The sequence below is a fragment of the Meles meles genome, chromosome 19 (genome assembly GCF_922984935.1).
Source record: "Meles meles chromosome 19, mMelMel3.1 paternal haplotype, whole genome shotgun sequence".
Classification (NCBI taxonomy): domain Eukaryota; kingdom Metazoa; phylum Chordata; class Mammalia; order Carnivora; family Mustelidae; genus Meles; species Meles meles.
In genome coordinates this window covers 6,606,991-6,741,181 of record NC_060084.1, presented here as the reverse complement: position 1 = coordinate 6,741,181, position 134,191 = coordinate 6,606,991, and the positions used below count along the sequence as shown (strand labels likewise).

General features: G+C 46.6%; 2 protein-coding genes, 2 long non-coding RNA genes and 1 pseudogene across 7 annotated transcripts; 3 read left to right on the top strand and 2 right to left on the bottom strand.

Moving 5' to 3' along the window:
• Window positions 1–3,105: 3,105 nt before the first annotated feature.
• LOC123930479 lies at window positions 3,106–9,870 on the top strand. The gene is made up of 3 exons (XR_006816116.1): window positions 3,106–3,227; window positions 7,090–7,220; window positions 9,422–9,870. It is a non-coding gene; the product is annotated as an uncharacterized LOC123930479 (long non-coding RNA).
• A 4,216-nt stretch (window positions 9,871–14,086) lies between these two features.
• Window positions 14,087–50,006, top strand: BCO1 (beta-carotene oxygenase 1). Of its 2 annotated transcripts, XM_045989437.1 has the most exons (11): window positions 14,087–14,355; window positions 17,971–18,099; window positions 26,763–26,892; window positions 28,494–28,641; window positions 30,212–30,359; window positions 32,816–33,036; window positions 35,468–35,725; window positions 42,433–42,538; window positions 45,494–45,588; window positions 46,772–46,883; window positions 49,034–50,006. In XM_045989437.1, the coding sequence occupies exons 1-11, from the start codon at window positions 14,292–14,294 to the stop codon at window positions 49,261–49,263; spliced, it is 1,641 nt and encodes a 546-aa protein (XP_045845393.1). In that variant the 5' UTR covers window positions 14,087–14,291; the 3' UTR covers window positions 49,264–50,006. The 2 variants fall into 2 exon arrangements, with proteins under 2 accessions (XP_045845393.1, XP_045845392.1); XM_045989436.1 differs by lacking the exon at window positions 14,087–14,355 and having other exon boundaries at window positions 17,826–18,099.
• On the bottom strand, window positions 49,275–70,660 carry LOC123931832. 2 transcript variants are annotated; one of them, XR_006816307.1, is made up of 4 exons: window positions 70,432–70,660; window positions 64,015–64,077; window positions 51,211–57,463; window positions 49,275–49,390 (listed from the first exon to the last, which is right to left on the bottom strand). It is a non-coding gene; the product is annotated as an uncharacterized LOC123931832 (long non-coding RNA). The 2 variants fall into 2 exon arrangements; XR_006816308.1 differs by having other exon boundaries at window positions 70,516–70,660.
• Window positions 70,661–70,838: 178 nt separating this feature from the next.
• On the top strand, window positions 70,839–131,205 carry GAN (gigaxonin). Of its 2 annotated transcripts, XM_045989434.1 has the most exons (11): window positions 70,839–71,164; window positions 96,665–96,779; window positions 99,058–99,408; window positions 101,407–101,624; window positions 101,843–101,964; window positions 105,687–105,799; window positions 106,765–106,914; window positions 107,780–107,916; window positions 108,155–108,286; window positions 118,061–118,170; window positions 118,258–131,205. In XM_045989434.1, exons 1-11 carry the CDS (start codon window positions 70,998–71,000, stop codon window positions 118,437–118,439), a joined length of 1,797 nt encoding a protein of 598 aa, XP_045845390.1. In that variant the 5' UTR covers window positions 70,839–70,997; the 3' UTR covers window positions 118,440–131,205. The 2 variants fall into 2 exon arrangements, with proteins under 2 accessions (XP_045845390.1, XP_045845391.1); XM_045989435.1 differs by lacking the exon at window positions 96,665–96,779 and having other exon boundaries at window positions 71,037–71,164.
• On the bottom strand, window positions 75,165–75,770 carry LOC123931830 (annotated as a pseudogene).
• Window positions 131,206–134,191: the final 2,986 nt, after the last annotated feature.

Genomic DNA, 134,191 nt, shown 5'->3' with positions numbered 1-134,191 from the left:
TGACCTCTGTAATGTCGGAGTTCAACTTTGAGAAGTTTTACCTACAGATAAATTCATACTGTGCAATATGTCATATGTTAAAGGTTATTACTACAGATTTTGAAAGAAAGAAGGATTGGACATAACCTAAATGTCTATTGATTAGAAAGTGGTCAACAAAATATGGTACATTCTCCAAATGCACAAAAAAAATGAGCAGCTTCTTTCTATATAAATTTGGAGGGATAGCTAAGATGTTTGCTAATTTTAAAAGCAAAGTATGAGACATTGTTGATGGTTCGATCCCATTTTTACAAAAATATCTATGAACATTTATTTGTATTTGTGCAATATATCTCCCAAAGGACTTAAAAGAGACTGGCAATAGTGATTGCCTGGGTCAGGGGTGGAGGGAGCTAGGTGAGTGGGAGACAAAGGAAAGAACAAGACTTTTTTTTGTTTCATTGGCCACATTTTTGAAAATTTCTGTCTTGTACCATGTGAATGTTTTACCTGTTCAAAATAGTAAATTCTTTTTTAAAAACATCTCCATGAGTCCATCATCCCCCTAACAGCTCAAAGTCCCAGCTCTTTCTATCATAGTTCACTGCTGGTGACCCTCCTTGATGCCTCTCTGTACTCATACTGTTCCCTCTGCCAAGAACCATTTTTTCTCTAGTCCTGCCCTGTTCACCTAAACGACTTATCTCAAACATCAGTTCCTTCGTGGATTTTGTAGAAATTGCCTCATATAATATGCCTCTCTCCCCTGAGTTTCCTTTTTCTTTTTTCAATAAAAAATTAAGGTAGAGTTCACATACCATACAATCCATTGATTTAAAATATACAAGTCAGTGGTTTTTAGTATACTCACAGAATTGTGCAGCCTTCACCATGATCAATTTTAGAACATTTTCATGACCCAGAAAGGAAAACCTTCACCCATTGGCTTTCACTCCCAAACCTCTCTCCTGTAGCTCCTGACAGCCACGAATCTCCTTTATGGGTCTGTGGTTTGCCTGCTATGCACACATCATATAAACAGAATCACATAACATGCGGTCTTTGTGACCAGCTCCTCTCACGGTAGCGTCGGGTCTTCAACGTTTCTCCATCTTATAGCTTGTACCATCACTTCACTACTTTACTCTTTTTTTTGCACGCAATAAAAGTTTATAGGATAAAACTAAATGAAGAGTTTTCCAGAACCAATATATTCTCCACCTCACCTCCTTATTTGCTGAGTAATGTTTGTTGTTCGTGATAACTTTCCAAATTAACTGAGTTTGACACAATAAGTTGCTTTGGTGGTGGGAAAATTGTTTTAACTGCTAACACCAGAGTTCCTCTTGGTGACATTTTCTTTTCTTTTTTTTTTTTTTAAAGATTTATTTATTTGACAGAGAGAAATCACAAGAGAGGCAGGCAGAGAGAGAGGAAGGGAAGCAGGCTCTCTGCTGAGCAGAGAGCCCGATGTGGGACTCGATCCCAGGACCCCGAGATCATGACCTGAGCTGAAGGCAGCAGCTTAACCCACTGAGCCACCCAGGTGCCCCTTGGTGACATTTTCTTTAGGAAAATATCTTGATAGGACATTTGGGTTAGGATGGGGAGACACCAAGGGTGTGGTTTGCACTATTACAACAAAGCGCAGTGCTGGATGACTGGTCTGCATAAGACACTAATAATTCAAGTTTGGAGAACCAACTACACAATATGGTAGGACTCTAGAACCTTCAAAAAAGGTATTAAGTGGGGCAGCAGGGTAGCTCAGTTGGTTGGGTGTCTGCCTTTGGCTCACATCATTCTCAGGTTATGATCCCAGGGTCCCTACTCAGCAGAAAGCTGGCTTCTCACTCTTCCTCTGCCTTTCTTCCCTGCTTGTGTGCTCTCGCTCTCTCTCTTGATTTCTCTCTCAAATAAATAAATAACATCTTAAAAAGAAAAGGCATTAGGCAAATAGTTTCTTACAGCAGTGTGGCCAAAGGCTTTAGAGAACATGGTTGTTTAATACCTGGCTTTGAATTATTCCCTTGCTCTGACATAATTCAACCTTTTTTTCCTCCCCAGTCCCTGGCAACCACTACTTTCTGTCTCTATGAATTTACGGATTCTGGACATTTCATGTAAATGGAATTGTACAAAAGTGTGACCTTTTGTGTCTAGCTTCTTTCACTCAGCATAATTATTTTTCAGGGTCATCTACATTGGAGGGTATATTAGTAATTCATTCCCTTCTATAGCTGAATAATGTCTTGTGTATGGATATACTACATTTCCCTTTCCCGTTCAACCGCTGATGGACATTTGGGTTATTTTATTCTTGCAGGAAAGGGATAGTCTTAATCTCTACTCATCCCATGACTGGCACACAGTAGGACTCAATGAACCTTTGTCAGTCTGGCCCCTTCTCCCAGGAATTTGGGTATTGGGAGAGGTCAAGAAGATGTGACTGCTAGTTGACCTATGAATGGGACCCAGGCAATTAGAAGCTCCTCACGCCCTCCCTGTCCTTGGAACGTGCATTCTGCTTGCGGTCCCCACTTCTAGAAGCTGTCCCAAGGACACAGCCTTAAGATAGTGATATGGTGTTGAAACCATCTGGACAGTATACATGATTGAACCCAGTTAAAGCCTCCATATAAACTTTTAAGATTTGGCCAGCAAGTACAGAGATTAACTCGTCTTGCAGCACCCAGGACAAGCATTTTATGTTAAGTCCCCCTGCTTATTATTTGCCGCCTACCAGTCTGGAGTGATTTGCTTCTTTCTTTGGTCTCTCCCTGCCCTACATGTAAAGATGCCAGTTTTCAAACCAACACCGGGACTGACCCTTGGCCCCCATTGCTTTCCCAGAAGCCCTTCCATGCCCTCTGGAGTAGCGCTGCCAGTAGCCCAGGGCAGGACTCGATGCCATTGCTGAGTCATAGCCTGCAACCCAGAGAAAACTGCTGTCTTATCTCTGGGGGCCAAGGTTCTAATGAATTCTATTAGAAAACTATGTGGAAGGCCTCATACAGCGATAATGTATCTCCTGGGTAAAGGTTTAATTTATGACCCTCATGCAACATGCTTGGAGACATTTGATAACAAACACAAATCTGCAGGCTAAATTCCACTTTTTCATTCTTTATATTCTGATAAATTCCAGACTCCTGGGCACGGAATTCATCTTGGTGATGTCAGCTCTCAGTGTGCCTTAACATCTGTGTACATGAAGAAAGGAAACAGGACGTGGCTGGACCCATGTGAGTCTGTTTCCAGTGTCTGTTCTGGCTGCCTGGGCCTCTAAACCCTGATTTTTGAGACCAGCAAATGAAAACAGAGAGAGTGGATTTGGTTTAAATGGGGACTTAAGGCCATGAAAAGAACCTTAAAGTTGTTCATGCCCTATGGCCCAGCCATCCAAGTCCTGGGAACAGACCCATCTTAGTTTGGGTTCTCCTAGAAGTTAACTGAGACAAGAAATTTAGAGAAAGTAATTTATTTGGGAGGGATTGCAGGAGACAGTGGCAGGAGAGGTGGGTAGTACATTGCTTTATATGAATTGGCGTTTTTATTGGTCATAAACTGAATTGAATCTTCACCCTCCATTCAGCTAAAAGACATCATAATAAAAGAATCCCCATGGTCCCCTCACCCCAATACAGTTTCATTTCTTTGTGGTTCCTTCAAGTGCTTCTTGCCTAGGAGATGGGTGTTTGGCCGGGCACAACTGTAGTGTGCACATAATTAGTTCATAGGACACTTCCCACTTAGCTTTAGATGGTAGGCCTTTCCTATGCTGTTGAAGGCTTTGGACTTGGCATGGTGGGAGCTGTGCTTCCTTTCCCTGAATAGATATTTACTACACCATTCCCACAGTGCTGGATACTTTGTGTGGTTTTCCTCATCTGTTTATTATGTGTTCGGTATTACAATACTAGTCAACGCTGCTATGAACATCTTCTTGTTCTTGGCATTTAGCCTGAGCTGAGTTATCTCCTGAGGGTTGTGGCAGGCATTATCAAGGACTCACCTTGACCCCTCACACTTACCATGTTAGGCTTCTAAATGCAAGCTCCTGTAGTTCTTCCCCTCTTCTGCTCACAATGGACAGGATGAAGGTGCCTGGAAATTTGCACCTCTTGGGAGAGTTTCTCCCAAGAAACTCCAAGAGTTTTTCTTGGGAGAAACTCTCACCCTTGATTGGCCAGTGTTGGTGGATGCATCCCCCAGATACCTCAAGAGAACTCTAAAGCATGCTCACACCCCATCTCACAGCCCAACAGCCAGACCTTCAGTTGCCCATGATGGGAACAGCCTCGATGACGCACCGCTGACATCTTCCCTCCCTGCTTCACTTCCCCATGCCCTTGCTGGCATTTCCTGGCTTCAGCTCCCAAATAAGCCTTGCCTAGCTTGAATCCTTGCCTAGCCCACATCACATGAACATCTTCATGATTCTTGCTATGGACTTGGTGCTTATTTAAACCAGATCAGTTATCTTTGGATTTTTCATGTTGTTGATCCCACTTGAAGACTCAGACTTCCAGATCAGATCCCATGAACATGTTTCACACAGATGAATTGTGTCTTGCACAGTTTCCCGATGGTTTCAATTTTATACTTGGGGACCATCTCATAATGACCTCAGGCAATGGGATGGTAGGTGGTATTTTCTTGGTTTTTTAGATGTGTATGTAGGTGAGTCCATGTTTTCACCTATGCTAAGTTGTTTGCTTCTATAAGGTGGCTAGTAACCTGGGTCTTGAGGGACTAGCCAGGAAGAAAGGTGTGGGGTTGGAGATAGAGGTGGAGGCAGAACTGCCTTATTTCTTGGCAGTATCCCAGAACCAACATAAACTAAAGCCCCCTTCACTATCCCCCAAGGGGTATTCTGCTGTTTTGGACATGCACTTTCTTTCCAAGGATGCCTCTTCTTGGGGCACCTGGCTGGATCAGTCCAACTTGAATGTCCAACTCTTGGTTTTGGTGCATGTTGTGATCTTGGGGTCCTGGGATCAAGCCCTGCAATGGGCTCCGTGCCCAGTGGGGAATCTGCTTGACGATTTCTCTCCCTGTCCCACTGTTCATGCCTACATGCACATGTGCTCTCTCTCTAAATAAACTCCTAAAAAAAATGTCTCTTCTTATACGCTTGTCTGTATACCTGCATCCTTTTCTCAAGAATAGCTCAACTATAAACCTCTTCTCTGAAGCCTTCTACAGAGATCTACAGGCGTTAACTGCCATGGCTTCCATGTCCTCAGAGCGGTTTAATCTACTTCTGTGTTAGCACAGTTTAAAAGTATTTGCCCTAAAAAAAGAGAGCAAGAGACAATGAGAGAGAAACTGTGAGAACTTGGCTGTAAAAATAAGTCCATGTATAACCTTTTAAATTTCTACTTTGAAGTTGTTTTATTCAATGACTATTGTGGGTTCAATTGTGTCTTCCAAAAAGACACGTTGGGAGTCCTAACCATTGGTACCTGTGCATGTGCCTTCTTTGGAATTAGGGCCTTTGCAGATGTAATCAAGATGAGGTTGTGCTGGGGTAAGGTGGGCCCAAACCCAGTGACAGGAGGTCCTTATAAGGAAGAGGGGAATCTGAGCACAGAGATGAACAGACACAGAGGGAGAAGGCCACGTAGCGAGAGAGGCAGAGACTGGCTGGGGGACCATCCAGGATTGCTGGCTACCACACCAGAAGTTAGAAGGAGCAGGGAGGGATTTTTCCCTAGAGACTTCAGAAGGATCATGGCTCCGCTGATGCTTTAATTTTGGACTTCTGACCTCCAGAACTGTGACAGAATAAATTTCTCTTTAAGCCACCATGTTTGTGGTATTTTTGCCGTGACAGCCCTAGCAAACCAGTGTGATGGTGACCGCACAGTGCAGTCACGGGACATTCGTTCATTCTGTAAATATTTACTGAGCACCTACTACATGCCAGACACTGTGGATTTTAAATAGAACAGTGACATGATCAGGCTGGCATTTTAGCCAGGTCACGTGGTGGCAGCAAGGAGGGTGGATTGGAGTGGGTGGGACTGGAGGCAGGAAGGCCAGGAGGAGTCTGCTCCCAAGAGGTGAGCAATAGGGAGGATGATGGCTAGGGGCCTGGAGGAAAAAGGAACTATGGGAAAGATTAGTTAGGAGGCTGAAACATGAGGACTACAGCAGTTATTTAAGTTGAATTTTTGTGAAGCTTCACTGACTGGGCCTGAGCACAATACGGTAGAAATTAAAGAGTTTCAGCTCAGGTGTTAGAAGGCATTTCCTTCTCTACCAGTAATGCCCTCTGCATTTCAGTCTTGTCCCTCCTACCTCTTAGGCGTCACATGTTGTTATAATAATTATTACTTGCCTTTTTTTTCTCCCATGTGAGGCTGTGAGTTCTTTGGGCCCAGTAGTTACGATTTCCCATCTTTCTATCTCTTATACCCAACAGACACTAGTCTCTGCATCTAGTAGTCCTTTGTGGAATTGATGAACCCTCCTAAGTTGTTTTTTTTTTAATTTATTTGACAGAGAGAGAGAGATCACAGGTAGGCAGAGAGAGAGAGAGGAGGAAGCAGGCTCCCCGCCGAGCAGAGAGCCTGATGTGGGGCTCGATCCCAGGACCCTGGGATCACGACCTGAGCCGAAGGCAGAGGCTTAACCCACTGAGCCACCCAGGTGCCCCTGAACCCTCCTAAGTTTTAACAGGGTACATTATGGTCTTTCATTTTAGTGGTGAAGCGTGCAGTCCAGGAGTCCTAGGGCAGCCTTCCCACCACTCCCTACATCCTGCTTCTGCCCTGCCAGGTAGGCCTGTGGAGAGTATGGCATCCTAGAGCTCACCACTGTCACTCTCCCTTGGGGAGGCAGCTGCCCCCTCTCCTGGGACTTTGCCTGTCACCTTGAACCCTGCTAACCAAGATTTCCACATTATCTGCTCGGTTTATCACCCTGGCTAGTTAAAGGCACCATTTAGAAGCTAGCTTAATTGGAAAACTGCAAAGTAATTTAGATATGATAACCTTATCTCCACAAAGGGAAATATTAACGCTTTTTTGGCAATGACTTTGTAATAGGAAATACGGAATTGCAAAATAGCGCTGTTTTGTTTTGTTCTGTTTTTTATAGCACAAAAACTTTTCAAATTCAGTTTTTACTTCTATACTTCATGACTGCTTTATGGATGCAACACATCCCATGGAAAAAGTGGCCTCTGGAAAGGCAGCCTCCTCTTCCTTGCTCCTTCCCCAAATGATAAGGTAAGAGGATCCCACATTCAAAGGTCCCACCTCTGCCTTGTGTTATGTGATCCACAGCCCATGGGCACAAGCTCAGGGAGCTTCAGTTGCTTCCTTAATAAAAAAGGGGGTAATAATAGTACCTGCCAGGTCTGTGCCAGAATTAGAAGATACAGTGTGTCCAAAATACAGAGGAGGGAGCACACATCCACGAACTCCTCTCTTCCCCACTGAAGGGAGGAGATAAAGGCTTCCAGCTTGCCCAGTGAGCTTCTCGGACCCTCCGAAGGGCAGACCGTGTGTGATCCTGTACCTAGTCCTCCGCCCTCTGGGAGTGAATCCCCTTCTACAGTCTCTGTATCGCTCCTGGAGGCAACATGGACTGCTCGTGGCAAATGTGTGTATGACTTGGGAGGAAGCCTGGGAGATACCCAACCTGACTCGGGGAGGAGCCCTGCCAGGCAGTACCTCCATGGTACTCCCGTCCTCCACTGGCTCTCTGCTTCTTCCTGTCTCCCTCTGGGCAACCCCGGCTTCTAGGCCCCAAGTCTGTGATCATTCCCCTCTTCCCTCTCTCTGATGTACAACTGTTCCCATAAGATGGGTGGCACTCCATATTTGAAGGACAAATGAATGAGTGAGTGAAAGAACAAACACATGGGCTAATGCGCTTTTTTCCCATTGCCATCCACGGAATTCTCTGACACTTGTACCATCTAAACTGTCCTGTCATGCAGCCATAGCTACCTCTGTTCACCTTGGTCATATATAAAAGCCATCTTAGCAACTCTCCTGCTAGCTCAGCACTGTCAAAAGAACTTTCCCTGACGATGGAGATGTTTTGTCTGCATATACCGGTATGGCAGCCATTAGCCACACGTGTCTGTGGAGCCTTTGAAATGTGGTTAGTATGAATGAGGAATTTAATTTCATTGTAATTAATTTGTCTTTAAATTTATATAGACAGCCATGTGCTGTTAGTGGCTTCGGTACTGGACAACACAGTTAAGCTCCCACATTAATGCCTTCATTGGACATGATCTCTTGACTCAGGACACCGTTATCCACAGTATGAAACCCAAATTCTTACATCTGTGCACAATCCAATCCCTAAACCATTTTCCATCCCCATCTCAGTGGTAGTGGAGACGAGCTGTGATGACAACTATGGCTCTGGAGTCAAGCTGCTTATGTTCGAAGCCCAGCTCCATGGTTGGGCAAGTTACTTAACTCTCTGTGTGTCACTCTCATTATCTGCAAAATGGGGTTGAGTACCTACTTAGGGTTTTTGTGAGGAGGACATGCATTCCTGTGTGCCGAAGGCTTAGAAGAATGCCTGACACATAGGAGCTCTCAATAAATGGCACCTATAATTGTCATTATTTCTCTCTGTCCCTGGCAGAACCAGCCTGTCCTCACTCTCTGCCCCAGAACTGTCCAGCTCCATACTATCATTCACACTGGTCCTCCTCTCTGCCTATCCAAACACTTCCCACTCTCAAGGGCTCAGTTGTGCAACCCTCCTCCATGAAGCCTTCTGTCCCAACCTTCCTTAGCCTGAGCACACTTTCCTTCCTTGGAACTCCATAATACTTGCTATCTGGGCCTCTTCTAGAGCAGCTGTGATAGGCAACTAGTTATTACTTACCGTGTACATGTCTTCACAGCCAGCCTAGAGCAAACTTCAAATCCTAGACTAGGTTACGGATGTCTGTTTTCCCTTCAGAGACAGGCCAGAGATGTATGCATTGTAAGGGGTCAAAAAATTCGTTTCTGAATATCATATTGGCTGATCTTTCTGATTTTTCTCTCTTGCCCAAGAAAAGAAAGGAAAAGAACATGCTATAAGCTCCTACTTTATTCCAAGCCCCATGGGGGCTTGGACATGATCAGAGTTTTCACAGTTTAATTTAAACTTTGCAGCCACCTATTGGGATAGGTATTATAATTCCTCTTTTCAAGATGAGGCAGCTTAGGGTCTGAGATTTAGGCAAGTAGCACAGACGCTCAGCTAGTAAGGAGAAGAGCTGGGCCTCCAGTGCACATGGGTCTGTTGGGGTTGTAGGGCCAAAGATGGCCCAACAAGGGACCACACTGCTCGGGCACCATGTTCACACCCTTGCTTAGTCCTTTCCCATGCCACGTTGGCTGGTTCTGGGATTTGTGCTAACTAGCAGCAAGCAGTGAAGTAAAACGATTCCAATCCTGGGTTCACCTTACAGGAGGCTGGCAGCTTCTGCTGCCTCTCTCTTGAAACACTTTTGGGAGGCTTTTGCTGTCATGGAAGGAGTCCCGCTATCCTGCTGGAGAGATCCCATGGAGACGGTTAAGACCAGGCCCTGAGACTACATGGAGAGGGAGACAGACCCAGACCCATTCTTCCTAGCCTGCCAGTCAACGGCCAGCTAACATGCAACCGCAAAAGGAACCCCAAGTGATAAAAGCAGAAACCAGTCAGAGCCCGGCAGAGCCCAATCAGCCCACAGAACTGAATGCAGAGAGGTAAGAACAATGACACGTGCTTTAACCGCTATGTTTTGGGGTGGTTTGTTTCTTGGTAGGGAATGACCAAACCTCTTGTTTAAGGTGAGCTACTTCCTTCCATGTTCCCGTTGCCCTGCTCTCTGACGCACTGGCCAGTTTTCAGTCCACCTGAAGGCAGCAAATGCCTTAGAAAACCTGTCTGTGGAATACCCACTTTTGCTCTCCTCTCTACCTCTGATCTTCAACCAGAGACTTCAACAAGCAGTAAGCACTGCTGTATGGTGGGGAGGGATATGCACTGACGAGTTGGCAGCCGGAACTGGGTTCCTTCCCATCTCTGAGGTTGTAAAAATAAGGTTGCTAATGACCTCCTTTCAGGGCTGTGTAGGACTTAAATGACATGCTGCTCATCAGACACCTAACATGCTACTTGGCACGAGTCAGGCATCCAGGGAATGGCGTTGGTTAGAGGCTGGAGAACAGCTCCTACTCCTACAAGGCTCTTGTCCCACTCTCCCCTTATTAGCAAAGACCTAAAAAGCAGAGGTCAGGCTTCGACGGGGCCAGAGCAATGCCAGAGCTTCTTGACAGAGAGCAGCTGCTGCTTGTTATCTCTGTTTATGAAAGGGGAGGATGGACGGTCAACATGAAGGCTGTCCCAGGAACCACTGCAGGACCCCTAACCCTTTGGGAAATGTATGTCCTTTGGGATATGAAGACGCTGCCTCCCAACAAAAGGAACAACATGGGAGTGAAGAAGGCCGAACTGAGTTTCAGTAACCACCTCTGTATCTCCAGAGCTGGGCAACTAGTCCGTGTATGTTCGAAGAAGACACAGAATTATTTTCCTGCTTCATTCACTGCTGTAGTTCCAGCACATAGTAGGTGCTTAGTAAATACATGTTGAATGAATAAATGAACGTGGGGGTGAATGAAGATTGTACTGCCTGCAGCCAACACTGCAGGTTGCCTGTCCCAAGCCATCCCCTCCTTGTTCCTTGCTAATGGAGTCCCAGTGTGAGTCTGGGGGCAACATGCTGCCTGGAAGTCACCTGATGGGTTTAAGAAAATCAGGGCACACCTGTTCCTCCTTACTGGGAATTGGTCTGGGGTGGTCGTGTTATGCCATTTAGCCAGTGAGACTGAGAGAAAAATCTGCTCAGATGGTTCTGGGAAAGGTTTTCCTTGGTATAAAGAGAGGGAGCTGTAAAAAGGAAATGCCTCCTTCCCCCTGCACCTTGTGTCTCTGCTTTAGCACGTTATTATGGAAGGACATGACTCCTGGGTTGAAGGCAATCACTCATAAGCAAAACTGAGCAAGCCCAAGGATGAGAAACCAACCCCCTGAGCATGGGCTGGTAGTGCCTGTTGAGATGGCCCTGATGAGTTTCCAGGCAACCCAGGACCCCCAGTTGACTTGAGGTCTGAGACGGAGACATATCCTCAGAGTTTCTGCAGATATTGTGTTACTTCCAGCCAAAAAGCACCTTCCCTTAACTCGAACTTTCATGATATCATCACAGGATGAATTGTGTCTTCCCCTCCCCCCCCCAAGATTCACATGTTGCAGCCCCAGCACCTCAGAATGTAACTGCATTTGGAGAGAGAGCCTTTAGAGAGGTGATTAAATTAAAATGAGGCCATTATGGTGGGCCCTAATGCACTCTGATGGGTATCCTTATAAGAAGAGGTCATTGGGACACACAACCAAGGAGGCATGTGCTCAAACGACCATGCAACGACACGGTGAGAAAAGATGGCCATCTACATACGGGGTGGGGGTTGGGGAAGAGCTCAGAAGCCAGCCCTGCTGATACTTTGATCTTGGCTTCCAGCCTCCAGAGGTATAAGAAAGCAGACTTGTGCTACTGAAGCCATCCACTGGTACTTTGTTATGGTGGCCCTAGAAAACTAATACAGATACCCGTTGTTATGATCAGTTTATTATCCCTGTTAGCAAAAAATCCTGACATCACCATTTAATTGTCCCCGGGGTGCAGTGTGGGCCCGAATAAAGAAAGCTAGCCTTAGTTTCTCTGTATTATATAACAGGGCAATGATATCAACCCAAGACTGGCCTTTTTGCGTCCTCCACCCATCAACACATCCACCCATTACTTCATTCCGCAAAAATCTAGCAAACATCCATCATGTGTCGGCACCAAGTAGAATTGTCACAGAGTGTATCCTTTGGAGTCAGGCTGCCCAGCTTGGCTTCCTGATTATCCCCTAGTCACTGTGTGACCTAAGGCAAGGTGGTTATCTTTCCTGACTTTCTGCATGTCTAGAATGATGCTAAGAATGCCCATCTCCTAGGATTGTATAAAGTCGGAGCGAGCTAGCACATGTAAGAGTGCTTGCCTTGCAAAGCACTTGACTCAGAGAAGGCACTCGAGGTGGCTGGGGGCCATTACTTTGCTGGATATACAAAACAGACAAGAAGGGAGACACGGTCGTGTTTTCCCTTCTGTAATTTCAATATCGTCCTCTCCACAAACCCTGTGGCCTAGGTATTGCCACCCTGTTTCACAGAGTAAAGTGACGTTCAGAGGGGTTGTGACAACGGCCCTGAGATCCATATAGGTCTTCTGAGCTCTAAGCCTTGAGCTCTTTTTTCCCCCCTGCACCAGAGCTCCTGCCTCTGGTGGTGCATTTTTTTCCCCCTGAGCTCATCGTTTATGCCAGACATTCTCATTTAATCCCCGCAAGGACACAGCTTTCACAACCTAGGAATAATAACGCTGACATGGATACACATGTTTAGACCAGACAGAAGAATAAACTGGCAACTTACAGGACTGAATGGAAAATGTGGGTCAAAGGGAACTGCCTTCTTGGCGAATGGAGAGGAAAGAGTATTAATCGGTAGCTGTTTGGGGCCAGGTACCTTTACTAGACCCTTGATTTACAATACTTTGGGACTTTGATATCATTACACCCTCATTTTACAGTTAAGGAAATGGAGCCTCAGAGAGGATAAGGCAGACACACAGGAAAGGGAAGAATGTGAATCTAGTATCAACCCAAACGCACAGCATCCTCCTTGGACCAGGGACCAGCTGCCGCGAAGCAGAATCACCCAACACATGGTTAAGACCACCCAGAGCTGGGCACCCCCTTGAAAGTTCTCACGTCAGGCTGTGTGGAGTGAGGCTCAGCGCGGGACCCAGGAGCACGTGCAGCCAGGTGATCGGAGTGTGCAGCCAGGGGTGGGCGTGCAGCCAGACCAGGTGGCTGTCTGGACTGGGCTCCCAGATCCCGGAGCGCGGTCTCGGCCCAGACCTGACAGGAGCTGTACTCAGCAGCCACGTAAAGACCAGCACCACACCCTGTCTTCCTCTACCCGGAGAGGAAACAGCTGCTGCTTTCTTTAAGCAAGAGGAGTAGAGAGGAGTCCATTAACTCATTATCCAACATTCAAAGCCACTTGAATATGGATTTTAGGCAATGGCATCACACGGAGAGGCATAAATACAGGGGACTCTGAAATCACAGATCGGGGTCCTTTCTCTCTCCTGTTAGACCAGGAAGTCCAACTGACATTTGTTTTTGTTTTGTTTTTGCTTTTGTTTTTTACAATTCTTCATTGTTGTCGAGTAGCATTTTTGGTTCCCTAAATTTATGGTTTAAATGGGTAAACATTTTATGTTTACTTCTCCTAAAAAACCTATAATAAATTAAGTTGCTCTTTGAATATGACTTTTTTTTAACTGGTAAAAGGATTTATTATGAGTTCACTTATATGAAGTTCAAGAACAGAAAAAAAACCTCATCTTGAGTGAAAGAAATCAGATCAGGGTTTACTCTGGAGGGTGGGGTTTGGAAACTGACCAGAAAGAATCACAAAAGAACTCTCTGGTAATGGAAACACTCTAATAGGAATTGGGATGGCTGTTGCACGTACATATACATCTCTCTAGTACATCAAGAAGTACAGTTAAGATCTGTGCATTTTACTCTAGGTAAAGTATACTTCAATAAAATCTTGAATATGATATTTTAAGGAGGGGGAGGCTCAGGGACCTTTATTCAAAACAAAACAAAAAGCTCTCTCTGCTGAAGAAGTTCCCATCATGTGCAGAAGGAATTCTAGCGATTGACACACTCTGGGCTCCCCTAATCCCAGGTCCTGATAGTTTCTCCTGTTGTTCTGATCATAAATCATCTCCACCTCCTGGGTTGGATTATTTCAGGATGCATACCTACACAGAAGGCACCCACTGAATTATCCTGCCAGTTTAAACCCAGCAGAAGAGTAGCTTTTCTTGCTTAAGCCAGATGTGGAACTGGAAAGGGAGTTGGGGTTACAGTAAGGGGGTTAAAGATTAGACAGGACTCATGGCTGGGGAATTGACCTTTGACCACAGATAAATAACACCAGCCGCAGCGCAGCTCCCCCTCCCCCACTCCCCCCACTAACCCCCCCACTCCGTTGTGTGAGAAGAGATACCAGGCTCTCAGGGCGACAGGAGGGAAGGAGGTGTAGAAGGAAGCTGCAGGAGAGCAGAAAGGAAAGAAAAGAAGGAACCGAAGATCGAAGACTGGCCGCCTGGAACACAGCAGAGTGTCTGCGCACTGTCAGTATCACCCCTGGCAGCGCCCCCTGCCATGGATATAATATTTGGCAGAAATAAGAAGGAGCAGCTGGAACCTGTGAGGGCCAAAGTGACAGGTAAGCATTTCGTATAGACACGGGTTCTCATATATTTAGACAGACACTTTTTTTTTTTCTGTTTATAAAGGTACAATTTATTGTAAGTTATTTCTGGAAAATTTGGAATGCAGTCTATAGCAGGGAATGAGCCACAATCCAGACGTATTCTCTGTGAAAATCTAGGTGTGCTTCTAATACACAGAAACCGTTTCCAGGGAGAGGGAGAGTCATCCTCACTACTTGAGAAGAGCCTGGGGGTGCCCCGACTGGCATGAAGACAATGGAATGATGCTGCGGAGCATGGCCCATTCCAAACCGGTGGTGCCTTTGCGCAAATCTGCGTGCCCTAAGTTACCTTATCAATGGCATGAGAGGCGCTCATGGGCTCCCACTTCTGTATGTGCATGCGGGGGTGGGGCACATGCAGAGCGTGTCTTGATGTCCTCGCAGGTGCGATCGGGGCGTTGGAGTACCTGCAGAGCTGGAAGTCAAACAGACCCAGAGTGGGGCCCTCCACGAGAACAGTCCTTTAGTGGGCTTTGTGTCTTGTTTTCTTCATCTGTTACTTCTCCGGCTCTCTCCCCTTCTGTGCTGCCCCTGAGAGTGGCGAGTGGCTGGCTCAGGCACGCAGGTGCTTTCATCTTCAGATACTCGGATCTGGAGGCTTTTCCCAAGTGAGCATTTCTCTGTGAGGAAGTCAGATGGGAGCTTTTCAACCAAGGAATTGCCTTGGAAGTCTTTTGAAAGAATAGCTTTTTTGTGTGTTTTTCTCTGATTACAAAGATAACGTATGATCTCTATGTGTGTGTGTGTGTTTTGTATATGCACATATATAAAAACTTGGGTATACTAATGGGAGCACAGGGCAATAAAATCAGCTGTATTTCCATCTCAAGCATTCCTAATACTGGAGCATTTAAAGTTTTTACAAGATAGAGATTGTATAGATGACAAATATTTTTTTCAAAAACACATGTATATTTACAATTAATATTTTATTTTTAAAAAGAGAGCCTCCAATACCCATCCTTTTATGCTCTGGGACACCATGAACATGCTGCCCGTAAGCCTTATGTTTAATGACTGCCCGAAAATCCTTGGCAATTTTAGAAAGCCGGAATCCTGGAACCTACAGATCTGAGTGGACCCCTGGATCCACATGAGCTGTTCTCCCACCTCCACCCCACCACCTGTAGCCTCCCCATCACCTGGGCGCTTGTTAGAATCACAAATTCCTGGGCCCACTCCAGACCTATGGAATCAGATTCGCTGGAGGTGGAGCCCAGCAATGTGTGTTTCTACAAGCCCTCTGGTTGCTTCCAAGTGTGAGAATCACTGCTATAAATCATGCCTTCCTCCTTGAGGGAAGCTGAGGATTGGAGAGGGGCTGTGACTTGTCCAAGGCCAAGCGGCCCATGAAGGATGTGCTCCCAACTCTCAGTCCAGGCCTCCAGTCCTGGGTCAAGCCTAACCATTGGCCGCCCATTAAGGGAAGATTGTCCCGCGTTTGCCCATGAGGCCATGTCCAGGCTTCATGTTGGACAGTGCTTTCTTGGCTCTGAGACCTCCTTGGCCAGTTAATTAAGCATTTCTTGCCTCACTTCCATCTTGTGTAAAATAGTCTGCCTGTACCTACCACATAGGGTCACTGCAATGACGATATGATTAAATGCACCTGCTCCCCACCCCCCACGGGTGCCTGGCACATGGTGCTCAATACGTGTCCTTCTGTCTGGGTTTTGTGTTCAGATTCCCCTCTCTCTGCTCTGCCTCACCTGCACCTTCTCCTGCATCTGGGTCTCTGTGAAGAGCCCCGCTAATCACTTAGTTGCCCAGGGCAAGAGACGTGGGGCCCCCTGCCTCATATTCACTCAAGCGCCCAATCCTATCCATTCCACATCCTCCAACTCTCTTCTCTGTTATTTCTCTCCATCCTTGCTCAGTCTTCCTGCCTCCTCTTGGCTCCTCCTCCAGCCACACTCTACACCACAGAGACAACTTTTGAAACCCCAAATCTGAGCATATTCCATTAATATGAGCTGTCTAGAAGAGGCAGATGTTTAGAAAGTAGATTAGTGGTTGTCAGGAGGACAAGACTTTGTTTTGGGGTGATGGAATGTTCTGGAACTAGATGGTGAAGATTGCATAACATTGTGAATATATTTAAAAAAAAAACAAACCTGAATTGTATACTTTAAAATGGTGGATTTTTTTTTTGTTATGTGAATTTTATCTCAAGAAAAAAATTGCACATGCACAAAAATCTGATTCTCTCATTCCCTATTTTAACTGGCCAAGCTCTGCCATTCTGCTAACCTTCTAATCCACACCCTTGGTGTGGTCTCATGACTTTTGTCCTGCTTCATGCTTAGCTCTCAAGCCTCAATACATACGCTTCCTCACTCGAAAATTACAGTCCAGTCTTGCTAACCAACTGGCACATCTGCTGGTCTTTGAGCTGGTCTTTGATTTCTCGGTTCGTGTTCCCCCAGCGATAAGAATTCAGATGTAAGTAGTTTAATTTGGGACATGATCCCAAGAAACACTGGGAGGGAAACCAATAAAGGGGGCATTGTCAAGCTACAGACCAGTGAGCCATCAGACCTGAGCCCTCTGGGCCTCATATTGTCCCAACTGGGGCCAAGGAAATGGTCACATGCGATGTCCAACTCCCCATCCATCACTGGGTGACAGCCACTTCCAGGGGTTTAACGCCAAGGTGTTCCAGCTTGCCTAGCCTGTGGGCAGAGCAGCTCCTGCAGTGAAAACCAAGCCCTCAGGCAGAGAGCTGCAGGTAGTGGCAGAAAGTAACCTTCAGGGAGAGGTCAGTACCACGAGGACAAGGTGGGGGGCACCAACAGTGTCTACTGCAGCAGCTACCTCTAGAGCAGTGCTATACAACAGAGGCAAAATGCAGGCCACATGCATAATTTTAAATTCTAATAGCCACACTCAAAAAAAAGTGAAAACAAAACAAACACAAAAACAAATTTTAACAGTATATTTCATTTAAGGCAACATATCCAAAATATTTTAAGTTCCACATGTAATCAATATTTTTAAAATTGCTAATGAGATATTTTATATTTTTTTCATACTTAGCCTTTGAAATTCAGTGTGTATTTTACAGTCTCCAGCACATCTCTGTTCGGACTGGCCAGGTTTCAAGTCCTCGGTGGCCACATGAGGCCCGTGGCTACCATATTGGACAGCACGGTTCTAGAATGTTCTTTCCTCATGCCTTTGCGAGGCCAATAACTACTCCCCCTCAAGACTCAGCCTCCCTACCCTCCTGCTCTCACCCTACCTGGGGGTGAGGTTCTGTTCCACGCAGCCCCGTTGCTGAGCCTGTCACATCGCCTTCCTTTATTGTGGTGTGGTGAGGGTGTCTGTTCATCCATCTGCTCTGTGGGTGGTAAGCAACTTGAGGACAGAGATGACGTCAGTTCTTCTCGGTATCCTCAGTGCTGGCACAATCCAGGCATATCCTACCCTTTCTGGAAATGACTGCTGAAGGAATGAGTGGGTGCTGCGAGTCATGTGGGGACCGTGACCTCAATTCCTTTCCATGGCCACATCTCATAGCTTTTTGGTTGAGATGTGAAAACTGGAAACCACTCTTTCTCTTAACAGGCAGGATTCCCGCATGGCTGCACGGCACCCTGCTCCGCAATGGGCCTGGAATGCACACAGTTGGGGAGACCAGATACAACCATTGGTTTGACGGCCTGGCCTTGCTCCACAGCTTCACAATTAGAGACGGTAAGAGTACTGGTTTGGTTTGCTGTTGCTGCTGTAAAGACAACCACAAATTTAGTAGCTCAAAATAGCACTAATTTATTCTTACAATTATGGAAGTCAGAAGTCAAAACTGGACTAAAATCAAGGTGTTGGAGGCTTCAGGGAGATGGCCCATTGCCTTGCCTTTTCCAGCTTCTAGATGCTGCCTGTCTTCCTTGGCTTGTGGCCCCAGCGGCATCTGCCAAGAGCAGCAGAGCCACTTGCACACCTGCTCTCTCTCCCTCACTCTCCCCACTTCCCTCGCTTCCATAATCACAGTTCCTTCTCGGACCCTCCTGTCTGCCTCTTGTAAGAACCTTTGTGATGGCATTGGGCCCACCCAGATAATCCAGGATCATCTCCCTTCTCAAAATCGTTAATATAATCATGCCTGCGTTGCCCTATAAGTCAGCAGCTTCACAGGTTCCAGGGATTAGGACATGGACATCTTGCAGAGGCCATCCTTGAGCCAGCCACAAGCACAAACCTCCCTGGAAAGGGGGCCAAACTTCCCTTTCAGAGAGCCCAGGCTGCCAAATGATATGCCTTCTCATGAAGGTGGTTGAGAACAGGAGGAGATTCCTGGTTTTGGAGTCAGACATGCCTCAGATGAAAACAGGAAGAGCACAGAGCTGAGGAGACTGCTCACCAGGCAAGGGAGAGCCAGTCACTCAAGCAACCAGTTCAGTGGCTCTCCCAGAGGGGAGACTGAAATGACTGAATAAGACAGAATTCCGGGTTCAGGTGACTGGCTCACGAGGTGGACAGTGAACTCATTGCTGTTGGCCACAGTGCTGGTGTAGGTCACAACAGCACACTCTGAGTTCTTAAAGAGGCCTGGGATGGGTCACATGGGGCTTTAGCAGGCTCAGGGTCACATGCTGGGGAAGTTCGTGTCCAGGGCTTCAGCCTGATGACATTTTTCTTTAACCCCCCCCCCCCCCCCCCCGCCTTCCAGCCCAACAAGCCGGTGACTTCACCTCCCTTGGCCTCTGTTTCCTCTTGCAGTAAAAAGAGCTTGATGATCCCCTCTGCAGAACTGTTACGATCCTTTGAAGGGCCGGGTATCTAGCAAGGGCCTGGCACCTGGTAGGCACAAAACACATTGAAAATCCCCATCATTGTCACTGGGTTTGAATCCCATCTTCATCCTAGCTAACATACACCTCAGATGTGTGACCTTGGGCAAGTTACTGACCCCTTCTGTGTCTGTCTCCCATCTGTAAAATGGAGATATCAGAGTTGCCGTGGAATTTCAAGGCATTAATATGTGCAAGGCATTATATTTGCTTAATATTTCTTCTAAGCTAGTCAGCAGTTATTTTTTTGAATGCAGACTCTAGGCCAGTGTCTTGCTCTAAGATTTCGTGAATAAAGACCCCATGTGTGAAAACCATGAGCTCTGAGTTTGCAAAACCTTAACAGATACTACTGAAACTCAGCTACAGAGCAGTGGTTCCATATTTCCGGACAGCCCAAAGCCTTAACAGTCCCCTCCTTTCCTAGACAGAAGTTACCAGTGATTCCTAGGGAAATTAACACTGTTCTAGACAGTGTGCATGGAAGGTAAAAGTACACTGGCTTCCTTTCCATAAGACCCTCCTTCGCTGGGCTGCCACGTCCCTTGTGGTCCATTTCAGGGGCTCAGATTAGCGCTGCATGGGAGGCATGCTTGTCCTCTCTTTGCAGATGCAGAAATGGGAACCTTAGAGAGGCTGAGTGACTTAGCCAAGCGAGGTTGGTCACTGAGGTAGGGCTGGGCTCTGACTTGTGTTGTCTAGGGTTCAAGTTTGCAACCATCCCTGCTCTTCTCACCCTAACTCATCTCCCTAAGAAATGGCAGGTAGCTTAAGTGAGCCCTCACAGCTTACTGATTGGCAGTTTCCACATCCTTCCATAGAGACTCTGGAGACAAGAGAACCAGCGGGGATGACCAAGCCATGGCTGTCTTTCCAGAAGCATGGCTGCCATCCACCAAAATCCTTGAGTGAGCTAAACAGGCACGTGACCAAAGTTATCCCACACTGCTTAGACTTTCTAAAAGTTTCTAGTAGATTTTCAAACTAAAAACTCATTGTCCAAGGTAAGTAGCTGTTTTGTCTTCTTTTATGGGATGGTCAGGTGTGACCACAAAAGGAGGCAGAGGGAGGCTTGGGAACAAAGCCTCTTATACTCACAGGTTTTAGGAGGCACAGCATGTCACACCAGCACACAGTGGATAGCACCAGGGTGGTCCAGAGGCAGAAGACAGGAGCAGGGGAAGCATATAGGCCATGGCCTGTCCTGGGGTTTCTGGGGAAAGACAAGATGGAGCAGAGTAAATAGCTCAGGATTGGCTTGTGTTGGCAGGCTTTGGGCTAGGGGGGTGGGTGGTCTCTGGTTGCCTAGCACCTGGCCCTGGGGTAATGAAAGCAGAGGAATATTGCCTCTGGGAGTGCATGGGCCAGAGAGAGGAGATCTGGCTCTGAATTGGTTAGTTTTCATCTCAAAGACATGCTGGGCCCTTTGATACCTCTAAGAATTGACTAGTCCAGGGAAGGACAGTCTCCTCCAACCAGAAAGGTTTTTTTAAGATATCAAAACATAATGTACAGAAAATTTAAAAAATATATATACGCAGTAGCATGAAAGACTCAATTCTATGCATAATCTGGAACTGGCTGGAAAATGGGAAGTATGGAGAGTCCTCTCAACTGCTTGCCTTTCCCCATTCTGCTCTTGAATCTGGCCTGTGTCGAAGGTACATGCCCCACTCTACTTTGCAACGATCAGCTTGCCATTCTCCAGCCTAGGAGAGTTTCTGTTCTGTTCATATTGCTGTGTCTTCATCACCCAGCACCAGGCCTGGCCTAGGGGACACTAGGAAACTATTTATGGAGCCTAAATGACACGAACAAGGTAAAGGGTGTTTTGGGAGAAGGAAGCTATACGTTCCCAGTTGCTCTCTTCAACGCTCACTACAGGGAGTGCTTGCTGGCCACTGGCCCAAGTGCTTCATGCCCACCCACAACTCAATCCTCACTACAGCTCCTGAGGAAGGTACCTCTCGATTTCACAGCCCAGGGAGGCCAAGTAACTTGCCCAAAGGCACACAGCTAAGAAGTGGTGGAGGTCAGATATAAACCCAAAGCTCTCTACATCCAGAATCTTATGACGGAAGCATTATGTAGTTCTGCTCCACTTCCCCCTCCTGCTGGCTAGCTCTCTCCTCATCTCTCCAACCCAATCCTTTCGAGATTGTCAGATTACCAACATTAGTGTGGCACAGCCTGGCCTCATCTCTCCTCTCCTTTACAACTCTCAATGGCGGGGTGCCTGGGTGGCTCAGTGGGTTAAGCATCTGCTTTTAGCCCAGGCCATGATCTCAGGGTCTTGGGATTGAGCCCCGCATCGGGCCCTCTGCTCAGCGGGGAGCCTGCTTCCCCCCCCCACCCCGCCTGCCTCTCTACTTGTGATCTCTCTCTCAAATAAATAAATAAATCTTAAAAAAAAAAAACAAAACCTCTCGATGGCTCTCCATTCTACTCCACAAGAGTAGAAACATAAAACAAAAATGTTAAGTGCTATCATACATAATTCAAGAGGACAAGCAAGGCTGAACAGGATTCTCTGATTTACATATAACACAAAGCCAGTATTTCTCAAAAGGTGGTTTGTGTACCTCTTAATCCGAATCCTCTAGGATTAAAGCTGCAAATCCTGACACCCCACCCAGGGCTGAGTGAATCATAATCCTAAAGGACACTGTCAGAGCATCGGTATTTCTAACACATTTCCTGGATTGCCCCTGAGCACATCCAGGTTTCAGAAAACCTCCACAGGACCTCCAGCCTTGCTGCTCTGTCCCACTCAAGACCAAGTTCATCAGTGTGCCATGGAGGTGGGGCTCAGGTTTCTCTGCCAGTGTTTCAAAGCACCAGGTGCAGCACGGAGAACCCAAATCAGTGCCAAACCAGCAAGAAAAGACTGGAATAAGAAAGCAGAAAGATCAAAAAGTGGTTTGTGGCCTTTAGCAGAAACCAGGGAAAGTGAATGCTTTAAAAACCCAATAAAGACTTAACTAAAGGAACAGAATGGAGGAGAAGCCGGACTGACAAAGGGTATACAGGAGTGCTCTTTCTCTTAAGTCTAAAGTCATTTCAGTTTGGGTGGTTTTGTTTTTGTTTTTGTTTTAAGTAGGCTTCACGCCCAGCATGGAACCCAGTGCAGGGCTTGAACTCCCCACCCTGAGATCAAGACCTGAGCTGGGATCAAGAAAGAGTCTGGGGGCACCTGGATGGCTCAGTGGGTTAAAGCCTCTGCCTTCGGCTCAGGTCATGATCCCAGCGTCCTGGGATCGGGCCCCGCATCGGGCTCTCTGCTCAGTGGAGAGCCTGCTTCCCTTCCTCTATCTCTCTGTCTGCCTCTCTGCCTACTTGTGATCTCTGTCTGTCAAATAAATAAATAAAATCTTTAAAAAAAAAAAAAAGAAAAAAAAAGAGTCTGACATGTAACCAAATGAGCCACGCAGATGCCCCTAAAATTACTTCAAAACCAAAAATTTTTATAAAGCAGGCAAAGAGATGAATGAACCCAAGTCTCCTTCAGCAGTACAGTCAATAATTTTTTATTTAGAGGCAAGGTTGTTGTCCCACAAGTTTTCGAACATGTAAACTCCATCACCAAAGTTTAGAGACAAAAAGAGCTCTCCAGAACTTAGCCTTTTCTGAAGCTGGCTTTTTGAATTATTACAGCTCCAAACTAGCCTTTTAGAAGTTTGCTTAAAATGGAGATAGATATAGATACATGTATAAAATCTCCCACTCCCCCAGGAATATCAAACTTGACCCAGTTCCAGAAGATTCCAGGCAGGAGCACATCTGTTTACTCGTGTCCCTTTAGAAGGAATGTGGCTAATTGGGGGTCAGCAGGGAGCAGGGTTCTGGGGAATGTGTGGTGGTCTTCTTTAATCTCAGCCTCAGAGCTGAGTGTCAGCCTTGAGCAATTCCAGAGACACATTTTCCTGCGGCCCCTGAGCCCTCCGTGCGTGCTCTGGGACTGAATGTTTATAGGAAATGGGCCTCCTGCTGACAGCCAGCCTGGGATGGGTGTTTACACTTCAAGTGAACATAGTTCAGCATTTTAAGCAAGCCATGTTTGCCAGTGCCTTGTAGGTGGTGACCTGCAGAGAGAGTGACCAGAGAAGGACAGGCTGGCTCAGGGGGGAGACCAGGGTGGCCGTGAAGTAAGGTGTGTAGCCTGTGACCAAAGACCAGTGTGTGTGGCCTCATCAACCCTCAGCTGCATCTTTCTGCCTCCAGGATTTTGTTGGACAATCCAGACATGCTGTGTGCCCATGGGCCAAACTCCTAATACCATCCTACCTCATTTAAAACTGCCAATCCCATACTGGAGAGGGCTAGGTGATCCATAATATCCAGTTGAGAAAACTGAGGTTCAGTGAGGTAAAGAGATTCACATAGAGTCACATGGCTTGGATTAGGACTAACCCCAGAACCAAAGCCTGCCCACTCTACCCAGTGCATCTCAATAGTGTATATAGCTTTTAATGAGCTTTTATGTGCTGATTTCTTTACAGGCCTTAAGCATCACAGCAACTCCATAAGGAACATATCATGATCCTCACCTCAGAGCAGAGAGGACTGAGTCTTGACTCTGACACAAAGTCTAGTGCATGGTTGGTAGATGACAGAGCAGAATTCATAACCACCTGGAGACTTGAATCCTCTCAGGGGTAGAGATGTGCCTGCCCTGCTTGCCCCCTCTTCCTGGCCCACTGAAGTGGTCTGTAGATACTGGCTGAATACACGAACCCAGGGCCGGGATAACCAAAGCCATTCCTCTCGGTTTCTTCTTGCAGCCCCAGAACAGAGCCCCCGCTCCTGAAATAGCTCAGTGATGGTTATTTTCACAGCAGTCACCCGTGTAAAGACTTTTGAGAAGAGGATAGGTGGCTATCTGCCGCTGGGCACACCGTTTACCTCCCAAAGGCTAGAGAAAGAACTAGGAGGTCTTTTTTTTTTTTTTTTAAGATTTTATTTATTTATTTGACAGAGATCACAAGTATGCAGAGAGGCGGGCAGAGACAGAGAGGAGGAAGCAGGCTCCCTGCCGAGCAGAGAGCCCGATGTGGGGCTCGATCCCAAGACCCTGAGATCATGACCTGAGCTGAAGGCAGAGGCTTAACCCACTGAGCCACCCAGGCGCCCCTCTAGGAGGTCTTTCATGGTCTCTTCCAATTTTATGAAGACTAGCATCACCATTATTGCTATTATTTCCATCTAGGTGCACAGGCTAGAGTCCTTACCAATGAAATGGATGTTCGTGTCCTTTGGGGCTGGAAATGAAAACACAATTCCAAGGGCAAAACTAGTTAAGGCTATTAGAGGTCAAGATAGCTGAGACTGGACAAGCTATGAGGGGCCTCCAGGGGGCTCTCATGTTCTGTTTGTAAATGAGGATGTAGTTCATATGGGTCGGTTCTGTTTGTGAAGCTTCAGCAAGCCACGCAGTAATGGGAGCCCATTTCCATAGGTGCGTTTTTAATAACCAGGATCAGATAGAATGGTCAAGCTGACGGCGGTGGCTGTGTCAGCTTTGAATCCAGCTTTCCCCTCCCTAGCTGTGTGGCTTAAAGCAAGGTACTTAACCTGTCTTTGCCTCAATTTTACTCACGGGAGATGGGTTGCAGGGCTGTAAGTTGTGTTAGCCCCTTATACTTCATTTGGTAAGAAATTTGAAGCCTTCAACTGTTGTTTAAATTTTGTCTTATTTTGCTGTTCATTAGCAAATGACATTAGCTTGATTATTTTCCCCCCTAAAGAACATATTTCTGGTTGTTGTATTTGATAACATTTCCAATATTTTAGAATTAAACCAGAAAAAATACACATAAAGTGTCCACACAGTACTTAGCACACATGTGCACAATAAAATATTAGCTCTTAGCACTGTTTCCTTTCTTAAATATAAAAAGTCACCAGACAAGAATTTCTTGGGAAGGTGTTCTCTCCTAAGCCCATCGTCATGGCAGCGGATACATGATGGATATTTCTCTTATCAACTTATCTTATGGGAATGAAATGTCAATATGACCTGGGCACTACTTTTTCGCATATTATAGTTGTCCCAGCATTGGAAGCATATATCATACTACAGCAACCAATGTATTCTAGAGTGGGGAAAAATCAACATGTCACTTGCTAATTAACAGCAAAATTAAATAAGAATTTAAAAACCTAGTGGTTTCAAATTATCCACCAAATGGTTTGAAGTCCTCAGATATGCCAAGAGGGCCCCTGCCCCTTAACCTCATCCCATTCCCACTGCTCCCAAGCCCTAGCCTCATGCTGAAGGCCATCTTACTCAACTCTTGCAGGAGGTGGGGTGCCTTTCCCACCTCCAGACCTTTGCTTCCACACTTTCAAGGAAGAGTGAATGGAAATGCACTACCCCCTCCTACTTGCCAACTCCCCAACCTATGGTAGGCAAATAGTTTTACTCATCTTCCAAGGGCTATTTCAAGTGCCACCTTCTCCAGGAAGCCTTTCCTGATCCATCCACTTCCAGATGGGTGTCCTCAGCTCTCTCCTCCCCCAGCTCTAATCCCCTCTCTCTTCCAGAAGGAATCTGTGAATATATTATGTTACTCTGTGAAGTAGAAGAGTCTTTGCAGATGTGGTTAAGTTGAGGACCTTGAGGTGGGGAGATTATCCAGGGGAGCTCAGTGGAATCACAGGGGTCATCACAAAGGAAGGGGGGGGGTCAGAAAAGACATGACAATAGAATCAGAGGTCAGAGTGACGTGACCACCAACCAAGCAATGCAAGCAACTTCTAGAAGTTAGAAAAGTCAGAAACGGATTCTCTGCTGACACCTTGCTCTTTAGCCCTGTGAGATCCATTCAGGCTATACCTTCCAGAATGGTAAGATAACAAATTTGTGTCTTTTTAAGCCACTGAGGTCGTGGCAATTTGTCACAATAGCCATAGGAACCCAATACTGGACTAGAACCATCCATACATTTTCAGGTTGGTCTTGATGAACTGGTCAAGAGGTCCTACTTTTACGCAGTGAGTTAGATTCTCTCCATTGTGTGCGTGAATTAGACATCCACATAGGTACTGACCCTCTACCGTACAGGGAATTGGGTGCTAGGTCATCCTCTGGTTGTAGTCGGTATCAAATGTCACTCCAGGGATTGAAATGGCCAGTGGAAATTTTCCAAAGCTGAACTAGGTCCTGGCGAAACCCAGCGCAAGTATGAGGCCTTCTGGACCCATCCTCCAAATCCAGACCTTCCCTGGAGGGAAGAGGTGATCCATGGTGGAAGAGATCCATGATGGAAGAGATGATCAATGGGCCAGGTCAGCACCTCTTGGCAAGGCAACGGAACATGTCTGAGCCTCAGTCCCCTGCTGTGTAAAATGGAGCTCATCGGGATACTTACCTTGCCACATTGTTGTCTCAAGTGAGGAAATTTGTGTGAGAGCTCACTGCAAATGCTCTTTGTATCCAGTATACACTAAAGGGGACTGTCCTAGTGAATTCACCTTTCCTTCTGTAATACCCCTACAATGCCCGAAATCAACCTTAAAACTCCGTAAAGCTGTCAGCCTGGGCTGATTCTGTGTCTTCTCTTTCAGGTGAAGTCTATTACAGGAGCAAATACCTAAGAAGTGACACCTACAAAGCCAACATCGAGGCCAACAGGATTGTTGTGTCAGAGTTTGGAACGATGGCCTATCCGGACCCCTGCAAAAATATATTTTCCAAGTAACTGTCCGTTTTGAATCTGGTCATGTTTCTCGATATCCTCAGTGGTAAAAACAACCAGCATCCACTCATCTGACAATCCTCTCTGTAGGGTGCATGAAAACGTTTACCTGGCCCAGGCTTTGCCTCTCTATGCCATGCAGTTCTTGATCACTGACAGCAAAAGAAACAAATGGCATCTGACACATTATTAGGTATTTTTCCATATGGCTGATGGGAGTGCAATTCAGGATTATCTCCCAAAATTATAAACGCACTTTCTCTTCAGTCTAGAGATAGGCTTGCTTGTGTCTGGAATGGCAGATGTACCATGTTATCCACAGCTGCATCATTTGTTATAATGAGGAACTGAAAACAACCCAAATGTTCATCAACAGAAGGATAGTTAAATAAATAAGAGTGAAACTGTACAAGAAAATACCCGGCAGGAGCAAAAAAAAGGCAGGGTGCGTAATGAGGTTGCTCCCTATGTGCTGAATGGAAAGATTTCCCTGGTACCTTGTTGAGTGGCGGGGGGGGGGGCGCGCACAGGGCGGAATAAGGTGTAGAAAGGGCATATGATAAGCTATGTTTTGTGTAAAAAAGCAGGAAGAAATCTGGATTTATTTTTGCTTGTATGTGCATAGAGAAAGTGGGAGGATCTGTGAGGTGGGAAACTGGCAAATGAGAGAAAAAGTTAAGGAAAGTTTTTTAGTTGAATACGTTTCAAATCATCTGGGCTATGATGACTATGAATGTATTACAAGTTTGACAATTAAACAGTTGGCCAGGGAATCAGACCCTCTGTCAGAATCTCCTTCCTGATACTCTTCGGATATGAACGAGTTAGGAAATGTGCCAGCAGTAGACTGGTCCGGAGATGGAAGATTGCTCCTGCTTTTCTGGACTGACGTCATCTTTCCAGTTCAGGATCCAGTGCTAGGGCATCCAGTGCCAGGATCCTGAACTGACATTTGCAGGTGGGGGAGGAGCCAGGCAGGGAGTGGGGGGGCGGAGACCGCAAAACCACCACCTGTAGGGCGGCTTTGCTGCTTCACCATTCGCCAGCAGGGGAAGCACTAACCAACACACGGATCTAGGATCTTCTGATCAAAGTAATGATGAGTTTTTCCTCTCACCATTTGTTTTCTTTTCTTTAAACAAACAAACAAACAAACAAAACCTAAACTAATTTCCTGGACAAATTCAGAGTGTCACGGTGGACTCTCATTCCTTCCAAAAGCAAGGATTAGCTGTTTTGCTAGGCTTAGGGGAGCATTATGGAAGGGTACATACGATTTTTGTGGAACTCCTTAAAATACTTCAGAACAGCCCATTAGCTCTTGGTGTCTCTGGTGTGGGAGACCTTTGGATTTTTGAGAGCTCAGGAGGGTTCAGTTGGCAGCCATCTTGTCCCAGATGACTCACTTCTTAGCTAATTCAGCATGGTGGTATCTTTAGGCAACCTGATTTCCAAGTCTTCCAGATTCCACAAGTGATCCTTTAGGACTTGGAACTTCCCCCCCCTAATTGAAGTAGATCATTTTAAGTGATAGGAAAACTAAAACTAAAGCCATCTTGAGCAGAACATTGATTTCCTTTTGATCTGCTTTCCTCCACAGAGCTTTCTCCTACTTGTCCCATACCATCCCCGATTTCACAGACAACTGCCTGATTAACATCATGAAGTGTGGAGAAGACTTCTATGCGACCACAGAGACCAATTACATCAGGAAAATCAACCCACAGACTCTGGAGACCCTGGAGAAGGTAGCAGTGAATCTACTATAACCCCATCAGTTCCTGGCTCATGGGAGGGAACCCCTGGGTTGGGCCATGTGGCCTGCAGGAACTCATGGGGCAGCCCCTCCTCTACTGCCATTGGATCCTGAGCTTCCCCAGCACAGCACTTAGCACTAGATTCTAAGCTCCCTTGGGGTGGGGGCCATATCGTTTCATCTCTGTGTCTGTGTTTGTTCCAGGGCTACTAAACCAAAGTGCCACACACTAGGCGGGTTAGAACAACAGAGATTTATTCTTTCATGATTCTGGAGGCTGCAAATCTGAAATTGGGGTGTTCTCAGAGCCATGCTGTCTCTGAAGGCTCCAGGGGAAGATGCTGGCTGGCTTCTTCCAGTCGCAGGTGGCTGCCAGGAATCCTCGGTGTTCCTTGGCTTAAGATGCATCACTCCAGTCTCTTCTAGAGATATAAATCATTGGATTAGGGCCACCTCTATCCAGAATGACCTCATTTTGACTTGATTACATCTACAAAGGCCCTGTTTTCAAATATACATACCAGGAGTTAGGGCTTCAACATATCTTTTTGGAAGACACAATTCAACCCATAACAGTGTCCACCATTTTGGCACTGAGTGGGATCTTAATGGGAGTTTGAATGAATGTACTGGATTGCCCGGACTGGAGCAGCCCTACCTTGTATTGAACTGAAGAGGGAGGCCTTAGGCAGAGAGCAAGGGGACAAAAATAAATGTCCAAGCAGATACCTTTCCTGGGCAGAATCAAGTCAACATTTTCATGAAAATCAATAGACCCACGCATTTTTTCACTAGCTGGCTAATCAAAGCCTCAGTGTCTTCTCAGTACATTTTAACGATCTGTTAAAGGGAATGCTTTTCTTAGCTGTGAAATTATGTCCAGGACCTTTTAAGCTAGGCGGCATAGGTCCAACTGATGTATGCTTTCCACAAAGCCTCAGAGAGGAAATAGTAACAGAGAATGGAGCCTTGCCTGACTTTTGGCTGGAGGTCATGCTATTCCGGGGGAGGTGAGGAGAACAGTTGGTCCCCCAGCCCCGCATTATTCTGTGGCCGTGCCCTGTTGTGGGCTTTGACGGAGTGTTTTTGTAACTCTCTGTTCTCAGAATAATCCTACAAGAGAGGCCTGGAGATTTATGCCTCTGTGGCATGCAAAAGGGGGAGAATTTAAATGATATAACCAGAAAGACACAAAGCAGCAGTTAACATTAGCTTGAAAGCTGCCCCACTGTGCAGGTCAATGCTCTGTGGTGAGGCATTCTGCCACCATGCTGAGGACACCCAGCAGGGCCAGGGGGCAGGGTTGCAACAAACGCCCCAGAAAACACCCGCAGCTCCCAGACTCCCCTGCCCTCTCTATGCTCTCTGCGCTGTAGGAGGCCGCCCATGAGGTTATATCAGGTCACACAGGTAAACATCCTCTTTCAAGGTGAAGTCTGCCTTATTTTCCCATCAGGAGATATGCAAAAGTCGCCATCATCTCTCTGAACCTAGAAGCAGGGGCTTTTCATCACGTTTCACCCTTCCCCCATTTTTAAAACCAGGTGGCTGTCATTTTGCAGGTTGACTATCGCAAATACGTGGCTGTAAATGTGGCAACAGCACATCCCCATTACGATGCAGCCGGAAACGTGCTGAACGTGGGCACATCCATCATGGACAAAGGGAAGACAAGATACGTGGTCTTTAGGATCCCCGCCGCTGTACCAGGTAGATCATTCTGGGCATATCCTGAAGGAACAGATGCCACGGGTGGCTACCTCCAAAGAGTTCTGATTTTCACTGATGACGCCAGACTCCGTCTGACACTTTCCCTCATGGGTGATTCAGATGACCATGAACACACCTTTCTTCTTCAGGGGAAAAGAGATGCTGCCAGGCTTCCTTTTGAAAGAACGAATTCCTTCACTATTCTAACCTGCTTTTCTTTCAGCTCCAGTTCATTGGTTCACTAATTTGTGCATTATTCATGCACCATTTACTTATGCATCCATCTGTCTGTCTGTCCACGCATCATCCATCCAACTCTCCATCATCCATCCATCCACCCATCCATCCGTCCATCCATCCTCCCGCCCGCCCATCAGGCATCCTTCCTTCCATCCATCCATCTTTTCTTCCATCCATTTTTTTTTAAACTTTTCTAACATGACTTTGTAAGCCAAAGCTGTACTGCCCACTTTCCCTCCAGCCCTTAAAGCCAGGTTCCTAGTTTGTTATGGGAGCTCAGTCCTTCAGACCTTAGACCTTGCAGACCCCTCACCCCATTCTCTGGGCCTTCTGAACCTTCCCCATTTAAGGCCAGGAACCTGGCGCAAAGCCCAGGTCAATTGTGATTTCATGTTCCCGAGAGGAGGAGGCTTCTGACACTTGTTTGTCCAGGACCCTCTTGGGAACCACACCCAGGAGACCAGGCCTCTGAGGGTGGTTGCACAGGGCTCAGGAGATGGGGCAGATGACGAGGGTACTTGGCTTGACCTGCCAGTTCAGGAAAACTGGCTTCCATGTGGAATCCCTGCTGGTCCCCTTCCCTCATAGTCCTGTAGAACCTCCTGAACTACTTACCAGTCTCTATTGGCAGATGTGAGCCCCTAAAGGTCAGAAGGCACAATGAGTAGTCTTGTTAAATGAAACTCCCATGAATTAAGCGGATAAAGGAATAGAGGATCCAGCCAGACTCCTAGAATGTCAGATCTGGGGATGACCTAGGCATTTAAGTTTGCCGCATCATATGACAAAAGAGGGTAGATAAGGCCCAGGGGGATCAGGTGACAGGCCCACAGTCACACAGTCACACAGTCACACAGCTCACAGGAGCCTCCGCACCACGCCAGCAGCTCCCCACTGAGCCCCTGCTGCCTCCTGGTGGCTTCCCTGGGATTCACTCCTGTGTCCTGCCCCCTAGGCCAGGGTGCTTTCCATTTCAGTTGGCTGTGTGCTCCATTTGTTTTGTGAAGAAAAGAACCACCCCACAACCCCACAGCATCCCTCCCACCAGCCAGCTGTTTACCGCGCGCACAGGTGGCCACAAGAAAAGGTGCGGACGCTTGCAGATAACTCATTATGAACCAGCCCCAGGCCTGGGCGGGGAGGCCTTTTGGCCAGTGGTGACTCATCCTGACCCAGGAACAGGAGCAGGAACAAGTACTTCGCTCCTTTGCCGTCTGGAAGCAGAGCGAGCTGCTTGGACTACTTCACGATTTCGTTCTGTTCTCTCTCTCTCCACTCTGTGAGTGCTATTATCCCTAGTAACAGAAGCGGTGGCCGGGCAGAGAGGGCTGTGTCTTCTCGGCTTAACCTTGTGCCTTTGGCCATAATGACTGACCATATTCCGTTGCACCTCAGTTTCCGACCTGTAAAATGCAGATCATACAGTCTACTTCCACGGTCACAAGAGGTATAAGAGCCCCTTATCCCAGTGGGTGCTTAGTCTCACCCCTAGGTGTTTCTGAACGGTCAGCACAAAGAGAAATTCATGGAAACCCTGTGAGGTACATCTCAAATGCAGGTCCTCAGCAAAATACCAAAGTCGAAACCTGGGGAGCCGGCCTATCCCCAGGTGCTTGATAGAAATGCAGAATCTGACGCCCCAGCCCCACATACTGAATCAGACTCCACACTTCAGTCATGATCCCTGGTGATCCGTGTGCATGAAGAGATGTTGTTCAGAGCAGGGGCGGACAAGCTTTTTCTGGAAAGGGCCCAAGAGTGAGAATCTGAGGCTTTGCAGACGCGTGGTCCCTGTTGCCACTCCTCAGCAGGGCCCTTGCGGCTCAAGAGCAGGGGCAGCCATGGACCCCGCATAAAGAAGCCCCAGGCTTCTCCAGCCCCTACCTGTGTTCTGAACAAACCTTGATGCAAAAGCAGGTGGAGGCTGGATTGGGCGCCCAGGCTGTCGTGCAGACTCCTGGCCCCGAGGCCTGGCTCTGGGGCTCCGTGTTTTCCGATTGTAGCACCAGGTCTTGCAGGGCAGGGGGGCCTAAGTGGGAACACTCGGAGCCCCTGTGTCAGGTGGGCAGCAGCTCCCTCACCGGTTTACTTGTCCGCTCTCACCCAGAGATACTTCTTAGCGACCCGGTCAGTTTGAAAGGCTCAGCTGCAGGTGATGGGGCGTTGTCTAGGGCCGGCCAGGTCCCGCGCTGCTGCTGAGGCTTGCCTTTCTCTAGAGGACAAGAAGGGGAAGAACCCCTTGAAGCACACGGAGGTGTTCTGCTCCATCACCTCCCGCTCCCTCCTCTCCCCGAGCTATTACCACAGCTTCGGAGTCACCGAGAACCACATGGTTTTCCTTGAGCAGCCTTTCAAGCTGGATATCCTCAAAATGTCAACCGCGTATATCCGGGGAGTGAACTGGGCCTCCTGCCTGGCCTTCCACAAGGAGGATAAGGTAAGGCCTGACTGGGACCCCCAGCCACATGAGGACGGCCCGAATGAGCTATCCCAGGAAGCAGACTGACATGGAGGTTGGCAGGCAGGGATTTTCCTAGGGAGCAAGGGTGGGAGCTACCATGCAGTCTCCCCAGATGCATCAGCCAAGCTTCCAGAGAGTTCTGAAACAGCATGGTCCTGTAGAGTGGTCCCAGGTGGGGGCGAGGGGGCTGGGACCCCAAGTCCCTGAGTCAGTAGAGCAGACTGTCCCTGTCTGAAAAGCATGTGACCTCGGGCAAGCTGGCTCTCATCAGCCAGGCTGTTGGCACCAGCCCGGCAGCCAAGGGCCACTCCTCAGTCCTGACCCACGTCTGGGCTCCTTGCAGCTTGCACCGTCCATGGACAAGGCCCTTCCGGCATCCTGGCAGTCAACGGGTAATTTCAGGGAAGGGTGCCGGAGATGATTTAGACATCCTAAATGCGTTCCACCACATGGCACAACCAAACATCTTCGGGCACACCTGAGTGTTCCAAGTGTGGATGTGTGCACACATGCGTGTGCCTGTTGTATATGTGCATGCCTCTGTATACGAGTGTGTGTGTGCATGCACACATACGTATGATATGACTGAGCCTGTGCTTGGATATGTGTGTATGTATATATTTACTTCCTGTTGAAATGAGTAAATTTTTACTTGTGATAAATATCAAGCAATTCTTAGTGTTCTCTATTCAAACGGTATACAAGGAGAGAAAGTCACCTGCCAGTCCCCTGTCCTCCCCATTGCTGTCAGCAGTCCCCTCTCCAGAGAGAACCACCACTATGCAGCTCTAAAACCTCCTCCTTTCTTCTCAGGGAGGACAGTGAGGTCCCTCCTCTGCTCAGAACATTCTAGTGATTTCCCATCTTCCTAAGAAAAAGATCCAAAAACTTCACTGACCAACCTGCAAATCCTCACAGGCCCAGATCCCAACCACTGGCTCCCTGCTCACTCAATCTCCTCTTGGACTTCCTGTATCTCAAACCAGCCTAACGCCTTCCTGCCTCAGGGCCTTTGCATTTTCTGTCCCTTCTACCTGGAATGTTCTTCCCCAGATGGCTTTCTCCTTCAGTTAATCCGTGTCCCAGCTAAATCTCCAGATCCCTGAGGCCTTTTGTGATAAACCAGTCTCCAACAGACCCCGCCCCAGGCTTCTCCATCCCTTACCTGGCTTCATTTTTCTTAGTAGTGCTCACTGATCATTGACTGCTGGCCTCTCCCCCACCTGACTTACAAGCTCCATCAAAGAAGGGCCTTGGTTTTAGTCTGTGTTTCCTGGAAAAATGTTCCTGAAAAATTGTCTGATGTGTCCTAGACCCTCCATCTATTTTTGTGGAATGAGCGCTGGAGCCAGGGGCCAGTAGGGAAGCCAGCTGGAGCTGGGTTTGGTCTTCAGGCCCTGGACATCCCTTGGCCCTCAGAGAATCCCACAGTGAGAAGACTGAGCTCCTTGCTAGCGGCAGGCAGAAAGCCCTGGGAAGAGTTTTTGGAATGCATTTAGAAGAGAACTTTCTGGAAAGTCCCTGTGCCCAACCCAGGGTTTGGGGTCATGGGGAAGAAAAGAACTAAAATAATTCTATATTCACCTGCCCACCACCCCTACCTCCCACACTGTCAAAGCCTTCCTCCCCTGTACTTCCACTTAATGTTCAGAGCTGGATTCTGGGGAAGGAGAGAAAGAGGCACATGAGCTGGGAGGAGGTGGCCCAAGAACAGCCCGGAGTAGTCCCTCCCTGCCTTTCAGGAGGAGGGTGGTTAGTCCAGAGCTGCCAAAAGAAAGAACCCCACACATACTTCAGATTAGGCAACTGGGGTTGCAGATATGGCTAATTACCACCCAGAGTGATACCGCCTCGTGACACCCAGAGGTGTGAGCAGATACCCATGTGGGCCCCTTAACTAGAACAGGTCTCTCCACACCGCAGCCCCCAGGATAAGGGAGTTTGCTGTGACAACTTCTTTCTGGAAAACCAGGCAGCAGGTGGACATTGGGAGACAGGCCCCAGAAGGGCTGGTGTGATTTTAGGGTCTTAGGGGCCCTGGCTGTGGGTAGTCCCAAGGAGGGCTAGAGGACTGGCCAGTTTCTCCCGCACATGGCCATTGCCAGGGACCAAGCTCATCCCAGCCTGGAGTCACAGTCAAGTGAAGGAGGGGAGGGACGGTGTACCCTCAGGGGCTTCCCCCAGACTCTGTCTTCCCGGGGATGCAAAGGCCCCTGCAGCAAAGGTTCCCTCTGCTCCATCTGAAGGAGGTGACCAGGGACCGGCGAGAGCCAGGAACTGTGGGAGAGGGGGATGCTCCAGGGTCACGTGCTAGTGGACTGCAGGGCTGGGTCTTGTCCTGCACCCGCTGCCATTGTGCCATGTCAGCACAGGGAGAGCTGACCCCTGAGTGTGCCTCTGCTTTCAGACTTACATTCACGTCATCGACCAGAGGACCAGGAAGCCTCTGCCCACCAAGTTTTACACGGACCCCATGGTGGTCTTTCATCACGTCAATGCCTACGAGGAGGATGGCTGCCTTCTGTTTGACGTTATCACCTACGAGGACAGCAGCCTTTACGAGCTCTTCTACTTGGCCAACCTGAACCAGGACTTTGAGGAGAACTGCAGGCTCACCTCCATCCCCACCCTCAGGAGGTTCGCTGTGCCCCTCAGTGTGGACAAGGTAATGGCTCGGAAGGGGACCCCTTTCATTCCCGGGAAGTCGTGAGCCCCAGTGGAGAGTGACTTTGACATTCATTTGATTGACATTGAAATCCCAAATGAGCTGTTCTTAAAGACAAAAACAGGCTTTCGTTATTTTTCCTAAAGTGGTGCATATTCATCATAGAAACCCAAGAAAATACCAATTAGGTAAAAAGGAAACAAACAAACAAAAATCCCCATGAACCTATTGTGGATATATTTCTATTGCCTCCCACATGTCTCTCTGTTGCTCTCAGTAGACAGACATACTGACACACAGGTTGATGTATCTGTGTTTGTGTGTATAATACACATGCCTATGGATACATGTCTCAATAAAGCTGTTAAACATTCTGTGTAGTAGGACTTCTCTAAAACTTAGAAATGTATGTATTTATATTTTATATATTGCTTAATTTTAGAGAAGGAAATTGCGGAGAATTTTTAACAGCTTTATTGAGAGATCATTTCACACACCACACATTTAAAATGCGCCACGCAGCTGCTTTTAGTAACTTTGCAGAGCTGGGCCAGCAACTGGATTTTAAAACCTTTTTACTAGCCCGGGAAGAAACCTTGCACGCCTCCACCTAGCCCCCTTCCCCGCTCCTTCCCCCAGCCCCAGGTGAGCACTCATCCACTTCCTGTCTCAGAGGCACACACATCACACACGTGCCAGGTGCTCTCCTGCGGTGGCCGTCCTCCCTCCACACCGTGTTTCCGAGGCCCGTCTCCGCCACAGCACACACCAGCCCTTCCTCCCTTTTCATGGTGGAATATGCATGTACTGTTTTGTGCACTGCTTTTTTCCACTTATGTGGATATCCAGACATCTCTCCGAGACATTCAGTATTCTTCTACAACATCGTTTTGAATATTTGCATGGCGGTTCCAGGCTGGGATTCATCACTGTTCACTTACCTAATGCCTGCTGGTGATTGGTCCCCTTCTTGCATTAAAAATGACCACTAGGCCAGACATTATCCTCAATTAGGGTGATGCTACCAAGGCTCCGGGCTTGGTTTCAGAGGCTACAGAGATTCCTGGCTCCAGAACTCACTGACTTCATGACTTAATTAATTTAAATGAAAGCAAATTCAATTCAACTCAGTTTTGATGGCTCCTATTTACTGAATGCACTCTATGTGCCAGCTACTTTGCTCAGCATTTTATTTTCCTTGCCTCAGTTAGTGACCAAAACAACCTATGGGAGAGGTCCTCACATTAGCCTCATTTTACAGGTAAAGCAACTGAGGCTCAGAGAACTTACGGAATATGCGCAAGGTCACACAGCCCCCAGGGACAGAGCCATGATTAGCAGAGGTCTGAAGCTCTAGCCAGATGCTGTTGCTTGCCAAGAGTTAATCTCTTAGTTAAAAAGAAAGTTCTAGAAGTATGAGGTGTTAAAGACATAGTGGCACCTCGCTGAGACTCTCTGCTTGACCCAGTCAGAAAGACTGAAAGAGAAATGGAATGAACTTCCTCCCCACGTGGTTCAGGGCTATTGAATGAACGGCCGCCTTCCACGAAGTCATCACGTGGCACTGCCCTCTGCGGCCTGCTCTCTGGACCACACTGCAGTGCCTTGCTTGGTCTCCTGGTTCCGGGAAACAGTGGGGGTGTCACAGCACACAGGTGGCAAATCTGGAGGCCTGGCCCTGCCTCACACTGACCTCAGCCCAGGGATGAAACAGAGAAAGGAAACGCTCCCTCCCACTGCCCACACACGGAGGGATTTTATAACCTTTTATCATGCTTGAAAATGATTCGCTTCCTTGGAACCAGGCTAAGAAGTTCGGCATGTATATTTTGAAAAGCTGCCATGTGAGCCATCTACTGCTTTGAAACTAACAAAGAAGTGTGAGCCCTCGGAAGGGTAGCTCTGGCCACGCTGTTTAATTGCTATTTATTGTCCCTTAAAACATCTTCTTGCTTCACTTTCAAGTTGCCCTCCTGCATATTGAAATCGAAAAGCTGAACAGATGGACATGGCAGACATGTCCAGATCTGGCAGCTCTAATTCTGTCCTATCCAAAGGCTTTTTAGGACAGATGGTGGGAGACGCCACGTTTCTCTGGCACCCATCAGTCCAGGGCCTTTGCAAGTCACTGTCCCTCTGCCTGCAACCCTGTCCTCTTTGTATCAGGCCTCGCTTCCCGTCTGGGCTTCAGGTTGGACTCAGCTGGGGGCTCTGAGACCACACTTGGGCTGGGCCCCGGGGGCGTGGGGGGCGGGGAAGGGCGGGGCATGGTCTCAGCATGCAGGGGCTTCTGATTTGCAGTGAGTCTAGCAGATTCCCGCTCAGCCTTTAGGCGTCTGGATCATCACTCCCTTCAGAGGAGTTTGTAAGTTCTGATAGCACCTGAGTTTCCTTGCTGGATATTTGTCGCAGGTAAATGAGCTTGTTCAGTCATCTGCCCTGGGAAAGCTTTGACAAGCTCTTGGTCCTGTCAGCTGTTTATTCCCTAAATCCGTCACAGGGCCTGGCACTCAAGAGGGTTCTCATTAAACTCCTAACTACTATAAATCCATGAACGAATGGTAAGTGGGTGACACGGGTCTCTCTATAGCATTTGGAACATTTCCCAAGTGGAAGTGCTTTCCGCATAGAATGGGCAGTAGTGAAGTATACTTAAAAGTCTGGGACCTCCCAGCTGCCCCAGATTCTCTTGTGTTTGGGCCAGCTGGGGTCAAAGGAAGGTGGGGCCCCTTGGCACTCTAGTCCTGTTGATGCAGGGTGGCACAGGGTTGTCTAAGGTGGGGCGGGGCTGGGCGGGGCGTGGACGTGTACAGACAGTTCAGGTGGCTGCCCTGCCTTCCTCCTGCGGGGCTCGGTGCCCTGCCTTCCTCCTGCGGGGCTCGGTGCCCTGCCTCCAGGTGGGTTCATAAGCACTTGCCTTCCCTTCCAACGGCCATCCATGCATAAGGGGCCATCATGGGTGGAGGCACTGTGGACTTACAACAGGTGGTTTCAACTCCTGGCTCAGTAGATTTGGTTTTTATCTTGACCCCAAGTTCAAAACCAAAGATCCAGTAATAGAAGAAACTGCCATTTACTGAGAGCTCAGTATGTGTTGGGCCCTGTGTTAGATGCCTTTTTTCTTCTTAGACCCCAGCAGGACTCACACTTCTTTGGGGAAGGGGCTGCTGATCTAGCCTTTCCTTGGCAGTGTCCCTTCCTCACAGATTGAGGAATTCAGAGGGCCCAAGAGCTGTGCCCATCTGGAGAGGTCCCTTCCCCTGCCTCAACCATGAACCAGCTACTGGGATCCCTAAATTCTCTGCCCAAATAGCCCCAAGACTGCTTCCAGCTCCTGCTTCTCTCTTCCTAAAAGCAGGCTGTGCCACTGATGTACTGGCCTCAGACCCATGAGGTGGCCAGGGTTGGCTATTGGCTTGGTCGTGCTGGCTGGGGAATCTGGGCGGTGGGAAGAAACAGGGCAGGGAACAAAGAACCTGGGCCCAGAGGCTGGCCCTCATTCTGCCACCCTATTCTGGCTTGGAACTCCAAGGAGTCCTAGAATTCCAAATTCTCACATCCTTCCAGACCAGCACTGTGCAAAAGAATCCATTGCAACGATGGAACATTCTCTGTCTGTCTAATGCAGTAGCCACTAGCCACATGGGCCAATGAACTGTGGCCAGTGCAGCTGAGGAAGTGGATGTTTAATTGTACTTAATTTTAAGTTAAATGTAAGTAACCGCATGTGGTCAGTGTTTCCCATATGGGACAGCGCAGTTCCACATTATGAAGGTCTCTGTATCAAGATGGGGGAGAGAATGGTATCTCACTTAACAGTGTGCTCAGTGTGTTTAGACATAGGGTTGGTGGGTCTCCACTCTTGTCCTGGGTCCTGCAAATTTTAGGAACTGTTAAATGCTTTGCATGCTTCTCGCCTCATTAGTAGGACACCCCTCTTGTTGCTTATTACCCGCATGACTACAGATGAGAGACAAAGTAAGTTGCCCAACATTGCAGGAACATCTGTGGGGTTTGAGTTGGGATTTGAATGCATGTCGGTCTGGCTCTGAGTTACTGACTGTAATGTGCCTGGCCCTGGCCCAGGTGTTTTCATGACTATTATTTAATTGTAACCATAATCTTCAGGTATCAGTCAAAGCAACCCCACTTATGGTCACCACCATCAAAAAGTAATGAATTGCCCCCATATTTTACAAACCAGGAAACAGGCTCAGGGAGGCTTAGGGGCTGAGGTTAGGGAGATGCTGCTCAAGCTCACACAGAAACCCACAGAGTCCGATTTCACAGACCGGGCTTCCAAACCCCAAAGCCAATGTTTTGGGGAATTACCAAGATGGCTGTTGCTTCCGGGAGTTCCCTCAAGTTGAGGGATTTCAAAGCAAACTGTAGGATTTTGTTGACATTGGGCTAGAAAGCTCTTCTCAAAGCTGAGCACGTGGCCACCAAAAGCAGCCGAGTCATGTTCATTACTGCTGTGTGGAAAAATTCAGTTTCTCCCTCAACCAGTCTGACCAGTTTCAGGCTGGAATTAGAAGATGTCTTTGTAGATGGACTCCCTGCCATGCAAGCGCAGGGTGTGCACAACAGGCCCGTTGCTGTCAGGTGACTTAGCAATGCACCAGGCAGCCTCTGCTGGTCTGTGATATGGTGCTGGTGGACGCACTCCGAGCTTCTGTTTACAAGACACCACCAATGTGCTGAGTGCCGGGCGACTTTTTCCACGCATTTCATCTCATTTAATTCCTACAGCCATCCTGCACAGCGCATGTTTTCCACCTTGACAGTGGAAGAAAAGCTTATTGAGTTATGCATTCACTCATTCATTCAGCGGTTACTTTCCCGTGTGTGCTTTCAGCTCTGTGCCATGCACTAAACAAAATCTGGTCCCAGTCTAAAAGGGGAAGACAACATAAAAGAAGGAAGAAGCTCCATACAGGAGATAATGACAGCTCAGGACAAATCCCTTGGCAACATTGCAGATGGAGTTGTTGGGGAAGGGGAATTTGAGCAGAGACCTACAGAATGGGAATGGGCCAGCCTCATGGCCTTAGCACCTGCCTTGCCTACAGAGTTCTTGCTTCCAAGCAGAAGAACTGTGAAGCGAAGGGCCCAGACTCTCCTTCCCTCTGTGTGGCTGTGGGCAGGGCTCTTTCCTTCTCTGGGCCTTATTTTCCTCTTCTGTCAACTGAGGGATTAAACTAAACAAATCTCAAAGGGCTCCTGCAGTTCAACTGCTAGGAAGCAGCAAATCTGTCCCCCTCCCAGCAAAAAGCTACTCTCATTCAAATAGGTTTCTTTTAATTATAAAATTCCATTTTGACAAATATGGAAAGTAGAGAAAATTTTACATGAGAAGAAGTCAGCCATAACAGTAATTCTCAGCCTGTAAACTCCATGCAGGCAGGGACTCAGTCTTACTTCTTCATTGCTTAACCTGCACTTCCCCCAATGGTGGTAACATCATCATCATCACCATCATCATCAAAATGATGTAGAGGTGCCTGGGTGGCTCAGTCAGTTAAGCATCTGACTCTTGATTTTGGCTCAGGTCCTGATCCTGGGTTGTGAGATCTGAGCCCTTTGCTGGGCTCCTCGTTCAGTATGGAGTTTCCTTGAGAGTCTCTCCATGTCCCTCTGCCCCTCCCACCCCCATGCTCATGCTCTCTCTCCCCGTAAAATAAACAAATCCTAAAAACAGCAACAACAACAACAACAGTAACGTTATCAGCTGCGGCTAGCTGCGGCTAACATTTATTTAGCACTGACTGTTAAGGAGACCCTCTTGCAAACCGTCTGCATGATTATTTAATCTGCACAACTACCTGGAGATGTGTATACTCTTTGCATGATGCATCTACTGAAACTTATTATATAAATGAGGACACAGAACTCTCCAGAGATACTAAGTCACTTGCTTGAGGCCCCATAGCTGGTTTGTAGGGAAACAGGGAGTAGTAGAACCCCAGTAAATATCTAATCAATTGTTTTAAATCCCTCTCCTGGGTTACTGTGGTGATGGTAAGACACCAAACAAAGTCTGATTGTGAGCTGAGACCAAGGAATGCCCTCCACAGATCCTTCACTCCCAAGCCACTCTTAGTGCCTATTTGTTTTCATTTCAGCAGTGGCACATTTTCACAGGAGAAAATCCTGAAAATACAGATAAGCGTAGAAAAATAAAGTCCCCATAATTCCACTGCCTGCTGTCTTGTTAATAATTGGTGTCTCCCCCAGGATCTTTCCAGCGTGAATTCTTTTTAAGCTGATTGAGCTCAGACTGCATATACAATTTACTCTGCTGCTTTTCTCGGTATTCTACCATGAGCATTTCCCGTGTTATTATGAACGCTTTATAAACATCCTTCTGATGACCGATGCAGCCTTCCCTGCAGGAAGGGGATCAGCCAGTATTTAAAAAGCGAGGACCTACCAATACATTAATTTCACCCGTGAAAGATAAGATAGCCCAGAGTTGGAGAAAAGAGCCATGAATTTAGGGACCCCCTTCCTACTACTTACCAGTTATGAGGTCTCAGAGAATAAGAATAAAAACACCAGCAATATAATAGCTGCTTCCTTTGGCTCACATGAGGCCAGAACATAGATGACATCCATTAAAGCACTTGTTTTATGACGTACCCAGTAAAACAAGTGTTTGCTCTGGATAACCTGTTTCCAATTTTTTTTTTTTTTTGGAAACGCAGAATGCAGAAGTGGGCTCAAATTTAATCAAACTGACATCTACAACAGCAAAAGCCCTGAAGGAAAAAGATGACCAAGTCTACTGCCAGCCAGAGTTGCTTTACGAAGGTAAAATGCATCCTCTTTGCAAGACACCTGGGGTGGGGGGGGCAGGCTTTTGTGAATTCCCCTGAGGCCTCTCTCTACCTCCTCCTGATGCAGAGGAGCTGTGCCCCGACAAGGGACAAACAGGAAGACTCTGGGGGTGGCCCAGCAGAAAGCATTGGGCGACAGTTCTCTTTCAAATATCTTCAAACAGCTCCCAGGAAGGCGCTGGGGCGAGGAGTGGTTGTTGGATCAGGTGATTTTCACGGCTGGTCTCTGCAAACGTTCTGATTTATTGAATACTGACTTTCTGAACAGGGACGGTGTGTCTGCACTTCCATTTCTGTACCTTCAAAACACCCTGCAGGACAGGGGCCATCAGCCCCATTCAGTGGAGGAGGAGATGGCTCAGAAAGGCTGTGCTCCACACAGAGTGTAAACCCCTCCGATAAGAGTTGCACCCATGAGAGCGGTCTTCTCGACCTGGGCACCCCTGATGTTTGGGGCTGGGTCATGCTCTGTGCTGGGAGCCGTCCTGGGCACGGTAGGATGCTGAGCAGCACCCCTGGCCTTGACTGTTAGCACCCACACCCTGAATTAGAACGACCAAAACCACGTCCAGACGTCACTGGTGTCCAGTGGGGCATCATCACCCTGATGGAGAACCACTGCCCTGGGATATAAGCCTCCGTGTATCCCCAGCATGTGACAAAAGTGTGGCTTAGAGGCATCTCTGCTCAGCACAGGTGTGGAATGAAGGGACTTGTCCAGGACACTCGCCGGAGGGTGGCTGGGCATGGCTCGGCTTTGCTCCCACATTGGCTGCTGCCAGGTCCATGCCACCCAGCTGCCCCCTGGTCCCAGTTCTTAAGGCTGGCTGCCTTAAGAAGATGACTTGCATCTCCACTCACTTGCCACACGGTATGGGCAGATGGAGGGTTGAAATGCTGTGGTCTTTTTTGTATCCAAGAAGAGAATTCTTGCTTATTGTGGCAATCTTGGGCAATGCTGAAAAGTATGGCAATAGACAGATCCCTCATAATCCCTCCACCTGTGGCATCACTTTGGAAATGTCTGTTGTGTTTCTGTCATGTCTGGGTTGCTTGGCATATGTCAGGTCCTCTTCTAGAACTTCCCAGACCTCACCCTGCCAGTCTCACCCCATTATCCTTGACATTAGATGAGTTCGCACACATAGAGTGCTTTACCAAGGGCCTGGGCCAGAGTGAGAGTCCAGCACGAGTCGAAGTTACCAGAACAACTCTGGGAGCTAGGTGTTGGCACATGTCATTCTTGTTTCAGAGCTGAGGACAGCAAAGCGGAGGATAATTCCATAACTTGCCCAAAGATCATTCTTGTTTCAGAGCTGAGGACAGCAAAGCTGAGGATAATTCCATAACTTGCCCAAAGAGAGGCAGCAGAGCCAAGACCTGAACCTAGGTCTCTTGGACTCAAAAACCCTTAACCTCTGCACTTACAGTTTTACAAAATGCAGACATACTGTACCATCTAGAATTTTCTGAAATGGCTTCTTCCACTGAATGAATATAGCCTGAGAATTTCCCAGCTCCTGAAGATTCTTCAAGAGCATGGTTTCAACAGCCTCACAGAATTCACGGGGATAAAGCCCATTTTACTTAACCAAGTACCTGAAGCTGATCATTGACAGGGTGGAGATAAGGGGGGGTGGCGGTCCCCAGACCAGGTTTGAGGTCCAGGAGCACCATGGAAATTCTCAGAGGTACTCTGGGGCCAATTGTGGGCACCTTTCTCTGGTTTCAGTATGTGGGTGGTCCCTTCAACTCACAGTCGCTGTGACCTGTCTCTTGAAATTTTCATGATTACTTGTCTGAAGGCCTGAACATCTTCGCACCTTAACAGGCCATTCCCCTGCACTCCCCGCAAGCCTGATAACCTCTCATGCCTCCTTTTTAGGAGGCCTCTGTGTGGCAGATTTTCCACACCTTCTTCCTCTTTTCTTGGACATTACATTTTCACCAGCAGTTAGCTCCGACTGCCTGGAATATTCTATAAGATGGGGGATTTTCATTTCAGCCCTCAGACTTAGAAATTTAATTTGCCCCCACAGGCATATATATATATATACACATATATATGTAATAATAATAATATATATAATATATAATTATATATAGCATATATTTTTGTGTGTATATAATATATAAATATAAATATATATAATAGAAATTATATATAAATAATATGCATATTATTTTTATATATGAATATAAATAATATAAAATTATATATATATAATATATATATACAAAATTTTTAGTTTTTTTATTACAAAAGTAATAGACATAACAAAAATTTCATGTAATGAGAAACCTAGAGTGTACAATATAAAATGCAAGCTATAAGGAAGTTATTACCCCAGTAATGCTTCTGAACATTTTCTCTACATTTGTAACATGGTGGAGATAATACCAGCCTTCTACAGTTTGTCTTATGATATTGGCACTTTCCCATGTTATTAAAATTCTTTGCAAACATTAGTTTTACTTAGGTTACTATGTGAATTCACCAGATTTATTTAACTATTCCCGATGGACACCCCTTTCCATGACTTCAGAGTTTTTATCCACACCTGTACACATGTACATGCATACACAGGCACTTTTTTTTGTAAGAGCTTTAAAAAAATTGCAGTAGCCTCTGATTCTAATCATGCAATTCTTTTTGATTTCTATCTTGGATAATTAAAGATGTTTATACACTTAAAAAACGAGGTCTATCTTTCCTTGCTCCTAAACCTTCTCATAGAGCCAGGGTAATTATCAGAGGTTCCCTCCCCCTGCACTGTTACCAACCTTGATCTAATCCAGGCCCTGAAGCAAGTTCAGCGATCCTGGATTGGGAGCTGATTTTGTGGACAGGACGCAGAGTATGGCATGAAGGGGGGAGGCTCCCAGTCCTCAGTGATGGGGGCTTCACTGGCTGTGTCATTCTCTCCAGGCTTAGAGCTGCCTCGGATCAATTATGCTCACAACGGGAAGCGATATCGCTACGTCTTTGCTGCTGAAGTTCAGTGGAGTCCCATCCCAACCAAGGTACTGATCCCTATGTGACTTGGGCTGGTGCACCCTATGACGATTGTGTCTGCCTGCAAAGCTAAACTCTAGGTTCTCAGACTGGGTGACCTTGATCAGAGAAAGGAGGTCCCTTTGGGGCAGAGGCAGATCAGAGAGAGCGTGAAGTCCGTTTGGACGGAATACCAGGGAGCGATGATGGGCCATCTAAGAGAGGCAGCCCTATCTGATGGACCGAAGCTCAGCAAAGAGGGCAAAGCTGTAGGTCATCCACTGATTTCTTTATTCAGTACATGTTTGTTGAGCACCAGTTACGCTACAGCATGGTGGCAGTGAGGAAAAGGAGGTGAGCAGGGCGATCCCAGTTCCTGCCCTCAAGGAACTTGCCCTTTCAAGCAGAGGGCTGAAACTTAGACCCTTTAGTTATTTTTACTTGTTACTATTTGTTGAACACTTACTGGACCCCAAGGACTATGTTAAGTTATAGACATCACTTGTCTTTAATATCATTTTTAATAATAAATGGAATATCTTTTCTAAAAAATGCAAGCGTTGCAGAAATGTGCAAAGCAAAAAATTAGGGTTCACACACACACTCCCCACTAATCCCACACCCCAAGGGGAAACACGTTTATTAGGGATTAAGAGAAGTCCAGGGACTTGCACTTTTTAAAACAACAAAAGGATCGTATTACACTTTAAATGTTTACATTGAAGACATTCATTTATTCAACACATACAAAAATTACAGTGTAGAGCCAAATACCAGACACATTCAGGCTTTTGTTTGTTTGAACAACCATTTTTATTCCATAAGATTCAAAACATTTTATAAAATACATGAAAGGTCTTTTTAATGAGTGTTTCTTAGGATATTTAAAGTCAAGAAGTCACCCTTAAAAGTCTGAATCATCCAGGAATTGCTGGGTGGCTCAGTCAGGATTTTTATTTTTTTTTAAATTCAGTATGTAAAAAAATTTATTTTTTAAAAATTGGATGACAGGAGGACCTTTGCTTAAAAATGCCAGATGAAGCTTGCTGCTTTCATTTCTGATGCTACACTGACCCCAGGTAGATGGCATTTGGAGTCTACGCTGGAGGGGCTGGATCCCCTCTGTCTGTGGGCACTGATGTCACCAGTTCCCAGGGAACGAGCATGCTCTCCAACAAGTCACTCACATGTCTCTCCTCTTTGGATATACAGATACTGAAATACGATGTTCTCACAAAGTCATCCTTAAAATGGGGACAGGAGCATTGCTGGCCAGCAGAACCCCTCTTTGTCCCCACACCAGGTGCCCAGGACGAGGATGATGGTAAGACTCCAGAAGGGGGGGCGCCTGGGTGGCTCAGTGGGTTAAAGCCTCTGCCTTTCGCTCAGGTCATGATCCCAGGGTCCTGGGATCGAGCCCCGCATCGGCCTCTCTGCTTGGCAGGGAGCCTGCTTCCTCCTCTCTCTCTCTCTCTCTGCCTCCCTCTCTACTTGTGATCTCTGTCTGTCAAATGTATAAATAAAATCTTAAAAAAAAAAAAAAGACTCCAGGAAGGGGAGCCCACCTGCCGCACTCTGCTTGCGATCACTCCTCAGAGACATTGTCTAGGAGCAGTGTGACCCTCCCTCTCCAACCCCCGTATCACAGAGCTGGTGGAAACAGGCTTTGAAACCCAGGTCTGTCTGAGTCCAAAGCAGTGAGTTTAAGGAGTCCCTCAAAACACCCTCACTTCTGACACCAACTGCAAGTTGAGGGGTCTCTAAGACCACCCTCAATGTCAATAGAAGGACTCCTAGAACACACTGAAAACCATTCTGTTCATGGTTACGGTTTGTCATAGTGAAAGGACTGCAGGTTGAAAGAAAAGATACCCATGGGACAGAATCCAGGAGAATTCCATTCATGGAGTATCTGGTTGTCCCCGGAGGTCACGGCCAACCCCAGCTCCTCCAACAATATCCATGAAATGTCACCAACCAGGGAAGCTCACTCAGACCTTAATGTCGGAGCTTTTTTAGGGGATCGGTCATATAGTCATGGTTTGTTGGCTATGTGGTTGACCTTTGGCCTTCAGCCTCTCTGGAGGTCAAGCTGACATCTAAATCACTTTGCTAGGATAGATCATTCGGCTGGCAGCAGGTAAATAAAGATACTCTTAAGAGGCAGAACATTATAAGGGCTTAGAGTTCACCTTGTAGGAGCAAAGATCAGACCTCCCTTTAGGGGACATTAAATTGTTTATTATACAAAAGCCCACTTCATTTCCACTTTAATATTCATTGCAATGGCTGGGGCAGAATTCTTAACCATCTCTAAGCATGTATTTTCTGCATGGAGCACTGTAAATGTGTATTCGTGGCCCACCTCCCTTTTCTAGATTTCCACATGACAAATGGTCCTTTCCCTCCTTGATTCTGCCTCTGCCCCCAAAATCCCTGCCTACACTCCTGGGGATGCTAGGGAGGGCAACAAGAACCATGGGTGGGGCGGTCCCCCTGAGCTGCCAGCTGCTTCCCTTAGGTGAGAAGGAGTGGATTTCTGCCTGGGCCCTGTCTTCCTGCTGAACCCGCATGGCATGGCACGCCAGGCAGCAGACCCCACGGTCCTGTCATCTCTGAGGGGAGATTGTTGGGAGCACCTCCTGCTGAAGCTGGCCTCCCACTGGACTGGCCCAGGGCTTCCCCTCCATTCTCTTGTGGGCAGGGAGTAGCAATGTCTTCATTTCACCAAAGCAGAGGCTGAGGGAATGCAACTTCCCTAAGGCCACACACCCAGTGCCTACAGAATTAGGATTTTAATCCAAGCCCATCTGACTTCAACTATGCTCAACCACCCTGAGACCCAGGAGGCTTTGGGAGGAATCACAAGTAGTTGCTGGAAGTTTAGGGGCATTATTTCATTTAATCCTCTGTCCCTTGAGAGTAAGTACTTGGAATATGTCCATTTTACAGAGGGAAAGGCCGAGGCTGCTAGCGTGCTGCATGTGCGTACAGTGGGCTGGGCTCATTCAAATGTCATTGAGTGCGGCTCGTCTGAGTTTAGCCAAGTGTCATATATTAGCCCAATGCAGCACAAAACTGATTCTCCATAATCAGACTTTCTAAATCAAAGGCAAATAGCCATCCTCCAATGCAGACAGTACTTTACAGAACGCGTTCATTACTCACCACACAAGAGGTTCTCTCAGCAACCGGGGAAGGCAGGGAGGATTCGCCTTACTCTGCAGATGAATGGACTAAGGTTCAGAGAGGTAAAGCGACTGGCCCCTGCGGGGCTGGAACCAGGTCTTCTGATTCCTACTTCCCTGACCTTCCCCTTCTGCTCCCACAGAATCTCAAATTCGCGGTCCTTTTGTTTTGACTCCATGCTTGCTTCAAAGAGGACAGGGAGATACAGCTGAGAAACTTACCCCTCCAGCTGGAGGAAATTCAAGTCCACATTTTTACCAAGTGTCTCTTTTTGTTTCCCCAAAGGGATTATCCTATCAGCCATCGTCTCTACCGATCCCCAAAGGCTGCCTTTTCTGCTTATTCTGGATGCCAAAAGTTTTACAGAATTGGCGCGTGCCTCCATCGATGTAGAGATGCACCTGGACCTCCATGGGTTATTCATCCCTGACACAGACTGGGACGCGAGGAAGCAGGCCCTTTCCCAGGAAGAGCGGGACAGGGCTCCAGACGGCAGCGCGGCTCCGCAGGCCTGACTGGGGTGGAGCCTGGGCCCTGGGCGGAAGGGCTCCGTGGCAGGCTGCTGCAGGACTGCGGGCTGGCTTCCTCTCTGGGCGAAGGGGAGGTCCTTCATTTCGTTTGCACTTCTTCTTTCTGTGGTTGCTTTGAGACAAGGGTATGGAAATAGTGCTTGTTAGTATCTTTTCTTTCAACTTATTTTGGCCATAAAGACTTGTTTGAAAGTGGATAAATACTTACTGATTAGCTCAAGCCCTTCTAAGAAAGCCTTTTTCATTATGACTTGACAGTGACTAGAAACTGTACTAAGTCACAGAGTCAGCCTTCTTTTTTTTTTTTTAATATTTTATTTATTTGACAGAGAGAAATCACAACTAGGCAGAGAGGCAGGCAGAGAGGAGGAAGCAGGCTCCCCGCTGAGCAGAGAGCCCGATGCGGGGCTCCATCCCAGGACCCTGGGATCATACCTGAGCTGAAGGCAGAGGCTTTAACCCACTGAGCCACCCAGGCGCCCCCGTAGTCAACCTTCTTAGAATGAGCAACCACTGACATCTCAGAGGAGAGACAAGTAAACATTCATCGCTACCCCTTCCTGCCGCCCCTTCTCGCCCTCTTTCCAGTAGACTAGCTTGTGGATCTAGGAGCTGTAGCTTTCTCCACCGTGACATTAGTAAATTATGTGGCCAGGAAGGCATATTGCTTTGGGGTCATTCCATGCAAAGCATGGCATAATTTAAAATAATAAAGACTTTAAAGTCTGTTCCAGCCTTATTTAATTTTTCCATGGCTTCTTTCTTCTGAAGTTCTTCTAAGGCAATAAAATAGAGGAGCTGGACAGTTTGTAGCCTGCTAGACGCCCCACTGTACACCCAGTGGGACGGCAGACTGGTGTGGGCATCCCCCTCTGCAGGACAAGGGTGAGGGGCTGGACACTCGCCCAACTTGCCATGGCCAGGGGGCTAGAATCCAGGATTGAGGCCCAGGCCTGGGCTGGCATGAGTTCTTGCCCAGCTGAGAATGAGGGCGTGAGCCATCCCGGTGTCTGTATGGGAAAGGAGGCTCCTCAAGCTGAATGCGCTGCCAGGATGGGCTAGGTGTCTGCACAGAAGGGGTGGTAGCGACGGTGGAAGCTGGGAACAAGCCCAGAAGCATCCCAAGTGAGCACCGGGAGCTGCACAGACAGTTGAGTCTCACCTTTACGTTCTAGTGGGTGCCTGGTTTAGACACCCAAATGCAGCCTGGATAACTCCCACATGCCCATGTCACAGGGTCGGGGGAGCTGAGAGCCCACCCTTATTCTGCACCTGCCTCCTGCCGTAAGTCTGAATTTCATTCGGTCACCGGTATGGATCCAGTGACACGTATTGAGGGCAGGAAGGAATCTCCGGCGACACTGCATGGAGTGCCCCAGAGGGGGCAGCCCTCTCAAGGGTAGTCTTGGCTTTTGCCCTCTGGCCACCATGAAGCCATACTTAGCTCGACTCACACGTAGGCTCCATCTGGTCTGGGGGTTGGGTTTTGTTTGGGGGGGTGGGTTTTTTGGGACACTTTTATTGGCCTAATTGTAGATTCATGTGCAGTTCTAAGAAATAATACAAAAGAGATCCTGCAAGGACTTGACCAGGTTTTCCCCATAGCAGCATTATAGTACAGCAGGACGATCTGGACACTGATTCACTGTGAATTCACTGATTCACAGATCTTTTCAGATCTCTCATTCAGATCTCTCATCTGGTGCTCATTGCTATGTGTATTTAGCTCTGTGCAATTTTATGACACGTGTAAATTCCTGCAGCCACCACCACGGTCGAGATGTTGAATGGCACATTAACACAAGGATTCGTGTGGTGATTTTTTACCCCTACACCAACTTCCTCCCACAAGGACCCTCCCCATCCCTAGCACCTGGCAAGCACCATTCCTAAAATTCTGTCATTTCAAAGCTGTTATATAAATGGAATCACCTTTGAGGATTGACCTTTCCCAGCAGAACTGCTTGGAGATTCATCCATGCTCTGTGTTGGGTGGTTTTGTTCGCTGCTGTATCCTCCGCACCTAGAACACTGCCTGCCGCACATTTATTCTCTCAACAAGTATTTGTTGAGTGAAGGCACGAGTGGATTCCTTCAACAAACCGGCTGTTGGTTGACAGTGTACCAACAGAAATGGATATTTTCCTAATGATCTCCTGGGACGACAAAGAAGACAATTCACAGGAAACCCAATGACAGCAGCCAAGACACCCCCTGCAGGTTCCTCTCCCTGCCATCCCTGATCCCTCCTCTCTCTCTCTCCCTGTCAGTTCCTCAAACCCCCTCTCCCATCCCAGCATTTCCATTTCACCCTTGGCTTCCAGAGCACATTAAACAAAAACCTGAGCCCTGGAAATGGCGGAATGAAGACCATCTCTGCTTCCTTTGGGGATCCCAGCACCTCCGGCCTTCATGAGATCAACCGGGAGGAAATGCCAGCTATGGAGGCCTAAGACAAACGCGACTGAGGAAGTGGAAAAGAGGTGACAGATGTGACACGCACCTACTTCTTCTTCTTCTTCAGATACTTGAGAAGAGGGTGGAACTGAGATGTGCTTCCCCCACCCCCATTCTCCTCCATTCTGATTGCCAAACGATCCAGACCTACTCACGAAAAAGGGTGCAGTTCTGCGGGGAAGAAAAATATGTCTGTGGTTTGTCTGCCTCGTTTGAGATGACAGGTGAGATACCAGACTGATGAGGAAGGCTGGCACACCAAATCTTTCCTTCTCAGTTTCAAAAACACCAAAGGTCGATGACAGGATGCCCGGTTTATCTTGATCCTTAACGCCATCCTGTTTCATTACACGCAGGCCAGGGTAATTAGCTCAAAAGGCCACAGGAGCTAAGACGCATGCGCTTTCTCAGGCACCTCAAGACGGCGTGTCTTCCCCTCCGAGCCTTCCTTGTTATGCTTCGTGTGGGTGTAACACATGACCAGGAAGTTCTACAGGAACAATCAATCACTCAGATTTGTTTATTGCTTTGATAAAGCCACAGCATTTCACAAGTGCTCTGAGACGTGTCAGGTACTCGGTGAGCCCTCAAATGTTTGCTGACCCACTGACTTGTTCCTCCAAAGGTTTTTCTAATTCGATTCCAGTTCAGGAATAAGCTGGATGTGTACTTGGCCAGATCAACTCACGAAACATCTCAGTGCTTTCCAGCTACATCCGCATTACTGGTTCACACTCGCTTCCTCCCAAAGTTACGAAGCGTCAGGCTGACTCCATTAAGAAGGTTGCTGGTCCAGGCTAAGTAAAAACACCTTTGATCACTTCTTAAGTTGTTTAAAGACTGTTTGGGTGGCTTTTAAAAGGCCAAGAGAAGTCTCTCCCCTGGCAAATCAGGACACGCAGACAGAAGAGTCATTACCAGCTTCCTCAACAATAGGAATAAGACCTGTGGCCTCCACAGCTCAACTTCCTTCTCGGTGTTTGGCCTGGCCACCAGGTGCAGACACACAAACAAAACACACACACACACACACACACACACACAGAGCCAGCGGCAAAAGCTGCTGGGTCACGTCAGGAAACAGTCCTTTGAGGTCAAGCCCCAGCAGAGAGGCTGGGGATGTTCGTGGACCAGGTGAGCAAAGAGAGCTGTGGAAGCGCTGTGTTGGGCAGGGTAGGGAGGAGCCAGCCTTCTGCCCTCCTGGTGATCAGGGAAGGCTTCCCAGAAGAGTGTGCCTTCAGGAGCTGCCTGAGTGTTTGGAGGGAGCACCTGGCAAAGTGCTAGTCCTTACAGGCTGATAGTGTAGCTCGGGAAAAGGATTTGGGGACGGTTGTGAGTTGACTGAACAAAGCAGGTGGAGAGTGATTTCCCTGAGAAAGAGCAGTTGAAAGAGAATGAGAATTCGGCAAATTTTGCGTGTATGTGTGTCTGATTATAAAAATCATATATGTTCATCGTAGAGCACCTGGTTACATTAAAAAAGAAATGAGAAAGACACCCATAGTCCCACTATCAAGAGAAGACCCCTGAAATCATTCAAGTGTGGTATTTCTTCAGTATTTAAAATATTTTTGTGCACAGCGTATATAGTAGCAATTGGTTTGTAGCCTAGCCACCAGGTTATAAACAGGTTTATAACCTGTTTCTTTCACGGAACATATAATGCAGGTATTTTCTCAAAGTACTAAATTCTTCTAAAAGGAACATGTTACTTCATCTTTGGGACATGACATAATGTACACTACCCTACTGGTGGACATTTAGGTTGTTTCCAATTTTTGACTCTCATAGGTAATGCCAGATCAGTAACTTTGCACACATATTTCTAGAGCTCATCCCTCCCCCTGGCTCTGTATTCAAGCAGTTATTATTGTGATTTTCTTTGGCTAGATTCCCACGTAGGTTTTTCTGAGCCAAAGAGAAGAAAAACAAGGTTTCGGGTATTCTTTGAAAGGCCTAGGGTTTTGGTTTGATTCAAAGGAAATTGAGAAACTATTAGAAAATCCAAGAGGCTCACACGGTCACAGTGCTGGAGGCAATAGAAAAAAGAGGGGGTACTGTGACTTTCATCCAAATCCTCCCTTCCTCTTCTTCCCCTGTTCCACCTCCTCCGTATCTTTCCATTCTGGGAAGATACGTGCTCTTTTCCAGGAATATATTCACTTCACTCATTCATCCATTCAGTGATAACCAAAACTGTGTTGGCATTTAATGGGGAGCACAACCAGCACCTCAGCTGTCCTCGGGGAACGGAGGGTGCCATGAAGGACACAGCACCAGGAAAACAGACCAATGCCATTCAGTGGAATGCTGGTGAGAAAAGGGAACACCCCAGGGGACACCCAATGCTGCCTTGAAAAGGGAAGGATGGCAGCAGGGAACTAGGGGAAATGGGCGATTCCAGGGCTGAGGTTTTTAGAAAACCTGAACTGTGGGGAAGAAGCTGGACAGAAAAGGCAAGTTTCAGCCTGATCCCCAATTTTTCTGTACTCACGTAAGAAATGGGATTGGCACTCACTCAAAAGAAATCTCCAGTGGCCTCTTCCAGGACAATCAAGGACTAATAGTCATTTTTTTATTCTATTTTTAAAGATTTCATTTATTTACTTAGAAAGAGGAGGGGAGGGTCAGAGGATCAGGAGAGTGACTCCCCAGCAGACTCCACCCTCTGCACAGAGCCCATTGCAGGGCTCCATCCGGTGACCTTGAGATCATGACCTGTGCCAAAACCAAGAGTCAGACCCTTAACTGACTGAGCCACCCAGGCACCCCAATAATACTTTTTGAGATCTAATTCACAAACCATAAATTTCACTCACATAAAGTATACAGTTCAATGGTGTTTAGTATGTTCACTGCTGTGTAACAATCATTAGAACATTCTCATCACCCCCAAAAGAAAACCTGTCCCTATGAGCAGTCTCTCCTCCTCCTATGCCTCACCCCCCCCCCCGCCCCAATTCTAGACAACCACAAATCTGCTTTCTATCTGCGTGGATTTATCTGTTCTGGACAGTTCATATAAACTGAGTCACACAAGGTAAGGGATTTCTGTGACTGCCTTCTTTCATGTAGCACAACGTTTTCAAGTTTGTTTATGTTGTTGCACGAATCGACACTTCATTCTTTTTGTGGCCAAATAATATTCCGCTTTATGAATACCACACATTTTGTGTCTCTGTTCATCAGGTGACGGACATCTGGGTTATTTCCTCTCTCAGGCTATGGTGAATAATGCTGCTATGAACGTCATGTGGACATATGTTTTCATTCCTCTTACGTATATCCTAGGAGTGAAATTGCTGTGTCACATGATCACTGTGGGTTTACCATTTTGAGGAACTGCCAAGCTGCTTTTCAAAGTGGCTGCACCATTTTGCATTGCACCAGAAATATATGAGAGTTTCCATCTTCCCACATCCTTCCTGACATGTTATTGTCTGCTGTTTTTATTTTAGCCATCCTAGATACAATGGAGTGGTATCTTGTGGTTTTGATTTGCATTTCCCTAATAACTAATGATGCTGAACATCCTTCCATGTGCTTATTGGCCATGTGTATGTCTTCTTTGTGGAGATATACCTACTCCAATCTTTTGGCACTTTAAAAAAAAAATAGGCTCCATGTCCAGCATGGAGGCCAATGGGGGCTTAAAGTCACAACCCTGAGATCAAGACCTGAGCTGAGATCAAGGGTCGGATGCTTAACAAATTGAGGCACTCAGGCAACCCTCTTGTGTCATTTTTAAACTGGGGTATTTGTCTCTTCATTGTTGAGTTGTTAAGGGATCTTTATATATCACAGATGTAAATCCCTGATCAAATGTACGATTTGCAATATTTTCTCCCATTTTATGTGTAGTCTTTATTTTCTTGATGGCGCCTTTTGAAGTACAAAAGTTTTAAAATTTTGATGAAGTCCAATTTATGCAACTTTTTAAGTTTCTTCTACTTTTGGTGTCATATCCTAGAAACCATTACCTAATCTATGGTCCCAAAGATCTCTTCCTCCATTTGCTTCTACAAGTTTTATGGTTTGAGCACTTACATTTAGGTCCATGATGCATTTTGAGTTAATCTTCGCTTACAGTGTGAGGTAGGGGTCCTACCTGACTCTTGCATGGGGATATCCAGTTGTCCCAGCAGAAAAGTCACTTTTTAGGGTTGATAAAGCTTCCAGGCAGGAAAAAAAAATGTATCACCTTTTGCTCCATCATTTCCTAGAAGATGTTTCCTTCAACCAGCACAAAGAAACTGTAGGCAGCTCTTGGCTGATCCCAGGAAGGCCTTGGTTCAGAAACAAGGAAACCAAGACGGAAGGCCCAGTCAGTGGTGCATGGCTCCTCGGCGATGGCGTCTTATCTTCCTCCATCTTCATCACTGGGTCCTGGCAAAGTTCCAGGTAAGTCCAGCATATGTGTGCTTACTTTGGACTCACAAGCTCTGGCGGGATTTTCCAGTATTTTCTTTCTTTGAGTACATCCACTGTGCTCCAGGAAGGCTGTGGGTGACTAGTCTTCCTAGAGATCCTAGCCTCTCCCAGGTAGAAGGAGAGCTGGTCGTGGCTTTGGGGCTAGTGAAAAGCATGAGTTCCCTGATTTTTGTCTTCAGTCTGCCATTGGGTTGAGCAGGCTAGAGACCTTAGCCTAGTTCGCGGTTTATTAAATTACCGTGGGAATGAACATGGGAGGAACAGTGGTATGTTCCGCATTTGCGGATCTTCTCTGGTAAGGGCAGGAGCTGAGCTTTCTTACTCTGACAACAGTGTAACACCAGCTGACATGTACTGACAACTGCTGCTCTCCAGGCGCTGTGCTTGGCCCTTTATGTGCTGGTTCCCACACAACCCTCAGAATGCCCTGAGGGAGATCCTGGCACCATTCCCATTGGATGGATGAGAAAACTGAGTCTCAGAACAGTTAAGTGACTTGCCCAAGATCACACAGATGGCTCCTGAGACTCCAAAGTCCAACTTCTTAACCACTACTTTTATTGCCTGTATCTTACTCACTTCTCCACCTTTGGGGCTTAGTACGGTGCCGGGGACAAAGCGGATCAGTCAGTTAACTTCTCTGTGCCTCTTTTTCCTCATCTGTAAAATGAGGACAGTAACAGAATGTACCTCACAGGGCTACAGTGAGTATTAAATAAATCAGTGTTCCTAAAGTCTCAGTCCTAATCTGAGTTAGCTGAGGTTATGTGGGCAGTTCAGGCAGAGGATGCAACTTGTAAGCCCTCAATGAAGGCTGGTCTTGCTCTCTCTGAGCACGGCCTTCTTTCTGCTGTGGTGAAAGAGGAAAGGGTCAGCCTCCGTAGCACCCAGAGTGGTCCAGTCCACCCCACTGGCCAGTGGCATCATAAATGACATAAGCAGATCGTTGCCAATCCCCAAATAGCCATTGCCCAGCAAACAGTCTCATTGGGAACAGGCAGAACACGGTTGCCTCGGGAGAGAGAAGGTCTCTGAGTTACCTGGTTTCAGTTCGAGTACCAGCCATCTCCTGGAGTTGATGTGACAGCTAAAGGGGATACTACGTACCAAGGGCACAGGCCAGCGCCGGCACAAGGATGCGTGGTCACAAGCAGGAAGGCCACACAGCAGGGATTTTCGTCAGTTTGGTTCATCGCCCTACCCTTGTCTGAAATAGCACTGGGTTGTTTTCTGTGGCTGCTGGAACAAATCACCACAGACATGGCGGTGTAAGCAACCCAGGTTTATTCTTCCAGTCCTGGAGGTCAGAAGTCCAAAATGAGTCTCATAGGAATAAAATGAAGATGCAGAAGGACAGCTTCCCTCTGGGGGCTACAGGGGAGGGTCTGTTTCCTTGCCTCTTCCTGCTTTCTTATCCCCCGGTTCTGGGTCTCACCCCACCTGTCCCATGATGCCCCTGCTTCAGCATCCCAACACTTTCCTCCTCTGCAGTCAAGATCGCCCACCTCCCTCTTATTAGGACCCTTTTAATTATATTTAGGGCATACCAGATAACCGACAATACCCTTCCTATCTAAAATCTTTAACTTCACGCCATCTGCAATGTCCCTTTGGTATCTAGGTTACATTCGGAGGCTCCGGGAATTAGGACTTGGATATCTTCGGGGGCCATTATCCAGCCTACCCCCAAGCATCGCCCTGGCTCGGCCCTTTCAGGAATGACCACAGCAGCACACACAGCCTCCTCGCCTTCAGGTCCTGCTCAACTCTCACCTTTGGTGTGGACTTCCTGACCCCAGTTTAACACTGCAGCTTAACTCCGCCATCGCACACACTCCTGATCCCCTTATCCCTTTAATTTCATTTTCCCCACAGCACTTTCGGCTTCCTAGCACACTACAAAATGTACTTGTTTATCACAGCTTTGGTATTTGTCCATTTTCGTCACCCGAATGGAGACTCGAGGATTACTTCTGGGGCAAGGACTTTTCTGTTTTAGTCTCACATGTCTCCTAGGGGTCTGGAGTAGTGCTGGGCAGACAGCCGGTGCTCAGTACATGAATGTTGAATGACCACGGGACCTGCTTGGCCTCACTAAGCTTCTCTCAGCTGTGAGTCTGGTTCTTTATCTTCTGGGCTCGATCGAGGCTTTCATAACAATGAAGGCATTGCCTGTGGTGAGGCCAATCGATTCTAGGCAACCTATGTATTAGCCCGTTCACGGTCTCCACCCCATTCCATTAACACACTGGCAATTTTGATCTCTAAAATACACATAACCTCAATTCTTATCTCTACCAAGACTTGCGAAAGTCTGGGAGGGCAATGGATGATTTGGCTTTGGACAGTTACTGAAGGATAAACTTTTGAGAATTCAGATGATGCAGAGATGGGAGGGTAAGTGATCCCTGCCTGACGCCGCTGGGGTTTGTTATACTGAGTTACACTGTTTCTAACTAGTCTACCTGGAGTTAATGAGTCTGTGGTTTCTGCAGTCGGTCGGGCGTAAGAGGTTGGCTGTAGAGGGGTCATGAGCACCTGAGGGGGCATGGTGGAAGGGCTTCAGGGTGCCCAGGAGCTTCCTGAAACTTCACGTGAACTCTTGTGTATGTGTGTGCTCTTCAGGAGAGTAGGGGGCATTGCTGGGGTCAACTTCTCCACAGGAAAACTGGAGAGCTTCGGCACTTCCCCAGCTGTGAGGTTTCTGTGAGTCTGTGACGCAGGACAGATAGCTCAAACTAACAGGCTGCGCACAGCTCGGGGAGGAAAGGCCTGCCCCCTTCTCATCACCCCAAACCCTAACACGTCTTCAAGCTATTGTGTTAAAGATGCTGAACCAGGCACTGGTTCAAATCTCAAGTTGACCAGTCTCAATTCTCACAAGACTCTGGGCAATTCTTGTTGTTCTCACGGTAGAATTAGGATTGCTCCACTTTCTTGGATTGTGTGTGTGTGTGTGTGTGTGTGTGTGTGTGTGTGTGTGAATATGAAAATTCTTCAAGGGTACAAAATGCTGTAGAATCATGAAATATTAAGATAAAGAAAATAATGTGCCTTATTTTCTTATGTGGCAATATACTGGATTGTTTCCTATGCTGTCTGCCATCTATCCATCCATCCATCCATCCATCCATCCATCCATCCATCCATCAGGAATAAACTGAGGTTCAAAGAACTTAAGTTACTCACTCAAAACCTAGAAAGAGCAAAACCTGATTGAAACCCTACTTCTGACTGCTACAACGGCAATATTACTGGCATCACCCACCAAAACACTCCCGAAGGCAGAAGGGAGGGGAACTACCTCCCAGAAGGCAGGCGGGAGGACAGGTCTACCAAAGACGGCACCTTGAAATCCGTGTTTTACCTTACAGTGCATGTACATGTTATAGTGCACTCCATATTATGCCCATGCTCGTCTGAATATCAAAGAATTTCCCAGCAATCTTTAAGTCCAATGAATGCTCTGGGAAGGGGCTCCCCCCACTCCGAGTAGCTCTGCTACAATCTGTACCCCAGACACCATTTTCCATGTCAGATGTTGGTTATTTTTGAGACTCATCTCCTGCATTGGATTAGAAGTTCCTGGAAGGCAAGAGCTGAATCTTGATTCTTCCTTTCTCCCTCCTGAGACCGAGTCCAGCATCCAACATGAAACAAGCACACAGATCATGAATTTGGCATATACTGATCGCATGCCTGCCTAACCAAGGTCAGGTGCCGTGGGAGAGTCAGACTCATCACTGCTCTCAAGACATTTACAACTGAGCTGGAGAGGCCAGGCTTCCAGAATCTGCCTGGAAACGATCTTCCCAAGACTCTTGGCACCACATTTTAAAAGCTTGGGACTGTAATGCAGCAATAGAAGAAATGGTAGGTAATTAGACACCAAATAAAAAGTGTCATTAAATAGGACAAATTTTGTGAAAAGTGACAACCTGTTCCTCTGGAAAGGCAGCATTGTGTCAGTTAGAGAGCACACCTTGCAGTAGCAAAGTACAAATTATTCATGATGAAATGAGTGTTTCCCAAGAGGGAAAAGTTGAAAGCACAGTCACCTGCTCTAGATGCTATCTATTCTGCCGGAAGGGTCTCAGTCTCTGATTGCTTGGTCTTTGAGGGCCATATTCTGAACTTCAGTGGCACAGATAAAGCCATGTCCCTTTCTGACAAACATGGGTAGATTCTGGCCTTATTAGATTGAAATTGATTCATCAGATAGTCACTGAGCTCACTACGTCTGTGTGGGCCGTGCAGTGAGAGGCAGGGGTACATGATGAAGGGTTCACAAACTTGGCAATGAAATGGGGAGTCAAAATCCTGCCTCCTCCACGAATCAGCTGAGGGATGCAGAATGGGGTTTTTAGCTCTCTGAGCCTTGGGTTTTTTAAACCACAGCATGGAGATCCTAATTCTTATCTTGTAGGTTGTTGTAAAGGTTCATCGGGGTGATGGACAAAAAGCTCTCTGCACAGGGAATTGAACATAGGTGGGCACAAGAAGTGGCAATTGTGGGGCGCCTGGGGGGCTCAGTTGGTTAATCGACTGCCTTTGGCTCAGGTCATGATCCCTGGGATGGAGTCCCACATCGGGCTCATTGCTCAGCCAGGAGCCTGCTTCTCCCTCTTTGACGCTCCCTGCTTGTGCTCTCTCTCTCTCTGTCAAATAAATAAATAAAGCCCTAAAAAAAAAGGTAATTGTGGAAAAATTAAGGAAGTAATTTCTAATTTCAAGAAACTTTGGGTCTAGTGAAACGACCAGTACGTTAACAGGATAAATGTCATTAGTGTGATTGGGTGCGACTATTTTCAAAGTAAGCATTACAGAGTGCTTACTGTGGGCCAGATACTGTGCTAAATGATTGTAGCCGGATAAGTTCATTTATTCTGCACAAGATGGTGGGTAGCAGGAACCACAACTGTTCCCAGTGGGGCCCGTGAGGCTTAGAGGTAGTTTAAGTAACATGGCCCGGAGGCACAGCGCTGAAGAGTGGTAAGAAGCAGGGATTGAACCCAGCGATCAGACTCTAGAGCAGGAATTCAAGGCACAACAACGAAAGAGAAAGAGTTCAGGAGAGGCTTCACAGAGCTGATACTAGAATGGTGAGCAGTTCCTCAGGCACCAGTCATGAGAGAAAGAGCCCAGGCAGGAGGAAAAGGCAGGTACAAACAGCTGGGGGGATGAACAGATTGTTCTGTCTGGGAATTCAGTTGGGTGTGCACAGAGAGTTTGGGATGATCTGGAAGATGAAGGGGGGACACCTCAGATGCCAGGCATAGGGATTTGGAATGTTAACCTGGAAGAAATGAAGGACCAATGAAGAATGAGAGAGACAGGGTGACTGGCACGTACGGAACGCGCCTATCTGCTAGGTTTAAAGAGGAAATGACTCTGGGTACTCCATTGGAATAATCAGGCCATATCCCATTTTCCAACTAAATTACAGCTTTCTAGATATTGTGTATGTGCAAGTCTCCCCTCTCCCCTACTAGCCAATAAGTTCCTTAAACGTCAACTCTAACTGCTTTTCTTCTCCCGCAAGGGCTGGGCAAGTCTAGGCGCCTGAAGAATCAGGTGAATGAGTGATGATAAGCATGAATGAGTCACCAAGAACTGAAGCTGTGAACGGAGTTGCGGGCTGGATTTAAGGAAATACATGTAGCTGGGGTGGGTCGCGAACCTAAATGTGAAAGGAAACAGAAAAACTCCTAGAAGAAAGCATAGGAAAAGAGCACTGTGGTTGCCAAGATTTTCTTTTTTTTTTTTTTTTTAAGATTTTATTTATTTATTTGACAGAGAGAAATCACAAGAGAGGCAGGCAGAGAGAGAGGGTGAAGCAGGCTCCCCGCCGAGCGGAGAGCCCGATGCGGGACTCGATCCCAGGACCCTGAGATCATGACCTGAGCTGAAGGCAGCGGCTTAAGCCACTGAGCCACCCAGGCGCCCTGCCAAGATTTTCAAACAGGACATGAGAAGCGCTAGCCATAAAAGGAAAGAGTAATAAACTCCATTAAAACTCAACTTCAATAAAGTTAAGAATGTCTGTTCATCCAAGATGCTATCTGGAGAGTGAAAGGGAAGCCCCAGATAGAGAGAAGAAATGTGTGTTCCCATATATATGAGAAAGAACTCCTAAATATCGCTTTGAAGAACCAGTTTTTAAAAATGAGGGACAACTCAAACAAGCACTTGAATACGTGTATTTAACATATACACACACACGCCCTCCCTAAATACATTCACACATACACACAGATATACATAGATTAAAACACATACATATGTACATTTACCACCACACACCCACCAGAATGGGTGTGATTAAAAGACCAACACCACCAATTACAGAAGGATGCAGAGCAACTGGAACTCTCATGCAGGACTGGTGGGAGTAGAATTTGGTACAACCACTTTAGAAAACTTTCCGGCAGTTGACTGATGCGAACCATATTCCCACCCTAGGACCCAACAGTGCAACTCTTGGGCACATCAATGCAAGAAAAAAGTGCCAACAGCCCACCCAAAGACTTGTTCATAACAGCTCTGTTCCAACAGCCCCAAACTGGAAACAGTCCAAACAAGCATCAGCAGGAAAAGGGATAACCATAGAGGGGCACAGTCAACAACGGTATAGTCACATTCACGTAAAAACCGACTATGGCTACAAGCAACCAAATGGAAGAATTTCAAAGACACTGTAGAGTGAAAAATGCTGGACACAAAGATTCAAGAACAGGAAAAACCAATCGATAGTGACAGAAGTCAGACAGTGGGTCCCTCTGCCTGGACATGGGTCTGTGGGAGCCTCTGGGTTACTGGAAATGTTCTTTATCTTGATCCGGCTGGTGATTCCACAGGGGTGCTCATATGGAACAATTCACTGAGCCACACACTTAAGATTAGTGCACTCTACTGTACGTTATACCTCAATAAAGATGTTTTGATAGCTAATAAATATAGTGTTCGTTTCAAAACTTGCTGAAGAAGAGGTCTGACATATTTCACAAAAAGTTAAGAATGAATTCAAATGTTAAAACAATAAAATTAAAGGCACAGAGCATGAAATCAAAGGACTAGAATGGGGTGTTTCAAGAGCTGGAGCAGGAAAAGGGAGTGTTAGAGGGAGTCAGAAAACAGAGTGTGGCCACTTAGAGCCCAGCACCAGGAAGAAACCCTCAGAGAGGTCGTCAGCCCAGAACTGCCGGGGACCTGGCGGGAGGGGAAGAGACTAGATTCTGGCATGGAAGTCAATAGGAGCTAATCATCCCTGGGGCTCCTTGCTGCCTCAGTCAGTTGAGCATCTGACTCTTGATTTCAACTCAAGTCATGATCTTAGCTGTGATATCAGCTTAGCTGCATGATCATCAGCTGTGAGACTGAGCCCTGTGTTGGACTCTGTGCTGTGTAGTGGAGTGTGCTTGGGATTCTCTCTCCCTCTATCCTTCTTTCGCTCATGCTTTCTCTAAATAATTAAAGCAAATATTTTAAAAAAAGAAGCAGCAGCAGCTGCTGCTCATCATTCCTGAGCTGGAAAGGACGCCACTGAAAACCAGAATGAGCACTGGTGTTAAAAGCAGCGACTGACATAACACTGAGTATTTACTGAGCACCTACTACAGACCAGGCCCTGCTGTCGGCACTCCACTGGAGTCAGCTCCTTTAATCATCCTGGCCACTCTGTGAAGTTACTCTGGTTACCCCAAGTTTACAGAACGCAGTAACTTCCCCAGGGCCTCCGAGGGTCAGAGAAAGAGACCCAGGGCAGGCAGGTAGGAAGGCCAGTGAATGAAAGGATTTCAAGTGACTTCACACATTTGAACAAGTCTGAGGAGCAGACGGATTACTTACATGATACAAATTCTGCAGGAATGACCAGCTCATTGTCCACCCAGCAGTGTGCTGACCAGAATCCTAGGAAAAGAGCAGAAATGGAGTATTTTTTTAATGCTTTCAGGTATATAAACATATAATACCCAAACGAAATTTAAAGGGTACAGTGTACAAAAGGGTGTGGCTTGAAGGGGGAAAGTAAAGTTTCTTGCACTGAACTTGGTTTGAGAGTAGATATTGGAGGCAACCTATCCCAAGAGCTGTTATACTGTGACCTCCTGTGATCTGCGAGTTTCATTTCGTGTACTTCAAGTCACTCTTTCTAATTTGTCTTCCTCCATGCAACGTCAGGTTAGGCAGAAAGGGATGAAAAGATCTAGGAAGCTTCCCTCTCTCCCCACCTTCTTCTCTTCTGTCTCTTTCTTTTGATAAGTATATATTTATTACACACATATTATATTCTGTGCATTGTTTTAGAGGTTAAGGATACAGTGATGAGTAAAATAGGAAGTTCCTGCCAGGCCTCATGAAACCAGTATTAAAGTCAGAGGAGACACACAATTCACAAATAAACATATATTATTCCAGGCAGTGATTGAATGCAGTGAGAAAAAATGAAGTTAGTTAGGTGGAAGCCTTTCTTTTTTTGTGTATATGTATATTTTTCTAATCTTTTTTTTCTAATTTTTTATTTTTATGTTAGTCATCATACAGTCCGTCATTAGTTTTTGATGTAGTGTTCCATGATTCATTGTTTGCGTATGATACCCAGTGCTGCATGCAATATGTGCCCTCCTTAATACCCATCACCAGGCTCACCCATCCCCCCACCCCCTCCCGTTTAAAACCCTAATTTGATTCCAAGTCCATAGCCTCTCATGTTCCTTTCTCCCTCTGATTCACCCACCTTTCATTTCCCCTTCCTTCTCCTAATGTCCTTCATGCTATTCCTTATGTTCCACAAGAAGTGAAACCATATGATAACTATCTCTTTCTCTGCTTGACTTATCTCACTCAGCATAATCCCCTCCAGTTCCATCCATGTTGATGGAAATGTTGGGTATTCATCCTTTCTGATGGCTGAATAGTATTCCATTGTATATATGGACCACATCTTCTTTATCCGTTCGTCTACTGAAGGGCATCTTGGCAAGTGGAGGCCTTTCTGAGGGGTTGATGTTTAAGCTTTGATCTAAGTAGAATGAAAGAGCAAGCTATGAGAACATGGTGAAAGAGAGTTCCAGGATCAGAAATCAGCCAGTGCAAAGGTCCTGAGGTGGGCATACATGAGGCTTGGTCAGAGAAGAGCAAAAAGACCAGTTTGGTTAGTGCACACCAAGGAAAGTAAAAGGTCTTTGTAAGCCCCAGGGAAGCCATTGGAAGGTTTCGCATTGGGAAGCAACTTGATCTGTTGGCTTATGGGGAGAGAGAACTCACAAGGGATCAAGACAATAAGCAAGGAGAGTAACTAGGAGGCCACTGCTGGAGTCTAGGGGGAGTTCATTAGCGGCTGTATCAGGGTGGTACTGGCAGAGGTTTTAAGCTGAAGCTGGATTCAGGAGACTGCCTGCAGGAAGAGTTGCAGGGTTTGATGGTGAGAATGGTATGAGACACAGAGGTCAAGGATGTTCCTAAGTTTCTGTCCTTCAGTCCTTAAATGATTTATGCTGCCACTGATTTGGGGAATGATTAGGTTTAAGGGGTAAACCAGGAGGTTAATTTCTGACATGTTGAATTGCAGATGCCCATTCACTTGGAGCTGTTAGCAGGCTGTTGCTTGATGTTTGGTGGGGGAATCATAGAAACCATCTGAAGTAATGGATAAAGATGTGGGGGCACCTGGGTGGCTCAGTGGGTTAAAGCCTCTGCCTTCGGCTCAGGTCATGACCCCAGGGTCCTGGGATCGAGCCCCACATCGGGTTCTCTGCTCTGCAGGGAGCCTGCTTCCTCCTCTCTCTCTGCCTGCCTCTCTGCCTAGTTGTGATTTCTGTCAAATAAATAAAATATTTAAAAAAAAGAAGATGTGGTCCATATATACTATGGAGTATTACACCTCCATCAGAAAGGATGAATACCCAACTTGTGTATCAACATGGACAGGACTGGAGGAGATTATACTGAGTGAAATAAGTCAAGCAGAGAAAGACAGTTACCATATGGTTTCACTTACTTGTGGAGCACAAGGAGTAACACGGAGGACATGGGGAGATGGAGAGGAGAAGTGAGTTGGGGGAAATCGGAGGGGGAGACGAACCATGAGAGACTGTGGACTCTGAGAAACAAACTGAGGGTTTGCGGTGGGGGATTGGGAGAGAGCGTGGCGGTGGGTATTAAGGAGCACATGTTGCATGGAGCACTGGGTGTGGTGCATAAACAATGAATCTGGGAACACTGAAAAAAATAAAGTAACAACAAGAAAGAAATCATCTAAAGTAATTCCTTACGGACGGAAAAATCTCAGTGCTCCCTAATTATTAACATTTACTCATCCAGTAAATATTTCTTGAGTACCTACTGTGTGCTACACACTCCACTGGGTGCTGGGAAGTACAGCACAGATTTGGTGAGAAACAGTCACTCTCTTCATTACAATTTAATTAGTTCACTCGTTTCTAAGACACTTCCCCGAATGTGTAAATACAAAGAATCAACTCTCTAGAGTTATAAATACTGAGATGCTCTCTGACTCAGCAATTCAAAAGAGCCTGGATTTTCCGAAAGAAAAGAGCTATAAATAGATTTGGACAAATGACAGATTAACTCATAAAATATGCGAAGACCGCCTTAAAATGAATCAGAAGAGACTGTCTCTCAACTAAATTAATGTTTACGAAGAGTCAACTTGGTGTAATGGAAAAGCTTACAGGGCTGGAAGGCAGAAGCTCTGGGCCTGTGTGTTCTGCTTGGACTAGGTCACATGTATGACCTTGACTGAGTCCTTGACTCATCCTGAGTCAGTTTTCTCTTCAATAAATTGAATGTAAGTTTCAGTGTTCTCTAAAGAGCCTCCAAACTATTAAGTCCTTTCGTTGCATTATTTCTCTTGCTGGACTCTCATTCTTCTTTCCAACATTTTTTAAAAAACAAAACTCCAAACTCCAAGGTGATTCTTCTCTTCCATGAGGGCTCATCTTTCAAACCAAAGTAAAGCTGGCTTTTTTCCTTTTTGCAACTGGAACTTTTTTTTCTGATTCTAAGAAAATGATCCATGATCAGAAAAAGCACAAAGAGAGTAAAAAGTCTCTACACTCATACCACTGAGGTAACTCTGTCGAATCTACAACGTATCATATGGGAGGTGTTGAATATTTGTTGAATGGATGACTGCTGCTAGTATTTGTGAATTTTAGTCAAAAAGAAAGAAAGAAAGAAAGAAAGGAAAGAGAGAGAAGAAGAAGAAAATCCTTTCTCTGGGGGTTGTTTAGCCACTAAGGCAGCAGGGGTCAGTTACAGTCACCAGGGACGGAAATGGCTGGGAGCCTACCAGATCTCAAATTACTGGTTTCACAACAGCTGAGATCTGAAATCTATGGGATGTGGGGAAACAATAACACCAAACACACCATTCTGAAGGCTGTAAACAGTATCAAGGGTGGCTCAGTTTGAGCAATAACAAGGAAGCCTCCAAAACAGTCCAAGGGCTAACCAGGAGTGGCTCCTGCAGCTGACAGGAAGGCAGGTTCTGCCCCAGAGATCCTTCCTCCCACACTCCGGCCCTTTCCCTTCCCTACAGCACCAGGATGTGTTTTCTTGGGGCACCTGAGCTGACCTCAAAACTTTATTGAAAACCTAACATCTTTTTGTTAACTTCCCTCTCAGTAAAAGGTGGTTTTCTGGTTACCAGGGGGCATCTAGGCAGAAGGCTTTAGACACACCTGCATCAATCAGGGGAAAGGTAGTTGCTAGCTTCAGAGGGTCACCTGTGCAACAGGCAAATCAGAAGACCCTATATATGCTTTCAGAGACGGCCCTGCTATTGGCAATATTTCCCAACAGCCCACCTGCCCGAGTAACTCATTCATCTTTCAAAACCAGGCTCAAACAGGACCTTCAAGGAAGGTCTCCAAGCAGCCTCCCAGGGCAGATTCCCTGTGCTATGCCATGTTCCTGCTTTCTGTGCTGAACTTACCGCACTGTAATTAACTGGTTTCTAGGCTGGTTTTCGAGCTCCTCCAAGGTAGGAGCTGTGTTGTATTCACTCATGTTTCAAGGCACCTGCATAGTGCCTGGTGCTTAATAGATGCCGCTCGAGTGCTTTTGCATAATTAGAGGTAGCAAGTCGGGTAATGAGCACAGCAGGCAGGATGTAACTAACCCAGTGCGGTCAGGGGGGTGACAGGGAGCTGAGGAACACTCCATCCAGAGCAGGAAGCTGCCCTTCAGCTCTAGCTGACTGCTCCATGGGACAAGGGCCCAGTGGGGCCAAATCCGGTGATTTTTTAAGATCTGAACATTCAGATCCACATGTCAAATGTTCCAGTTTTTCAACATTAGCTCCTCCTTCCATGTGGGAGAAAAAGATGCATGGAAGAAAAAGTGTGGCATCATTTCCTTTGTGGGGCAGTGCCTACCCCTTCCTTTTGTCAAAATGCCAGAGAAGGTACACCTCTAGCAGGAAGAGCCTACCTGACTAATCCCCAGTCACCTCCGGTTATTTCAACTAAGGCAACACTCCCATTCCAGGGAAACTGGTTACCTGAGGGTAATTCTCTTACTTGAGCCTTGTTTTGTTTTGGAACCTCCTTGATAGTTCAAGAGTAGACCAGCATTCCATGCAATTAATAAGTGTTTATCCAGTATTTATATTGTACAGATAACTCTGTCATATACATCACCTTTGACCCCAACAACCCAGTTGGGAATGAAGACAAAGAAAGTAAAAACAGGAGATAAAATTCAGGAAACATTTATTAAGTGCTTGGTATTCACAATTTTGTTCTCCATCCATCCGACATTCAGTGAGTATTACTACAGCCCCGCACTGTGCTTAGCACCTGGAAATCGAGCCACTAAAATGTACAAGCTAGCCGGTGACATGGATAAGTAAACCCATTTATAATAAGTTACCTGCCAGAGCAATGTTCAAGGTACAGCAACAGCTTGGAGAAAGGAGTGTCCACCTCTCTCAGGGACACTGGGCGGGTAGTATCACGGAGAGGATAAGTTCGAGTTGCTTATCTCGGTTTTTTGTTTTTGTTGTTTTACTTTTATTGTGATATTTTACAACATACACAAAAATACTGAGATTAGTACAATGAAACTCCCTGTACTCACAACCTGCTTTAACAATTAGTAACTCATATACACTTCTGATTCATCAGTACCCTCCGCCGCTTCCCTCCATCCCTTCGTTTTGTCTTGAAGCCAACCCGAGACATCTTTATCATTTCACCCAGAAATGCTGCGTTTAAAGAAGGACTAGAAATGTCTAGACCTTCCACTATTAAATTCCTTTTCCCCATCCATTCTGCCAGCAGCTCTGCCAGAGTGATACACTCTGATTCCTGCGGTGACTCCGAAGCCGTAGCCGGTTCAGGGTGGAGACTCAAGGCTGTATTGGACCCTATCAGTTGGTTGAAGAAGATGATAGAACTGATCCAGTGAAAATCCCCTCCTGCCTTATCTAAAGTGCTGACCATTCTTCAGGTCCTCGGTCCCAATTGCTAATTCTTCAGAAAAATTGCTAATTCTTTAGAAGCTTACTGAATTAACTGAATTTAGAAGCTTACTGAGGGTCGTACAAATGAACTAATCTTTGTACAAACAACCTAGTGTTTGAACAAAGTGGTGGCTACACTCCACACTCCCATGTGCCCTTAACCTCCAGGGAAACCCAAGACCCAAGGGGCTTGCCCTGACTGAGCCGACCCAAAGCTGCTTCCTGTCACTGGGCTGGGAACCTAGACGCACCTGAGCATCTGGTTCTCTACACACACCCTCCAGCCCTTTGGCAGTTCCTGTCTGCCTGAAAGGTAGCAAAAGCCACGCAGTTACCCGACCAGAACACTGTCCTGGACTCCCTCTCCCTCACAATTCGGTCTGTTCCTTCCGAGCCGCCCATGATTAACCACATCCACCACCATCCTCCGATTTAGGTCCCGGGCCCCTTCCTTCAAGTACGGCAATACTTAAGCATCTTTCTGCCGTTAGCAAGACCCTCCTCGTTCTGCACGCCGCTGGGGGAACACGCGGCTGTTCAAAACCCTCTCTTAGTTCCTGACCCTTGCGGGATCAAGACCAAGCCCCTTCCCACCGACCAGGGGCTCCGCAAAATACAAGGCCTGTCAGCTCTGCAGCTTCATCCGCCGCATCTCCACAGCCGGCAAACAAATGCTCATTCTGCGGGCCTGCTTCCTCGCGTCTCCGTGCTCTCACCCGGGAAGCGCCTCTTCTCTCAGGAATAGGAACAGCTACACCCACCGCGCCCTTGCTTACAAGCGTGAGCTCCCACGAGTCCACGAAAACACGAAGTCATCACCTTCATTGCGCAGACGGAGACATGGAAGATGGGCACCTTACCCACGGCCACACAGCTACTCAGTGGAGGAGGCAAGGCTCGGATTCAGACTCGCGGCGCCAGGGGCCCCGGGCTGAGCCAGAAGAGTCCCGGGGACCTGCACACCTTCCACCGCAGCTGCGACGGCTCCCGGCGGCGGACAGGCCCCGGCTGTGCGGGAGCCGCGACCAGCTGATCCCGCAGAGGAATTAGGCTTCTGATTGGCCGCCTCCGGCAAACCGTTGGAGAGAGGGAGGGACCGAGGGCCCGGGGCTGTCGCAGAGAAATGACGCAACGCCACGGCTCCTTAAAGGCGCCAGCCCCTTGCGCCGCGGATGGCGCAGGCGCGTTCCGGAGGCTCCCGGTGCTTCTCCGAGCGCAGAGTCGGGCCGGACGGGCGCGCGCGCGCGCGGGCTGTGCACGCAGGGCGCGCGCCGGGCAGCTCCAAGGGTCTGGCGGGGCGGCTGAGGCAGCTGGACCAGACGGCTGACGAGGCGGCGCCGAGATGGCCGAAGGCAGCGCTGTGTCCGACCCTCAGCATGCCGCGCGTCTGCTGCGAGCGCTCAGCTCTTTCCGCGAGGAGTCCCGCTTTTGCGACGCGCACCTGGTCCTCGACGGGGAGGAGATCCCCGTGCAGAAGAACATCCTGGCGGCGGCCAGCCCGTACATCAGGTGAGGAGGGGGCCGCGGCGGGCCGGGCGGGGCCGCGCTGCCCGGAGCCCGGGGTGGGCCGGGCCGGGCCGGGCGTGTCCCCGGAGCCCCTGGTCCCCACTCCCCCAGCCGCCCCGCTCCTCCCCGCCCACCGCTCGGCGCGGGGTCCCTCGGGCGGACGCCCTGCCGGACCCCCGGGACGGCCCCTTAGCTTCGGTCACCCTCGGGCCAGACCCGTGTCCCCTGCGGACCCCCCGCCCCCTGGAGTCGACCCCCGGAGCCTGGGCCGCAGCTCTCCAGTCCTCCCTGCTCTGGTGCCCCCCGCCCGGCGTTCGCACGGGCCTCCGAGCCGCCGAGGCCCCGGGACGCCGTCCTGGGCCGGCCGGGGACCCGCACCCGCGAGCAGGGCGGAGCCTCGCCCGGGCCCGGCCCGCGGAGCCGGGCTGAAGTTTGCCGGCCGCTCGCCTCCAAATCGCGCAGTGGGCCGGGCCGGCGCGGCGAACGGAGCCGGGCGCGCCCCTCCCGGGGAGAAGCCGAACAAACACGTCCTCGCCCGCTGCGGGCAGAGGGAAGAGCCCGTGGGACCTTCTCCCCGGGGTCCGCCGTCCGACCCCCGAGGCCGAAGTTCCTGTCAGACGCGTCTTTTTCCACGCCCGGGGGGAGCTCCGTGTAAAAGCTGGGCTGTGCGTTATAGGCACACGTTAAAGTAAACTGTAGCTAATTTTAGAGCACTTACTGTAATTCTCAGGATGCGGTTACAAGCCGGGATCATGAGATTTCAGAGACTCAGAGAGCATTTTAAAACTTAGGTAAAACAAAGCTTAAGCGGATATGCCAAGTCAACTAACCAGGTTAACTAAGGTTGATAACATGGTGCTTAATCAAGTGTGTCCGATCTTGCGAGGGGCTCTATTTTCTTAGAGCAACTTTCTGCAAACTGGGTGGCTCTTTTAGCAAAAGAAAAAAAAATACTAAAAGCTGGAGAAACTGTCCAGTAAGCGGGGTAAATATAGACTAATAGTAGAGAATGTCACTAGAATTGACAGGTCAGAAAAAGCAAAATGATGGGCGTGTGTTCTTAGGACTTTGTCCCAGCACCACCCGGCACCCAAACTCCATTTTAACCTTTGCATTAGGACATACCTCTGCCAACTCAGAAGCAGTTCAGGTGCTCTTGTTCTGTAAATCTCTCTTTGTGGATTTAAAGGTGGGGTGCAGGGAGTCTTTGTTAGAATGGAATTTGGATTGCCGGTCTGATAGACAGCTCCTGCCTGGCCGTTGGGAGGTTTGAGCAGTCAGTATCCAATTGGAATCGGCAGGTCACAGTCTTCCCTGTATCCAAAGTATTCCCTGTTTGGGGAGATAGTAAGCACAACTACTATAGATGAATTATTGTTGTAAGTGGCATCCAGCAGATTTAAAAGAAAATTACAAATCACCAAACACATGCTGTCTATCCTCTTCCCATGCTTCGATTTTCTCCATACTGCTTACCGCTATAATATACCCTCTGTTTCACTCATTTACCTTACCCATCTTCCCCAGCCACCGTGTAAGCTCTCTGAGGCCAGGGAGTTTTCTTTTGTCCATTACTGTATCCCTGGCAGCCAGAAAGAACAGTGCCTAGTGGTTCAGCACATGTGTGGGGTGAATGATGGCCTGCCTTTCTTCCCCAGCAGGTTGGACCTGAGATGATTGGCTCTGTTATATTTCATTTCAGATGCTCAGTTATCCCTCATTGAGAAGAGCACTAGGCCTGCCTTCTCTTACCTTTTACTTGTATAGCTGTGATCTCTTGGCGGATGACTTATTCTTGACTTCAGCTCACTAGTCTGATAAATGAGGGATAAAATGTGTCTTCGTCTCATTTAATCTTTGACCTGTGGAGGAACATGAAATAGTGCTTTGAACTCCTCCAGGTTGGCACACAAGTCTACAGAGGTAGTGGTCATCATTGCTATATCTTCTGCGTTCGGAAAGATGTGGTATCCCCTTGGGACGTGGTGGCAAATGAGAATATGTAGTAATGTCATTGTTACTTACTTACAGTAGCAGTAATTTAGGTGTGAAATACTACTAATCAAAGTAGCCAAGCTGAAAGGGACTTCAGATCTTTTCTGGTCTAGTTCTGTTACTTTTCAAATAAGGAAATGGGGCTTGGTGGGCCTTAGTGATTTGTATTATGATAAAGTCACTAGTACCTAGTGGCTGAACTAAGATTAGACTCCAAGTTAATGGTACCTCATCTCCTGCTCTAACCATACCACGTTACGACATTAACTCGTGCCTGAGTATTCTTCCTGTAAGCTCTACTACTTATCAATTCACAATATAGTTTAAATGTTTACCAAATACTTGTACATACTGTCTCACTTTGATTTTCACTTCCATCTTATTTACTAGATAGGGCAGATATTTTTGACATTTTATAGATAAACAGGAATCAGTCCATGTGTTTTTGTCAGTGACTGATTAAGTTTATTGGACTGTTGAAGTGGTGGAATGTTCTTGGTTGTCCTTTAAAATGATGAAGCTCAAGTCTACTTCAAAGTAATTTGACTAATATATAATACTACTTAGAAATAAACTTTTTAGTTATTTTTGTAGCTTTTAGTTATTTTTATAGCTTTCATTTTTATATTTTTAGTTATTTTTATAACTATATGTAACTATATATAGTTATATACTGTTCTATAGCGCTTTTATAAATACCTGTTTTGTTTGAAAGGAACTGTAAAGTTTTGTTAAAACAAAATGAATTTGCATGTTCTAGCACTTGATGTTTCTTTCCTTTTTGAAGCTTAAGCATTTAGGTCTGTGATGTCATTAATATGTGGATTGGGTGTTCAAAAGTTCAGTAGTCTCTGATATTTTATAAAAATTTAAGTTTTGTTTATTTAGTTGGCCAGTTTAATTATCCTAAGCAATGTAAAGTTGTATGGTTTAGAAACAATGTTATATATTGCTTCTGAATGCTCAAAAAAGGGAACCAATTCAGCTTTGTCAGAGTAGGAATTAAAGCAACTCATTTGGCATACTTTCTACTTAATAGAGAAAAGTTTTTTTTTTAAGATTTTATTTATTTATTTGACAGACAGAGATCACAAGTAGGCAGAGAGGCAGGCAGAGAGAGAGAGAGAGAGAGAGAGGAGGAAGCAGGCTCCCTGATGAGCAGAGAGCCTGATGTGGGGCTCAATCCCAGGACCCTGAGATCATGACCTGAGCCGAAGGCAGAGGCTTTAAACCCACTGAGCCACCCAGATGCCCCAATCGAGAAAAGTTTTTTTAACCTAACTTATTGGTTTAATCATTTCCTGTGCTTTGTCTTTGGTGTAGCATTTATTTTCCCTCCTGCTACTCTCGGCTGTCCGACACTAGGAGGACTTTCAGTATAAAAGGAACAAACCAGAAAACAGCTTTAGCAGTAGAATCCTAATGCTAACCTGAAAAAAGGTTGTGTAGAGTATATGTCATGCAGCTTTAGGATACAGATGCTACCGGAAGAAGGGCAGGACCTTCCACAGTCCATCATGAAGCTCACTAAGTGGGATGCTGCTTTTCCAGTATGCTCTCTTTCTGGCTGTTTCCCATTCTGATCCCTGAATGATGTTTTTTTCCTTTAGTTTGTTGGGAAAACTGAATCTAAATGTAGCTGACGACCTTTAAGGATGACAAAATTGAATTCGTTGGTATAACGACCCACAGAATCTTTCCTTTCTCAGCAACCCTGAGACCTTCTGGGAAAGGTTCCCTGAGGCTTATAGGAAATTTCCCTTTCTCTTGAATATTGCAAAGTTTGCTTTGCTTCATGTCTGAGGCTCTTCTGATTCTGGCACAATCCCATTGATCTGATATAGAGTTCAGACTCTTATGAGCTGTGGTTCTTTGGGAGTGATGTATGTGAAAAGGAACTGTGTGATTCTGCAAGAACACGTGCATGTTCCTATCTTGTCACTTTTGGGGGTAGGGGGGAGATGCTATTTATTTATGGCAAATACTCCACATCCGTGATCCTCTCCAGTCAGAAGTTCTTTGAAATGATGCCATTGGCCTTGACCAGTCAGAAGATAGAGTCCCCTGACTCACCCATCCTGCAAATGGCCTCACAGGTATCATAGGTTTTAAACTGGCCGTTGAGCCTGCTGTCGGCTTGTCAGCCTCAGCCACGTTCACCTGGAGGGACGCGTGGTCCTTGGTGCCGATGATGCAGTTGCTAGAGGAGTATTTCCACAGCATGTACAGGTGCACGAACGTGCCCGTGTTGTTCTGCATGTCGAGGGCACACCTGCTGCCGCCTCCGCCATCGTGGGCCCAGAAAAGCCTCTGTTCACTTTTGAGAATTTCTGTTTTTTCTGGGGAACTGTTGGAACGTTAATTGTTTAGCTTTTCGTCTCGGTGAGTAAAGGGAAGAAAGATTCTCGAGATTTTTAGATCCCTTGAGTCAGCCAATAATAAGAATGGCAGTTTTTCCCCCTTGTTTTTTTTTTTTTTTTTTTTTCAGGGAAAGCTGGTCTGGAGAGGGTGGAGTAGAGACACTGGGGCCCAGAATCCAATGTAGGTCATCTTGGATTCCTTTTCCAGGACTTGGTTTCCTCATCTGCAAAGTGAGGTTGGCCGGGCCACATGAATGGCAAATCCCCCTTAAGTCTGAATTGTGTGGCTCCATGCTATTTTTGTTTTGTTTTATGTGTGTATGTTGTGGAGAGGGGTCTGTTTCTGTTCTTACAGCTTTATTGTATCATTTAAAGTTTTGTTGTGCATTGACCTAAGGCATTTCCTCTGCCCTTTCACACATGATTTGGTTGGGTATTCTGTTCTATGAATCCAGCTCCGTAGAGTTATTTTGTAACAAACGTTGACTCTATGCTGTTACTCTGGGTGTATTCCAAGGCCTAATTATCATGAGTCTGTTTTGCCATTTAAATGTAAACTTTGACTCATAGATGATGCTGATGAACTACTTAAGGAGACTAATATGATCTCTGTAGGAAGTCCAAGTTTCAGAGCAGCATGGAAATTGTCAACATCCTTTCTTTGGGCACCTGAAACCTATCCTGTACTTGATCGGTACTAATATCCATTCGTTTTGTCTGCTGTGTGCAGAGAATGCTGTTGGTACCCAAGTCCCTTTTCTTTGGGTAGTGCTTTGGGTTTTTGGTTCCCCTATGTGCAGCCACTCCTGCCACGGGATTTTGAACGGTGACTGTAACCTGTTAAGTTCCTTAGTGCCTAAGGGTTCAGCTAGAAGCTCCCAGTTCTGAGACTCTTGCTGAGTCGTGAGCATCCTTAAATTCAAATGATGACATCTGCCTCTTGCTGTTCCTTTATGGTGCTGGGGATGTAAGTCGGGCCTGAATATCTCTTAATGGATCTGGGTCTTGTTTTCATCCAGCCACTGTAAGGCATCCTGAACGACTTCACAAGATGCAGTCTGTCCTGAGGGCTTACAAATCAATGCAAATTTTCAATTTATAATTTTCAAATTATCAATGCAATTTTTTTTTCTTTTTCTCCCCCTTTTCCTTCTCCCCCTTCTCCTTCTCTTTCACCTTCCCCTCCTTTTTGGTGTTTGCAATCATGTTTGATGAAACCCTTTTCTTATGTGAGGTTTTCAGAACTGATAATAAAGTATGTTCTGTTTCAGAAGGACCAATGCAGCATTTTCTCTGACTTCTAAGGAAAACTAAACACTTGCAAATTGGAGCTCTAAGTCCAACATAGATTGCTCATTTCAGCTTAAAGGTTTTTATTTATCTGAGATAGTGGTTGCCTGCTAGTAGTGGTGCGTGTTCTAATTCTGGAGAGGTTTTTGGAAGGTTTCAAATGGTGAAACAAATCAATGACATTCTTGTTAGACTAGTGGATCTGACATAAAGGGAAACATTGAGTGTTTAGACTTACTGTAGAACTTTCCTGAGAATTGCTATTTTGATTAATAGTGTATGGGATAGACGTACAACATCTCCATGAACACTGATTAAGTTCTCATTCTTTAACCTAAGGTCTTTGACTTCTGCCTCTTCTCACAGTTTGTATTTTCCCTGGTAAGTCCTCTTCAGTGTTTTTAAAGTAATTTCTCTTGTGCAATTTAGAGAGTCAAGCAAAGCGATTTCCACAAACTCTGGTTCTTAGGATGTAGATTTGGATAATATAGCCTAAGCATACGGATTACAAAGCCACTGTATCCATTGTTTAAACTTAATCAGTTTGTCTCATGATATCAAAGTGAGGGTTAAAATCTATTTATAATCCATAAAGAAAACATAATTAGGACAAATAAGGAGTCATTTGGCTTATGAGTACTGTGAGGTTAGTCCTTCAGGGAGCCCTGTGATCCTTCGGCAGGAGACAAGTCTATCATTTTGTGTACTGAAGCTGTAATGTAAATGAATAATTTGTAAGTTAGAATTCTAGGTTAAGGGTGGAGACGAGGAGGTGTGGGGTGTGACAAGTGGCAGACCTTGGTTGCAACCTTGAATTCAAGTGCTTTCCCCTGGGTTCTCCATCCCCTGAGACAGGCTGAGTCCAAAGAAGGAAGGGATCAAAGGCCGAGGTGAAGGTGACATGGGTAGTTCTTGGGCGGGTGAAGTCACCTGTCTGTCTAAATGCCCTCCAGGGCTCAGCCGGAGCTCTTGACCCCTGTGCCCTGAAGAGCAGAGAGTGAAGTCTTCTTTCTTGCTATTGACTGCCAAAAAGTGACTTAGCTGTAAAACGATGGTCTCATGTTCGCTGATTCCATTCCTCTGTGGGAATAAATTATAATATTTTCCCCTCTTTTCAGAGATATTAGAAAAATAGAATACTTAAGGAAAATAAAATCTTGTTAATGTTTTTGTCCTTTGTCCCAAAGAAGACACAGATGGCCAACACAACATCAGACATCACTCATCATCAGGGATGTGCACATCAAAGCCGCAATGAGCTATCACTGTATACCTATTAGAAGGGGTAAAATAAAAAAGACAGGAAATTGCAAGTGTTGGCAAGGATGTAGAGAAGGAATCCTCATATACCATTGCCGGGAACATAAATTGGTACAGTCACTGCAGAAAACAGTATAGAGGTTCCTTAAAAAAATTAAGAATAGATACATAAGCAGGCAACCTAAGTGTCCATCAATAGATGAATGGATAAGGAAGATGTGTGTGTGTGTATATACACACACATGTATACACATAATAGAATATATATATGTGTGTATACACACACACACATACGCAGTGGAATATTACACAGCCATAGAAGGGACGAGATCATGCCATTCAAGACAGCACGGAGGGACTGAGAGGGTTTTATGCTAAATGAAGTAAGTCAGACTGAGACAAATACCATATGATTTCATGCATAAGTAAAATCTAAAAAAATAAAAGCAACAAATTAGTAAACAACAAATAGCAAAAAATCAGACCTAAAATTATAGAGGACAAACTGATGGTCCCCCTTGACGGGGGTGGGGGGGGAGGGTTTGGGCAAAATGGGTTAAAAAGAGAGAGAGATACAGGCTTCCAGTCATGGAATGAGTAAGTCATGGGAATACAAGGCACAGCATAAGGAATATAGTCAGTGATACTGTCATAGCACCGTATGGGGACAGATGGTGGTCACGCTTGTGAGCACAGTATAGTGTATACACTTGGTGAGTTACTGTGCTGTCCACCTGAAACTAAGGTAACATGGGGTGTCAGTTCTACTCAAATAAAAAAGAAAAGAGGGGCACCTGGGTGGCTCAGTTGGTTAAGCGTCTGCCTTTGGCTCAGGTCATGATCTCTAGGTTGGGATCAAGCCCGGGATCGGGCTCCCCGCTCAGCAGGGAGTCTACTTCTCCCTTTCCCTCTGCCTCTGTGTCTGTAGCTCTCCCAAATGAATAAATTTTTTTTAAGATTTTATTTATTTATTTATTTGACAGAGAAAGAGATCACAAGTAGGCAGAGAGGCAGGCAGAGAGAGAGGAGGAAGCAGTCTCCCTGCTGAGCAGAGAGCCAGATGCGGGGCTGGATCCCAGGACCCTGGGATCATGACTTGAGCCGAAGGCAGAGGCTTAACCCATTGAGCCACCCAGGGCCTCACCAAATGAATAAATTTTTTAAAAATCTTAAAAAAAAAAATCTATTGTAAAAAGAAAAAAGTTAGCATTGTCTTGAAATATGAAATGTACTGTGTTAACTCATCACAACTAGACTTGGCCGTAAAAGGACCTAACGTCATTTGTGTTAATGGTCTAGGGACTTGATTATGGGTTTAGCCGTCTGTTCATCAAATACACCAGAAGATACTCAGTGACAGCCAGGTGCTGCAGAGACTCCGGTGACAGGTGACAGACAAGGAGCTTACATTTCACTGGTTGACAGGGTGTCACACTTTCCGAGGCTTGGTTTTCTTTGTGTGCGACTGCTGTTTGAGTGTGTCTCCCACACACAGTGTCAGAGCGGAGACTGAGTACATGGAGACCTAATCCCTCGAGTTACTTGTTCTACCTCTGTGGGGCTAGTAAAGGAAATAAACACGGGACCAAAGACTTGTCAGCGTATTTTTGACATTTGCTGAATTTTTCAATACTGATGAAGTATATCCTGATGTTGTATGGTACTGTCCATTACAAGAATGGGGAAAGAATGGACTGACTTTATTTTTGGAGTAGATCATTCTGAAAATGCTCTAAAAGAGTATTTAAGGGACTCATCTGATTATTCAGTACTACATTAGTGACCTCAGTTAATCACCTTAACAGAAACAACTGTCTTTAAGTAGAGAACATGGATCCTTGGTCAAGGTTCCCTAATAGGCTCATTCATTCGCTAAACTTTTCTTGAGCATTTTTGTGCAGCACAGCTGTACCCTGGGCGCCTGGGGCTCAGCCCCCACTGAGTCCATCCGAGGGGGCGGACAGCGAAGACGTCTGCCACAGAGAGATGTAAGGGATGGACATGGCTGCTGCTGGTCCGGGTGGAAGGAGCACCCCTCTGAGGGTCCGTAGGTGGAAGAGGAAGATTTGACCTGAGCAGGAGTGGGGGGTTGGAGGGGTGCGTAGCACAGGGGGCTCGGGAAACCAAGTGCTGTGGTCCAGAGACCAGAACAGACGGGCACACCGGATTGGGGCAGGGGGTGGGGCAGAAGAACACCAGCATGACGAGATGGTAAGCAGCGGGTGGGAAGGCAAGAAACAAGGTGAGAGGGGTGGTTGCCCTGGGTTGGCATTCACACTGCCCTCCGGTAAGTTGAAACTTTCACTGTGGCATTTCCCTGAGTTGCTGCATGTGTATTGGGAGCCGACTGGGGAGGTGCTGGGGTGTGGGGACAGGACCCAGTATAATCTCCCAACATAGTTTAGTCCATGCAAGGGTTGAGGGCCTGTTTTAAAGGTTATGGATAGACATTGAGGCTTATAAGAAGGAGGAGATGTACTCTTAACTTAGGAGGGTGCTGCCGTTGTTGGGACGGGAAATAAGGAGGCCGTGGATGCCTCAAGAGAGGCTAGGTTCACCGGTCAACAGTGCTTATCACTTACTATGAGTATTAAATTGGGAATAGCTTTAAAAGATTCTGTAAAGCACAGAATCTGTTCTCAAAGTTCACAGCTTAGTTGTGCAAAGACACGTCCCAAAGCATGGGACGGTATTTTGGTTGTACAGATAGATGCTTGTGGCTCTAGGAATTGTGCAGAGGAAGAGTACTTGGGTTGTCATGCCAGGTTTCGTGCAGGAAAACAAAGCTTTTGGACAAAGCCTTGAAGAGAAGGACTAGCAGGTGAGTGGGGCAGGAGAGAGGTTAAGCACAGCTCAGGAGGTGTGTGCTCAGGCAGTCAGTAGACTGATGGGACTGGACTGGAGGCTCGGGTAGGGATGGTGGCAAGTGTGGATGGACTGGCAGGTGAGAGCTGGCTTCTCGAGCGCCAGCTGACTAGTTTAGATTTCATGCTCATTAAGCACTAGTACTGTGACTGGAGCTCCACTCTAGGAAGGTGACTTGGTTGTTGTATATCCACAGGGCTGGGGGTGGGGGGCGCCCTGGAGTCGCTGGCTGATGGGGATGGCTCGCAGTGGCAGCGCCCTGGGGACCGGGTAGAGGCCGGTATCCAGGCTTAGGAAAGAAAGCAGCCGCCGTTCTCTGAATGTGGGGACCGAGGAGGAGGAGGCAGCAGGTTTTGAGCCTGGCTGCCTAAAGAAAGTGGGAAGCATAACTGTTTTTGTGTTGAATTTGGGATAACATTGCTGAATAAACATCTTCATTATACTCTTCTGGTTCTTGAAAATTCTACGAGTGCTCCACAGGTCTGTGAACATGAATGTTTCCTTTTGCGGCATTTCTTGTCTGTGCCGTCCTCACCTCCTCTTTTGTGACATAACATTTGTTCTCCTCCTTCAGGCCCCCGTTCCGATATCTCTTCCTCACATTTTCCCAGTTCGGCCAAACAATCGCTCCCTCCTACAGACTCCTTTAGCGTATCGCGTGTGCCTTCAGCGCTGCCTGGCTGTCTTTCCTTCCGTGGGGAGAATTAGAATAGACAGGTGCACTGGGTGTTTTCAGAGCCCTCGTCTGTATCTCCAGGGCCAGAGGCCCTAAGCTCATTACCGGAAACCCTGTCCACGCGAGCACTGAGTTGACTGCTGTCTGTAAGTCCTGACGAAGATGTGGAAGGTCAGAGTCCAGGATGCTGGACTCCTTGCTCCCAGACAGGGTTACACTCTTTCCTGTAACATTTTGCTGAGTGACCGTGTGCTGGGGATGGGGTAGAGAGACAGAATCAACCGTCCTGTGAGAGCAGTTACTACCGGAGAATCTTTAATCTGCCCCATTTGAGATGCTGAGTCAACCCAACCGGCCATTTCTGGTGCCAAGAAACCTGGAGAAGAAGGGACCAAATTCTTTATTCAGAAGGAGCAGCTCCAGTGAGAGCGCTTTTGTTACGACATGACTAAAGAATTCATTGAGAAGCATTCATTCCCTTGACAACATTTTGGAAGGCACTTTGAGCTTCAAGTAGTTTGGAGAAGTTTTTAACAGTAGATTGTAAATTATGGAGGCGCCAGAAGCAAGAAGGCGGCTTGAAGCTGCTGGAGCGGGGCTCAGCCCATCCTTTATGAAAGGGAGCTGAAGGGCCGTGTTGGAGGCTGTATTTTGTTTCTGGTTTTCTCTACCCCCACTATCTCCTTCTTCAAAAAGGAGAAAACAAAAACAACAAAAAACCACAAAACCCTGTTTCTTAACCTTCACTTCATGCTTTGGTTTGAAACTGCTTTGAACGGATAACTACAAACACAATAACAAGTTCATAGAAATTCTTATTTCTCCTTTAGGAGAATATTATTTAGGAGCGTAAATCCTCTTTCTAACTCTTAACGTTGGGAAGGAGGGAACAGAAGGCGAGTAAGACGAGCAGACGTTCTGTGGTACTTCCTATTCCGCCGCTGGAAAGAGGCGGAGGAGCGAGCTTCCCCGTAGAGAATCTGTGTCAGAAGTGTCCCCAAACCGAAGGGAGGACCGCGCGCACGGGGTCTTCAAAGGGCGCAGAAGGCGCCTCTCTTAAATAGCATCCAGAAATGCATCCTGAGCAGAAAATCTGGAGCTGTCCTGGCAGGTTGTGGCACGAATGTCTGTCTTTTATGTGCGTTTCTAGAAGGTCAGGGTGTGACCGGAGTGAGGGCTCAGGCTTGTTTCATTCTAGAGGAATTTTTTGCTTCACAAGTTTGCTGCATCATGATTCTGCCTTTGAACTCATCTTAAAATTTTAACATGCATTTTCAAACCTTGTCTTCTGAGAGGTAAATTTTATGGATTGCTTTACTTGCAAAATTATGAGAACCAGGTTTAAATTTTAAGAATCATTTTTTTTTAACACAAAAAAATCACGGAAGACCGCACGAGAGTTATTTATGTGAGCCTTTATTCTGGTTCTGAACGGTGTAGTTAATTGTCGTGGTCGTCGTCATCGTCTCCCAGGCAGACCTGTCACTTGTGCTAGAGCTTTCCCTCTCCTTACAGCTCAGTCGCACGCCCTAGTCATCCTTTTTAATAGCGAGTTGTACTATGTCATCTTGCTGTATGATGCAACTCGTGTCATGGTTTCCCTTTGACATGTTAATTTCCAGTTCTTTTTTCTTCCGAATAGCGACTCTATAATAAGCAAATTAGGGGGAAAAGGGGGGGTGTTTTCTTTTTTCTTTGTATTTTTTGTGGGTACATGTAAGCCTACTTTGAGGGCTGTGTGCCCAGTACATCTGTTTCTGAAGCTAGAGCAGATTCCTTCTTGGAGAATAAAACCTGATCACCGTCCAGGAAGACTGGATTATCATAGAAAGACCTTGGCAGTGTATCTGATGTTTTTTCCCTCAGGCCTATCACCGTGGCCTTGTCACTCTTGCAAGTGTTTTCTCAAAGTTTTTGCTGTTTGGGCTATCTTTTAGAGCAGATTTTTAAATGTTGTGTGCTTGCTACTATAAAAATATTTAGAGGAGGGTTTGGTGAAGTTTTTCTGTAAAGAGTCCAGTGTTTTAGGCTTTTTAGGCCACAGGTGGCCTCTGTCACCTAGTCCTCTTTGGTTTTGTTCTAACGACCTTTTAAAAATATAAAAACCGGGGCACCTGGGTGGCTCAGTGGGTTAAGCCGCTGCCTTCGGCTCAGGTCATGATCTCGGGGTCCTGGGATCGAGTCCCGCATCGAGCTCTCTGCTCAGCGGGGAGCCTGCTTCCCTCTCTCTCTCTCTCTCTCTGCCTCCTCTCTATCTACTTGTGATCTCTCTCTGTCAAATAAATAAAATAAAATCTTTAAAAAATATATATATAAAAACCATTTTTAGCCCAGAGGCCCTCCAGAAACAGGCTGTAAGTTGTAGTTTGTTGATTGTTGACCCTAGAGTATTAAATTTTTTAAAGAATTTGCACATAGAGACTGTCACTCGGAAGGTCACCTTTAAAGCTGTCTAAATCATGGGATAATGCTTTGCAGGCCAGCCTTGGATGGAGCGGAGATCCGCAGTCCAGGCTGATTGTCCCTGGCCCTCCCTCCCATCTTCCCTTTCTTCTGGGTGGTTGTTCTGTTGCATTGTCTTCTTCCTTCTGTATCTTTTATTTTTTCCCTTCCCTTCTGGCTCCTTCCCTCGGCTCAGAGGCATGCCTGGGCCGCTTCCACTGCCTGGTATGTGGCAGGCATGTGATGTCCAGCGGATGTATCTCTGCGTCCTCTGCTAACAAGTGCATGACTTTTTAAAAAAAAATCTAATATTAATTAATGAATTTTAAGTAGGCTCCATGCCAAGCATGGAGCCCAGCATGGGGCTTAAACTCAAAACCCTGAGATGGAGACCTGAGCTAAGATCAAGAGTCAGATGCTTAACCACCTGAGCCCTCCAGGCATCCCACAGGCACATAATTCTTCAAACTGGAGTGTCTATTTATCTTGTCCACGGTCTTACGACCTCTTTTTTCTTACCTCTGCTCCTATCTTATCACTCCATTAAACCCGTTTTTCCAAATTGCTAAATAGGAGTGCCAAATCTGGTGAAAACTTGGAAGTGTTTATCCGGCTCAACCCATCTGCTGTATTTATCACTCTTCGGCATTTTCTTGACACTTGGTCTCTCCAGGCTTCTGTGACCCCGCTTGTCCCATTTCCCCTACAGTCAGCTTTTCTGGCTCTCCTCCCTGTCCCTGTACGTGATATGGCACAAGCTTCTGTCCTCCCCTCCACTCTCTGACACCATCATCTGCTCCAGAGATGCAGCTACCTCGGCCTCTCCTGAGCACCAGGCCTAAGATCCCTGACAACCTGCTGCAGGGCTGCTCTGCCCCACCCACCCGCAGGCCAGCTCTCCTCCCCCAGGTGGGTGGTCAGGATACCGCCAGACTCCCTGGGAGAAATTCAGAGACCTTGGGGATGTGCCCCCCCGACACATACGTGATGCCTCGGCCAGTGGTTTTGGCCTCTCACACCTGCAGCCTGTCTCCTCTTCACCGTCGCTGCTGCTCACGTTCCAGCTGTTACTAGTTCCAAAAGGTGTCAGAACTGGTCCCTCTGCCTCCGTGCTCTGTCCCCATCAGTCCTCCATGCTGCTGCCGCCCCGCTGATGCTTCTAGGATGTGATTAGATAATGCCTAGAACTAATGGCTTCCATGGTGAGGCTGATGCAGGTACTGGAGCTGGAAAAATACACCAAGAGCCTAGAGCGTTTGTGCCGGGAGTAAGGAGGTGCCCAGAAGAGGAGAGAGCCAGTGCGAAGGAACTCTCAGTGCCAAAGCTTTGGCAGTTTGAACAAGGAAATGAGTATCAGTAACAGCGGATCATAAATCATTGAATGTAGTAAATATCTATGTGTGTAGGCATGAGTAAATGAATGAGTGGGTGAATCAGTAGGAGAAGAGATCGCTTTTATTTTTCAGTTTTATAAAAATTTATTTTTTTGAGAGAGAACACGCATGCCCAAGCCCAGGGAGAGGGAGAATCATAAGCCAACTCCATCCCCAGCACAGAGCCCGACACGGGGCTTGATCTCACGACCCTGAAATCATGACCTGAGCTGAAGCCAAGAACTGGACACTTAACTGACTCAGCCACCGAGGTGTCCTGAGATAGCTCCTCCTTACAAAAGAATTTCCAGTAATAAGTATAGATGGAATAAAAGAATAGAAAATCATCATTTGCGCATGATAATAATAATTGTTACAGGCAAGATCCACCAGTGGATACTGAAATTAGGGGGCAAGACTTGGCGGAGAAAAAGGATATTTGGGGGTGTCTGGGTGGCTCAGTTGATTGAGCATCTGTCTGCCTTTGGCTTAAGTCATGATCTCAGGGCCCTGGGATCCAGCCCTGCATCAGGCTCTCTGATCAGCAGGGAGGCTGCTTTTCCCTTGTTCTCCCCCTCTGATTTCTCTCATGCTATCTATCAAATAAGTAAACAAAATCCTTTTTAAAAAAGGATATTTGTATATTCTAAATTAATTTCTTCAGTGGATTTAATAGTAACAAAGGATAAATAGTGACTGTAAGTTCTTTGTGGAGAAACCCAGCAGACTTCATCATAGCCAAATGGCCGAGGTTGACCTCATACACATCAGCATTGTGAAATGCTGCACAGAAGGACATGACCTCACTTCCGTAGGGTTCCTGCTGAAAGTACATAATCAGTCTAAGAAATTAAACCTAACCTGAGGGACCTTTTACAAAATAATTAGCCACTATTCACCAAGGAGTCAAGGCCTTGAAAGGTAAAGATTTGAAGGACTGTCACAAGTTAAAGACATAATCATGAGCTGAAGTTTGGAACCCTAAATGGGACCCCAGAACAGAGAGAAGACACTAGGAGAAAACTGGTGAAATGTGAATAAAGTCCGTAATTTATTTAACAGTTTTATACCAGTCTTTACTTCTTAGTGTTGATAGTTGTACTAAGATTATTTACGATCCTAACATTCGTGAAAGCCACCTGAGGGGGCGATACAGGAACTCTATGATTAAAACCTTTTCTGTAAGTGTAAAACTATTTCAGAATAAAAAGATTTTTTAAAAAATTCCTCATATACAGCTCCATTTCCCTTGAGGTGAAGTTCGAAGCTGGCTTGTCCGCACCCTCCTTCCCCATGTACGTCTCTCTCCAGCCTTGTTAACCTGCTCGCCCCTGTCGTTCCTTGGACGTACAATACCCAATACCTCACTGCCTTTGCTGTCCCTCCTCCTCGGTGTAAAACACTCACCCGAGGCCTGATGCAGGTGCCACCTCTGGGAAGCCTTTTCTGACCTCTCTCCCTAGAGAGCTGACTTTTTGCCTCCCTTTACTTAGCACAGCACCCACTCCACAGTGTTTATAGTGATTCTCTTGCCTTGTCCCTTTGGCCTCCTCCTCTGGCCCTCCTGTGACAGTTCCGAAGTCTTCCCTTACCTTTCTTGGCCTTGGCACGTATGAGGGGGTACTGATCAGTTATTTGGTGGACAGTTAAGGAGCTTGGGTTCGATTTCTTACAGTTAGATTGTGGCTCTGCATTTGTGGCAAGAACAGCACAGGAGTGATGTCCCATCCTCCTCCTCCATGTACTCTGTCCCAGCCCACCATGGTTTGTCCCAACATTAGATGACATTCGTTGATCACGTGGTTAAAGATGGCGGCCACTGGTTTAATCCACTGGTTTTCTCTTTGTGATTAGCAATTACGGGGTGACACTTGGAGATGATGGAAGTATTCCATGCCTCATCAACTTTCACTCACCAGTTTGAGTATCAAGCTTTGTAACTCAGTCACTCCTTCTGTTACTAATTAGACTCCTGATGGCAGGCTCACGCGGCTGCGTGGAGAATAGCACCCTGTCCTGAGATGGGGATGGCCTGGGGAGGAGCAGGCTTCCAGCGGGCTGGGGAAGAGATTTATTCTGGGACACAATGCTAGAGGCTTTAGACTCCCAGAAACAACTCATAACATTGCATTTTACTGACCTGAAGCCCAGGGTTAGAAGCGATGATTTGTCATTTCCTTGAGATTGGGGCTCACCAACTAGTTGAGATCTGATTTCTGAAGCCATCCCTAGTGCTTGATGCTGCACCTGGACCAGCAGAGGGACTCATTTACAGCTGTGTGTGTCCGCAGGCCCTGGGATGTGCCCTGTCTACCGCCTCCCACCCCACCCCCGCCCCCCAGATGCACACCCTGCGGAAGTTTTCTCAAGCTCTCCTCCTGCAGAAGGTAGTTCACACTCGGCATGTTCTCCTATCTGAAAACAGCATCTCCCTTCAGATAAATTTTTCCTTCGTTCAGATCACATGACTCAAAGGCACACACTTTGTGCTGTGTTTCTTGCGGATACTGATGTAATTGGACACGCCTACTCCGAGCAGGTGTAGATAGGAACACTGCCTGTCATCTTCAGAGTGGATGGCGTGCTGTCAGAAGGAGAACGGAAGACGTTTCCGTGACCCCGTGTGTGCCACCTAGCCAGCGGTGGCCGGGTCAGGAGGTTGTCAGGGACGGATGGCGCGGTGGCCAGCGCCTCTTCAGACCTGAGACGGTTCTGTTTCAGCTTCATTACTAAGAAGCTGCTTGGTGGGATGACACCTGAACAGTAAACTCTTGGTTTTCCAGAAACCTTCCCTAATCTTCGCATTTTTCCATGCAGTGCGCTAGTGTCGGTGAGCAGAGGGCAGTGAGGCTGGGATGGACTGCCGGCCGTTCAGACGGGGTCGCTCACAGACCGCAGACCTCCCCCCCAGCCAGCCTTCTGGGCCAGTTTACATTTGCCCTCAGCATGGGGACAGGTGACGGCACCATGGACATTTGGGTGGCTTTGCAGCTGGGGGACAGTCAGTTCTTGAATTGCTGACGACCGCACATGGGGGTTGGATGTGGGGAAGCTTCCGCTCCCCTCAGTGTGGGTGAAGCAGCGGGGTGCAGCTCAGGAAAGCTCACAACTCTTGGCTGGTCAGTAATGCCGTTTCTGCAGGTGCGCTCCTTTTGTTTCAGTGACTGGCATTGCCCTGGTGAAATCCAGGGGTCCCCCAGCCTGGCTGTGTGCTGCGCTTAATTCAAGTCCACGCACACTTGTCAGGAGCCGATCGGTACCAGGCGGTTCATGAGGTGAGGGGATAGAGTGGTACACAAGGCAAGTCCCTGTCATCACGGGTATAGACATCAAAGAGCTGTGGTTTATGAGATGGTGGTAAGTTCGGTGAAGAACACCGAAGCAGGGAAGGGGCTAGAGGTGTTATTTTCGATAGCGTGGTACCCGGGCTGCTCTTGAGAGCAGAGACCCGAAGTGGGTGAAGTATTAAACCATGTGATTGGGGGAGTGCCAGGGTGAAGGGAAGATTCCAGGGCTGAAGGAATGTGTCACAGTAAGCAGGGGAACCTTTTAAATGTACACAGTCTTGGAACCTGACTTAGTTGCTCTGGGATGGGACCCAGAGATCTGCTTTTCTAGAAGAGCTTGCCAGAAAATTCTGGGAAGCCAGATTCACGAGCTACTCTTAAAACCCATTCAAATTATGAGTCATGGCAGCATCTGTGTGAGGAGGGGAGTTTTGATGGTAAGGCAGGGAAAACTAATCCATCTAGGTAAGAAGAGCCCAGTGGAGGTGAGGAGAAAGGAATAGAGGGAGACTAAAGGAAAAATGAAGCAGAAGGTCCATTAGCATTGCGACGCGGGGAGTGAGGCTGTCTCCTAGAATCGTAACATAAGGAATGTGGTCACATCCCCGCTCTTCTGGCTCCTTCCCGACTCCCGCTTCGAAATCCCTGCTCTCTGTGTGCCGTGTCAGGCTGGTGGCAGATCCCGGCCCGGTCTGCAGCATCATGCCCAAGTTTTCCGGTGGTTTCCTCCCCGCACTGCCTCCTGACCACTCTGTATGAGCCTACTGTTCCTATAGGAAGAGCACCTCAGTGGCTGGCTGGGGAGCCTTTGTGGGTCCCAGTGCTAGGGGAGGGGAGCCCACTTAGAGGTCTGTGGCACTGGTTCATAGTCCTTGGGGCTTCATGGGGCTTCCCTCTGGGACCCTTGCTCCTGTCTGATACCCATGTCAATCATGTAGATGGTGTTCTTGGGTGACAGGAACCATTAGAAAGCCAGGTTCCTGTTTTCCTATCCATAAAAAAGCAGGCCATAAAAAGGCCTTGTTGTGGGAGGATGCCTCTGTTGATGGAATTATTACCTGCAATTTATATTTCATTAAGTTGAATGGGGACTAAATACACTTTCAAAATGGAATTTATGTTTTAGAGCAGTTCAGGTTCATGGCAAAATTGACCTTTCGGTTCAGGTACAGAGATGTTCTATCCATCCCAGGCCCCCACACATGCATAACCTCCCCCATTATCAGTACCCCCGCCAGAGTGGGACGTTTATTACAGTTGATAGACCCACGCTGACCCGTCACTGTCACCCAGAGCCCTTAGCTTCCAGTAGTGTTCGTTCTTGGTGGTGTACATTCTGTGGGATAAGGCAACTGTACAATGACAGGTTTCCATCATTGTAGGATCATACAGAGTGGTTCCCCTGCCCTGAACATCCATTTCTGATGTGGTTTTAGGAGCTCATGAGGATGAAAAAGGAGGGGAGGAGCATCTGTAAGACAAATTCCCCCCAAGGAATATGAATTAGGAGTTTGGCTTAAATGGGCAAACGCAGTGGTGAGCCTGAGCCCCTCTGCTCCGATCTCGCAGAGCCTGCTGTCAGTAGCTACATGGTTTGTCAGTAGCTACATGAATCACTTAGAGCCATGTGAGTAATGCCCATGCATCACCCCAGAATTTCTATAAATCTTGACTTAAACCTTACATTCTCTTGCATTCTATTTGAGTACATGTTCTTGCTTTTGTTGGAGATAAGCTTTTTTGCATCAGAGAGGAAGAAAAGTCACCCTCACATCAGATCTCATTCAGTGATGTCTGAAGTGGTTCTTGGAAGAGTAGTAGAACCAGGCCTGGTTACCTGGGCGTTGAGACACATTGAACTTTCTCAGCAATTGGAAGCTGGTGAGGAAAGAACTATTTATAACCAACAGTTTACTTTGGCTTTCTTCTACTCACTTAAAGGTTGTAGGCCTCTTTCGTGGATGCAAAATTTTGAATAATACCAGCTTCTTTATTAGCTAGGAACTAACAATGCTTTTTTTTTTTTTTTTAATAAAATCTCTTTTCACTGTTGCCAAGAAAGAGAAAATTTTGTTTTCTTTTTTTGTTTCACATTTTTCAAAATTTTGTTTCACATCTGTTCAGTTTGAATAGGACAGAAAATAAATGCTTGCCTGCCCAGAGGATAGGTGATGGGAGGAAAAATAAACTCACCCTGTGCATTGCCCCACAGGCTCACGTCTTACAGTCCTCATTTCCTGATTGAGTCGGGCGGCCTTCACCCTCTAGGACTCCGTGGGACACCTCCAAAGCCAAGTCCGCGCACAAACTCAGTGGCCTGTTCCGGCAGTTTTGTCCAGAAATGTTTGGGGATGGGAGAGCTCTCAGATCACCTCATCTGACCTCTTCATTTTACAAATGAGAAAACAGGGGCAGAGAGGGGAAATGTCTTGCCCCAGAAACAAAACCGGGGAAGAATGTGACAGGCATGGATATTTATATCTGAACACCCGAGGCCCAATTTTATGATACTCTCAATTATTTCTAGTGTTTTCCACGTGTGATGGAATTCTCAAAGTGGTATTTTAAGACTGCTGCCTTCTCCAGGAGAGAGTTTGTACATTGACATTATATCGTAATAAAAGCAAGGATATTGCTACTTCCAATAAATTTAGGTATGACCGTATGGCTTCCTAGGAGAGAGATGAAGAACAGAAAAGAACAGTTGATTTACCTCCTGTTTGTTTTTTTTTTAATGGGCTAACTTACAAAACAGAACTGTCAGTTATTAATGCTTTGGATGAGCTTTTTTTCTTTTTTTTGTTAACTCATTCAGTCCAGTTCACCAAATTCTCTGCAGCAGAGGAGAGAGAGATGATGTGCAAGATGAGAAAATTCTAGATAGAAAGGGGAAAGTTATGGAGAAAACTGGGGTGGAGGTTGAGAACAGTCAATTGGTGGGTTTTGGGCAAATTGAGGTATTTCCTGAAGGAAAGAAATGTAAGATAGAATGACAAAAACTAAAGGGATCTAGTGACTTAGCTGGGGAATCAGGGAAAAGGGAAGACAAAAGGAGGGAGAATAAGACACATTTGAAGTCACTGAGTTGGAAAGGGACAGCAGCTCTCCAAGAACTGAGAGAAGGCGGTAACAAGAGGGACGGTAACCTCTGAAGCAAGACTATTCCAAAACAGATTTGAGTGACTCTTACCAGCTAGGATTGGAAGAGACTCGAGACAAGCATTCACCATATTCTTGACAGATGGGGGATCATCCAGCCTACCAGGAATGTCTGCACACCGGTGTTGTTCCAAAAACAAACCACCGTAATACAAGTACATGCTTTGAGGTTAAGAGTTTTTTTTTTTTTTTTTTTTTTTTTAAGATTTTATTTATTTGAGAGAGAGAGAGAGAGAGCATGAGCTGGGGAGAAGGCAGAGAGAAAGGGAGAAGCAGGCTTCCCTCTGAGCAGATGTGGACCCCGATCCCAGAATCCTGGGATCGTGCCCTGAGCAGAAGGCAGATGCTTAACCAACTGAGCCACCCAGGTGCCCCACTGAGGTTAAGCGTTTAGGCACTTAATAGCAATTTGACAGAGTAATTTTATATCTGTTGAATCTGATGATAAAATGATTGGGACCTGCATTTTATGTGTCTTTTTATTTCATTTTTATTTTTATTTCATTTTTCTCATAATTCCTTCATTTTTTAATTGAGGTATAAGCAACATAACCTTGTGTTAGCTTCAGGTGTACAAAAAGTGTATTTGTATACATTACAAACGATCACCATGGTAAGTCTAGTTAACCTGTCACCTTACATAGTTACCAGACTTTTTCTCTTGTGGTGAGAACTTGTAAGATCTACTGTCTTAGCAGCTTTCAAATACGCAGTCTAGTCTTAATAACTGGAGTGGCCATGTGGTACATTCTGCTTTATTTATAATAAGCTTTTATTACATCTTACAAAGTATTCATCTGGGATGGATTACAAGTACCAAACACACCGTGGGTTATTTGGGAAGCATCGATTAACCCCTTGCTACTCGGAGGGTCTGGAGACCAGCAGCATCTGCGCTGCCTGAGGCCTTGTTACAAAGGCAGAAACTTGGGCCCCACCAAGACCTTCTGAATCAAGACCCTTAGATGACCCTGGTGAGCATTAAAGTTTGAGAAACGCCACGCTTCTGTCCTTTCAGCCTTGGACAGGTGCGGTTATGAAACGCTCTTCCTCATATCACTTCTGGTTCCACTTCAACTGTACCTGAGGTCATGTAGGAAGGAAATCTTCATGCGACAGTACTGTGACTATTTGAGGACCACCATCACTTCCGACACTGACTTTGCAAATAACTGTTGAACTGGTCTTTGTGGACTGCTGGCCTCCATTGTCAGGTTACAGTGATGAAGAGGACTCTGACCTCCAGGAACTTACAGTTAAATAAAGGAGATGGGAAATGGGATATGCACTTAAATACCATACTCACAGCAGAACTTGACGAACTTGTAATATAAAGGGCTTGGGAAACCTGTAGCAGGAGAAATGATTTTTACCTGCACGGAGGTGAGGGTGCAGGTGCAGCCCGCGGCGGGGTGGAGTGATAAGGAGTAACTCTTTGTGGAACTGTCATTTCGCCGGTCTTTACAAGATGGGTAGGAGTGGAACGTGCACAGATGGTACCAGGAGAGATCCAACGTGGGATAGGAAGACGGGAAAGTTTGGGGGCAGGTGTAGGGATCTGAATTTAAACCATAATTAAACTTCTATAATTTAGGCTTCAGATGTTTAGAGACATCTAGACATCTACAATGATTGATTTTTCCTGGGCTTTGAAAAGGATCTGATTCTAGAGAAGTCTGAAATGGCCAGTGCTCAAATCTACAGGAATCTTTTCTGTCCTCTTAGCCATCTCGCGCTGAGGGAGAAGACTATACTCTGATTGTGAAAACATAGGACAATGTAGTCAGCTTCACAAACACAGCAACGATGCAGTCACATGGTTGAACACTGAAAGGGGGCAGCAAGGAAAGCTTGTAGCCCCTTCTGTCCCCAGTCCAGTCCTTCTCCTCCTTCCACTGTCTACAACATGCACAGTACCTCCCGTCAAAGGCCTGCAGTCTTTGAATAGCAACTTCCTCAGTCTGGATCTCGGTGGGAGAAAAAGTCCACATGGTAACTTCAAAAATGAAAGCCTAATATAGAGAATAATAAACTGCAGCAAGAGGTTGGAGTTAAGAGGGATTAGCTAGTAAGAGGTAAGGAAAACTCTAAAAAATACAGGAACAGTCCATAGAAGGAACAGCCTCCAGCCTGGGCTGAGCTCCACACGTTTTGGGCAAGACACAGCCACAGCTCCCTGCATGGCGCAGAAGCCGCACAGCTGGAACTTGCCAGAAGTCTTTCCTCGCAGGTGCCTGGGAAAGCTGCTCGCGAGAGGTTGGAACTGCCGGCGGGAGCTCCTGGGAGACTGCCATGTGCTGCCGGCAGCCGCGCACCACAGGGGCTCCGTGCTGGGAAGCCTGGCTGTGTTGTGGGAGCCTTCCAGGCTGCTAGACCAGAACCAGGAAGCACCGTCTTTCCAGCACTCTCTACTGAAAAGCTTCACGTCTTGCCAGTTGACAAAGGAAAATTATTTAAGAGGCTCAGATCCATTTTCACAGAGCATGCAAAAAGGGAGAATTTGGAGCTGAGAGGCAGTGCGTCGACACCGAACACAGCGACTGAGAAGTACAGACAGTCGTGACATCCGACGTGAAAAGTGCCACGTGTGCTGCCAGAAAGACTACACAGTGCACTTCAGATCTCGGTCTTAGCTCCACCACTAATACAGTTTTTCTCTCTTGGTTGGGAATTGATGAAATCTTGTTCCTCATTTACTAAGTGTCAGGCATAGAGGTAAACCCAAGGTGCAATGAGCAGAAATGAAATACCTTTTGAGTGAAACTGTTTAGTTCAGTAGAAACTGTAGAGGCAGGAATAGCAGACAAATACAGGAAGGAAACAAGATTGCCCAGATATTTTCTTGGTACCTCCACATACATTATCCCATCAATTTCATCCCATCAGTTTCATTTTTCAGGGTCTCCCACGGCCTCCTGCTGGCTGCAGGGCAGACTGGCTTTCTTCTACTTCTACAAGCTGCTGGCTTAGGGCCATTCTGTACCATTCCCTACATTGACTTCCCTTTTTTCCCCTGCTGGAACATGTCTTTCAGTTACTTAAATCCTCCTCTTTCTTGATTTGCTCCCTTGATTGTTGAGGCACATTTTCCAGCAGCATACTGAGAAAGGTCGCAAGGGAAATATTTGTTTGGGGACCATGTGTAGCTGATAATATCTATTCTTTCCTGACATTTGATTGGTAGTTTGGCTGGTTATCAAAATCTAGGTTGGAAATAATTTTCCTCCCGAAGTTTGAGGTCATGTGCTCTCGGGGCAGACCTATGTCCATAGCTTTAGGTCTTTCCTTTCAGGGCTGGTCAGATCCTCCAAAGAGTCTTCTAGCTTCTTGCCTGGAGGATGTAGTTCTGGCTTTCAACATTTAAGAACAGAATTGAGGGGGGCGCCTGGGTGGCTCAGAGGGTTAAGCCTCTGCCTTCAGCTCAGGTCGTGATCTCAGGGTCCTGGGATCGAGCCCTGCATCGGGCTCTCTGCTCACCAGGGAGCCTGCTCCCCTGCCTCTCTGCCTGCCTCTCTGCCTACTTGTGATTTCTCTCTCTCTGTTAAAAAAATAAAATCTTAAAAAAAAAAAAAAAAGGAATAGAATTGAGGGGAAAAAGATTGATGGTCTCAGCATTCACTATGTAAACATTCTGTTTGTTCTGTCTGTTTTTGTGCAGTACTTGTACCTCAAACGTGTCTGATATCCCCCCTGTCCAGAGACCCACCCTCTGTTTTATATTCTTTACAACGTAAATCTCTTACCTTGCCCTGGAGCTGGGTGGGGAGGACCTAATGGGAGTTGTGTGTATATGGGGAGGCAGGACCTTGGAATTCAGCTCCTTCTTACCTCTGTCAACCTGTGCCTGTGTTTGGCTCATCTCTCATCCTCCTTCCACAGCATTTAACCAATTCCCAGCCTCAAGGGATGGGGGGGTTCTTAAGTGCAGTTTAGATTGTGTCTTACCTTTCCTCCCTGCTAGATTATGAACATTGTTTAGACCTTGGGTAAGGTACCAGTTCTTCAGCAAGACAGAAAAAACTTACTCACCATGAAAAATTATTCTTCAAATTGTTCATTGCCTTAAACAAACATGCCAAGTCTGCCAGAGGTTTAATATCAAGAATCTGATAAAGAACTCCTACACTTCCATATGAAGACAATTAACTCCATTTAAAAAATGACAAAAGACTTGAACTTAACATGTGTTTCACAGAAGAGGGAATACATATGGCCACAGACGTGAAGAGGTGTTCCACACCTGAGTGACAGGGCAGTACAGATCACAACCACAAGGAGAGTGGTTTAATGGGTACAGTAATAACAAAGAAGCAAGGGAAAATCGGACATGGGATTTGGGACGATAGTTACTTCAGATGGGGAGAGGAGAGGGATGGATGGTTAGAAGGAACATCTGGGTAGAAGCAGGTTCTTGTCAAGGTCCTAGCTTGTGTTTTGGGTGCGATGTTCGTGGTGTCCTTGTTACATTATTGAAAATAATTGGATAATTAAAGACATGAAAACAAAGCCTAACAGAGCTGGGGCTCCCGGGGTGAAGTAGAGGTCCTTACTCAGGTAACTCTTAGCTATGGCTGTCTGTTTTGTCTTTTAAGAAATAGCATTCAGAATCCTGGAAGTATTTTGTAGTCAGAAGTTATAAATATATGTATATGTATATTAATCTAAAGTAACAAATTATGTTTCCTAGGTGGGGTTCATGTGCTGATAAATATCTACTTTATAGAGTTTTAGTACATAAATATTTATAGCTATTTCTGTTCTTTCATAGAAATTTTACATTTTTTTCCCTTTCTTAGGACAAAGTTAAACTATAATCCTCCAAAAGATGATGGATCAACCTATAAGATTGAACTTGAAGGGATATCGGTAATGGTTATGAGAGAGATCCTGGATTACATCTTCAGTGGGCAGGTATGATGAGACTCACAGGGAGGAAGACTAAGTAGAGGCCGCTCAGGCTCAGGGCGAGGGTCTCGGTCATCCATTCTGTGACCTAGCAACACTGTCCTCTTCGTCTGTCATTGTCCACGTGACGCATCTCTCCTGCTGGGAATGCTGCCCAGCTGCTCTTCTGGGGCCCTGCTCTTAAAAGAAGAGCAGACTGAGTAAACTCTTAGCCCAATCCCAGTTTCTGTATTTATCATTCTGATCTCCACCTTCCATTGTGAGATGGGAGGGACCGGGGATGCTCCTTTCATGGCTGTCTTTATGTTTTCAAACCTTAATTCCCATCTTTCTCTGTACCCCATAACCTGGAAATGGGAGCTTCCTTGGGCAGTGGGAATGATTTTATAGAAATAAAGAGTTTGAGGTTCACACAAATGACAGGCCCCTGCATTGGATTCATGATGCCTGGGTCAGTAGGACTGACATCCCTGTCGCACCCCGTTCGTGCTGATGGCCCTTCACCTCTCTGCCTGTTTACATTCCTGGGGTTTAACGAAACCCAGGGAAGAAGGTGTTAAATGATTAAACTTCCTTCTTTCTCTTTACCATCCTCAAGCCCCCTACCCCAGATTTCATGATTTAAAGTGTAGCATGAGGGCTCTTAGGACTAATCATAGGTTGAACTGGTGCTAGTTTTTTAACAGGAAGAAGCTAGTGTATCTTACGTTTTGTTATGTGAGAATGCATTTTATCTTTAATGAGGGCTTCTTTCTTACTCTGTCCCATATTCCTTCCTCATCTTGTTTTACTTTTCCTGTTTGTAAGACCCGCCTCCTACCTGTTTTCTAACACACCGCTTGCCTTCTCTGGTTATATTCATTCAGTCAACCTCGGTGACTGCCATTCTTTTTGAAGTTTTGGGGTTAATTTCATGATGTTACCCCTTCTCTTGGCTCTGAACACGGGTGTGGGGGTGCATGTGTATGCTCCTTAAAAATAAATGAATTTAGATTGATTTGGGGACAGTCCTTAAAATATTCAAGATACTCAGAAGCATCACAAAACCAGGCTGAGGAGCAGCCTGTCCTCTAACTTTTCAAAATCAGTTCAGCAGCAGCTAGAACAAGCTATAAGCCAGTAAGAGCATATTCCCATTCAGGCTTGGATTTGAATCTTGAAACCTTATTTACAGATTGACTTCTGTGTTTAGTTCCCAGTTAAAATTACTTATGGCTTAAGAAAAGAAAAATAGACCAAAAAAAATTAATTATGGTTTACAGCCATAGTTGCAACGTCAGTTAGAACGGACTCCGGTCCTGGCAGTTCAGTTCGATCAGGATGGAATGGGGGGGTTTTCGCATGCCGGCATCTGGCCGGAGTCCGGCCACCCGCCGTCCTGTGGCTGAACTTAACATGTCAAGTAAATGGGAGATTTTCCCTTAGTTGTGACTTACCCGACACACTTCTTTCCACAGTTTTGTTGCTCACTTTATAAGGTGGTTGGCAGTCGTACATCCCTTTTCTGGATCTGTGGTACACAGTGTGTGAAATGGGCCAGTACTTTACGTGCTGTCCTGTACTCTGGAGCCCCTCCTCATTTCCGAGTGTAGGACCAGCGCCCGTTCTGTGGGAGAGGAGAGTCTGGAGCGTTGTGATTGTGGCCATATTTCTGAGGCTTGGTTCTTCACATCGCCTGTGTGTTGCAAGCGGGGGGGAGGAAGAAGCAGCAGAAGATTAAGGAAAGTGAAGTTCCTCATGATAAACAAGAAATCTTACTGTAGGGATCTTCCAGAAAGTAGCTGTGAGACCAGAGTGTACGTGTTGTACCACATGCGATGTTTGGCATCCGGAATGACGTGGCCCTCCCCTCTCCAAGGGGCCGGTGTGGTGTGTCTGGCATGCCATCCGGCAAAAGACGGAACGTGGCATATCGGGAGGCGGGATTTGCCACAGCTTGGGTGATGGCGTTTAAAGAAACCCTCTTCAGTTTACCACAGAAGGCGGCACGGTCCACCTCCCAAGCATTTCAGCCATTTAGTTCTAGAAGCGAGCACCGTGGACCGTGGACCCGGGAAGGGTTCGGGATAGTTCATGGGGGCAAGGCAAGGGCAGTGCAAGGGAAAGTCAACCAGCCACGTTCTGTTCACCAGTGCCCTGAAGCGCCTCTTGAAAAAGCAGCACCAGGCCGGCGTGTGTGAAACTGCCGGCAGAGGGGAGCTTTCGTGTGGTTCAGCCAATAGGTTAGCGGTCTGGGCTCTAAATACGTACATCGAAGCGTGAAATATTTATGCTACTCTTGCAGATCCGGCTGAACGAAGATACAATCCAAGATGTTGTGCAGGCAGCGGACCTGCTCCTGCTGACAGATCTCAAAACTCTGTGCTGTGAGTTTCTGGAAGGCTGCATCGCCGCTGAGAACTGCATCGGCATCCGCGACTTCGCCCTCCACTACTGCCTGCACCACGTCCACTACCTGGCCACAGAGTACCTGGAGACTCACTTCCGCGACGTCAGCAGCACAGAAGAGTTCTTAGAACTCAGCCCGCAGAAGCTTAAAGAAGTGATTTCTCTCGAGAAGTTAAATGTCGGCAACGAAAGATACGTGTTTGAAGCAGTAATTCGATGGATAGCACATGACACGGAACTGAGAAAGGTACCTGTGCTTTATAACGTGGTCTGACTGCCTTTCTGCTTCCTTCCTGCTTCCGTTCACTCATTTATTGATGGACTCCACCGTGTGGGTGTTTTCTCTTTCCCCTTCAACTGGAAAGGCTTACCAAGTTGTGATCTAAAAGATGTCTGGGGGTGCCTGGGTGGCTCAGTCAGTTGGGCCTCCAACTCTCGATTTCAACCCAGGTCATGATCTCGGGGTCCTGAGATCGAACCCCACATCGGGCTCCATTCTCAGAGGAGTGTCTGCTTTCCTCTCTCCTTTTCCCTCTGCCCTTCTCCCCATGTTCTCTCTTGCTTTCTCTCTCTCCAATAAAATCTTTAACAAAAATAAGATAAAAGATGTCTGTGGTACATCTTTACGTAGGGCCATCGCATAGGATCAAGTGGTTGTTTCTTTCGGACCAGACTACAAAAGCTCATGAAACTCATAATATGCCAATGGGAATATTAATACTTGTAAGGACCATAATATCCTTTCTGCTTTCCTTTTAGCGGGAAGATGCATTCCAAGCTTAAGCTGGGGAGTTTAGAAATTCAGGGTTCCCACTCTCTTGTTCAGCACCCATCTTTGCACCATTACTGGGCAGACCCAGGACTCTGATGCGGGCAGCAGAGCGAGAGGGGCATGCACAGCTCTGGCAGAGGGGGCAGGGGAGTGGACATCAGGAGCCTCTGTGATGTGGGCTCTCCCTGGAGTGATTGACGCCACTCAGCGAAGGCCAGAGAGCATTCTGTGGTGGGCCAGTACAGTCAGAGGGCAAGGTTCTGGGAGCCACAGCTGGGAAGGAAGGGTCTCAGAGAATGCCAGGCTTTAGATCCAAACTGTCACTGCAGTGGGGGAGGGAACAGAATCACAGAGCTTGAAGTCCAGTATTTATAGACACCAGCTTCAGTTGCTGTATGCGAAGAAAGAACCATGTTAGGTGTCAGGGAAGCTTTCGAAATGTATGATCGCATCGTTAATGGTTCTCTGCAACTGTTGACTTAGGTTTTAGTGACTCTCTTGTAATTTTTTAAATTCTATAGGCTTATTTAGAAACTGTGGACTACTGTAATACAGATGGAAACTGTTACACAGGAATGAGAAAGAAATTCACACTCCTGTGTGGTTGTAGTCTCAAGACAGGCAGTACAGCTTGCGTTTGGTTTTCCACATTAGTTGGGTAGATGAGGAGAGGAGATAGGAGAATTCTCAGTTCACTGCTGCTCAGAGAGACCACAGTCACTAGCTGTCCTGGTGAGGTTGCCATGGAAACTAGAGGCAGTCCAACCTCTGGCCAGTCTGAACCTCATTCCTCAAGGACTCTTGGCTTTACCACTCAGGACATGGAACCGTATACCTTCAAATGACTGTTCCAAAACTAAGAAAAACTAGTCTGCTAAGGAGTTTCACCTCGTTTATGTGGAATGCTGTAGTCCATGAATCAAATTTAATGAGCCATCATGGAAGGTATATAATTCATGTTATATGTGTTAGGTATTTTTTAACAATAATAATGAAGAAACACATAGTACTCGGAATTTTTCTGAACTCCCGCTTTTCTGTTTTTCTTGTAATGTTAATGTTGATGGATTTTGATTATCTGTTTTCCTGGCCTGAATTAAGCTATTGCTATGTATAATGTTCCTGTAAATGCGATCGAACCCCTAGTGTGTCCGACTCTGTGAAATAAGGCCCCTGCACCCCAGTGACCCTCTCGGGTGTAAAGAAAGCTGCTTGGAACTTTTCTGCGATACCTCACATATAAATCTGAACTGATCATTCTTTAAGTTAAGCTTGTCTTTATCAAGGCCATGGGGAAACAGAAAGGAAAGGGGTCGGTAAAGCACAGTCCGGCAGCGCTGGCGCTGGTGACTTGCCCACTGCTGATCCTTGAACAATTTCGGCTTTTCCGTGAGTCAGAAAGCACATGTTCTAAAACCCCGTGTGCTGCGTCCTACATGTTTTTCTCCCCATTCTTCCTGCCCTCCTGTGCAGGTTCACATGAAGGACGTGATGTCAGCGCTGTGGGTTTCAGGGTTAGACTCCAGCTACTTACGGGAACAGATGCTCAATGAACCGTTAGTACGAGAAATCGTCAGAGAGTGCAACAACATACCACTGAGCCAGCCGCAGCAGGGGGAGGCCATGCTCGCCAACTTCAAGCCCCGGGGCTACTCGGAGTGCATTGTGACTGTTGGGGGAGAAGAGAGAGTGTAAGTATGGATGTGCTTCGTTTCAAAGGTCGTGGAAGGGAAGAGCTCTTTCCGCATAAAAAGGAATTTGTGGTATTGTTTTTGCTGTCTAAGCATAATAGCAATAGATTTTTTTAAAATGTTTTAAACATTCTTTAGAGCAGTAAAACTAGTCATAGTTATTATAAGCAGAACTATATAAAACACATTAACTGCTAATCAATTATTTATTTCCTTAGTTCACGGAAACCAACAGCAGCGATGCGATGTATGTGCCCTCTTTATGACCCTAATAGGCAGCTTTGGATTGAACTGGCCCCTTTAAGCATGCCAAGAATTAACCACGGAGTTCTCTCAGCAGGTACCATTCTGCGGTCAATTTTACTTAAACACAAGATCAAGTAAATATGTGATTTCAGGGTTGTACGGAATGACTCAAAACCTTTTAGAGATGTAATTTTAAGAGAGAATTTTATTATCTCCATGATGACGTCTTCTGGGTAGCTCTCGCTCTCAAGACTTTGTAAGGAGAAGAGTGTCTTCTGTCAGTCTGTATCGTTCCTGACTCTTCAGTGTGTCGCTATTTTTAAGCCTGCAGCGGAAGAGCATTTCACTTGACGACTTACCGATAGAAGAGCAACGTTCGGTGGCTCTTCCCACCCGTTAGCTATGTGGCCACACCCGGAACACAGAATTCCCTTGAGCCATAAAAGTCCCTTTTTTTAAAGTCATGCAGTTTAGAATTACAGTAACTATGAAAAATAAAGGTGTTCTGTCAAAGCAGGCATTTCGTGTGAGACTTTATAAAACAGTACTTAACATTAGCAATGGTTTAAGTTACTTTACTACAGAATGCGCGCTTCACTTGACCTTCACGAGTTTGAAAACAGCTCTACCTTATTCAAAGCTCTCATTCAAGGAGGTGATAGGAGAGGTTGCATTTGTGGCCTTCTGACTGCTCCCTTTCTTTTCACCTTGCTCTGCTCTTTTGGGTTCACCCACAAGTGCCATTTCACTAAATTCCAATTATTATCAACAGTCTTCCTGGAATCCTTCATACTGTATAGTCTCTGCTTGCCCATTAACATTACTTTAAAGAGTTTGAAAGGTATACCATCCCATTCCATATTACAGACATGGCTGAAGCTATACTATAGTACAGAAATGGAATCATTTTTTGGGTTGCAAGATGGTTGAACTTATTGTCGATAATAATATAAGCAGCGGAACATAGCAGTGTAGCCGACAGGATGTGAGTCTGATTTTCTCGTTCTCTCTTCTCAGAATTAGCTTCCTTACATTTCCTTTCCATAATATGTACACCTATTCAAAATTTTCACACACGCACACCTGCCACAACGTTTCCTATATCACAGATTTTCCAAGATTTCCTAGAGGGGTTGGTACTTCAGAAACATTGAATAATGAGGATGGGGTCGTGTCCAGTTGTACTGAGCAAAGCTGTTGACATGATCGAGTGGTTCCTATTTGTCTAGCCAGTACTGTGTTTCTTCTTTTCCTCCCTTTTTTTTTTTTAATTGATGGATTTTTTTTTTTTTTCGGTCATCCACTTTGTGCCCTCTCTTCCAGGTTAGAAGTTACATTATTTGTCTCTATTCCTTTGAAAGTCATCATAGATACCCTAGTCTGTATTCTCAAGTTATAAAAGCCCAAGTGCATTTCTCCTGTTCTTCATGTTTCACAGTCTTGCAGTATTAAAATATATGACTGTTTATGAATAAGTATCTACATATAAATGAGTTCGAGTCATCTGTTTTGAATATATGTATATATATACATACGGAGAGAGAGGGAAAGTGTAGATTTACCCACATACTCACCACTTTCTTTGTTTTTCCTTCTTACTCCTCAGACCTTCCATCTAGGATTATTTGCCTTCTCTGAGGTCCATCCTTTTGAATTTCCTTTATTGTGGGTCTACTGGGAGGAAACACTTTGATTTCTTTGTCTAACAATGTCATTGTTTTGCCTTCATTCTTAAAGGATACTTGTGCTGGATATAGAATTTTAGGGCATCTTGACTCTGTGGCTTGGTCTTTCCTCAGATCTGGAAAATTCTTACTCATTTTTACATCTTCAGGTATTGCCTCTGTTCCATTGTCCTCTTTCCCCCTGCTTTTTTTGGAAGTCCGAATAAACATGGCTATACCTTTTTGCTCTGTCCTTAGCCTCCTGCCTCTGCTTTGTTTTGTTTTCCATGTTTTTGCCTCTCTGTGTTGCCCTCTTTATGATTTCTTTTGATTTATCCTCCGCTTAATGCGTTCGCTCTTGAACTGTGACAGATCAGCCATTAAACCTGTTAATTTTTTCAAATTTTATGTTTTTATTTTCTTATTTTATTCCTAGAGATTCTCTTTAAATCTTTTGCAGATCTGCTATGTCACTTCTACAGTCCCCTTTTTCTAAGAGTTCTCTTAAAATTTGTCTTTCAGGGCGCCTGGGTGGCTCAGTTGGTTAGGCAACTGCCTTCAGCTCAGGTCATGATCCCAGAGTCCTGGGATCGAGTCCCACATCAGGCTCCCTGCTCCACGGGTAGTCTGCTTCTCCCTCTGACCTTCTCCTCTCTCATGCTCTCTCTCAAATAAATAAATAAAATCTTAAAAAAAAAAATTGTCTTTCAGGGGGCACGTGGGTGGCTCAGTTGGTTAAGCGTCTGCCTTTGGCTCTGGTCATGATCCCAGGGGCCTGGGATTGAACTTCACATTGGGCTTCCTGCTCAGCGAGAAGCCTGCTTCTCCATCTCCCTTGGACCCTCCTCCACGCTCATGCTCTCTCTCTCTCTCTCTCTCTCACTCAGATAAATAAATAATATCTTCATTAAAAATTTGTCATTCTGTTTTTAAACATAGTAGGCATTGTCATTTTATCATCTTTCTGGAGAGTCCAGTATGTGAAATTTGAAGTCTCTGCAAGACTAATTCCTGTTGTCAGTTCTTCACAAAGTCTAGTTTCTGTGTCCGAGTATCTTTGGTTGGGTGGTGATCATTTTAGTAAAAATTAATTGTAGGAATAATTTGATGCTTTAAAATTTTAGAATATTAGAATCTAAAGATTAGGTAAGGATATTTTCTTCCACACAAGTTTTACATTTGTTTCTTCCAGTTGCCTATAAGCACTGCACATTTGGAATTGAATTGCTCTAAATCAAACCCAAACCTTGCAATCTCCTAGACAAGGAGCTAAATCTGGTTTCTGGTTCTGGTTAAACTTCGGAGAGGCTCTCCTGCCAGAAGTCATACTTCCTGTGCGCCTGGGGTTTTGATTTTTGTCCCTTCATGCCCTCAAAGCCATTATAAGAAAGTTTGGAAATTTCCCAGATTGGTGAATGCCCTCAAAGCAAAATGGTTTCCATGGGTGGTGACCTCTCCAGCTCCCCCTTTTCCTGTCAGCTTTGCCATATTGCCCTGTTGTCTTCTTCTAAGATTATTTTATTTCGAAAATGTTTTGTCCAAGAGGACAAAACAAAACAAAAAATCTTTTGTGCACTGGGTGTGGTGCAAAAACAATGAACACTGTTACACTGAAAATAAACAAATAAAAATTTAAAAGAAATGTTTTGTGCAGCAATTTAGCTGTTTTGCACAAGAGTTGGTATGAATAACCTAATCCACCATTACCTGAAATAGGAAGTTCAACAGTGACTCTTAGATCCTGTTTTGAACATGAACTGCACAGGTGCCCCAGATCTGAGTGCTCCTGGGTCTTGAATGAGCAGATGTGGGCTGTGGATGAGAGGTTGTCTGAGAATCACAGGGGGATGAGGATAGACGGAGCTGCTTGGTGTCCGTGTAGGTGGTGCCAGTCTGGACTGCCCACTATAGGGTAGTGGGAATCCACTCAGATGCTGAGTGAGGTGAAATGGCCAAAGTGAGCCACAGATGTGAATTAGCCTCTCTCGCCAAGGAGCGAATGAATTGTGATGAAAACCTCAAATCCACTGTTGTCGTTAGAGAAGTTACCTCCAGATACTGTCTCACAACTGTGCCATTTATATTCAGCAGGAGATGGGAATTGAAGACTCAAGTTTCAACTTTCTCGTTGTGTCTCATTTGATTTTTACAGAGGGATTCTTGTTCGTGTTTGGGGGTCAAGATGAAAATAAGCAGACCCTGAGTTCGGGAGAAAAATACGACCCAGATGCGAACACGTGGACGGCATTGCCACCGATGAATGAGGTAAAACGTTCTTTTTCATTTGTTTGATAGAGTGTGTCTGTCTTCCCTTTAGCACTTTCATTTGTTTTGCATCTGTGTGTATGTGAGGAGAGGAATGGCGACCCTGCCACGCCCTGTGCTCACTGCCCTAGTGCCCAGCATCCCAGCTCCTCTCTCCGTGTCTTCCTTTGATCCATCAGACCTCGTGTTTCCTCAACCCTACACACACTCTGGCTTTGGAACTTTTGCCAGACACCCCTGTGGCTTGTTCCCTGCTTCCATCAGTGTATGTCCATGTGGCACATCGCAGGGAGGCCTTCCCTCCTGCCCCTCAGCTCTTCTGTCTCTGCCCATTTACTTTCTCTTCATATCACACGGTACCTTCTCAAATACTGGATATTTTTTAATTGTTCACACAAACTCCTTGATGGCTGGGGATTTTATCTGGCTGCTGAGGGCCCTGTCTTCAGTGCTAGAGCAGCACTGGGCACAGAGGACACTAAGTATTTGTTGAAAATGTCCCCTCAGGCTTCTGTCATTCCAGTTGGCCGTAGCAGGAGCCCGGCCTCCCAATGCCTCTCCCAGCCTCTAAGGCATCGCTCTTGCTGGGGTTCTTCCTTGTCTTTCACACGGCAACTTGGAAGCACTTCAGCCCATTGCTAAACACAGTTTTATTGAACCAGAAGGTAATAGTTCTTGTTGTTGTGAGCTATGGTGAGTACAAAACGGTGACTCCACCCGTGAATTTATCATGCGTGTAATTCCCTTGGTTTGAATAACTCCTGGATTGGGTTCTGTCTCTCACGGCAGAAAGGTGAGCTGCTCGGAAAATCGCACATGTCTGAGAGAGATGGTTTTGAGCATGACACCTCTTTGCTGAAACTCTGGAATGTGATGGTATCTGTAGTTTGTATTAAATGTGTGGATAGCTGCTTTCAGTCTGGTGTTTGGCTTTTTATGTAAAGAGATCTTTGATGTCTTTTCAGCCACGACATAATTTTGGTATTGTGGAGATAGACGGAATGCTGTACATTTTAGGAGGAGAGGATGGTGAGAAAGAGCTAATTTCCATGGAGTGTTATGACATTTATTCTAAAACCTGGACGAAGCAACCTGACCTGACCATGGTTAGAAAGGTGAGAACCATACCTTGTGATTACAGATTGGGTTTTAAAGTTAGCCTTTCTTCCGTTCCCACATCCACCTTTCACTACAATCGATAGTGTTGAAAGAGGGAAGGTCACAGACTTCTGTCACTTACGGTGGCTTGCCTTCATTGTCATCAGCCCTACACCCTGACAGGAGACGGAGTGTGTGTGAGAGCTCACCCTGACGGGGGCTCTGCGGTGCACTGCTGTGCCCACTTCTGTGCTTGACAAACGCTTCGTGAGCACGCTAACCTAGGAAGCAGCCAGGTCTTCCAACCCTCTTGTCTTAATGATCAGGCAGGCCTGAGAAGAGACAGCCTGCAGGTAAGCACGGCCACCGCATCCAGAGTTGAGCGAAAACATGGCTTCCGTTAGCCGTTTAGAGCATGGGCTGCCTTATTCCCGTTTTCTGGGCTGGGAGGGAGGGGCTCTTCTTCACACCGAAGCTTCCAGTCTTGTGGATATTTACACCTTGGGTCTGTGCTCCCGCTCTCTATGCTTAACTAATTTGGAGCAGGAATTGAATGACATTGTTGCTTGACAGAATCTCAATCTTGGAATCTTCAAATAGTTGTGGAAGAATGGAGAGACTGGAAAGCTCCTTTAAATATTCAGGTCATTTACATATCTCACTGAGCACAGTCACGTAGATGGAGTTAACAAACACTAGATGTACTGCCTCCTCTTCTTGCTTTTAAGATCCTGTCTTCCTAGTATTGGGAAATACCATAGTTTTACTATTAGAAATCAAATCCTTTCCCAGACACCCTGTGGTGCTCTCTAGACTAAAGTTGGTATTTGTCTAACATGAGTAGTAAGTGTTGCCTCCCCACCTCTCGCTTTCTCCTTCCAGATCGGCTGCTATGCAGCTATGAAAAAGAAAATCTATGCCATGGGTGGAGGGTCGTATGGAAAACTCTTCGAATCTGTGGAATGTTATGACCCAAGGACCCAGCAGTGGACTGCTATCTGTCCGCTGAAGGAGAGAAGGTACGAGAATGCGGGCATGGACCGTGTAGTTGCCCCGTTTCTTTCAAATGAACCTTTCACTTGTCTTGGCATTTGGTTTCTATAAAAGTACATGAAAAATCCATTTCTGGAAAAAATGAAGACCCAGATATTCATGGAACCCTGAACACTGCAGAGTTAAAACAAGCAGAAGAGAAACTAGGGAATTGGGCCATGAGTTGTAAATCCAGTAGCTGATACACTGCTTGTGGCCTTTCAGATTTGGAGCTGTGGCCTGTGGCGTGGCCATGGAGCTGTACGTGTTTGGGGGTGTCAGAAGTCGTGAGGACATCCAGGGGTCTAATGAGATGGTCACTTGCAAGTCTGAATTCTACCATGACGAGTTTAAACGGTGAGTTTGGACGGTTTCACATAACTTGTGGAACTTTTTCTTTCTGCCTTCAGAGTCATGTCTTCGATTTGTTTTGTTTTGTTTTCAAGTTACTTGACTGAGTTATCTTGTTTATTTGGGACATGTGCCTAGTGCTTACTAGAGATTTTGTCAGAGACTTCAGAAGTATTCGTAGCTTAAAACCGTAGAACGGTGTTTCTGAAATCTACATCAGACCTTGATCCTTGGTTGTTTAAAATCATTCATTGGCTCCCTATGGCTTTTAGAAGAAAATTTAAACTCCTTAACCTAGCATGTGGCCTTCTGTGATATGGCCTTTCTCTATTCTTTCTGCTGCAGTCAACACAGACGCTTCACTTGAGTTACAGTGAGCAACATTTTCTCCCCAAAACATGTTATTGATTATCTTGGCTCTGTGCTTTAATACTATTCCTTTTACCTAAAATCCCCTTTCAATATTTATCCAGTTAATACAGTCTCTTCCAATACTGTGCGTAATTATCACTGCCTAAATAAAGCCTCCTCACACCTCCCAGTCTGGTTTAGGCTCCTCCGTCGGTGATCCTATAACATTCAGGTCATGTCTCTTGCATTGTAATTGTTAACCATAAGATTCTTTTTTTTTTTTTTTTTTTTTTGGTAAGATTTTATTTATTTATTTGAGAGAGAGAGAGATAGTGAGAGATCATGAGCAGGGGGGAGGGCCAGAGGGAGAAGCAGACTTCCCGCTAAGCAGGGAACTTGACGCAGAACTCCATCCCAGGACCCTGGGATCATGAACTGAACTGAAGGCAGACTCTTAACCAACTGAGCCACCTAGACACCCTAACCATAAGATTCTTGAGGGCAGGGTTGGGCTCAGCTGTCCATGGATCCTAACTTCAGCATCATACCTGGCCTGTGTTAGACGCCCAATGGAAGGTTGAGTCGGTGAATGAAGTGTGGTGTCACAGAGTCTCGAAACATGTTTCAGGTTGCTGTACTGGTCTTGTAGACTAGGCACGCTTCTACCAACCTCCTTCCCTTCTCTCCCACGCATTTTATTATGGTAACCACTAAACTGCACTATTTAAATCCTAGAGGGAAATGGTCATGTGAAAATTCATCTTGTTACAGTATTTCAATCCTGTTACCAGAAGGGGGTGCCATAAGGCAACGTTTAATTTCATACTATTTTAGATTAGAGCAAACAATGAGTAGCTACTGAGACTTTAGAGACACATACAAATGTTACCTAACTTTTAATGTATTTCAAAGTGAGGATATTTGCATAGCCTTTCTCCCCCACCCCCATCAATTACAGGGCTAGATCTCCTTAGGAAAGTTTATTAGACAAAGTATGAGAACAGTTTAGAGAATGTCTGCTATGGTGGGGGAGGGGCAGCATTTCAGACTTTTATACATTTCTCTTCGTAGATTGTTGTGAGGGTGACCGTCCAAGGTGCAAAGTAGCATGTTAATACCTGCCCAAGAGACTCTCAAGACTGTCTGCTCAACTTCATTTATAAGCAGTGGTCCGTTTGTTTGGTCTCCGATAAAATACGGACCTGTGCCGTCTTCGTAATGAGTTACTATTCGGGCAGTGTGAGCTAGAGGCTGCCGCTTGTTTGCTGGGGGAATCAAGGCCACGTATGCCTCACCCGTCCCTGTCCCTGTTTGTTTATAGGACTTATTCTGGCTGCAGAGTTTCTCGGTGTGCCCTTGATCTGCTGTCAGTTGCTGAGCTTTTCTATTTCTGTCAGGTTGTTTTATATTAATAGTTAGTAAGCTTTCAACGTAGGTGTAGTACTTGCTTTCAGTTCATAAGTATTAGACATAAGAATATGCCTCCTTCCTTGATATTTAAAAGCACTTCCAAATAAATTCATGGATCAGTAGTCTCCTCGTTTCTGAGCTGTCCAGTGTTACTTTTTTAAGGTAAGCTCTAGGCCCAGTGTGGGGCTCAAACTCACAGCCCTGAGATCAGGAGTCTCATGCTCTACCAATGGAGCCACCCAGGAGCCCACCCATGTTAGTTTTTAAATAATAGAATGAGGAAAGCTTAATAACTTACAGGGTTCTTACTTGTTTGAGTGACCCTAGAGGTATACATAACTCTAAGTGCCTTGTATTAACTCATTTGTAACTCATTCAGTCTTCAAAATAACCCTCTCAGTCCCTATGTGCTCTTTTTAGTCTTCTTTTAAACCAGAACACAGAGAGGTGAAATAATGTGTTCAGAAACACACTGGTAGCAAGTAGCAGAGCTAGAATTTGAACTCAGGCACTCTGGCCCAGAGGCCACCTTTTCAGCCACCAGTCTACATCGCATTAAAAATATAGGCTTCCCTGTAAAAATCTATAGGAAGAAAATAACATATAGCAGTAGTTTGTTTTTCAAAAGAGCAGATGTTTCCAAGTATGTTATATTTGCGTACTGTGGAAACTGTTGCCAGAGGACCAATCTATGTTAGATTGGAGACCATTTATTGTTTTTAAGTAATCTCTTGTCTTTCCTGCCTTTGTTCCCTATTTTTAGGTTAAAACTTTCCTGGAAAAATGCCATACCTTATTTTCTGTGTTTCTAAGGAAAAGCAAAACTGTTTAAAGGAAAGCAAAGAAATTGCCATAAGTTCTATCATGTCATAGTAACAACTTAATAACATTATCCAGAATGACAGGCAGCTGTTTCAATTCCTGGTGTCCCTGCTCTTCTAATACCACCATCCTCCCAGTTACCCGTACTCAGTAAAGCTTTTCCTGATTCTCTCTCATCCTTCACATCTTACCGGTTGCCAAGTCTTGTCTTCTTTTGTAGACTCTGGAATATTTTCCAGATCACCCACCCTCGTTTCTCTGCTCCCGCCCTACCGTGTTCACTTCCTTGTGTGTGCAACGGCATTAGCCTTCCAACTAGTTTTCCTGTGCATTTGGCCGGTTTGTGTTTTTGAAAGATTAATCTGACTTTGGTCATTTCATTCTCCTTCTGGAAATTCTTGGTATTTCCCCATTGCTTACCAAACAAAGATAACAGTGTGTAGCTCCCTGCTGAGGTCCTCCATTGTCTGAGGTTAAGAGAAATGTTCAGTCTTTCCCAGTCTCTTCCCTCCCATGTCCTGCACTCCAGCTCCTTTCTTAATCCGTCCTGTGTCTGACTGTCTCCATGCACGTGCTCAGCCCGGATGCCCCGCTTTTGTTTCTCTAGAACACTCATGATGACTGCTGAAATCAGGTCCTGCCAGTTTCATCTTTTGGTCCCTGAATGTGTAATTGAGCAGACATACTTGACAATGCAGAATCCCCATGTTGATTCTCTGACCTGGGGGGTGGGGGCCATTATGGTAGGAGAGTCTCTGTTGGAGACTGGTTGGAAGTCTCTGTAACTTTCCTACCAAGACGGAAAACCAAAAGCAGTTCTACATCCTTGAGGAATTTACAGAAATTAGTGCCACCATCAAAAACTTGAAAAATGCAGGAATGGAGCTACCTTTCATATCCCCACTTAAGTCATTTAGAAAAAGTAGAAAAGTCCAATGGATTTTGGAAAATGTCCATGTGCTTTCATAAACGTAATTCAATGGTTACACTGATCACGGATTTAGTCCCAGACGTAGTGTCTTTCCACAAATATTGTATCTTTATGCAACACAGACTCTGGCCTTGGTCCGCAGCTCTTGACCCCTGGTGCTTTTTCTTCGTACCAGTTTGCAGGGGCCACCGAAGCGGTTTGCTTTTGCCCGGCAGGGCCAACAGGCCCCCTACACTGTCTGGCCTCAGGGCTGTATCACTTCTGCTGTTTCCATGTGTTAGTCCAGGGAGACCTTGATCACCTTGGTGTCCCATGAAAGCATCATGTCGGTCTACTCCATTGACGCTGTGGTGCTTGGATTGACGGTGAAGTACTACAAGTACTGCAGACACCTTTGCAGGTCATGGGGAGCTGAACTGTGCTCCTGGCCACATCTGTTTCAGTCACGGCCCAGTCAAGAGACCAAAACCACACCGGTAATCTGAACAGAGAAAATGGAATTCACATAATTATTTACTAGGAAGAGGTGGTTAACAATGAGTGCAGGAACAGCTACTGTAGGAAGTGCAGCTACTTCTCCCTTTAGGGCTGAGGGCAGTACCCTAAGAAGAGGCAAACTGGGAAGAGACCTCCCCGCCCTGCAAGGGTTTGGTGTGGCAACTGGGTTCAGGACGCTCGCTGCCTTGGGTGGCAGAAGACCCTGCTGAGGGCAGACACCTCTGGGTGCCCTGCACACTGCAGGCAGCGGCCCTTGGGAAGAAGGAGAAAAGCACACCAACCCTGGCAAGAAGCCCTTTGTGCTGCTGAGCCTAGCAGTCCCTCCAGCGCCCTCTACTGGCAAAGCCCACCACTGCATTTATCCTTTCAAGGCGCTTCATTTTCTCCATTGTGTTTTGTGTTTCATTGGTTTCTGCTCTTGTCTATATTATTTCCTTCTTTTACCTTCTTTGGGTTTCTCCTGCCCTCTGTTTGCCAGCTTCTTCAGGTAGAAGTTTAGATCTCTTCATTTCTTTACTGAAACTTCATCTTTTCATCATAAGCATGTTTCCCTTTTATGAGCATAGTTGTGGCCACATTCAGGTCCCCACCTGATGGGTCTTCCCAGCATTCAGTTATCTTGGAGCTGGCGTCTGTGTATGGTTTGTTGCCTCGAGAATAGGTTCTCATTTTCCTGGCTTTTCTTTTGTTGAGTAATTCGGGGTTGCATCCCGAACATTGTGAATGGCATGTTGCCGGGGCCCCAAAGTCTCTTCCCATGCTTCAGAGTGTTGCACTGAGAGTTCTAGCAGGCCGTGCCCCTGGCTCGGCTCCTGGCAGGCTGTCAGGCCTGCAGGGCACGGCAGCTCAACCCTGTCTCCGGTTCTGTAAGCCAGCCTCAGTTACAAGCACTCACGGTTCCGGGGTCAGTCCAAGACTTGAGACAAGCACATGCCTGTAAAATTAGGCATCCTTCTCTACGTCGTCTTTCTGAGACTTCCATACGCTCTGGAGATTCTGGCTGCCCTGATTCTAGTGGCCACAAAGATGGCGGGTCTTCTCATGGGGTCTCAGCCCCCTGGAGCTGCCAGCGTCTTGCCACCTTTGGCCAAAGCTACCAAAGATCCAGAAACTCCTCCTCCTGGGTTGCTTGTTCCAGTTTTCCTTTCTTTCTCAAATCTGCCTGCTTTTGCTCCGTCTCCAGAGGCTCAGGCACTTGTCTTTTGTATCTTACCCAGAGTTTGTAGCTGGAACTCTTATCCAGAGTTCCTCGCAGGGCGATCGGCTTGTTAAGGGAGGGCTTCTTTCTGCCCCGGAAGCAGAAACCTCACCAGAGCTCCCTCTGTCTTTACTTCTCCTCTCCAGCTGATTGCCCCCCGCCCCCGCACCATCTCTCCTTGCCTGTCTTTCCCCCCCACACTGCTCTTGCTGAAACTCCTGCTCCAAGCCAGGCTATAGTCTCCTTCGTTGCTAATTCTAAGTGACCGGAGGACACATCCTGGTAGCCTCAAGTCCTGAGAAGTCCGTGTTTGAAAACATTGTAACTAAAGGCATGCTGTCGCTTCCTCCATGACAAAGGCGACTGCTACTTAGTGACGCCCACTAGGTGCTGGGTGCTATGTCCTGTAGTTTACACTGGCCACTTCCTTTGTCCAAGGTCAACGAGGTGATAGATAGCAGAGAGAGAAGGCAAAACCATATGCCTTTTATACCTGTTTTTAAAAAAAAACTGCAGCTAAAGACATGCTGCAGTTCAGTTTTTTATGTTAGTTTCATTTCGTTCGAAGCTTCAGCGGTATGTGAAGTAGGTCACCTAGGATTGTTTTTCTGGAACTCAGGAACTCTGAGTCATTGATCTGCTTTGGAACAAATCTGGTAGATCATCTGCATAGCCTGATTTCTTGAGCTTTGTTTAATTATTCCGGGGAAGAATAATGTGAGATTCTCAACTCTGCAAAATTATGCCAAAATATTGTTGTGTTCTGATGCGCCTTTCAGTAAACAGTCTAGTTGTGGATGCTCATCTGGACGCGGCAGTCACCCTCGTGAGCACACGCGTGGCCCCGTCATGGATTTGCCTGGAAGAGCTGTGAGCCTCTGCACGGGGGTTGGGCCTGGGTGTAGGGGTCAGCAGCAGACAAGGCCTGGGGACACTCTCATCAGCTTTGTTTGATTCAGAACCTGGGAAGAATTTAAATGTCAAGGTTTAGATATTTGTGTTTAGCCCTGAAGACATAAGATGTGAATAAGCCAGTTATAGTTTGATATTTTCAAACATTTTCTTTCTTTCAAAGGCCTCTTCAAGTCCCTGTTTTCACTTTTCAGTGACAGTTCTGGAATGTTTCCATTCCCCAATTTCTTAGAGTCATTTTGACACCAGCGGCCAAACTGTATTCCCGGTTCTAGCAAACTGCTGGATACCAGTCAGCATTCAGATGGAACGTGAATCAGAAGTTGAGTGAAGGTATTTCGAATATGGCAGCTGTACCTTAGCTGTGTTCTGAGTTGTTAGGTGATCTCGAATCATTTTGCTTCCATGTTTCTTAGAATTCAAAACATGGAAGTTGCTACTTTATAGCAATCTGGGAAGAGTTCTTTGAAATCAAAGTGCTGTGCTTAGTAAAAGAGTTTCACATTTGTATTTAACAGCCAGATGATTCGGGTCTAAGCCGTTGGCTTCTTGGACACATGATGGTGTTAGAGATACAGGAATAACATCCACACGCCGTCTGCCCACGCCGTCTGCTCCAATAACGAGTGTAGACCTGGACACTGGTAGTTCTGAAGGGTTTAGATACATTCCAAAGTCTGAGAGTGCTGCTATACCCCAGCTGGGTTGTTAGCTGTTAAAAGGAAATCGGTTCAGTTACCTTCAGTGAACATTATTACAAAGCAGAATCTACGGTTGTGAAGGTTGTTGTTTTTTAAACAAAAACCACTTTAATTTTAGAATAATTTTACACTTTTACACTTAAAAGTTGCAAAAATAATATCCCCATTAAGCCATTCACCCAACTTTTCTTTGTGTTAACATTTTACGTAACCATAGTGCCGACATCAAAACCAAGGTATTTATGTTGGTACGGTATTAATAAGTAAACTATAGTCTTTTTATTTTTTAAAGATTTATTTATTTGACAGAGAGAGACACAGCGAGAAAGAGAACACAAGCAGAGGGGGAGAGGGAGAAGCAGACTCCCTGATGCGGAGCTCGATCCTAGGACTCTGGGATCATGACCTGAGCCAAAGGCAGATGCTTAACGACAGGTGCCCCTAGTCTTTACTCCAACTGCACCAGCTCGTCCACTCAGCTCTCTTTTCCCTTTGCTCTGAGATGCTGTGCGGGATCCCACAACACACTGTGTTGTGTTTCTTTAGTCTTTTTTTTTTAAAGATTTTATTTATTTATTTATTTGACACAGAGAGAGAGATGACAAGTAGGCAGAAAGGCAGGCGGGGAGAGGGGGGGAAGCAGACTCCCCGCTGAGCAGAGAGCCCTATGTGGGGCTCCATCCCAGGACCCTGAGATCATGACTTGAATCAAAGGCAGAGGCTTAACCCACTGAACCACCCAGGTACCCCTCTTTAGTCTTTTTTAACCTGTGATGTTTCCTTGGTCTTTCCCTGCCTTTCATGACCATGATATTCTTGAAGATAATTAATTGGTGCATGTATGTCTTCATTTGGATTTGTCTGATGATTTCTCATGATCAGGCTGAGGTTGGGCATTTTTGGCAGGAACACCACAGAGGTGATACACGCCATTGAGGAGGACGTGCTTTCTCCATGTCTTAGTACCAGTGACGCTAACGTTGATTACCTGGTTAAGGTGGGGTCTGTTGGTTTCGCCACTATAAAGTTGCCGTTCTTTCTTTTTACTTTACAAAAATCCTGGAAGATGGGGCACCTGGGTGGCTCAGTGGGTTAAAGCCTCTGCCTTCAGCTCAGGTCATGATCCCAGGGTCCTGGAATCGAGCCCCGCATCGGGGTCTCTGCTCGGCAGGGAGCCTGCTTCCCTTCCTCTCTCTGCCTGCCTCTCTGCCTACTTGTGGTCTCTGTCTGTCAAATAAATAAATAAAACCTTTAAAAACACACACACACACAAATCCTGAAAGAGATCATTGAGACTATGCACTGTTTCTTCTCAAACTTTGACCACTAATAAGCACCTGTCGGTGGACCCACCCTGCGGTCACTATAACTGTGGTGGTTTCCTGATGCTGGTCTATTTCCCTCATTCTGTCTACATTTGTTAACTGGAATTCTGTAAAGAGAAGACCTGTCCCTTCTCCCTGTTTCTTTTTTTGACGTATTCAGTTACTTACTTGTATCAGTGTAGACTCAGGAATATTTATTTTATATATGAGTTATAAATCCAGTACTCTCATTATTTATTTTGTTGCTCAGTTGTTCCAACTTTGGCCATTGGGAACACCTTCCTATTAGCTCCGTGTCCCTTGGACACACCCGCCCTCCTGTAAGCACTTCCTGTCTGGCAGCACAAGATGCTTCAGACGCCTCTCGTGTTTTCTCTCTCAGCGGGGGAGTCAGCCACCTCTTTGTGGAGCCCTGGATCCTTTTTGTGCTTATTAAATTGATTTTCAGCAGAAGTGCCGAGGCATTTTAGTGAGGAAAGAAACATCTTTTCAGCAAATGATGCTGCAGCAACTAGATATCTATGTGGAGGAATGGTGAACTTCTGCCTCACACCATACCCAAAATGCAACTTGAAATGCATTGTAAGACCTGAACATAAAAGCCAAAACTATGAAATCTCCAGGGAAAAGTATAGGGAGGAAAACCTTTGCAACCTTGGAATAGGCAGGGATTTCCTAGAAGGACACAGAAAGCAAGAACTGTTTAAAAAACGAAACAACAGCAACAACAACAAAAAATGGAACTTGTCAAAATTAAAAACTGTTCTTTGGAAGGCTCCATTAAGAAAATGAAAAGATAATCGATAAGCTGGGGAAATTATTCATGATATATGTATCTAACAAAGGACTTGTATAAAAATACAAAGAATCTTACAATTCAGTGGGAAGACAAAACCCCAGTTTAAAAAATGAGCAACTCTTTGAGCAGACGTTTCACAAAAGAAGACAGGTGAAGTGGCCAGTGAGCGCACACGGAGATAGCCGGCCTCCCTCTTCTCAGGGAAGCCCACACCGCTAACACGGCTACCGTCAGAAAGACCGTCAGGAGTGAGGGCAGGAGGTAATGCCAAGCGGTTGGATTCCCAGATGTTGCTAATCGGAAGGCAGAATGGCACGACCCTTTGGAAAACAGCGCAGCATTTTATTATCTGGTGGAATATACGTTAAACCATATAACCAATCAATTCCGTGGCATGATATCCACCAAGACGATTTGCACTCCAGGGCCCACACCAGCCATAACCAGACACTGGCAGTTCCCCGAATGAACATGAGCAGGTCCGCGGATAGACAAATTCTAGTCTCTCCGTGTCATGGAATACCACTTAAAAAGAAATAGATTATTGATGCAAGCAACTGCGTAGATGAATCCCAGAAACATGGTGCTGAGCAAAAGAAGCGGGTTGAAAAGTGCTCGCTCTTTACACTTCGGTATAGGTGACATTCTAGCACAGGCCACACTAGTATCCAGAGTGGCAGGAAGGAACTCAGCGGTTACCCGGTAGTGGGGATGCGGGTTGAGCTGAACTGGCACGGTGCCTAGTACTGTTGGCTCACCGAGTTTTGTCGGCTTCCTAGACCTTGTGGTCATCCTCTTGACGTCCTTGGTTTTGCCCGTGTGTTCGCTTGCAGATGGATCTATCTTAACGACCAGAACTTGTGCATCCCCGCCAGCTCCTCTTTTGTGTACGGAGCCGTACCCATAGGAGCCAGTATTTACGTTATCGGAGACCTCGATACAGGTAAGCCCCTCGTGGTGACGTCGCTGGAGGTGTTTCCCAGTGACGCCAAGGCACGTTGTGTCACCTCTGCTGCTTCTCGCGGTCTAGGTACCAATTACGACTACGTGCGTGAGTTTAAGAGAAGCACAGGGACCTGGCACCACACGAAGCCACTCCTTCCATCTGACCTTCGCCGCACCGGGTGTGCGGCCTTACGCATTGCAAATTGCAAGCTTTTCCGCCTGCAGCTCCAGCAAGGCTTGTTCCGTATCCGTGTCCATTCACCTTGAAGTGGGGCCGGAGCAGAGGCGACGCTCCCGACCAAGCGCACCGTGACACAGCTTTCTGCGAGGGGAACGGAGGTGGCGGCCGAAACTTGCTCTGTGTGCCGGGCTCTGTGTGGTAACTCTGGTGGTTTACTGTAATGCTTAGAAGCCTGAGGTTCTGCTCTCGTTGGGGAGAACCCGTAACTATGGAAAAAGCTCCCTTGGAGGTATCCCGTCCTCCACTGAGTTGTGTCTGCAGACAGACGGAGGCTAGTCACTGTCAAAGGGAGAAGGGAAGTGGAAATCGGTATCATGTAAAATATTGAAGTTAAAATCCTAAGGTGCATTTTCCCTGAAGGGAACTCATGTCTGAGTGACTGCTGTGTTCGAGTACCTGGCTTTGGTAAACAAACAAAAATCCGTATATGCAAATCAACATATCCAAGCATACCAAGATTGCTTTCCTACTGCACTTGGAAGGAAATATCATGCCTAACCCTGCCTGACCGATTAAGGTTTGTGCCTAAAATGTTAGATTGGACTGTATGCCGGTTAGTGTCCATTTACGACTAGTACTGTGTCCGAAGACTCTTTTTTAAACTATATTATCATGAATTGAAACTAAGATAAAATTTCTCGTTTACAACATTCTATCTTAGTCATCTAAAGGTTCAGTAAATCCATGAGTCAGGTTGCAGCCCTCATGTGAATTTAAGGGAAGTTGCTAACTTCTGCATTAATTCAGATACATCATGCCATAATTTCTGGGGTAGTTCTCCTGGAGCTGTGAAGGATCTCATGCACTGCTGTTCCTCCTTGCAAATAATCAGAACCATTTTATAAACACGAGGTTGTTAAGCAGAGTAGGAGATTTTCCAGAAGAAAGACCTAAGTCAGACAAATCATAAAGGTCTGCTGTGACTACAAAAACTGTCCAGACAAAATATATAGGGATCAAAAACTTCAATCTGTCCGAAAGCACACAAAGTCTTGTTTACTCCTGTTTAGGGTTGAAAACTTGTCTTAGAACGCACACCGGCGTAAGAATCTAGTCTTTGTAGCAGAATTTTCTCAGTGCCGTTTACTAGCAAGAGTTTTAGACAAATTATGTTATAAGTAAAGTTTGGCTGGTAGAATAAACTACCTCAACTTAATTTCATTCTGTTCATAGTAGAGCGGATTTTCTCTTCCTCCACCCTCTGCCCCTCTCCCGCACTCCCATGTCACCCCACTTCCCGTTGGGGGAAAAAGTCTGTTGTTAGTAGCACTTATTTTATAAGATACTTTGTTTTGCATTCAAATTATGCCACCTTAGTGTGCAGTCAGAGACTTCAAAGTGCTTGATGACATCATAATTTGAATTTTATGCAATATCAGATTTCTAATCAATTTAATACAGAGCTCTTCATTTCTAATTGTTTCCTACAGCTTTTTCCCCCCCCCTCTTGGTAAATGGCTGTAAGGAGCAGCATTTTGTCTTAATAATTAATAAATGTATAAGTGTATCCTTTGGTTACAAATTTGAGAATAGGAGTTTCTTCTGGAAACTTCCTAGATGGAATGCTTGTATGCTGTTAACAACATGTGTATGAAACATGGCTTGTGTTCCCCCCCCACCAGCACCATGAACAGAAAAAAGGGTCACCCCCTCCCTGCAGATTTTTTTTTTCTTACACCTACTAGGAGTCAGTACAATGCTCTAAAAGTTGCCGGGAGAAGCCTTGCCTGTGGGGGTTCTAGAGAATGTTGTGTGTGGCAGGAGATCTGGTAGGAGAAGGCATACGCGGTGTTCATCTTTGTAACAGAGGCACTAGGCCAGATTTGCCACGCGCTCCTAACACAGTCGAATCCAGTGTATAAAGCAAAGCTGACCTTTTTTCCTTTGTGTTGTGTACCAGTCGGCTGTAGTCTGCACACCTTCCCAGCGACGCCTGGGGTATCTTTTCATCAAAGCAAGCCATGTGACCACAGCAGAGAAAGCAAACTTCTTTTTCCAATTAGAGATTCATTTTTTAAGGGAAACAAATCGCTGAAAAAGTGAATTTTCTTTGGTAGCATATCCTGTACAGAACAGAACCTTGGCCTTCAGAAGTTGCAGCTGGGGTACGTTAAAGCAGTGACTGATGTCCTGTGGAAGCCGTGATAGTCAGCAACTCTCTCTCTTTAATTTCTGAAGCTTAAAATTCTTCCCAGTCTACGCCAGGCCTCTCCAAGGAGACAGTTCATTGTTTAGAAGTGAATGAGTCCCTGTTGCAATATTTTCAGTGCCTGCATGACTTGGTCAATTCATTTTATAAAAACAGTTCTTTTTTAAGTTTTTTATGCAGTCCATTGACACAGTAGCTGCAGAAATTAGGTGATGTTTTTTAAAATAAATTGGCCACATAATATGGGATGCTATCACCAACAGTAGCTGCTAAGTGCCAAACTGTTATTTTCCTATATATAATATGTATATTAAAGTACTACGTTGACGTGTAGGAATATGTTTAATTTTATTATGTTTGAAAATTAATTATGACCTTTTTTGGTAAATGACCGTTTCTTCGGTATTGTGAAATAAATTTTAACTCATTTCATGCAGGTTTAACATTCCGCTTATGCCTTGAAACATCTTTTCTTGATAAATTTTTTAATACTTCTTTTTCACAAGGCACTTTTACAGGCATAGGTTGGAATTGGCAGTTGAGGGTAGATCTTAAAATTGTAAATAAAATACCTTTGGGGGAAGTGCAATGTATTTTCATTACCCCACCAACAGAAGGAAGGTTGTCTCAGGTTAGAGTCAGTGATTATTTAAAGGATCTCTCCTAGGCTGCGGTCTAAAGTAGGCTTGTTTGTTTGTTTGTTTGTTTAATGCATCCAAATGTAGATTTTTCGAAGAGGTAAGTGTTTAATTTAAAATGAAGTGGTTTGTTTGGGGTTTTTTTGTGAGTGTGTGAGAGTGCTTGTATCCTGCGAGAGGAAAAAGCGTGAGAGGGAGAGAATGTCTGTGTGTGTTATGTGACTTGGTAAGTGTGTTTCTATATGTTTACTTTTTCGATTGTAGTTCAAGACTACATATATTACTGTCTTCTGGTGCTTCAGATAAATTCTTGAGCCCATGGCCCTTCAGTTTATACTACTGAGTTAAACTCACGTTGGGTGTAAATATTCATAGAGTTGTAGTTGGTAGGAAGTCTTACTTGGTATTTCCATTTCTTTAGTGGGATTAAGAACAGTGTTCACCAACTAGTATAGCTGGTAGGCTATAAAGATTTGGCCTAAGAAATTTTTAAATTCATTGCTTATTTCACCAGTTCTTTATTTCATTGCTGTGAGGCATTTATAGCTAACTTACAGCTAACAGTAGGCTTTGCTCAGACTGCAACAACAAAAAAGGGTATTTGGGCAATGATGGATGGTATATTCTTTGTACTGAAGGGTCTGGTTATGTTGCCACTTCAACAACGCTTTGACGGTGCCATTTTTATAATTTATAAGTGGAGGGTGGGGTTCCCTAGGCAACATACAGGAAGCACATCCTTACACTGACCTGGTAGAGATAGGGCTGTCTTTGCCGTGGTGCCTCATTACTTGTGGTAGTAATTGGGTTTTTTGGAGACATTCTTTAGCTGCCTTGGTCCGTTGGGGTTCCATTTGGTGCATTCCTGCTTCAGTGTACCCAACCAAAAAGTTTTCCAAGGAGTGCTGAAAACACTGCAATGTTGCCTTCTTGCTGGCCTGCTTGATTCCAGAGAGCCTCCTGTGGTCAGATAAAGACATCAGATGGTCTGGGGAAAGAATGAGGTGGAACTTGGCATGGATTTAAAAGGCACTGGAACCCCCTTAAGCACCTGGTGAGGGGGAAGGGTAAGACTGCCTTGTTCTGTGGCTGCCCCTCACGAAGTCGGGGAGCCTTTGGGAGCCAGGGAGAGAGGAGACTCCCGATTATTACAGAAAAGCTGTCCTGGGTTTAATCAGCAAATGCTTCTAGCGCACCGGCCAAAAATTCTGTTGGGATTCCTGGGGAGCTTTCATGCTGCCCTCCCTCTAGATGGTCAACTCCTTGACCCTGTCTTGGCCATCTGCTGATCCCAGTGCTTGGCACACAGCAGGCAGCCAGTAGATGGTTGGCCACTGCAGTACGGTACTCTTGTCGTCAAAGCGATGTTCATCACTGGATTGAGAAGTCCTCTCCATGAGCGACTCATTTTGCTGGAACTTTGTACACAGACGGGCTATCCTCCTGTTACAGGGTGAGAACCTAGTACAGAAAAAAAAAAATGCAAAGTGCCTGACATAACGGATGCAGACCTCTTTGGTGTCCATATGGTTCTGTAGGATTTGGGGACCCTATCCTCAGCACACCTAATGCCGTTTATCACACTTAGTGGTGGGTTTTAGTTGTTGTTTTGTATATGTGGTCCCAAGCCTTTTCCTGAACATACTGCTTGGATACTCACATCTCCGTGATGGGTGCAGCGCCCCCCGCCCTCGGGCAGGGAGCTGTCTCTCAGGCCCAGGAGATGCGGCCTCGTTCCCCACCTCACGTGTGAGCAGAAACCATTATCATTTCACTGTTCAGCCTTTGAGACTCCCACTTAGTTTTCTAGGTGTACATGTATTTTTATTCGTAAAATAATCATTTGTGGTATAACTTAAACCCCCAAACATGTCCTTCACAAGTTACACAGATGTAAGCTGAAAGGCGTTCAGTTTTCTTTGTCCATTAGCCAGAGGAAACTTAAGAATTTTTGAAGGTCGTAAGAACAGGGGTACTAAGTATTCGTGTTTGACAGAGAAGCACTTTTTCCTTTTAAAGATCTGAAGCGTCATTTATACTACTTTTCTTACCACATCTGAAATCAGTGAGGGAGAAGGGATTGTGTCTTAGAGTGTTGGAGAAGGTGTTTTGCTAGCTTGCTCAGAACGCCTGAAGTACTCTCTCTAGCCGGTTCAGGAATGATAGAGATGTGCGGCATGATGGTGAGGGGTGACCCGCTTGCCCATATGGAAGAAGAACATGAAGTCACGTTGAGGCTTTGCCACCGGCTGGTGGTCAAGTCAATACTACGGAAATAGAGACTTCTGCGATTTTTTGGCAAGCCAAGTGGTAAAACTTTCAAAACTTGTGTATTTATCAGAAGCGATCCTATTTTGAATCCTAACTCTATCTCAGCTTTGTCCCAGGCTGTCCCTGTGTTTATGTGACACTAAGGAGCTCGGTGACGACTCTGTGTTCTTGGTGTCCGTGCGCACGACTGAGGCAAGTGTGTTCGCGTTCCCTTCTGTCCCTGAAGTTCTCTAACTGATCTGATTGGGTCTGTAAACTTCCCCCCTTCCTCATCACATCACATATCTGCAAATAAAACAGGCTCGCATCACGGCAGAACACCTGTCACCTACGCTTTTTTTTGTGAGATTAAAAACTAATACTTTAAAATTGCTGCTCAGCTGAAATTTAGGCTAATTATAGGGTTTGATATTGATGTCCTCATGGCCCAGCGAAGCTGCTGTAAATGCTTCGGTCAGTGTGATCTGTGTTTAGAGAAGTCACGAGCTGGAGCGGGGAGGCAGCCGGCGCAGTCGGTGCCTTCCCTCGGATCCGGCCATTCGATATTGATGTCCTCATGACTGCCTTCCCTCGGATCCGGCCATTCACGTGACCCGTACTGGCACGCGGCCACTCCAGATCATTCGGACCCCAAGCACATGCAGGCTCATCTTTCTTTCTGGTCGGCAAGTTATATTTATTAGATCTTTATTTGTAGCATTTCCACAAAAATCATCGATTTGAAAATACCTTGTTTTTATTTTTCCTCCTCATCAATTACAAATAAGGCAAACGTTAGAACCTTGCGTTACGTTTTTTTCCAGTTAAACCTGTGAACTTTGTATAAATATGACTGTACGTAGCTCTCTTTATCATGTTTCCTGTTGAAGGGGATGAGAATTACATGCACTTATTCCCTTGTTCTTTGTGTTTATAGGAAAAACTCCGTTCTCGGCTACCTCATTATGTAGTGTTGTGCTTGATCCCCTGCCAATTCAGGAGAATTCGACACATTCTGTCCTTTAACAAAAGCCTGGAAGCAAGCAGCGGGCGGCCTTGAGGAATACAATTCTCTAAGGCATATTTTCCATTTTACTACTTTTTCCTAATAGGCCCTTTGCATCAGGAGGAAGAATCATTCTCCTAGAGCTGCTGCAAAGTGGTTACTTGAAACTCAACTTGAACTTTAAAGAGTCTTTAAAAGACTGTGTTTTCATAACGTAGAGAAGTGTGCATTGAAACAGCACTGCTGTGTAAAACGGCCCACGCCCCATCCCGTTCGGACCAGACGGGAGCAGGTGTCTGTGGAATCAGGCCCAGCGCTTGGAGTTGACACGCTTGGGGCCGTTGTGCTCCGTTGTCTACAGGTGCTACTGCGAGCAGCTTAAGGAGCTCTTAAGTGTAATTCCATGAATTGGTTTCCCAAGAATCTTTAATTTTGATGAAAATTGAGGTTCATTAGTAGATTCCTCTTCTCTTTTGGTTCTCACAGTCTAGGGTTTTATTTTAATTTTTTTAAAGATTTTATTTATTTATTTGACAGAGATCACAAGCAGGCAGAGAGGCAGACAGAGGGGGCGGGGGGTGGAAGCAGGCTCCCTGGTGAGCAGAGAGCCCGACGCGGGGCTCGATCCCATGACCTGAGCGCAAGGCAGAGGCTTTAACCCACTGAGCCACCCAGGCGTGCCAGTCTAAGGTTTTAAAATGAAATCTAAAAGTCTCCGAAGTACAGGGTTGAGGTTGACCACACGACACAGAATTGTGTTCTACTTAAAATGATGAGTGAGTGGATTTGCTGTGCGCGTCAGTGGAACGTGCCTTCTGCACAGGGCTCTGTCCTCGCCCGCGTCTGTCAGCTTCCCTCGTCCGTAAGCTCAAGGGAGCCGTGAGGTCCACCGATTCCTGCAGGCAGACCTTCCCTTCCCAGAGTGGTTTCTCATGGGAATTACCAAGCATCCCCAGTGCCCAAAAGAGTTACGCCCATTCCTAAAAACCTAGCATACCGGGAATCACTTACGGACCAGGTGAGACCTAACAACGGAACTGTCGCTGTGCTCTGACGTGATCTGGTTTTCCAGCCTGTACTTTTTTAGAACGAAAGGCAGAGTTTCCCCCCACATGACAGTACACCCGCATCTCCTGGGGCTAGCAGCAGGCATGAGACATTCCCCAAGTGGTTTCCGAGCGAACCAAGACTTCGGGCCTTGGAGCCCCAACCTTTTTATTTCAGTTATTTTGAGGAAAACATGTATAAATACTTGGTGTACTTTCCCAGGCAAACCTAGTAGCTGCAAGGATGCCCAGGCCATGGTGCCGGGTGTGCGTGGGTTCAAAGACTAGGACTGCAGACCGTGACCTTCAGGAGTCCTGTAGCCCTAGAGCCCAGTTCCTTACCTGCAAATGTAGGGTAAACGGGAGTGTTTACCTCTTTGGGCTGCTTTGAAGATCAGGGACATAATGAAGGTGAGAACCTGGCAGCCCATGTTTCACCCGTAGCTATGGCCACTGTGGTCACTCACCTCAGCCTCGGGTCACTGATGGTGAGCCCCAGGGGTGGGGGGCAGCACTGCCCTCACTGTGTGTCCTGGCCTTCGCGCTTGCCCATTCGAACCTCTGCTGCCACGAGGTCTATCAGTAAACGAACATTTGTGTTGACAAAATGATTTACTTTCTGGGCCTCTGCCACCGCTCTCCTTCCGCTGCTCTAATATTTGAAGTCGGGATGATTCTGTAGAGCTGAACCATCCTATAATATGTGCTTGGGACATTGAGAGTTGTTTTGGATAAACCTCAATTCAGAATTCGCCTAATGAAACCCTTAAAACTCTTTACCAAAGTTGAATCTTCCTTTTTCCCCTAAGATGTCACAGGTAGTGACCTACACTGGTCGAGTAAACTAGATATTTTAGATCTCTGCTCCAGATCCGTGTACCTGTTCTCTCTCAGCTTGGATGCTGTGTGAAACTTAAACAAACAACGTTGGTGTTACGAGTGTGTATGTGTGTAGTACTTTTGCAGCTCCGAGTGCAGCAGGGCTGTTGAAGTAAATGATTCGGAAAGTGAGCTCCTCAGACCCTTCCATACGGTCGCTTCCTCTCCGGTTCCCACCCTGGGACCAGCAGATGGGGCAGCAGGAAAGGCATTCTGTAAAGCCGCGCCGGCTCTCTCTGTGAGTAAGAAGAGGAGGAACAGGGCTGACAAGGCTGAGAAGTGGACGACGCAGTCATGACAGACAGCGCTGCTGCGAGCGGCCCCGGGGGCCATGGCCGTTTGTAACACTTTGCTTAGCGATGACGATGTGTTGAAAGATCTAGAAGGCTGAGAAAAGTGCTGGGAGGGATTAAGTGTTGGGTGTGAGGCTCCCCAGCGCTGTGACAATCTGATAGATGGTCAAATAGTCTCATATCCGGGTTTAGAAAAGATAGTTCCTACACGAAAAAGAAAAAAGGGGTGGGGCGGGGAGTCACTGATAACTTGAACAGAAGCCAAGTATTTCAAAACAAGAGTGGGGCGCCTGGCTGGCTCAGTGGGCAGAGCATATGGTTCTTGATCTCAGGGTCGTCAGTTCAAGCCCCAGTTTGGGCGTAGAGCACAGTTTTAAAAAATAAATTAAAAAGGAAAAAAAAAAGAATAGTGTTTGTGTGTGGGACTGGTAGCCAGAAAAGAAGTCTCTTGCGCTACTTGGTCCACCGGCTGCACTGCCGGACGCCGGGACCATGCATTTAGCTGCCAGTTTCAGGCGCCACCGTTGGAGAGGCCTGAGACACAGGCCTCCGGGGACTTGTTTAGAACATGTAGGTGTGCGTGGCTCAGGCCAGCAGCGGACACTGAGACAGAGTGGCCTCACGGTAAGGTAGGAACCCTCCGTGGCACTGAGCGCTTGTCTCTGAACACGCCCCCTAGGAGAGCCCTCGCAGCTGTGACTAGCGGCATGACCGCGTCTGTGCGCGAGTTCTTGCTTTGTGGCTAGATATTGGTCACCGTCTCCAAAGCTCCTTGCAGACAAACAGCTTAGTTAAAAAAAAAAAAAAAAACTGGGGTGGGTGAGTTTCTACTTCTGCACTGATTTTGGGGAGAAGAGCCTTTGTTCCTTTCAACCTGTGCTCCCTCCTCCTTTCCTCTCTGACCACCTCCTGTCCACAGCCTTCTGACTGTGGCCTCTGGCCAACAGCCACATCCTTCTTCAGCAGAACTTTCAGAAATAGGCACAATTCTAGAGATTTCCCTAAAACTGTATTGTCAACTAGAACAGCAATTCTTGCTTTTTATCTACTTTTTGCTTGAAATCTGTCGGTGTCTTTGCAGATGTAAGAAAGCTGATAAGTAAAAATTGCATTCTTTCAAGTAGGACTTAGGTGACCGAGGCCAGGAATGCTCTCGAGGGGGCTTGTGTGCTGGGCCTGCTGGCTGGCCGACCTCTCCAGGCCCTTTCCAGCTCAATGGAGTCTTACTGTCCTTTGAGAAGAGTTTCCAAGGGATCTGATTCCTCTTGTGATTTTGCTTTCCCTCTTCTATGAAGCTACAAGGCAGTCTTAGTCCTAGAGGGGAGGGAGGCTGCCTCTCACTCCATGTGTCTCTTCTGGCCCTCCCTGGCCTTGGCAAAGATCTGCCCCAAAACAGAAGAACCAAGCATCAGCCAAGGTGTGCACCCAGGTCCTCAGGGGTGGAGGGGGGGCCGTCTGTGCTCTCCGATCTCTTGGGTGCATTTTCTGATTTCTCGAGTCATCTTGGCTTACTAATAAGCTCTGTTTAAACCAGTGTTGGCTTTCCTCCCCACGTCCCACTGTGGTTGCCCAAAGACCCTGCTGGGGGGTCTCCAGGAAACAGGCTCGTCCTCAGTTGGCACGTCTCTCTGCACCAGTTAGGGACTTCAGTCGGGGTGGAAGAGGTCATTCCGGTCTTGTTTTCAAGGGTCCTCTTATGTACGCCCTCTGCTTGGCCTTCCCACCCTGCCCTCTGCTCCTCCCATCCCAACTGGGGGTTTTTAACTGCATATAAAGTATGTATCCCAGAAAGGGGGAAAAGGGGGAAAACAAAACAAAACAATAATAATAATAATAATAAATAAAATTTAAAAAAAAAAAACAAAAAACAAACAAAAAAAAACCTCTTCTTGTTTCCCAGCCTGTTAGCCTGAAAATATTTACTGAAAAGGCATTCTTCTGGGAGCTCCTGACCTTTGTGACTAGCACTTTCCACAGCCAGCTGGCCCTGGCTGCAAGAGAGCCAGACCTGTCCCCCAGGCCCTGGGGAGCTTGTCAGAGTCCACACCGCCCTGCTCCTCCCTGGGTAGAGCTCAGGGCCGGAGCCTTCCCTCTGAGGCATGGCCAGCTCTAGACAAGAAGAGCCTCGCTGGGGCCCAGCTTGGCCGCCTCCCACATGGGCTCCTCTCTGAGCCAAGAGAAGGGGCTCCAGATGCCACACGTACTACCTCAGCGCCCAGCCTCAAGGCACTGTGCGGCCCCCACATCGCCTGGCAAGGCCTGCTGGGGGGTCCCAGGGGGCTGGCCTGGGCCCCTGCCGCCTGCACACCCGCCACGGGGCTCGTCCAGGGGCTTGGGCCCTGCGCCGTCCTCTCGAGCATTCGGGAGAGCATAGCAAGACCGTGGTCTCCTTTTTCTCTTCCGTAGCTCTGACTTCAGAACATGCCGCTCAAATTGTGAGTAGAATCGGAAATTAGAATTGCTTGTTTACAATCAGAGATACCATCTTTTCATATTTCTTTCAAAAGAGATCTTTGCTTCAGAAGAAACCCCAGCAGATAACATGTATTACTGTTAATCTAGCATGTGCTTACTGACTTTGACTCTTAACGCTTTGTTAAAAAAAACAAAAAACTATGTAGGAACTGGTGCATGGGGCAAAAGGGTGTCATCAGCTTAACAACCAATTTACGTGGGTTCCCAGCATCTTCTTCCCTCCGTGGGACCTCAGAGTTCAGGTTCTCCATGAAAACAGTCACATTCCGTGGGGCAGGTGACCTTACGGCGGGAGATGTATGAAGAGGCCTTTAGTGGAGACAAGCACAGACTCTTTAGCAACACGCGCTTAATTCAGCCGTCAGTGGCTTTTTCTGCTGATGGGATGCTTTTCCTTTTGACTCCCTTGTAACACAGCTTTCATTTGTTTCCTCGCTCCTGCACCCCTCCCTGTCGCCAGGGACACAGCGATGCCTGTTTTGTTTCGAATCCTACCATTTGTGAATTCTGACAGCCGAACAGCGGGAATCGTGGCCTCGGCCCAGCAGTCGAGCGCTCACGGCAGCCTCCCGTGCGCGGGTGTCCCTCCCCTGAACCGGGGCGGGCCGCGTTGCTTCTGCTACGGGCAGCTCCCCGCTGCACCCCCGTCCGCTCCCGTCCTCCTTAGTAACCATAGTGAAGAAGCACGTTAGGCAGGCTCGGGCAGACTTCGTGCTTTTCCTGTGTGTCCCCAGTAACGGAGAAGTTTGTCTTGATCTGTGAATGAGATCCATCCGTAACTCACGACACGGCGGTAGGTTCGTTTGGTTTGTATCACTGAGGCAGATCTCCTGCTGGAAGAAAACGATCAAGGGAATTCCTTAAAACAGGACCGTAAGTTCAGTTTGACTCTCCCGAGATTCAGGGCTGATCCTCCCAGTGGGCCCTGAGCCCGGCAGAACGGCCAGCGACACCCCCGCCTTGGCCCATGGCCTGCGTGGCACCAGGCATAAATGCGTGATAGTCGCCCTTGTCAAGAACTGGCTTTTAGCACCCTCTTGATTGGCCATTTTGATGATTTCCATGCCATCAGGAAAATTTCACACATACCAGGTTCAGAGGCCACGGTATCAGAATTCATCTGGTTGGACAGCAGTCTTCGTTTAATTAACATATAATTTATGTTTCCTGACATGGTGCATACAGAGTCGTTTCAGTTTAAACCCTGCAGCTTTTACTATCTGATAAGATTCCAAGTGGGGCAGTCCGCTCAGATGCGTGTTCGCTGGAGGTTGTGTTGTGTGACAGGTATCCCGGTCTTCCAGGAAACACCTCCTGCTTGAAAAATAAAAAAACAAAACAAGAAAAAAAAAAGATTTGCAACGAAATGCACAGAAGCTAAAGGAAAGACATTGTATGGACAGTTGAAAATCGTTGTGGTACCGGAAAGCTGCAGCTTGTAGAATTGTACTCCCCAAACTCAGTAGGACAGTAGAGAAATTGTGCTGACTTGATTTCACTGAACTGTCACGTCTCCAGCATCCCGTGGTCCAAATGTATCCGTTTGTTCTGTGGAGTAACTTTCTCTTCCTTTGCTGGTATGAAATTTAGCAAAGTGGAAGTAACTTTTTGAATTGGTAACGTTTCTTACAGAGTTGCTTGACGGTTTACAAATAATACCGATGCACAAAGGGGTCGGTTCCCTGTGTCCAGTCTGGTAGCACGCACTTCGTTCACCTGCTTCAGTGTGTTGTGGGGTGTAACTGCAGGTCGGTCCCCGTCCGCGAGCACGGGGATTGTGCTTGGGGGACGTCTGCAGTCGTGCTGTTCTCTTGTACCGAGGATCAGTGAAAGTGTTTTATCTTTTTTATGTAGTTTGTATCGACTGGATTTTATAACTGTAAGAAAACAGAAACAGAGTGTTGTATTTTGATCTGAAATTTGTCTATGGTAAAGTAATTTTGTTTTATGTATTGGAAGTTCATTTAAAACTTGAAATATTTTCTAGAAGGGTACCGAACAAAATGAATTGTCTTTAAGCTGTTTAATTAACCTAATAAAACAATTTGATGGAGAAGCCATTCTGGTTGGTTCCAGTTTTTACAGCGGCTCCTAGTAAATCCACATCATGGATAAGGCTTGACTTGATTTCCGAACGGATTAGTCTTTTTTGTGCCTCAGCTGGAACGTTTTGGGTCTTAGCTGCCTGGATCCTAACTCTTAATGTAAGATCGACTCCTTGACAGACACTCTCCACGGTCATTGCCTTCGTGGCTTCCAGCCCTACCAGAATAACTCTACTCTGCCCTTCCCCCTCCCCCCAGAAAGTACGACCCTCCTTGGAAGAGGGAAAGAAATTACACTTAGAGAAATAGAGGAGCTTGATATCAACAATGTAGTTAGATGTTGGGGAATTCCTTCTGTGGCAGATGGAAGTCTCTGTAATTTCCTCTCGCTCCCTTGCCCGAGACAGCAAGCCTACAATGGCCAGTGCTGCTGACAACATGCCAGAGGGGGATCCCGACCAAAGATCAGGGGCAACAGGCTTAAAGAATCTATTAGTAAGATCAAAGCTATGTAAGTCGGCCATAGTCACTCCTGAAATCACAGCAAAAGAACAAATGGAACATATGTAATGGAATGAATATAGATTTCATATATATATATGTCTATATGAACCCAGTCCTGGAGAAATTGACCCCAGATTGCCTGTTACACGTGGGGGAGGGGTACTTGCTGGTTTTGATGTAGGTGGAGATATGGCACAGGTAGAGATAAGCAACTCACAGGTTAACTCGCTTCATTCTCCCAACAGCCCATTTTATAGCAGAGAAACAGGCCCAGAGAAGTTGGCACTCTGCCAAACCCACGGGTCCGGTGTTCCAGGAGGGGCAGAGATGGGATCCAAGACTAGGCTGTCCAGCGTCCTGTCTCTCTGGGGAGGAAGACAGACCTTTCTGAGAGCCGCTCCTCTGTTTCCTTAATGGCCAAGGGTAGAAAATCAAACAGTTTTGTGGCTGAAGGGGCCGGTTGGGGGGAAACTCCTGGATGGGAGCCCATTAGGAGGGTCCGTGTTGCCCCATCACTGTTCTTAGCTGAAAGAAAAGCCAACAAGAGCCAAGGTCTATCTTTAAAACACTAAGACCAAGTTTGGGTGGGTTCGTGTGTGTTTTATTTTAGAAGTGACCTGTACTGGTTCATTCTTGTGTTCTGATTCTGAAAAAAAGAAACCTGCAGCTTTCTGGAGAGCCCGAGGGAGTTCATTCCTATGACGGCCTGTGGTCCAGAGTAGCTTCTGAAGTTTGGGTGTGAGAGGAGCGTGTTCTGAGTTATCTGCCCTGGCTCTTTCCCAAGGGCGGGGCCAGCGGCCTCTGCCGCCCGGGTCTGTTTGTCCCGAAGATCTTTCTCTGCATACCACACATTCCCTACAAATAAAGTCACCCTGGGGGGCTGCAGGGTCCCTGGGCTGTGAGGGCAGAGGGTTCCAGTTCCAGGATGACCTTGGGAATCCGGTTCCCGGACTGGATCAGTGAGGGGGCGCCGGGTGACTTCTCCGCTCTGCTTTCCAAGTGGAGGGCAACACTTCCCACCCACTGGGACGGTCTTCATAAAACAGCAGAGGGGACCGAGGGCTGCTGAGGGTGTAGCAACATCGGAACCCTCCGGCGCTGCCGTGGAAAACCGATCAGGAATCGGATACGGGACCGTTCCCAGCCGCATTGCTCAGAGTCGCCACAAGGTGGAGACAGCCCGAGCGTCCATCGGGGATGGCAGGTTGCTCGCGGCGGGGAGGGGCGCCGTCCCCGCGGTGGAATATTATCCAGCCAGAAAAAGGAAGGAAGTGCAGACACAGGCTCCGACGCGGGTGAACCCTGAAAACATGATGCCATGGGGAAGAGGCCAGGCACAAAGGGCCGCGTAGGATTCCATTTGTCTGGCATATCCAGAAAAGGCCAATCCCTGGAGTCAGAAAGTGGATCCGCAGGTGCCTGGGCCTGTGGGCAGGGGTGCTGGGGGGCGAGTGCTCCTGGGCACGTGGGGCGGGAAAAGGTTCTGGAACTAGGTAGAGAGGCTTGCACGCCACGGAGACTGTACTGTGCACTTTCCAGTGGTTTGTGTTATGTGAAGTTCACCTCAATAGAAAAAAATGAGGGATGGACCAGAGCAGTGAAGAAAGATCAACGTGGAGGCTGCCTCGCTGGGGAAACTGAGGAACGAGGGCGTCCGGGGTCAAGTGCAAAGTGCTGTGTGCCTCTGAAGACGGCCCTGAGCGAGCGAGATGGGGATAACGAGGGCCACCTTGGAGGTGTGGGGAGGCCTCTCGGGGAGGGGACGCCCCGCAGGTCTGCCAGTGTTTGGGGTGACCTACGGAGGTGTTCTTCCAAACTACGTTTCTTCAATTAGATTCGAGAGGAGCCTGCCCACCCGTTGAACACCAGGCTGCGGGGTTCAAACCCAGCCTCTGCCACCAGCTCGTTCTTTGGTGAGAGCCTTCCCCACTGTGCCTCAGGTCTCCCGGGGACAATGACAGGATGTGTGGCCACAGGGTCGTGGGGCGAACTCAGTGAGCTAGAATTCAGCTGTGGCTGAGAGCCGTGGCCCGCACTCGGCAAGACCTTGTGCTGGTTATTACGCTTTAGTCTCTTAGCACGGCCGCTTATAAACAAACAGGTTGGAAAAGCAGCCGTGTTTTGCATCCTGTCGCCCCTGCCCAGCCGGGCCTGCCTCTTCCCCAGCAGCAGTAAGGGCCCCTGTTGGTCCCAGAGCACGGCAGGGCACCGAGATGGCTCACCCACTCACCACTGCCCGGGGACCCCGAGTGGCCGCTAGATTGTTTGTAGAAAAGGCAGCACCCGCGCCCCCAGTCTGGAGGCGGGATGCTCAGAGAATTCCCAGCCTGGGAGTCTTACCGTCAGGGTAGATATATTTTTATCCAGCCGGATATACTTATCAGCTAGGGCCAGGAAAGGGGAAACTGACTAACAATTCCAGCCGGGCCAGATTCTCCAGATTCGAGAGCTGCCGCAGGGGCTGTGTTTTGCCTGCTGCAGCCGTGAGGCAGG

Bases quoted from the DNA above. Each gene is read 5' to 3' on its own strand.
- BCO1 (XM_045989436.1), top strand. From the start codon at position 17,841: ATGACTGCTGAAGGAATGAGTGGGTGCTGCGAGTCATGTGGGGACCGT. The intron at 28,642-30,211 runs GTAGCAGTGAAT...GTCATTTTGCAG, and splicing joins CTCTGGAGACCCTGGAGAAG to GTTGACTATCGCAAATACGT. The intron at 35,726-42,432 runs GTAATGGCTCGG...TTGGAAACGCAG, and splicing joins TGCCCCTCAGTGTGGACAAG to AATGCAGAAGTGGGCTCAAA.
- GAN (XM_045989434.1), top strand. From the start codon at position 70,998: ATGGCCGAAGGCAGCGCTGTGTCCGACCCTCAGCATGCCGCGCGTCTG. The intron at 101,625-101,842 runs GTAAGTATGGAT...TTATTTCCTTAG, and splicing joins GTTGGGGGAGAAGAGAGAGT to TTCACGGAAACCAACAGCAG. The intron at 105,800-106,764 runs GTAAAACGTTCT...ATGTCTTTTCAG, and splicing joins CATTGCCACCGATGAATGAG to CCACGACATAATTTTGGTAT.